The 144,179-nt window shown below is 41.9% G+C and overlaps 3 protein-coding genes across 7 annotated transcripts; all 3 read right to left on the reverse strand.

Moving 5' to 3' along the window:
* Window positions 1-9,556: 9,556 nt before the first annotated feature.
* si:dkey-118j18.2 lies at window positions 9,557-26,735 on the reverse strand. Of its 2 annotated transcripts, XR_007032229.1 has the most exons (6): window positions 26,339-26,735; window positions 25,970-26,070; window positions 25,707-25,866; window positions 21,424-21,556; window positions 16,993-18,696; window positions 9,557-9,574 (listed from the first exon to the last, which is right to left on the reverse strand). XR_007032229.1 is itself a non-coding variant. In XM_035142490.2 (5 exons), the coding sequence occupies exons 2-5, from the start codon at window positions 25,987-25,989 to the stop codon at window positions 18,476-18,478; spliced, it is 534 nt and encodes a 177-aa protein (XP_034998381.1). In that variant the 5' UTR covers window positions 25,990-26,070; window positions 26,339-26,735; the 3' UTR covers window positions 15,808-18,475. The 2 variants fall into 2 exon arrangements, 1 of the variants encoding a protein (XP_034998381.1); XM_035142490.2 differs by lacking the exon at window positions 9,557-9,574 and having other exon boundaries at window positions 15,808-18,696.
* Window positions 26,736-27,636: 901 nt separating this feature from the next.
* Window positions 27,637-30,220, reverse strand: timm21 (translocase of inner mitochondrial membrane 21). The gene is made up of 6 exons (XM_035143143.2): window positions 29,664-30,220; window positions 29,107-29,169; window positions 28,890-28,987; window positions 28,707-28,780; window positions 28,398-28,503; window positions 27,637-28,241 (listed from the first exon to the last, which is right to left on the reverse strand). The coding sequence occupies exons 1-6, from the start codon at window positions 29,977-29,979 to the stop codon at window positions 28,149-28,151; spliced, it is 750 nt and encodes a 249-aa protein (XP_034999034.2). The 5' UTR covers window positions 29,980-30,220; the 3' UTR covers window positions 27,637-28,148.
* A 1,112-nt stretch (window positions 30,221-31,332) lies between these two features.
* On the reverse strand, window positions 31,333-99,195 carry neto1l (neuropilin (NRP) and tolloid (TLL)-like 1, like). 4 transcript variants are annotated; one of them, XM_047344591.1, is made up of 13 exons: window positions 98,640-99,195; window positions 98,481-98,566; window positions 97,704-97,760; window positions 97,456-97,590; window positions 96,787-97,035; window positions 55,440-55,481; window positions 55,114-55,241; window positions 46,770-46,852; window positions 45,619-45,764; window positions 39,355-39,468; window positions 35,790-36,411; window positions 34,877-34,951; window positions 31,333-31,885 (listed from the first exon to the last, which is right to left on the reverse strand). In XM_047344591.1, the coding sequence occupies exons 2-12, from the start codon at window positions 98,506-98,508 to the stop codon at window positions 34,891-34,893; spliced, it is 1,665 nt and encodes a 554-aa protein (XP_047200547.1). In that variant the 5' UTR covers window positions 98,509-98,566; window positions 98,640-99,195; the 3' UTR covers window positions 31,333-31,885; window positions 34,877-34,890. The 4 variants fall into 4 exon arrangements, with proteins under 4 accessions (XP_047200547.1, XP_034999137.1, XP_034999139.1 ...); XM_035143246.2 differs by having other exon boundaries at window positions 98,481-99,195; XM_035143247.2 differs by lacking the exon at window positions 31,333-31,885 and adding an exon at window positions 32,180-33,894 and having other exon boundaries at window positions 98,481-99,195.
* Window positions 99,196-144,179: the final 44,984 nt, after the last annotated feature.

Genomic DNA, 144,179 nt, shown 5'->3' on the forward strand with positions numbered 1-144,179 from the left:
TCACAGCTATCATCCAATCAATCTGTGTTTAACCCCACCCACATTCAACAATTAAAACAATCAATCTACAGTGGGTGGGCATGGGCTGCAAGACAAAGGCATACGAGACAAGACAAAATATTGATTCAAGAATCTTCCCTGGCGTTGTTGTGTTTCCCTCATAATGAAAATGTGCATGTGCATCGGTTTGTGTCTGTCTTATGTGTGTCTGTGCACAGTGATCGAAGGAAGGGAAACACTAACAACAGGCCAAGCCCTTGCTTTGGTGCCAAACCACAGTTGACCATTGCTAAACCTCCAAATCTCTCTTTCAAACACATCATCTGTCATCCAGTTTCTCTGCCGCTTCAAGCCCCAGGTCAGCGCACACCTCACAAACACCGCCAGCAAAGCAGAAATCACTGGGACATGCACACACACTTACTCTCTGGCATATATAGGCAACATTTTCACACATGGAGGTCGAGATCCGGACACGCATGCACGATTGTGCAGGAGTGACTGCCAGTTTGACTGACTCAGTGAAGTGAGAGCACAGGTGAGCGAGAGGAGGGTGTTTTGGTCATTTCCCAGGAGAAGAGAAGCTGGGGAATTAAAGGGGGGGGACAGTCAGGGGGAGATGGAGGAATAGACTGGAAAGATAGGGAGAGACCGAGAAGCTGGCGAGCTGTGAAAGACTGCAGTCATTCCTCACTCTGATCCATACCTGCAGACTCAATGAGCCATCCAAACGCTGCAGCAGGGCCAAAGTCGTGCGATTTCTCAGGCTTACTCAGCCTTACTGCGCCTTGTAGCAGCAGCAGCAGCAGCAGCAGCAGCAGCAGCAGCAGCAGCACCACCCAAGGCCTCACAGTGCCAGGACTCCACAGCATCTACTTTCACTGCCTCACTCCACCGGAGGAGGGATTGGTCAACGATGCCTTAACTGTCACAGTGTCAGAGGAAGTGTGTCTGCGACAGGAGGGCCAGCACTTCTAGAGGAGATGAACCCAGCAAAATGATTTAGAGGTACTAATTTACCACAACATATGAGATGATACTTATTACGTCCTGCATGGTAGTTGTGTTTTCATCTATGTTTGTTTGTTAGTGAGCAAAAACTACTCAATTTACTACCATGACATGCTTTCTTTGCAGCGTTTCCCACAGCACGTGCATGCACAACTGCATAGAGGTAGCTCTCATGTGCAACAGGTTCAGAGTGACAGCTCCAAAGACTAAAGAGTGAAAGTGCATTGAGATAATGTATGTTTGATTTGAATTTAACTTGGGGGTCGGCACACAACTGTAGCTGAAACTCTAAGGTCTGACTGTCTGCATGGATGGTAAAAAAAAGAGAGCGTGAGATAGTACTTTTCTCACCATTTATATTGATTTCTCAGAATAATTGATGGATCTTGATGAAAAGAAATCTGGCATGTTTAGGGGACTGATATTTATAAGTGTGTGAAATTTATTGCTATTGCAGGTTCAAATTAAAGTCTAGTAAATTTAAATTCGGCTTCATAAGGAATAATAATAAGTTAAGATGAATGGCCTTTGAATTAGGAACAGGCGTTTACTTTCACCTTTGTTAATGACTAACTACACATTTAGTGATCCTTTCACTTTCTATTTAGCGCCATCATTAGGTCGAAACTTTTATGTCCAGTTGGTTTGTGACCTGCGCACTTTGTTTTTGTGTCAGTTAGCAACATGAGCATGTTAACACGAAGATTGAACATGGAAAGGCAACCAACTGCCAAGCATAGGTATGTTAGCATTGTCATTGATATACCCCCCCTCTCACTTGTAGCATCATCACAAATGTTTTCTTCATCTTTTCTTTGTGGGTTTGTCCACATCAGTCCCAGCACTGTCCAGCATGACAGAGTGTTCCTGGAGCTCAGTTCATCCAAAGGTAGTAAATGAATGGACTGCGTGAGATAATGAGATGCAGCACCAGTCCAGCGGGGTCATCTTTCTCGCGTTCTGCCCAGATTCGGGCCGCCTGTATTTGTCTTTGTCCTCCCCTCTACGGCCAGTGATGGATAGCAAAAAGAATACGGCTGATGGTGAGAATTTTTCTCTACTCTTTTTAAACTCCTGTTCTTTAGTGTCTTATATTTATTTATTTATTTTTCGATTACCGTTAGCAAAGTGGCAAAGTTAAGGGCCGGAGAGATGAACTCTCTAAATTCAGCTGTGGGAAGCTGGAGTGTAGGAGGCGTGAGGTCTTGCCCCAGTGGGCAGTTTCAGGGCTTCAGATTAATTAATGTCAAAATGGAGAGGGTGAGGCTGAGGAGGACAATTATGAATGTGACTCCTGGGCATGGCGTTCACCGGTCACAGTGAGGAAGTGCCGTCTGCTGATTTTCTTTGGAGTTAAGAAGATGTTTTATTCCCCGACAGTAATTTTCGGCAGCCAAAAAAGCAATTTAAGTGGAGATAGAGCAGGCAAAAGCTACCCATGGCTAAATGGATAGAAAAATAAAGCCACTTATGTAAGTACTCAAGGCACGTATAATCCAGAGGAGCTGCAGAGGAGGGAACTACCACCATCTCCTGTGTGCTGTAATCTTCTGAAGGCAGACCACGAAATAAAATTATATTTCATTTTTAAAAGGTTGAAATTGTCCAGTGCGTCCACGTGGCACCTACACAGCCACTTCCCCCCCCCCCCAATTCATCCCTAGTGGAGGTTTACGTCGATGCAACATCACAGATTAATCAGACAAATAGAGTGCGCACTGTACTCCTCGTGGCCACAGGGGACCGACGCTGACCAAACCATCACAGCAAACCGGAATAAATCCTCCAATTTCAAACTCAGCAGAAGCAATTTGTTTCTTTTGACACCATCTCATGTTTCAGGGTGACTCCGCTGGCCTCTCGCCGCACAGAACCGTCTGTTCTCTCAAGTCTAACCGAGGGCACAGACATCACACACACACACACACACACACACACGCTAATGTTGCATTCACAAACACCAGGCTGATTAATACGCACGTGCACGACTATGCAAACACTTTGTTGCTTTGTCTCTGTCCCTCTCAGGCTCTCGTGCAGACAGAAAAACAAGCCTTCACCCTCAGACCCAGGGTGTTTGTGTTTGCCTGAACCGCGGTGCACTCTAAGCAGGTGTGCACAGGAAATCAAGTCGGGTCTTCTCTCGCTACGCTGCATTTCTATCTCCAGAGTTTTGGAAAAAACGTTGATTTATTTTTTTTCTTGCTTCTTGGGTTTGTCTGCGGTGGAGAAATTGTCAAAATATCTGAGGGGCTTTTTCTCAGTCAGCCAGTCTAACAGGTACACACACGCACACACACACACACACACACACACACACACACGGAAGAAACAGAGCAGATTCAGAGGAAATGTTTAACTCATATTAAATGTTCTCCGGTAAACGCAGAACGTCACATCTTTGTATTTCACGGAGCTGATCCTTGTATCCATCAGATATCACTGACTTTCACAGAAACCGAAGAATTACACCAAAGACAACAGCAAGCAAAGTTGACAACAGTCACCGAAACTTGCATTAACTGATATGAATCACACTCATTAGCAGGATATTATCATTTCTTATTCTTCTCAGGAAGGCAGATCCTGTTTTATCATAACGAGCCTGCAATAAGGCAGAGGAACTCATTAAGAAGGAGGCACCGATTGGAAATACAGACATCCATCATGTGTGCACGTCTCCTGCAGGAGCCATAGTGCGAGGGACTGTAACACGCCGCCCATTCTTCTCTTCGGGAACGAGCTGTTGTTGACAAGCGAGATGGAGCCTGGGTAATTGTTTTTTTTTTTGCCTCACTTTGGACAAGTTAATTAATTTCAATTACTGGCAGCTCTCCTGTCTGGAGGTGAGAAGTCAGCGCCGGCCTACTCTGCGTGGAGGAGGTAGAGTCTGATGTTTACGTTTCCATTTATCAAAGACGACATAACTACACACCCGGGTGATGACAAGTGAAAATGTTTGGACAGACGTTTCTCTGAAGTTTTTATTGAAGAGCTGCTCTGACTACTGATGGACGGCGTGAGCTGAGGAAAGTGGCCCCCGTCTTCCCGCGGTACAACGGGCACCGTGAAGATGGCATCATGAGATGGAAGCACGCCGCTCGCTTCTGGGAAAGTTAGGCCACTCGCCAGAAAGGAAGAGACTCTTTTTGCTTGGGCTTTGAACATGCCTTCCCCCCCCCCCTCTGGGAGTGGCGTTGACCTTTTCCCATCTTTGAGGTATACCTTTGGACGAGATGAAAGCCAACGTCTGAACACTTCAGGGTGTGTGAGACAAACGAGGACGGCTATGCGAGGACGGCTTATGTGAAGTAAAGTGCCTCTAAAAGCTGGAATTTAAAGGAGAACAAGGGGCTGCCGACGGTTTATAATGGAAGTGGCCAGATTGAGAGGTGTTGCACTTAAAAGAAAAATAATCATCAGAGGCTGGAAGAAAATTTGTAAAAAGACAATTCTCTAGGAGCAGAGGAGTGCGACTGTGTTAGGTTTAAATTAATCAAGTCTGATGACTGGTAAATGAAATCATTAGCAATTGGGTTAAAAGTGCGATATGAATTAAGTTTACATTGGTCAATTTTGAATGAATGCAATTATAGCAACAAATAATTTTTTACTTTATACAGTTTCTAAAGTCAAAATAATTTTCATTGCCATAACATAAACTTTGATTACAATTCACTATCCTGGAGAGTCCAATATCTTTCTATTAAGCTATATTCACAATAACGGTGATGTGATTTGAGCTAAATGCTAATTTCAAATGCTAAATTTGTCAGAATTTATCCAGAGGGGCCATAAATGTCTGAAATATATTTCATGGAAACTCTTCCCATAGTCTTCCCATGCAGATATTAAAATGAAAGCCAAAAATGTCGACCTGCTGATGACACCAGAGCAGTGCTCGCCAACCCGTCGATCGCGATCTACCGGTCGATCTCGCTGTCTTCACTGTCGATCCCCCAACTCTCTGGACTCACTGGCTGTCGTCGCGCCGCAGATCAGTTGTGTGTCGGTTGTCTGTTAATCACACGCGCTGTGTGTCCGCTACTGGCGGCGGAGCTGCAGGTTTATCGCCTGCATTTCCTTCAAGAACAAGTTGGTTCATGTACTAAAGTAAATGGCAGGACTCTACGGTATGAAGATGCAAATCTTTAGGTCATAACAAACAAAGCCCCGTTGGAACAAATGAGTGGATTCAGAAGGTGAAACGCTGGAGTGCTTTTACTTTGAAACGGGTTCGGGAAGTGATGTAAATACGTTTGTGTCATAGAGAGATTAACAGTGTGGTTCACAGCAGAATAAACAGAGAAGATGATCTTTCACCTGAGTTTTAATGTTTATCTGATGAATTTATGTCACAAACAAATGGTTGCAACACTTTCTGTATGCCTTTTCAAAAATAAAAGCACTCGAGCGTTTCTGTTGATGGAATCCATTCCCTTGTTTAAAAAGGTTTTTTTATTGTGAAATATTTGCTGGAGCGGAAGATGCACGGCTTCATACTGTGTAGTCCTGGCATTTATTTGAGAACAATGGACTTCTTTCATACAAGGAAATAATCATATTTGTGGCCATATTCAAATCAAAGCCTATATTTAAAACCATTGTGCTGCAGTAGCAGCTCCTCTGCAGAACATGTTGTGGAACTGAGAAGCTACATATTTTGCATTGTAAATATGAATTGATATTAATTTGAATATTGTGCATTGAATAGAACAATTTGCACAACTGCCTTTCTTTGTGTATATTTATTTCTTGTACATTCAGCCTTTAACAGAAATTGCAAAAAATAATAAGTATGACCCTCCTAAGTGGGTTTTTTGGAAGACATCAACAAAATCCAGCTGTTTGCTGTCCTGGCTCCGAAATGGTGGAATGAGCTCCACATTGACATCAGGACAGGAAGTCTACACATCTTCCGCCGCAAACTAAAGACACACCTCTTCCGACTATACCTTGAATAAAAGTTTAAACTAACAATTTAGTAGCACTTAAATGACACTTACTTATAGCACTTTGTAGTTTGGCTTTTTTTTTTAAGAAATTGTACTTTCTTGATTCTTGTTGTTCTGGGTTTGTTCCTCATGGTTGATGCACTTATTGTAAGTCGCTTTGGATAAAAGTGTCACCTAAATGAAATGTAATGTAATGGTAGATCTCGGCTTAAGTTTGGAATTAAAAAGTGATCTTGGGCTCGAAAAGGCTGGTGACCACTGCACTAGAGTGGTCATAATGTTGCCATGGTCGTTAGAATATGGAAAACATGCCTGAAATCATTATGCATCAAACCAAATAAGAGCAGTTCAACCTCTGATCTACTGGTAGCCTGTACAGGTGAAGTCAGGGGACCACCAAAATGACAAAGATTCATTTTTAAGATATTTCAACAAGAGCCATTACGTTTCGTCCTCTGGGGACCATGAATGTCTCTGCAAATTTTCAAAGAAAAGCCATCCATGGAGCCACACTACTAACATGGCTAGATATTCATATTGGATTTGGATATGTTACACTACTGTCTCTACAGTATAATTATAAAATATGGCTTTTAACCAGAAAAGAGACTTTTCAATCCAGAGTCTGGACGATTATACAACCACAACCAGCTTGCTTTGGACTCCATGAAGATTTTTCCTTTTTAAAGGCTTTATATTTCTGTGTGAGTCATGCAGACGATGGATCTGTGAATATTACGAGCTGTTTGCAACAGACTTAAAGAAATTAAATATTTATTTCCTCGTGATCCATTATTAATTCAGGCGTTCATCAGATGTCTGGGGGAGTCAACACCAGTAATGGAGGAATTCTAGAGACACTCAAACCAGTCATGTTCACAAACGTTCATTTGATTTTATGAGTTGTATGACTCTCCATGGTGATATTAGCTGAATTTCTTTGTGCCCTGCTCTACATTTTAAGCTGCAATATGCAAATCATTTCTTAATTGTAGACTTGAAAGATTTCCCTCAGGACGGCCGCTGATTTCCCAAGTGCGACCTCTTGGTTGGAACAGGCAACAGAATGAATAAACAACCAGATTTGGTGCTTTGTGGAGCCAAGCGCACACATCTCACTTCACACGCCACATGTAATACCATAGCGGCTCCGTGGGAGCCCGATCAAAACCCTTAATTGATTGGCTAATTGCTCAGAATCCCTCAACTGTACCCCGATGACCGAGCGGCGTCGCCTTAGGGATTGCGGGATTTGTGTCAACATTTCCCCATGCCACCTCGTTCACTCGCTCTTTTTGCCACTCTTCCACGGAGCGTGAAGCATGAGATTGGATTTACTGTGTAATGGAATAAAGCACATTGTTTCTCATCTGTGAGAGAGGAGGATAGAGCAGATAAACCCCCGCCCGACTGGAAAGTTGATCAAAAGCTTTGCATACAGGAAGGAAGATTTGTGCTGTTCTTGCTCGCTCGTTAAGTTTACTTCCCCCAAAAACATAATAACAGTGCAGGTTTTTTTTTCTCCATGATGCTGTTGCTATCGATTTGCTCCTCCGTCTTATTCCGGGTTCTGGAGGAAGAGTAGGAGTGAATAAAAGAGGTCATCATCGCGAGATCAAAGCTTGCAGTGTGACAGGTGCAGTGTTTCCTCCGAGAAGCTTGTCATGTAATTTGTATAGAAACAGACGTGATGAAATTCACACTCCTTGGTGTAGGTCATTGTTGTGGCAGCTGTGTTAAAGATTACTCAGCATTCTTGGCATTTACGCCCTCTCAACGTGAAACTCAATCAGGGGGAATAGAAGTATCTACTTTTCTTTGAGATCTACAGAACGTCCATATTTCTTTTCTTTTCACTGACTTTCATCTGAGTGAATGGAGCACCATTATCAGTTAATTAGCCCTTATCAGCTCCACAATTACAACGATAACACTTCCAGTGTCACACCAAAGCCAAAGTTACAATGTCGCCGCCACAATTTATTACCACAACTTTACTTTCACTTCCCGCAGGCGCGTCAAGGCGGAGAGCAGAACATGTATTTGCTCGGGTTGGAGCAATGAGAGGGGAAGGTCGGACTTGATGCAATTAGTCCGAATCCTAATGGCTTCTTTGAGAAACTGGCTCTGATGGTCTGTCGCTCAATTCAAGCGCTTGACTTTTCAGTTCGGTTTCTTCTGCAGCAGTCAATCACGATCTCGTTACAATGTACAGCGCTGACACGGAGTCTGCAGGTGCCACAGTCTGGAAATAATGTAATAATAACCACTGAAATTTGTTTTTTAATTGAGCCGTAATGGGTTCAGCCTCCATCCATACGAGAGCAAATGAGACAGAGTAAATAAAGTCCTTTATCTGGTTCCAACTGTAAAAGTAACAAACAAATAAAAGTACCTCTAACATTCATTCTCACACAGAGGATTCTCACTTGATTCGGTCTTGGAAGAACAATGGTGAACAGTGTCCAGCAGCTTTATTCACACGATTTCATCTTTCAAAAATGTGAAATTATCAAATATTTTACCTTGCAGAGTAAAATAGTTTTGGCCCAGATGGGGCCCACACTGTCATCCCACCCACACACGGCATGGAATGATGGCACTTGGGCGGTCTGCCCCTGTTAAGGTGCCCCGATTTTTTTCTTTCTCACTATTTTGGCCATATTCCCCCTTAACTACATGAGCCACTTTTTGCTCCCATCCAGATTACACCTTGCCTAAAGCATGTTTGCCAAAAAAAGGCCCACATTTATTTTGGGATATTTGGGCCACATTTGCTAGTGGGTCACTTTAGGCTCACAACCATTTTGTCCGGGCCACAAATAGGCCACAAGTGTGTGTTTGCTATCTGGGTAAAGACTGAAAGGATTTAATATAAAGTGAATAGTACAATAAATGTCATGCACAACGTTTTTCAGCCTGGACCAAAGTTTATTGACAGAACAACAGGGAGACCAATTTGCGACGAGCAAAAAAGTTATGTTGAACAACTTGCTTCTTAAATGTAACAAATTTACACTTTTCAGAAATTACAATAAAACGAAGATCCTTGAGTTTTTGAACTGTAAGTTGGAAAAATCTATAATTTAAAGAACAAACCAGAAAGTGAGGGAAATCGATAATGATCAATATTTTTAAAAAAATGAGTTGCGGCTCCTACACTTCCTACACTTTCTAGAGACAAAAAGCAAAAAATCAATGGGTATATTTAATGTCCAGTTTGAGAAAAATAAAAATAAAAACATCTAGGAACTTTACAACCTAGAATAAGTTTAAACAACCCAAATCTCTGTTGATACAAGTACAATACAGTAAACACCACAAAAACCACGAGGCTTTGCAAAATTAGCGTTTGGATCCACAGCGGGCGGCCTCATATCGTCTGATAAAATATTCTAAATAGATGTAAAAGGTGGACGAGACAAAGGCAGGAGCTGCTGACGAATCACTTTATCCAATCTTTTTATCTCAAATCTTATCAGACAGACTCTCAGAAGAGTCGGCCAACGTGACACATCAAAGACACTGGAGGTGTGGACGCGTCCGTCCTCATTAGTATGAGAGAGCACTGAGCTGTGAGTGATGTGAGAACACACACACACACACACCTTGAGCACGACTCTAATTCCCTGCTGTCTTCACACACACACACACACACACACACGCTCCAAGTATATCTCTGGCAATGGAAGCATGAAAAATCTTGGCACGTTCAAAGTCATGAAAACACAAACAACTGATGTGTAAACACGCACACATCCAGCCCAGCTGTAGCTTTGTGATATTCCTGCACGCCCCCAAAATCGGAAAAAATAAAAGAGTAGTCCCGGTGATGACAGCGTGAGCAATCCTGGCACATGATGTTGAATTCTGCATCGTCAACGTGAGCGGCTCTGACTGGCTGTCATCTTCAGACTCGCGCTTCAAGCCCGCAAGGTGCTTCTCTTAAGGGGCTCTGCCAAGCTGCGCAGCAAGCACAGTTTAGCTCAAACATCACGATTCAATTAAAATGTGAATTCTCACTGAGCTGATAAACAGGGAACAGCAGTCCTCTCAGGTCCACGTGGCCCCAGACAGGAGGCGACTTTTCACAAAGAGAGCTGGAAGTTGATGTTTGGGAGAGCAAGGGAGCAACGGGGCCCCGCGGGCTGCTGGGGGAGCAATACACACAGGGGTCAAAGGTCGGCAGGATTTCAGGCCATTCAGAGGGATTTACAGACTCGCCTTTTTCTCTGCCGATTCCCTCACTTCTCCTCTCGCCTCCTGCACAGCTCCAATCTTCTGTGGATTGCAGGTCTTTGTCTGCTATTGACAGCTCCCCAGAAAAAACTCAATCTGCTCAGCGCCAGCACCTTTTGAAGGGTTTTTGACAAACCCGCAAAAAGCGGTGAGACGTTGTTGACACATCTCATCCGACCCTGAAAAGCTTCGCAGAACGAGATGCAAGTCACGTCAAACCCAATCCACCGAAGGGTAAACGCAACACATCGGAACGCCGAATCAAGATAAGGATTACGACATCTCTATGAGTGAGATGTTTTACTTCCAGACTGTTTTCGCAGCACGTCTCGGCTGATTTGTTTTTTGACAGTGCAGTGGGAGCAGCAGAGGGACGGATGGATAGATAGATGAATGCTTTTCTTCATAGACCAGTGCTGAGGAGAGCTGCAGGTCCTCCAGGAGGTGAGGTGTTTTTTATCTTTACCCTCCGTCATTCAGACGAAGCCACTGGTGGATGCGAGTCACAAACACATGCTCGGATGACAACTTTCCATTCCCAAAACTTTTTTTTCTGGGATTAGACATGCAAGACATTTCCAAACCGAGTTACCAGCAGATTTAAGAGCGTGCGGGAGAATCTCTGCTTCTTTCAGTAAAGACTTGTATAAGTGCTGGAGCCATCAACAATAAGTCCTGTAGAAAATGAACGATGATTATATCCAGAAACGTAATAATACATTGTTAAAATTTAACAACCTGCTATCTTGGCTGCAGCGTTATTATGCCCAGTCTGCACCAGATGCTCATCCTGACATTCAGACATCCTCACTTAGCCTGTCATCACATAGACAGCGCAGACCCCTGCCCCTTAGATTATATCTGCAGCGGTGGGCCCAGGCTGAACCTGCTTATCATACTTTCAACGCTTGATGCTAACCAAAGCGAGACAGAGGACGACAGTGTTTTAGAAGTGAGGAAAACAGTCAGTGCTTCTCTGATTGTCTTGTTTTCTTCCCTCATCACTTATCGAAGCCTTTTAAATCAAAATGCTCTGATCCCACATGAAATAACGAATGCATGTCGGCTGCTGACACCGGTGCCCTTTAGAAAACCTAAGATGGATAATAAAAGAAAGCAGATCAGACAACCCAGCAAGATTATTTGTTTATCGGCGGTGGAAGATGTTCTCAGATCCTTAATAAAACGATGTAAAAATACTACATTACAAATTAAAGGTCTTGAAATAAATCTTTGAAGTAAATTTGCAAATGTAGCGTCAGCTAGATGAATTAAACCGATTTGAAAAATGATGAAATGTCAGTAAAAGTAAGGGTAGATATACTTGATATAATATTAAATTATGAAATTATCAATGCTGACCTTCCACTTCGTAGTCTGAAGTCTGAGGGGTCATGATTTGATTCAGTGGGAAGAAGAAAGGGACAAAGAAAAACAAAGGTTTGCTACAGAAATCTGTATTTAAAATATTCTGTGTTTTCTTTTTTTCGGGGGGGAAAACATCGGAGACTTGCCTCTTTGCAGCTCAAACAGTAACTCAACTGAAGTCCAGAGGAGAAAGCTGGGCCCCAAGCAACACTGTGTTTTTTTTTTATTTGGGCCAAGAGTCTTAATCTTTAACAAAGTTCATCACGTTCATCACAAACTGCAATTGACTGGATATTTGGTTGAATAAAAATGAACCACATTAACAAGCAAAGAAAGAAATTAGAGCAAGAAGAGCTGGTGCGGAGGCAGAGAAATGAAGGAATCTGTTGAGTTAATGACCTGCAAAACTCATTTAGGTTCCTTGATGCTAGAATTCGAAGCATAATAAAAAATAATGTTGGAAAAAAACAAATCTTTGCTCACATTAGTGGTGGGTATTCTGGTCTGAAACGACTGAGGCCAACAGAAGTATTAACAGCAGCGTTTCTGACATCTCATCCATCCTCACCCATGCCTGGAATGTGCTCTCCTGCTGAATTCAAACGGTGTGGTGCTCGTATTTTTTTGTTGCGTCATGGCCACTGCAGACATACCAGCCTCTAAATACTTGTCACTTGATAGGTAACGCACCTTAATGCAAGGCTGGGAAGTGCAACACGTCTTTTGACAGACAACAGACAGATATCGAGCTGTTGTGCTTCTCAAAACGGCCTCAGAGACCTCGATGAGTGTTTTGCACTGTGTGAATCATATACAGCTGTTTTCACAGACATGCAATGATACGTAAGGTGGTTCAAATGATGCATTGTTAGCTGTATCCAAAAATGCTAATATTTTCCCTGAAGCAAAATAGACTGTATATAAAATCGCATATATTATACTTAACAGACACATGAACACATGGATCACTGAATTTAATGCGAAAGGTGATTTTGATAACCGTTTGCAAACATAGAATAATATCAGATCAAGCAGATATAATATGTTTCTAATTTTCATAATAAACATGAGAATGCTTGACCATTTTTATTTCCATTTATCACATGAGAGCTTCACATCCCATATTGTTCTGACCATAAAGGTCTATATTCACGTTGAATTGCCCATGCTCAGCTTATTTGTATGCAGCTTAGTGAGGCAGCAGCTGAGAGGCTGAGATATGAAAAATGAATGTCCTTGAGTATATACGCCGCTGTACGTTCTACATAGGGCTGCTGCACAATTGATCTTGATGGAGGCCAATTATTTTTTCCATCGAAAGTATAAAGTTTTGGAGCAAAAGTCAAAGCCATTTTTTTTCTTCCAGTCAGTAAAACGTGTAATAAAAGACATCAATCTACACTGCAGCACTTCTTGTGTCACCAGGATTTGGAGCAACAAGTGCAGGCAGCTGACAAACGTCTGGCTGGAACCATCAGTGGTGCGAGACTGCTCTCTAGTGGCACATCGGAGAAAAATGGGAACCTGTCTCTCAGAAATATCGACGTGCCAATATGTACATTTCAGCTCTGAGGTCACTGTAATGATCCTTCACGTCCACAGTGACTGTGAAGAGACGAGGGACCAACGTTACTTCTCATATAAGGCTTCAGTCGTTCTGTTTTACAAATCGAGTGGAAATATTCAAAAGTACACACAAATAATAATAATAAAAAAACACTATGAACTGAAATGTAAAGAATAAGGACAGGGGGAGTTAGCCCCTGTGTTTCTTACATTATTTACTTTAGGTTTGGACGGAGAAGGAACAACCACAGCAGCCAAAATCTGTTTAAATGTTGATTTTGGCATTTGACTGTTGTTGTACTTTGTTTCCTTTATTTCTCAATACTGAGTAAACACAACACAGCAGAGGTCAATTTGGATTAAAATGAAGAAACTCCACTTGTTTTGAAACTAAATGCAATAAAAGGTCACCTTAAATTCCTAAATAAGAGAATACTTTTCTACATTCTGCCGCAGCTGCATCCAAAATGAAACAAAGAAGGAAAGAAAGCAGAGAAGATGTGGATGTTGGGCATTGATGGATCACGGAATGGATGAATAAAGTCAATTAATTCCTAAAAAAATTGACGGATTGACTACAAAGAAATGCAAAATGCCAACAAGGAGATGAAGAAAGGACTATGAAGTGAGTGCAAATGACCAGAGGAACTCAAAACATCTGCACAGAAACTCCAAACACCCACAGAGATACACAGCAACCACAAAATACTCAAAACAACTACAAACAGATGCACACCGACTACAGAGATACTTTTTTTGTGTTCAGGGGCCCATTGTCTCATAATCCATCCACACGGTTGGCAGACAGACGCCGTCAGTCGTCTCACGGTACCGACTTCACCCTGAGACATGTATGAAGTGTTTTGGCAGCAGTGGGTACGTTTTTGGACGAGGGATCAACTGTTGTGTTGAGCCGCAGATTGAGAGCAGATTTGCACGGCTGCCGCCCCGACCCTGGGTTCTCCCGGCAGATGACAGGGATAACCTCTCATCCTCACACAGCGGCGTGAGGATTCAGAGGATTTCTGAGAGCTAAAAAGGCTGCAGGGGGAAAGTTAACTCTGAACGTGGGTAACTTTGACATAAAAGATGCAAAAGGCGTGAGCGATGAGAATACTAAAAAATGTGCCGCTTTCCCAAGGAGACGGTGACGTGACAGAAATTATTCAATTATGGAAAATGTAAAATATCACAAAACCAATGACATTGTGAAATGGGATGAGAGGATGAGCGAAAAGAGACTTCACAGATCTATTGAATTGACTCTGCTCCTGGAATACTGAGGCGTTGAGACATTCAGCTGACAATCAACACTTGGATTGTCGCTGCATCTCCTCCACACAAACTACACTTTATTGATCCATTTGGAAGCAGATGTCTTTTTAGGGTGAGTGAAATTTATCTACCAATGTCACCCCCCTGCATCTCCTCCCTCTGCCAAGGACAGGAGACAAGATGCAGCGTGTCAGAGACCTTGAAGGAGCCTCAGTCTGACGACAGAGAGAAAACACCAGGGACATCAGAGCAAAGTGAAACCATCTATACCACCTTGGAAGTATTTGCTTTTATCCGCCCCGCTGCACCCCGTCCAGTTCTGAGGGAAAAAAGACAGAGTGGAGGAAGGTGCGGTGACCCGGGTGCAAACAAAGATGGACGGTTGACTACGACAGGGTTGGCCGGGCTGCCCCCGTTTGTCAGACAGTAATTTAGACCTCGTCGAGAGCGACCGTTGTTATTACCTGACAGAAAATACAGTGTTTCCTGGTGCGTCAGTGGTTTTACAACTCTAGCCTGCTTTCCTTTACTGCTTCTGTTCCCTTGGTTAGAAACCCCTCAACAATCTCAAGTAGATATTTGATCTTTGTGAATAATGTAAAATATAAATAAACTCAGCCGATCTTTCAGGTCTTTAGGAAGCAGAAGTTGTTGTGGCACAGTGTTTGGCCCACACTGTCACTTTCATCCGGCCCACGTACGGCTCGGAATGATTACACTTCAAATCTGTATTGTGCAATCTGGGAATGTTCTGTTGGAAACTACAGGCAGAAGCAAACAGGGTAAAACTGCTTTCAGCTACGATGCTGCACACAACTTCCTGATGACAAATGCAAACCAAACTCGCAGCCCCTCTCACATTTAAATTAGAAACTCTGCTGTTATTCTGTGCTTTTGATTAATTACTTTGTCTTCAGAGCTTTTATTACTTTTGTTGGATGCGGTTCAACTACCAACACATTGTACTGTAACTGCATTTCTGTGTTTTTATTTATTGTTTATTATCTCTGCCAAGGAGGTTATGCTCTCTTTGCTGTTTCTCTGTCTTTCAGCAGAAGCCATTTTCTTGCAACTCGGTGGGGAGACAGCACAAGTTAATAATAAAAAGATAAAATATGTGAAATGTAGGCACCGGTGTTCCTGGAGCTTGACCAAGCCGTGAGGCTTAAATTCACGATTCCTGCTTTTACACTCATCTTTTTCTGAGTTGAGTGAAATTGCTCTTGTATCCCTTTAAGGTTGAGCTCCAAACATAGTTTACCAAGATATATGCGACTAAGATAAACATAAAATGTACCTGGGGAAGGCAAACAAGTGAAATAAGTAAATAATGTATAACCACATTGTCCCGAGGCGACTCCGTACACGAGTAAAGAAAACAACACTTACAAGATTATGAACAACAGTTTAATACAGAAGACACATTCCCCAAAAAAATCAGACAAAAAAGAAAATCCCCTCAACTCACAAAGCTACTCACTGAAGAGATCTGACAGGTCACCCACCACAGTAATGAACATGAAGTGGACAAACAGGTCGCAGATTACAGTGGACGCCTGTAACACTAAAGTTTGGGTGGTCAGCCTTCATCGTGCTGCTGCTATAGTGATGTCAACCGAGTTCAAGGCCGTGTGCTTATACGAGCTGTGTCGTGTAAACGCAGCTTCTCAGTCGCATCATCCAGATTGTATAACCACAGGAGAGATTGTGTGGAGCGCATCAGTGACGGATGCTCCACGATTTGTCATCACAATACGGACGATTATCATTGTAACACATTCCGTTGACATTTTCAGATTCTTTATATATTTATATAGTTTCCCAACAGGCCCAAAAATATGTTTATACAGCATTTAATTGCTTTTCTTTTTTTATCAGAAACTGTACACAGATTATATTTTTGCGGAAACAAAACATGAGAAGTGGAGCATCATCATTATACCGACTTATCTGAAATGCAGTTACACATAAAAAGCAAAGAGCACAGTAATAACCTTTTCCAAAAGCAATACTATAAACAGAAAACACAGGAGAGGAAATACACACAGTTGGCTGACTGACCTCTACCAGCCTGTGGTAGATTCACATGAGGATGACGAAGAACAGAAGATGATGGGTCGTTTGCTTTTGGGTCGTTTTCATATAAAAAAAAAAGAAAAGAAGTGATAACTGAGTTTTGTCGATGACTTTAGAGCATAAGCAGAAAGCCGTGCGGGTTTTGTATCAGGATTGTAACACATCATCCAAACTGAATATTACAATTCACAACATCAAATCTGATCCGACAACTGGGTCAACAACTACAGAAAATGTGTTGTCATGAGTTCAAGGACTGAAACTGTTCAGACCTGGAATCTGTCACATCTGTCATGGCTGATGTGATCACGAGCCCTAAATACAGATGTGAACGCATACAGAAGCATTGAGGACACATTTGCGATCCAATCATTCGCTTCTCAGTGTTTCAGATATTGACTTATTTGTGGTCAATGATAATTTATCAATACTGATGGCCACAAAATGACGATCCAGTTGTTAGAATCAGATTGATTTGTAAAGATGTGCAGTGATTTCTCACACACACACACACACACACGCGCGCAGCTATCCTTATTAGGACGATGCATTGACTTCCAATCATTGTGGGCAGCCAAACCAAAGCCTATATCCCTAAACTTAACCATGAATAATTCATACCAAACCCTAAACCACAAAGTTCATATTACCCCAAACCTTCACCAGGACCTTAGATATGACATTTGGCCTCATTAGGACCAGGCTTTGGTCTCCATGAGGTCGACTCGTCTGAAAAGGGTCCTAAAGATGTAACATAAACAAGTAGACACATATTTACATGATTTGAACAACATGATTTGGTCTTTGCGAACAGAAATGACATGATTATTTGCATATAGAGCGGGGAGGTGCGATCATATCACAAGTGGTCACAGGAGACGCATTCAGGACGTAATTTAAAGTCAGGCGTGAAGAGACGACCTTCACGCCGTCCACGTGGGATCAGAACTCACAGGACGGATGTTAACACCAGGGCTGAACTTAAAGGGACCCTTTAAGAAAGACCAAACTAGATGTTTGTACAGAACCTTGCATCCTGGCACGTAGGTGTTAATGTAGAGCAGGAACAGAGAAGAACCCGGGGCAGGAACGGTGACAATCAACAGAGAACAATCTCTTGTCTATTTCCGTTTATTTCATCAATGTGTTCCCCTTTCCTGCTCGCCCACTTCCATTCAGACGTAATAAGCACTGGAGTCGCCTGATAATGTCCCAGAGTGATAATCACGCTGATGTATTAAACAACAGCAGTGATGCTAACGAGGTCATTCTTTAAGATGGGCAGTGCATTTCGTTACCAAATACGTCTTTGTCTGCGCATAACAAATGTGCAAACTGTTTGAAGAAGTTGAGACTGTTCATTTAACGTCCACATGTACATCATTAGACGCCACGAATTTGAGACGCTACGAGTTTTCCACCATAGACTGTTGTTGAGTTATTGTTTTGAGAACAGTGTCAACACACAAGCATGAAGTAATGTGTATCCCAGCAGCCAGTGCTAACAACTGTCAAGCCTCTAATTGCCCCAACTTCCCCCGCTTTTAAAGTGAATTAATCTGTGAAAGGAAGTGGCCTCAGACGAACAGAAAACTTGGGAGAAAGAAATATAAAAAAAAAAGAAAACACACTTTAAAGTCTCTGTGTCTCTCTGCTTATCTGTAGCTCGGCGATATCCTGTGAGCTTTGAGTCGAGGGTATTATCCTCATCCTAGCTGGGAGGCAGGTTCTGCGGTCCTGACTGAGGCACACAGGCTTGCTGTTGTCATCTGTTTTCGCCACGCTCGTCAGATGACCACTTTTTTGATGACAACAATACGAAGTAGAAAAACAAGTTGGCTCTGAAAACCACCAAACACACACGCACACACTTGCATCGAAATAAACTTCTGCTCTCATGTGACGAGAGTTAGGCTGGCGACGATCACTGAGGTTGAATGTAGGAAGGCAGTGCATGGAAAAGGCAAACTGGCATCGGGGATCGATTAAGCGAACCTGCTCGCCGACTCGCACTCACTTAGGCTAATCGGGCCGTCTTGTAGACTGACTTGTGTGAAGGGGGACGCTGTGTAGGGAGGTGGGGCTTCGTTTATGCTGGACGAGTCTCCTTCCTCAGAAATGAGAGGAGTGTAATGGGAGGGACAGGGGGCGTCGGCCTCGTCGGCTTGGGCACACTCGCTGTAGGGAGGGGGCTTGAGGTCGTCCTCTGAAAGGAAGGAGGAGAAAAGTCAATCATTGAAACGGCTCCCGAAAAAAAAAAAATATATACACACAAGGACAAATACGTGATAACATCAGGGCTGCAAGATTAAACAAAATACGATGACAATCTAATCTAAAGTTTATGTGACCAAGATTTTGCTGCGTTTGCACTAAAACGGTCGATTACATCAAAACAAATATTCCCAATTTCTCCCGAAGGTGCAGAAACAAATAACTCCACATTAGAATTTGTGCACAGCAAGAGGGAGACAAGGCACCACTGTGAACACGTCACTAAGATACCGAGACATAAAAAGTTCATTACTTTTTCTTTGAGGGTGAGAAAAACAAGAAAGAAATCCACCATTTCAAAATAACAACTTGGTCAGTGGCAGTGAAATCATCTGTATATGTCGATGCCATATTCCATAAAACCACTTGTTACACTTCTTCAGTTTTGCAGCTTCTTCTTGTCGTTCAATTTGTATAGTTTTTCATGCAATTTTATTTCGATCACTGACTTGCACCTTCATAAAGAAGGCATGCAAAATGGTGTCAGTGCAGACACATTTGGAAATAAAGGCCTTCCTACAGTACAGATACCTTGATGAAACAGCAAAATGAAAGCAGATCTATAAGAGCAAACCCTAAAACCCCCTGAAACATGTCATAGGAAAAAGCATCACTTGTGACGTAGTACAATTAGTGGTGAAATGCCACCATTTCCGACCATATAACCACATCCTGCTAAACGAGCGATGAGAAGTCATTCGCAAAAGTAGAGACTAAAACTTGAGCGGTCGTCAGTGATGTGAAAGCGGCTTGTTATAATGGAAACACTATGACGGGCTTTCTTCTCCATTAAACCTTCCTGTGAAGAATAAGGGAGACCAAGTATAGCAATTCATTAAAAAAAATTTAAATGGATCGGCATGGCGTAGAGGTAACAGTAGGAAGTGGGCAAGATATGAACAGACTACTGTTTTCTCCATTACTAGAATTGAAATGAGTTGTCTCTAGATTGCCCTGGCACATTAGCTGTACACAAAAGGCATAGCATGGTGTATATAAAGAAAAGTGTGATTATCATTCTGATTAAGTTACTGACACTTGGTGTACTTTGTCTTTTTTAAAGCAGAATAACTAGTTTACAGAAGTGCAGCAGTGTCGTGCTTCAGACTCCATCTGGTGTCAGTTTCCTGGTTATGGTAATGACCCCTAAATGTGCAGGTACCTGGGTTAATAATAGGTTCTCTCTGTGTAGTTAAGGGTGAAGCAGGTTCCCACTCATTTCTAGCGAAATCGTTTTTTCCAGGACATTTTCAGTGATGATCTATGACAGACGCCACACACTAATAAGTCTCTTTGGGAGTTTGAGTGCAAAGATGTGTCATCTCTGGTTATTATTCATCTATGAAATCATCTCTTACCTCATGACAAAGTGAGTACAGACATAACCTTTAAATGTTTTAAAGTCACAACTTGCTTTTCTCTCCCATCCAACAGTCTTGTTATTCAATTTCTTGCTTGTTTTATATTTTTTGTTGTTTAGATTATTAACTGCCACTGACTCTGATCAGCTTATCACACTAAACTTTAGCCCCTTTACTACTCATAATATCTGAAGTCTTTAATAAGGCTAATGACGTTCAACAAAAGTTTTATTGTCATGTTGTTTATTTTACCTAAACCATGCAGCGGGGTATTTAAAGAGACAATGCTAGCAAAGTGAAAAGGTGCTGTTGGCTAATATTTAGTCAGTGTTTTGACTCATACACTCAAAGTCATTGCTTAACCATTGCTCCTAGTCAGCGTTGAATCACAAACCTTAACCCTGCAGGCAAAACAAGCTGGCAAGCATGTGAGGGCTGAGCAGCTGAATCAAACATGCAGAGAAATGTGATAATATTCAACTGTTCAAAACAGGTTTGGATGAAAGTAATGATTTATAAACTAACACTTACACCAGCCTGCAGTGACCAATGGGTAAATATTAAGAATGATGTAACTTGCATTTTTCTACTAACTTGCAGTTTTAGCCACTTGAGTTGTAACGTCATTCGAAGCTGTATGTGCCATGACTTGGGGGATGTGTTCACAGCATTTCCATAACATTAGAAGACAATGATCTATGAGCCTATTCACAAAACTCGTATCCATAAACTACAATTTGATCGTTCAAGGCGCATTTCGTGTTTCTACTCTGTCACCAAATGTGGGTTTCTTTTCTAATGTTGTCAGAAATCGTTCTAAGAGAAGACAACACGAGAACAACTGAAGAAAATGTCTCTCTTATAGTGATGATGAAAACTCTCATTGAGAAAAACAACTCCACTGCAAACCTTCTGCTCACAGTGACCTCCACTCTTAATCGCAGTAAATAAAACAATGTAAATACAGCGACCGTATAGTCAACACAGACTCTCCCACTGTTACTTACACCATGAAGAGAAGGAAAAAATGTAAACACAGTTATTATGGGAAATGTAACTAAACCATGATGGTGCTGGATCATCTATTATATCATTTTGGACGATGAATTAATAATGTAAACCTGTGCCACAGAGTCTATGCCATGGGTCAGTCACGGCAGTGGAAGACTGTGGCTTGCAGGAAGTTATGGGCTAAATAAAATAAGAATGTAGAAGTTTTTCTGGTTCATCTTTAATCATCTGGATGAATGAGGAAGGAGCAGATGCATAGTGTGTGTGTGTTTAAATGCGTGCGCTACCTCCAGAGACGGCCTCATATGGTGGTGGCATGTCGAGCTGGGAGACGGATGATGCGGGCGGCAGCGTCGTGGAGGGCTCCTCTATTGACAGTTCATCCTGAACACCATACCAGCTAGGCCACACAGATGTTTGCTAGAGAGGGAAGGGAAACACACGTAGTTAATGATACACACAGAAATGCAGAAGTGCACACAAGCACACATACGGTAAATACACACGCATCTGCTGCCAAACACGCAGCTGAAAGAGGCAGTTTACACAGTCAGATCCATGAGCTGGAGTGAACAGTTTGTACACCTCTGGCACTATCTTGATACTAAGTGAGCTGGTTTTTCTGCACACACACCTCTGGAGAGGACAGTGCTTCTCAAATCTATTTATTCATCTGCTCTTCCTGTGAGTCTCCCTTCAAATATTTTGCTTCAGGACACACACAACCACACACACACGCACGCACAGGGAAGTACAAACATCACTAAACAAACAGCCAACAATATTCGCAGAGAAGAGCGAGATACTGTCCGTCTTCCAACTCTTTGCTGTGTCGTTTTTCAGCACCAGGATGACCAGCAGGTTACACTTTCACCTCAAACCTGCTGAACCATTTTGAACCCCATAAAGTTGTTTACACACACCGCAGGAGTTAGAGGCCTGCCAGTTCATCACATAAATAGGCAGTGGCTGTATACATTACAACCACTGCCAATGAACCAATGAAGGCGCAGAATGAAGGAGCGCCTGCAGCTTCTGTCATTCGTCACAGGCAGTTTTATCAGATGATCTTTGAAGCTGCTTCCAGACACGCACTGAACTCCAGACAATCTGAAATTATCCAGCGGGGTCAGTTGCTGTAGCCATTCTCTATTTTTACTTCGAAAACTCTAGAGAATGTACACATGTGTGAGAATGCAGCAGGAAAATGTCCAGAGAATCCACCATGTTTCTAACACAGGCCGGACGCAAAAATGAAAAACAACCCCCCCCCCAAAAGAATGCAAATACTTCAGGGTGAAAAAGCCATACATGTGGAACAGACTGAAGATGTTAACTTTGGGTTGACGCCGGTGCTGATGTGATGTAAACAAGAACATTGAGCTTTCTGCAGTGGAATTTAAACGTCGTGTCCTGCCCCCTGCACGCTCTACCCAGGCGCCACCCCTCATCTGACGGCTACGGAGATTTTCCAGTTGTTACCCGCACAATCTCCTGCTGTGTTCTTCATATGTGAAAGACAAAGTTCATATTCATTTCTTAAAAATTGCTTTAGCGAGATCGGCAAGCATTACAGCAGCACGCGTTAGCTCTTATGTCCTTGATCTCCTCTGAGGGAGTTCTCAATGCTTTTTACTCTTGTTAGTCAGCTAGCTGCGATGGGAACAGGAAGAAAACACATGCAGATCGAGCAGGAAGGTCACTGATGATAGACTGATAACCTTGTGGACTGATATCTTAATTAGTTCAAAATTGCCATCCTGTTGTTTTAGCGGTGATGGGGAAAGATGCAGCACCGACAGACCATCTCATTAAAAAGCACGAACATTTATTGTCTATAGGATTAGAAAAACCAAGACAGAAACTAATAAAACAAGGCCTTATAATCTAAGTACTATCAATCTCTCCCATCTCTAGCTCCAGCCGGCATGTATCAACGGGTTTTTTTTTTCTTCACCACTCTTCTGGGTTCACTTTGTCTCTTCAGGTAGCCACGGATAAGATTGTCCAAGAGGCTTAGTGAGAGATACTACATCAAGACTTTTCCCCCCACTGTGTGTGATTCATTTAAGTCCAAGACTCGAGTCGTCTTGGCGTCCATCCAGAGAACATTCAGGGTTTGGGGTAATGGATGACTGTGGGGCCTCCCTGCTGCACATTCCATTAAAATCTAAACAGGGAACATTACACACCAGAAACAGCGGAGAGAACAAGAGGGAGGGGAAGAAAGGAAGGAGCAAAGAAGAAAAACGGAGGAGGAGAAAGGAGAAGCGCTGCAGGAGCAAACTGGGGAGTTGCTGGACGAGGAGATATTACGACCTGGTGGATGCTCAAGAGGAAAAGGATGAGTGCAAGAAGGAAATTGGAGATCTTCTCTGTTACTGGACATGAAGCCAGCATATGTCAGATAATAAGATACCAAAAATGGCAATCTCATCCTCGAATGGACATTTTTGAAAATCCAACATTTCAAATAGCAAACAGGATGTCACAACTGGAAATGTAAGGCCAAAAACCGTTCAACTCTCAAGTGAATTGTTATTTCCTGTTGCACAAATATTCAATGAAAGCTAAAAATAGCTTTGCCTGTGCCTCTTGCATTTAACTGACGCCGAGTGATGAAAGAAAATGGCTTAAATTAATTTTGATGCAAAATTGGATTTCATTGAATCTGCTCTCAGAAAAAGTTAGCTTTTATATAAAAACATATTTTGCAAGATCTACCAGCAACTGTGCAAAGTGGGCAAGCATTAGAACTGAACGCAAGAGAAACCTGTTTTATATATGATTCACCGAGCATATTTTAGGAAGGTTGTGAATCATGGCGATTGCTTCCAGGTGTTTGGGAGAGGCAATAAAGCAGAAAAGCTCTGGAGGAAGCACGAACATGATGACTGTTTAAACCTGTGGCGTGGACCACAGAAACGACGCCGTAAGAGCTGATGTTGTGGAAAGGCATTACAGTTCTGGAGCTCTTGGAAAACATCAACACAGATAAAACTACAGTCAAGGGGCAATAAAAAGAGAAGCCGGCATTTTGAAGTCGTTCTCAAAACACAAGATAAATGAAGAGCACGAGTTTCAAAGATAAAGAGAGGCTACAAGAAAACCGTGACGGTTATTTCAATGATAGTGTGACATTTAAAGAGCAGCCCAAACAAACCACTATTCACTGTGTCAAGCAAATTAATCATTAGAAGAGACTTATTATTTTCCATCTATCTTACGATTTACAAACGAGAAAAGGTAGCAACAATAATACTCTGTGAATCAATCTACTCCTGTCTTGTGGTCTGTGACTTTAGTGATATTTGCACACACACAAAAATCTCTCATGCATGGTTCAAATTTTTACAAACATGCTTAAAAAACCGTGCACACACACTTGCACTTCTTTGTAAGTGTAAAACTGTCAAAGCTGGGACCTGCCCGACCAGACCTCTGGTGTCAACAAGGTCAAACAAACTTCACAGAAAAAATGTCAACACCCAAGTGCACGCGAGACCAGAGGCGTGCACCTTCTAAACATACTTCACCAAGTATGTAACTGAAAGTGAAATGCAGCCTGTGCTGTCGTTCCAAGGAAGAGCGACTGACTGAAAAATCACATGCCCTCTCGAGAGAGAGCAAACAACTCTTCCACGAAAAATTTAACACAACCGTGGCTTTTATTAGAATTTCTCTTGCTTGGTCCTCGTATAACTGTGTGTGATACTCAAGTAGAGAAGTGGTTAACTTACAGTTTCCCTGTAGAAATGGTGATACAAACAAATCCTTCAGGTTTATCTTTATAAAGACAGTGTGGCAATACACTGATGCCTTATTAGTGTAGTTCTGTACTGAAAGCAGTAGTGGGATATATTTATATCGTAATGGTGAGAGAGAAAGACAGACTGGTTGTTCAGGGGTTCACACTACACCAAGATATTGACCCAAAAAACAGACAGTAGGTTTCAAATTATGGAACAGCAGCAGAGTCTCCAGACTAAAACCTCTTTGAGGTTCGGGATAAACTAAACTAGTCCTGTCAACCACTCACAGCACGAACCCATTCACACACTTTCATTTAGCCCTACTTTATGCAATGCTTTTTTCTAACGAACACCACGGATATATCCGTCAGAAGGAGAAGGGATCGAAATCTACATGCTTCTGGTTAGGGGATCTACATCCTGAGTCACATCCGTCCACATGAAGGTGGAAGTGATTCAAAATCACCAGCGAAACAAACACTCTTGTCTTGTCATGTTTCCAAACAGAGTTTCATTTCCTTTACAGAAATAAACTGAATGCTGATGTTGAATGAGTGGAATAATTTGATTAAATTTAGTGTATAAGATTCCATTACTTTTTGTCTATTTATTTGTTCTATGCTCACATTTTATAGAACAGTGTGACACAATCTCACAATATGTAAATTCAATGGAAGTGTTTGAAAACATGTGATCCCAAGTGTGTATACTTAGACCCCACCACAATAAATGTACATCCTGAAGGCAGGAAACTACTTCAGCGGTTGACAAGTAGCTCATGTGAGTAAAATGGAAGAGACACTAAGTGCACAACTTACACTCTGTCTCTCACACATCTGATGGAGGTATGCTCTTCCTCCAACTATGACTATCTGGGCATTGCGTGGGTTGCTCAGGTAGGCCGCCAGTTGCCTCTGTCTGGATCGGTACCAGCACACATAGAAGAATATCTTGATGATGATGAATACGATGACAACTCTGTGGAGGAGAGAAGATCGGGTTGGATGGGAAAATGGGTGGATATATATATATATATATACATATACACACAAATAAATGGAAATACACAAGTTATACTCACATGTACCAGTACAGCTCCATGTTTGTGTGATGTCACTGAGCTGAGGCTCTCATAGTTGGGGAATAACTCGCTGATCCCTGGTCAAAAAGACACAAGTTGTCCTGAAAACAAACATTAGTTTTAGCGTTAATTCAACCTAAGAGCAGGAGATCACTACCACTTTTTAAATTTGTATTCAATACTTTAATGATTATTGATAAACACGTTACCAAATCAGACGTAGCATCTAAAACCTTAAAGCTCACGCGAGTTAAACCCGCAGGCACTTTTACTAAACGATAACAGATGACAACTTTTAGCAGTCGACGGCCACACCGGCGTAAACTTTGTTACAGCAAACACATACTCGTGTGATGTTTTTCAACTTACTTCCTGGCGACACTCCGGCTGTATGAAGTTATCAGCTGCCGAGGTTTGTCATTTCCCCCCTCGCCCTTTGTGGGACGTGATGAGCTCCAGGAACCAGCGGAGGCTAAGAGGCTAGTGAAGCTAGGCTAACGTGCAGCAGGCCAAACAACAACAGACATTAACCCAGGAGGAGAGCAAAACAACAGCTGGAACTGACCCGTGTTATACACATGGCTTCCTGCTGTTACACACGGAGTCACCGGCTAGTTACCCGGGAAGCTGCTGGCTGACTCCGCACGTGACAAACAACTAGACTAGTCTTAGCTCGGGTTAAAGTGAGTTAGCACCGTTAGCTCGTCTCTGCGCGTTCAACGCTGCGTTTGGTTTCACAGTGGGCGGTGTTCTCAAGAATGGTGCGTTCGTAGTTTCCCGTAAAACTGCCACTCCTCAAAACTTCCGTTGTAATTAACAGGATAGAGGAGGTGTTGTTGTTGTCCGGTGATATATTCCAATATGGTGAATATTAGCTAGTGTATTCCGCTATAGAGTGAAGGAAATACTAAATTGATATTACTTTCTAAATAACATATGGCTGCTGGGTATAAATACCGTAAAAATGCGTCTGATAAATGACTATGAACAGTGATAAAAGTTATCTACCATCAGAGGATCGCATCGATGCAGCAGTGGTGACACAAGTGATACAAAGTTGATCTATCATATTAATTGTACTGATGTGGTCCATAAATGTTAATATTTCCGAGGGTCATTAAGGATAGCATATGATTCTGACAACCTGGTTATTATGTGACAAAATGTGCACATGTAATGTCTAATATCACAGGATGATATATGTGTAATATCACAGTATCATACATGTATCAACATATACATAACATGAAGACAGACGGTATTCCAAGAATAACGTGTTCATTGTTTACTCTTATGGAGTCTGAGGAAGTCTGTCTCCTCTGTAAAATCTTTTCAAAATCTATTGAAGAATCATTCAGATCATCATTTAAAATGAGTAGAAACATATAAGTGAGTGAGAAATGATGAAAAAATCATCACAGGTCATATCAGGTTGTTTCCGTCTCTCAGTTCTATGCCTCCATCTAGTGGTCACAACTCCAGAAAGCAGTCTGACAGTTCAGAGAGAAACCGCAGAATAATGCAACAAATAAACAATCAAATAAATAATTGTGAATGTTTTAACAAAGCAGACGAATTAGAATAAAGAGCTAGTCTATTTGACTGTGTTTATTTCCAAGCAAAAAAGAATGTATATGCAATGTTTTCAAAAACTCTTCAACTCCTTGTAATTTTTAACTGACTTTGTTTTATTAAATTGGCCACCAAAGCTCCAACTTAAACCAAACGTACAATTTGATACAGACAAAAGACCAATCAGACATGGTCAGAAAAATATAAGCACTGATGTTTCCATTGTATTTGTGTCTCTGTTCAAATAAGAACCTTTTTATTACAATTTAAAATCATTTTGATTACATGTTACTTAACAATTCATTAGTCTTTTAGTCAAAATAAAAACCAAAAAAGAAAATATTGTTTTTGGGGTATTTTTTAAATAACATCAACACAAAAGAGCCAAGATCATTTTATATTGGTCAAGAGACTTTGCTTAGCAAAGCTCTTCATCAAATTCCAACCAGTACATTGTTGCAGCAAAGTTTCAATCAACTACGACTGTTGACACAAGGCGTTTTATTCGTAAATTACAGTTTACACTCATAGCAATTTGTCCAATAACACAAACCTGCCTTTGTGAAACACATTATCCACATTTGTTCAGCGAGTTCGACATCTTCTCTTATCGGTTATCTTCCACAATGATCGTCCGTCTTGGGTAGGTGTCCACTTCCACAAATATGTATCGAAACTCGTATTTTCCTGTTTCATTGTTCTGTAAAATGACAGCAAGTTATAAGTCCATTGAATTTTAACCTTCACTTTAAATGTATAATTTTGAGGTATCATAGTTAAACAAGAACTGTACTGCTTTTACTGTCACATGTATTTCGAAAGATGATTTCAATCAGTGAATTAAAACAACACCAACCTCTTTTGACTCTGAATGTACAGTTCCTTTGAGACCTGGTTCAATGCCTTCGACGTAAAACTTAAGTCTCAGATGCTTCAGTCCGTCCTTCAGGTACTCTGTGTGACTGAGATGGAAACAAACACACACATCTGAGAAAATACCTCAGTACTACCACAACACAGATGTTTACAGAAGGACCGTACAACTTATTTAAAAATGAAAACCAGAACATAGGAGGGATTGTTATATTTATTCACTGACATATTAAAAACACACCCACTAGCACGACTAATCAACACATTGTTTGAAAATCTATTCAATTCCTACCGGACTTGCTGTCTCCTTCCTCGACGTGTGGTCTCACCATAACATTTGATTGGCTCCCCGAATGCACCAACCACCTACACACATGTAACAAAAAGGTTAATAAATCCATGCATACAGTCAAGTGATGACCAGTTTAGAAGTCTGATACTGCTTAGCCTTAGCAGTCAGTGATCTCATTCTTACCTCTGGGTGTGACTTGACTTTGTCAAAGGCTTTCCCATAGACTTTATTTGGACTGGAGGAAGAAAACAGCTCCTGGAACACCACATATAAGAGGCCACCTGAGACACACACACACACACACACACAGGACAAAAAATGTAAACTTTATTTAGTAAAGTAGGTTATAAATCTTTTTGAGATGGATAATTAGATGAAGATTTAATGATGTTACATTAACCTGTCACTCCAAGTCCTATTAGTACAACTATCAAGTAGGTGAAGTCTCTGCCAGCGTCCTTCACTGTAAAAGATTGGAGATGGAAGTGGTTACAACTTAGGCCATAATAACAATGATAATAAAAATAACAACAACAACAATGGCTAAATATTGTTCAATTATTTTGAGAAAAAACATTTTCATATCAGTCGTTGTCTATATTTATCATGTTTAATGTAACATGAATGTAATATTATATTATATTACATGATATTATATAACACCTTCTTTCTAATTCGTTTGTTAAGGAAGCTTAGCAAATACGTTTTAGGTGAATTACCGCCCCCTACAGGCGGTAGCATCGCGTTACTACCAGGTGCTGTTAAAAACACTGGCATATGCATTTCCAAGTTGTGTAAATAATTAAGTGAACTGTGATTTAACTACTATTCAAACATCACAACCCTTTTCAGTTTACTCACAGTAGACGTTTCAACAGTGTGAAATCAGTCTGATCATTTTTATAACAGTAGTAAAAGCACAGAGGACACGTGTCTGTCTCTGAGGGTCTTGTTTACCTTTCTGTGCACCTGAAGGCTTCTGGCTCTGAAACCTGGACACGGATCTGTCTCTGTCCTCGGGGCTGCTCCGGTTTCTGGCCGGGAGGTCCACATGGAGACACCGCCGGGAGAGGCAGCTCAGAGCGGGCAGAGCGAGCGGAGCACCCCCGGCTCGACTGTGGAAGCTCGGTGCGGAGGACGGGGTCCACACGGTGCTGTGTGGGCGGACGAACCAGCTAACCTGCGTGAGTTTACACGTGTGTACCGTGTAGTGATGCGTGGCCGAGGACTGCAGACCCCGATGCAGGGCTCTCAGTATCTGTGTGTAAGCCATGATTGTCCTTCCAATATAATCAGTGCAACCAGCTAGCAACTTCTGGTGCTATATTCTTTAGCAGCGTGACAGCAAGCTAAAGCTAATGCTAAAGCTAAGGAAGTGACCTAACGCAGCCAATAGGGATGTAAAGTTATTAGAAAGATCAACATATAAACATCTACTACTAACCTACTCGAATACTGTGCATGATCCTGTCCCACAGGGGTGGTGTGTGTCAAACCAATCCTGGCGCATAGTTGTGTCGTCACACATCATCCAGAGGATTCATGGGATATTGAGTTTGTATAAGGAAACACAAACTGCCACTTGCCCTTTTACAAAAAAGCTGTGCACACGTCTTCACAGCCTGGAGAGGATTCATTATTCATAGTGTTAAAGGGGACATATTTCTCAGCTATAGATTGTTTTTAAAGATAAATGACATGACAGCTTCTCCAAAAGTGAAGCCAAAGCCTCTCAATATCCCCCTGGTGGCTGGCTGCAGTACAGTCATAATGCCGAGTGCCATTATACCCCAGAGCTCTGAAATTACCCACCCCGGAGTCGGAAGTTGCAACAGGAGCGCACTCTCAAGTCGGAATTTAATCTTGTGAAGGTCATAGGAACCTCCTATTCCTAAATTATTTGTTCTTTTTACCAGGCATTAGCATTCATGTTGAGCGAGGTGTGTGCTCACCTTCAGAGTTCAAAAAGTCAAATAAAAAAGGCAAACAATGTTCTAAAGCTCTGTAAATCTGAAAGCCTCGGAGGTTAATTCTCAGTGTGACATTATTAGTGGCACCTCTAACATTACACATGTTGATTTGATCCACTGTTACTATACAAACTATACATTATAGCACATTGAAGTGTTTGGATATTCACGTTTTATGAACTTGCAAGTTTTAGTTCCCAACATAATTCTGAATTCTGGTGAAAAAACACATAATCCTTTATTCTGTTGTTTGATGAGCTAAAAGCAGTCACATTTACAATAAGTACACCTAAAAGAATATCCTAATCTACTCTAATATTTGTCTAAAAGTACTGGAATCTATCTGTATAATAATATGTCTTCACCATGCATTGTTCAATAGCTGAAATTCCTTAAAATAAGTTCTACCAGGTTGGTAAAACCTATACATTTCCAGAAAAGAACAAAATTTGAAAAAAGTCAGGACCAGTAAAATAAATCATCACAATAAAATCAGTAAACATTAGTTTATTGAAAACGTTCTGTCATTCATTTTCTCTTTCTTATGTGTTATTAAATAAATCAGCAATGGATTTTGAAAAATTGACAAAGACAAAAACATAAATTAGTAATGCTCAGACATCAGTAAAGTGGGAATAAATGAAGGTTAGTTGATCAAAGTTTCACATCACTTTATTTCATACTTTTCTTCTTCACAGGGCTTTAAGTTATTAGTTAAAAACAACCTGATACTCTACTAGAAAGGCATGACATCGAAATAAGATCAAATAGAACTTTAACTCAGCAGCTGAAAATATGCAGTTTCATATTTTAATGCTTACATGAATATGATCTAAAAAAAACCTGATTCTGTTGTTTTTCCCTTCACGAACAATTTTACATTAAAGGTTCTCGATTTCTCAGAAAAAACAAAACAACTTTCAGATACGTATCTGAAAGGATCAGTGTTCCATGGCTCGTCATTGTGGAGCACAGGTCGGGGGAAAAAGCACCTCAGCGGTCCAAAGCAAAGACATTAAACTCGATGCATACAGCACAATCCTTTTTTTTTTGTTTCTTTAAAATTTAATTTTCTCATCACAACACTCTACATTGGTAAAGTTGCTCGGGGCAACAGTTCGCTCAAGATGCATAAAGGTGAGAAACCTTAGCTCCGAATGCTGTCAAACTTGGCAAGATGCAGCGGAATGATGCATCTGTCTGATGTATCTGCAGAGAAATGAAAACACTATTACTTGAGGTCTCTCCCGGCCGCCACACGTTTCTCACCCGCTGCCTCGGCTGCTTCACGTCGTTTCGGCTCAGACTTAATTACCGAGGTGTCTTCCTCCATCTATGTAGCGGCGGGTGATTTGTGTGTTTGTGTGTAAGAGAGTGTAAAACGGAGCCAGAGAAAGAGGAGTAAATGTATGTGTGTGTGAAATGTTTTTAACAGTTTCTTCTTATCCGTAAGAGACGCGTTGACACAGTTGTGAACCAGACACAACACAGAGAACAACAAAGTTTGTGTAGAAAAGAAAAGAACGATTTTATTCGGAATCTGCAGGAACATGAGTCCGTGTATGATCGGGTGGTAATGGAAGGAAAACAAATTGGAATGCATGGACGTAAAGAAAGCATACTTTACACTGAATACAGAAAATAACGTGCACATAATGGAAAATACAACATTTACACAGTGAGAAGAAAAAGAACAGGTACTTTGACAATGACAGCAGAAGAAAAATAAACGTGTCATATGCAAGTGTGAATGAATCACATGTTTTTATGTCCCTGTGCTCAGAGCTGATCTACTTTTCTAACTTTTCACAAAATGCAGGTTGTTTTTTTAAACTCTTCCTTCCTACAAAACCAGCCTGCAAGCAGTGAGTATTAATTGGAAAATAGGGCTAATTCTTCCCCTTTGCAGTAAATATATAGAGTTAATCTCATCAGGACAGACAGGAAATGTAATTTAACTTGTCTGTCAGTAACCTGGGATTATTTAATTTGTCTAGAATTAATTTTATTGTCCTGTATCATGAAGCTAATCATTTTGGTTTGGTTCTGTTTTTCCTCTAAAGCAAATCAGCCACAATAAATTGACCAACATCTGAAAAATAGCATGACTGGGAGACGTGGATGGCGTGTTGCTGACAGTTTGAGGACACGCTAATGGGACAGAGAAACTTCTGACCAAAAGCCAATAACACAAAGGAAAAAGATGAAGCTTTATTGTTATTTATTTTTTTACAAAGCATCAATAAAATCAGCCCTGAAAGATAGTTTGAGTACCTGTAAAAAGTGTCATCTGTTCAATCTGCCCTAGTATAAAAATCTGTTTCAATACAAAGATATTAAGCTCTGACAGTAGAAGAGTTAGATGACAAACAAAGAAACAAAAATCTGTTCTTTGCCAAAATGAAGCTGCTGTCAGAAAGTTAGTGGATAATAGTAAAAGGGAATTTGAATTAAAATGAAAACAATGATATTTATTTGCTCAATTATCTTATTAATCTAATGATTTAGCAAAGCGACTGCATGCGTTGCAATTAATACATTTTAAAGATGCTTTATTTTAACCACTTCTAATGCCCATATGATTTATGTATTAGTGGATGGGGGCCTTTCATATGTTATTCTTAGTATGTTACTGTTTAAATGGATATCAAAGAAGCATGCACAAGCCATCCAACTGGACCTCAAATAGTTATTCAAATTAAACTGTGTCTGGTTATTACAACAATATTAAAATCTAATTAGGTTAGTCATTTATTTAGTTTAATTCCAATTTTCTCTAACAATGTAAATCTTACCTCTATAATTTGCTTTCAAAATCAAAACATGTATGCGACTCATTTGAAAAAGACATGCATAGAAATGAACTTGAAGATGTTTGACCACATTAATTTTGCTATCAGCGAGGACAATGACAGATATGATCCTGACTAACGTCCCAAATTTAAATGTCAATAATCACTTTCGTCGTAAAGGTCCATATTATACCAGCAGGACAAAAAGAATCTGGACTGCCTACAGTACGTAGAGCACAGAGCTGAGCTTAACAGCGTCGCGGCTGTCCCTTGTGTTCGTCTTTGCACATGGACACACATTCAGTCGTCACAGTGTCCCTTCATCATCATCATCAGCATCATGCTGGTGTAAATCTCCGCTCCGCTCTTTCATATGTCAGTGACGCCCGTTCGTATTGATCCAGGATTTCACTATTCTCAAGAAGTCTACATGATGGAGACAATGCAACATAATGTAGAACATAAGCAGACATACACACACACGCACGCATACACACACACGCGCACACACACACACAAACAACAGGACAGCACACGAAAAGACAGAACAATGGGTAGCACCTCATGTGACTGCTCCACCATATGCAGACATTAAGTTGCAGTGTTTTTCTTCAACTTTATAATAAAGAGCTACTTATCAATTCATATTCATGCAACATTTTTTTATATTAATTTATCACGTCGTGCTTACAGCAACCTCATGAAAGCACAATTGTGGAGCGTGCACGTGAAATGTTACACACAAGCGCAAATATTATGCTTCACAATTAACCAAAAAACAAAAATCAAACACTAAAAGTGGCATAAATCATGCAGAGCTACAGAGGAGGTCTGGATACGTGTGTGATTAGTACAGATTTGTAAATTACAAAGAGATTAATGAGATATTTAAATTATCTCAGTGTGCTTTTTTTTTCAATGTGTGCAAAAATCATCCCACTGATATATTGCCATGAAAACACCTGGGATCGTGTTCGCTTTCAAATTTGTGCTTTTTACTTTTACATTTTTTTGAAATGAATGATTTGCTGTCTGGGATAAAAAAAGAGGTTAGACACATTCATTGATTGAACAGCTTCAATTAAAAGATGCCTGACAAAGGTCCATGCTGATGAGATATCCACGGAGTGATAAAATGTATGTCCTCGGGCAAAGAGGACATACAGTATAAACTGGAGCATCACAAAGACGTCAAACAAACTCACTAGGAGGACAAGATGGCTGCAAGCAAGAAAACCATCTTGTTAGGGAAATAAAACAATAAAAAAAAAACATTTAAATAAAATATAAACTTGTGCAAATAATCACAGAAAAGGAAAAGAAAATACAGAAAAGTATATACTGACTGGGTAAATGATGACTACACAACAACATATAGAGATGTTGATTTTTTGATAAGGGTGCTTACCTTGAGATTGTCTCTTAGACCCTAGTTGTGTTGTACTCTGATTCATGTTTGCTCAAAGAGCCAATGAGGCAGAACCTGAAATGTCATGGCTCTTTCATTTAATATCAAATTTTGCATAGAGAGGTCAGAACTCATATTGTGCTACACGACAGCAACAAACTTCATCAGGGCTCTGTTAGGTCTCATGGGAGCCTCGCATGCAGATAAACAGTCAAGAACACTCACATAGAAAAAGGGCATGCAGGAGAAAGTTGCAAAGTATTTTTCTCCTTCACATTGAGTTTTTGTACACAGTTACTTTTCAAGCAGTGCGATTACACAGTAAATTACTTTTTTTGTAAATAGGAAAATCTCTCATGCCAAAATGTGAAGCTATATAAGTCATAGATTTTCAGTATCATAGTTAAAATACGAATGCATTTTGTGTGATAATTTGCATTCATGTCATTTGAAATTAGTCATTTCTATGAATATCAGGCACCGATTCAAGCCCTTGTGTTTAACAGTCAAAATTAGACTGATTATAGAATGAATATCTCTTAAATTGAGGTTTGTATTTAAAAGCTTTCGGACAAACCTCAAAGTTCAGTCGACTTTTATGAATATAACTTATAAATCCCCATTTGAGGAATGCTAACAGGGAGTGCTTGACATGTTCAAGGAGGAGCATGCAAAAGGTAGCGGAATTTAGCCCTTTGTGGAAAAAATTGAAAATAGAAAGGGGATAAATAACAGGGATCAATGCAAACAAAGAAGCTTATCATAATTCTACAAAAGTAATGAGAGGAAGAGGGAGAAAGCTAAAATAATGAAAACAAAATAAATGTAATTTATCCCACATTCATTTCAAACACCCCCATAGTTAACTCTACGGTTGTTGTTCTTCCCTCATCAGAAATCTATGGATACTGACCGCTGTACTGCCTTTTCATGGCGTGAAAGCCGGTGGCTGGTGGTGGGAACTTCTTCCAGGTCGTCGTCCAGGTCACATCCATTGTCCGCCGCCTCCTGTGAGTAGCTGTGCTTCATGACCAAGATGCTCCTGCGGTTTGCCGTGGCCGGCAGCAATGGCCGCACTGCCATGGGCGGCTGTGGAAGGTCCGTGAGCAGGGTGGCTCCGTCGCGGCCGCTCAAGTTCCCGCGGCTTCCTCGTCCACTCAGTGACAGCTGGGATAAGTGGGCGGAGCCGGGGTTGGAGGTGGACCCACAGTGGTGGTCGTGGATGCAGCGCGAGGAGGCACGGCGAAGGGCGTGGTAGTTCTCAAAGTCTTCCGCCAGGTCGACTAAGTCTGCTGATGCCGCTGCGGCTGCGGTGGCACTCCGTAATGTACACAGCTCGTAGTGAGGCGGCTCAAACACCTCCTGGAACATGGTGGGGTCAAAGTCCTCACGCCGCAGGATGTACTTCTTACGTGGCTGCTTGATCTGGACGATGACGGAGACGATGAGGAGGATGAGGACGATGCAACAGGTGACACCGATGATGGTCCCGTTTGTGTTGTTCAGGTTGTCGAGGATGTTGGCTTTTCTTTTCTCTGTACAATTTTCGAGAGAGAGAGCAGGGCGGAGACAGAACACATGAGAATATTACCTACACGGCCCTATAGCATAGCTTAAAAACTTGAAGATCACTTAAAAAACTAACTACATTTCAAACTGTGTAATTAACAGAATACCAACTGTATTCCCAGTTACTGATTAGTATTTCATTGGTTACCAACTAAGACTAGGCATGGTAGGCCTGTCATTTTTCTGCAAGTTTATGAAGTGCGCATGGGGCTCTAGTCAGAGAAACACTCTGTATATAAAGAGTTTAGATGATGGGATCTTTTTTCATCCTCAAAACCAGAAATGCAAGAGTTCAATGAGATGATTAAACTGTGTATCTATCACTTCTAATGTAAGGGATGGTACCATGTTAGGCCAAACCAATACATAAAGTAGTAAACAAACAGAGCATAACCTTCAAGGATGGGGGCATTTCATTGTACATTATTTTTATGATTGTGTTGAAAAATAAACCCTGTTCACAACCAGCACATTACCTGTGTAGTATTTCTTAACTGTGTGGAAGAAACAGAAACCATAGCTCACATGTAAAGATATCTCCTTACAGCCCGAAACCTGTCATGTCCAGGGTTAAGGCTGTGACTTTTATCAGGTATCAAGCAGAACAAGAAGGTTCTATAAATCACAGCTGTGGTCTCTTTATCACACAGGAAACTACACAGAAGAGCACAAACTAACAGAGACAGTATAAGGACTTGGAAGGACAGGTGGGGCTAATCTGTGGGGAGATGTGTGACATTTTAATACTGGAGGAACTTGTAGCACAGCGACAGTAAATGGATACATTCAGAGCTGTAAAGCAGAAAGGAATAAAACCTGACATTTTACCACTAATGAGGACAAATGTGGGCCCTGTGGTGGACCTATGCATTACTTGAGCAGGGTAAACCGCTGAGAAACATGGCCGCCTCCTTGCTGAGTTCTGCACAATTTTAAACTTAAGATAGGTATCTTAGTCTCTGTGAGGAATTGGCTGTGCAGGATTTACTTAATTGATGCGATTTGTCATTGGTTTGGCTTAAAGAGAGAGAGTTACAGTATGTACAGAATACACAGACATCATCTCTGTCCAACTGTTGTCTTTGATTCAAAGACATGAGGGGAACGGCGAGGCTGAAGCTTACTGTAGAAAAGTAAATTGAGACTTTATACAAGGTGAGACAGAGTGTGTGTTTGGTGAGTTTGACAAGAACTCATCTTAACCAATACGTTAATGATAATCAACATCACTTATTTAATTGATGTGGGAGTTAGGATGCATGAGGGATCAGGGGAGCTGCAGTATAGATCTCATCTTATATGTATTGGAACGAGGTGATGGGTCGGTAAAGGTCAAGGACCAGACAACTAGTTAATTGGAAATATATAGTAGTGCAGAGAAAAAGTAGCTCATCCCCAGAGTCTTGACATATTGGATTAGAATCATAAATTTTGATGCTGCAAAAAGGAAAATCTCAAACCAGAGGTGGAGATTATCGAGCTGCCAGCATTATCTCTCTAACACAGAGATTTTATTTGGGTGTGCGACCCAGTAGCATTAACGTCATTATAGCAATGTTTGTATCCGACCAAGAGAATTATGCCATTCACGATCGATTAACTAGTGGAAAATCTCGCCTGGCTTTAGCCCTTCTGTTCCGGTTTATTCTGCTAGTGCAAGAGCACACTGCTGATGATTGCACAATGTGCCAGTACTGTCTAAAGGTGTGGATCCAATGGCTTTAAAATTCTGTGTGGAGAAGAAGAATTTGATAGTATCACACACAAAGGAAGTTCACAGAACCTCGCTCAGCTTGAGCCACCTTCAAAGAACGATAACAAAGACATGAGAGCAGTTCTTGCACATCAACCTGGACCCAGATGAATTGAGTTTGTGATGAACCTCATAAAGCCAGTTTGAGTTTTATAACTTGTACATCATATTAATATATAAACTAGAATTACTGCTCTGTAGTTTGTTTGGTTCTGCCATCAAGTAAAGTTGTAGGAAATAGGGTCTCATTCACACAGGAGTGACTACAGTTTTTCTAAAGTACACCCAGGTTAAACCACAGACTATAAACAAAGAGATGATATATTATATATTCAGATATCAAGCCTAAATATCTCAAACACGAAAGCTGCCATCTTTTGCATGTACAGCCAGAGTCTGCTCAGTAGTGATCGGGGAATACGACCACAAAAATGATCACTTGAACAAACAGATAACAACTACCAGACGTGTACTCTGATTTTTTAGAGCGGTCCATGTTCCCTCTACTAACGTGGAGGAGGTGGGGTTCATGGCCTCTACTGCAGCCAGCCACATATGGCGATCGAGAGGCTTTGGCTTCAGTACTGGGGAGCAGAGTCGTGTCGGCCATCTTTAAATGCAGCCTGTGGTTCAAGCTCTAACGCTCTGCCACTGTCCATGGTGCTGAAACATTCAAAACTACTGGATGTCTCAACTCTGATACTTCCATCTGTACTCTTACAAGTAGTACACTATGAACACGTATATTCTCAGGCATAGTTTGTGAATTTCAACCAGACAATATCTACAGGCGGCTTTGCTCACAATTTAAATATCTTATGTGTCCTCCTTTCTCAGCCACATTTTCAAAAGAATAAAAAAAAATGTTAGCGGCCCTTGCTGCATAGCCTGGTTGGCAACTGTTGAGGGTGATAAGTGTCATGAGTAGCATTTCAAACTTGACTATTATGAGTGCACCATCTGGGCAGTGATAATGCTCTGCATATTGTTATAAGTGTGCACACTTTTATGCACTCGAGATAGCAAGTGTGAGAATGGGATGATTGAGACACAGCAGAAGTCTCTTCCCAGGGTGCTGCAACTTTATCTCAAACCATTAAAACCATTGGTTCAGGTGGGACAAAAGGGTCAAGGGAGCTGAAATGTAACATCTCACCTTTACACTGGTTCTCGTCCCAGGGGTAGACACAGTTCTGCATGCCGTTACACACCAGTGTGTTGTTTATGCACATGTTGCTGTGACAGAAGAAGGCATCTGCATCACAAGGAGCTGGAAAAGAAGAAAGCAAATCAACACGATATTCCTGAGAGCTTAATGATTATCAGGTCAACCTTCACGTGTTCATAATCAGAAGATATAAAAACAGTTTGGTAAAAAGTTTAACTACTTTTATTCAATATCTCTTTATTAAAAACCATAAATGAGAGGAGCACTAGCTGAATTTGAAGTACAGCTGTAAAGAAGTTCGAGTGTGCCAGATTTAGACGAAATAAATTTGAATGGGAATTACTCAAATCAGACCTGTTCCCCATGAACCCATCTGTTCTTCATGAATTTTCATCCTCAAGCACCTCTTCAAACATTTGCAGAGGCAACTCGATGATGTGACTGAATTCCTTGGAAAATGTGTGTGTGTGTGTGTTTGTGGCGTTTGCAGAGATTGCCATGACATTTCGGAATCATCCGCACAAATAACAAACCCACAACAGATCCTTCCTATTTATGCGAGATGATGTTTATTTGTCCTCGGTGCGCAGCCCTTGTCGGCACGTAACCGGGTAATAAACACGAGCATGTCCTCAAACACACCATCCATCATGACACCTGCCCTTGCCATGAGGCCTGTTGGAGACATAAAGCTGCCATTGTCTCCGCCTCCGTGAGTCACACATCAGCAGAACATGGTCGTAAAAACCGGAGTGATAATGTTTCAGGCTCCATCATCATATGGCAACATAATCATTTAAACCCAAGGTGCCCTTTTCTCTCAGCAACCAATCAGATAAATGCATAAACCACCTGATTGGTCAATACATAGAGTAGCTTCACCCTGTTAATCTCAATAGAGCCTTGTGAGTGAACCATAGGCTAAAATAGCTTATCCCATTGACTCTACAGCAAATAAAAATATAAATGTGGATTCATGAGGGGACTGTTGGGCCTTTCTAATAACAGGATTTATAAAGCTGGAATTACTTCTACTGCAGTAGTGACAACATGACAGTCTTGGATTCATATATTTGCAGAAACAGAATTTTTTGTTCTGGTTATATTAATCTTTAAAGTTATGAAATTGAATTTCAGGCAAACCTTTTCTTTTCCTTCCTTCCTTCCTTCCTTCTATATTAGTTAAAGTAATAACAGTAATAATGAAAGTGTAAGCAACATTTTTAATGTGATAGCTGATTGAGGTGGAGGAGGTCATTTAAATTTGTTTAGGAACAGTAGCATAAAATAGAAATTGTGTTTAGTGCTGTATTTAAGTAAATGTACTTAGCCAGGTTCCACCACTGCAGATGTAAAGAATAAACCATGCACCATTGGCCCAGGGAAAAGTACTTGTAGAAGTACTTATGAAACCACCTCCAATTTGCACATGTGCCAAGAGTTACCATTTTTGCCACTGACATGAATGTAATGGATAACTCTATCCTGTTGATAGTTGTTTGATATTGGAGGAGACGTCCTCTCCCCTCTCACTCTTTCTCTTGTTCTCTCTCTCTCTCTTTATCTCCCGCTCTCCCCTCTCTCCTGCACAGCACTGGCACTGTGCACTAAAGCAGCTTGCCAGTGGTATGGCAGAGCTGGGGACTATCTGACAGTGTTACCACCGTGATGTATGGCTGTTTTCAGCCCAGCACTCATCCCAAGTGAATAATAACACACCAAATTAGAGTGACTTATCTCTATCTCCCTCTGTGTCCCATCCTGGGACTCTGCCAGAATTTCTTGGGCCATATTGGCTCTCGCCGTGCGTTCTGATACTCCTCTTCTCATTTTCTCCCCACTATCTCAGTTTTTCTTCTTTTCATCCTCTGTTTTTGTTACAGGATATGCCAAAAACTGCAACATTTGTTTGCTCACAACCACCAGAGGGAGCTCACTCCTTCTCATTCTGCAGCTATACATCCCCCCCCTCTCTCCTTCCGAACACCACAGGGTGAGACCCGACGTTACAAAGAGCGCGATCCACACTAATCTCCTGCAAAATTAATTTGAAGACTTTGTAATAAAAGTGCCCTTTTGCCCGCACAGAAACAGTCACAGTCACTACTGGCAGCATAAATTAACTCCTTAATGAGTGGCTGATGAAAATAGTCTGAGTGTCTCTGCAGAGGGGAGGGGAGGAGGGGGGGCTTCAGCAGTGAAGCGCTGGAAGCTTCACATGGGTGTAATGAATTTTTCAACCCAAATAATCACTATAGATTTGTTTTGTGTGTTTTTGTTTTGTAGTAGTGCAGTTAGACTATTTCTACTCCAATATATTTCTGCCAGCACTGTAATCTCTCATTTCATCAACATGATATTTTTTTGGACTAAAAGAATTAACAATGAATAGGATTTATAGTAAATGCCATGTTTTCCCTATACTTTGCCTGCAAATGCTCCTCATTGGTGCTAAAAAGACCGACCCTATCTACCTGGAACTGATCTCCCTTCATCTGCCACCAGTGAAATGTACAGAAGAATAGATTTAAAGATTATTTTATTGGTTTTTACAGCACAGCATGGACCAGCACCCGCTTATATCTCAAGTCTCCGGAGACCTTCCATATCCACACGCCCCAGAGGGGAGTGAGCCTTTGCTGGTTCCATTTATTTCCACCTTTAAATTAACCACCTTTTTTACAACTGCCTCATAAAGGCAATTCATCATTAAGATTGTCTGCTAGTGTGACTTACTTATATATCCATCCATCCATCCATCCATTATCTATAGCCTACCGCTTATCCGAGAGGTGGGGTGGGTAAGGGTCCACCCCAATTGTGTTACATCTTCTGTTAACTAATAACTAGTGCACAGTATTTTCTCCATCCCAACGCAACCAAGATAACAAGTATGCAGAGATGATTTAATCTGATCTGAGACAAGAGCAAAGGTGCATACGTGAGCAGGTATCAGCACAGTATGTTTTTCTCCAATGCTTCCATGCATACAATTAAGAGGCTTTACACGAGACGAGATGTGATGTGTGTATCGGAGCAAGAGTAAAATAGTCAAATTTCCATCTGCAGCTCCGGAGACAGGTATCCGTCGCTGAGGCGTAACGATTCTGACAGCCGAGACGTCGCACAAGCAAATATATCACCCGAGACATAATTGCTTCTCGGGTAAAGATAGGTTTCGCTTTCTTCTACCTCACATGTAGTTGTGTGTGTTTGTGAAAGTGAGCTCAGAGCTAAAGTGAGAGGAGCAGGTGTGAACTGCATGAACGATAAAAGTGGAAGTTTGCATTTGGGAATGTTGCTCTCCCACCGCAGCGACTCTCTGGGAGTCAGCAGCTTTGAATGGTCCTCTAAAAGCTGCTGGTCCCACTGGGAACCAGCAGCTGTGAAAAAAAAAATATAGAAAGGCTCAGGATCTACTGTGGCAGGGGAACACTTATTGTAAGAAGTGCCCTGTAAGCTGCAAATCCAGTTAGTGCACCGCTAAAACAAACACACACACACACACACACACACACACACACACACACACACACACACAGGCAGTGGTAACACAATTTCCTTTCACTTGCTTTTGTAGTACACATCATAGTATTGGCCACATCTGCATCACATGCCATGATATATATTGATAAGACAATCGTAACTCAAGGTCTTCTTACGAGCTTCTTCAACAGCTTTCAACAACGTCTCTGGAACGCCCACTATTCAAACACACTATAATGATGACTGTAGTTTTCTGAGTGAATATCTGCTGATAAAATTGTCATAGAGAGCTTTCTCCCAAATTAATTTCAAAAGAGTATTTTTTGAATGGCAAAAGGCTTTGGTGCAATGAGTGGCTTTAAATCTTCCTAATACTGTTTCACACACTCGTAAATATCAGTCCTCTAATCATGCCAGATGTTTCTCATCAAGATCCATGAATCTTTCTCTGAGGAATCAAGCAAACTGTTGAAAAAAGCCCCGTCTAACAATGTTAAAGAAAATTCCTGGATCCGCCCCCCTGATCCAGATCTGCACCAAAATCAAATTCCCTTCCCCGGGTCATGCTCTCGGTTTCAAAGCCCGAAACTTATCCCCGAGCAGATGAGGAAAAAAATCTGTAAAATCATTCATAAACATGTATAGGTGTACATACATACATCTATATGAAGATGTACATAATATTTAAAAGGATCAGCCACAACATACAGGTTTTTTGTTTTTCAGGTAACTTGTTTTAATGCTGTGGCTGATCGGTGCATATGTAATCACATCTTGTACACAAGTCCTTTAATATAGCTTTGGCTCTTAAAATACCTAAAAAAACACGAAATGTAATCGCACGTAGTACACACATGTATATTTAGTTTCACTGGGATTTTCTCCAAACTAATCCCTCTGCATACTCCCATAAGCTGCATCGCTCCACATGTACCAATGCACAGTACTGTGTTCTACTTTTGCAGGATTCTTGAAAAAAAACACAAAACCCCCCCAAAAAACAATCTGCCATGACAACGAGGTAAGAGCGCACACTAGACGGAGCTACTTGTGTTACGGTGTGTGCTTTCCGGAGCTCTCACACACCTGCTCCATTGACAGCTTTGACAGGTTTGGTGCAGTGCTGCTGAGCTGTGGTGGATGTTGCTCTAAAGGCTGAGGTCTGGCTGGGGGATCGCCTGAGTGACTTAGGCAGAGGCGTTGCCCCGGCAACAACACATCCTGGCTCCGCTTGGCGAAAAAAAAAAAAAGGCCTTTCAAAGGGGACACTGACTCCGCAAACCCAAACCACTCAGCTGCTGCTGTCACCCGTTCCATAGATAGTCCCACAACCATCATATCTTAACCCACAGACATGTTGTTGATATATATGGCTGATGTGTGAGGAGCATCAGCCGATCGTCCTTCAGGGTTTCATGATTTCTTATTGGTGTGGCTGCACTTTGTGGCGTTCAATAAATCCAATCAGCTGTGTCCTTATGAAGGAAAAACAAACTGAACTCACTTTGACTTTATCTAAGATGCATTATTTCTGCTACTCCACAACCATAATCCCAATGTGACGCGCTGTGGAATAAATAGAGCCTTCTGAGAGGAAGCATCTGGCATTGGGTTTGGTTTCACCACAGTAAAAAGACCGAATCACATCTTTGAATAAAGTCAATGCAATTCTTATATTTAAATAAGTTAATAAGATTTTTTAGTAGCCTGTTGACCTTTATTTTAAATCTAACCCTGTTTGCTTAGATAGATAGATAGATAGATAGATAGATAGATAGATAGATAGATAGATGGACAGATGGTTAGATGGACAGATGGATAGATAGATATTTTATTCATCCCAGAAGGGAAATTACAATGTTCCAGTAGCAATTAAAAACAAAAAACACTTTTCCTCTTTCTTTTCAAGCTCCAAAAGTGCAGATGCAATGTTCAGTAGTGCAGTGTGTGTGTTTGCGGGTGTGTTGGGGTTGTGTGTTTACTATGGTTTTTGTATCTGGGGCATTCAAAGACCCTGAGTGACGCTGACATGATGTACAGGCCATACTCATAAGCCTCAGACCATTGGCATTCACCTCACTAGTACAAAGAATGCCCTCTGCAACCCCTGTCAAAACTACACGCTCTATCACTGAGGAGCCTGTGAATGAGAGGATAACTGTGTGTGTGTGTGTGTGTGTGTGTGTGTGTGTGTGTGTGTGTGTGTGTGTGTGTGTGTGTGTGTGTCTGTGTGTGTGTGTGTATTTTAATCTCTCCCAGGTGTTTGGCTCAAAGAGGTAGATGTGAACATATTGTAGCTCATCCTAATATTCCTTTGTCTCAGTCTCTGTTTCTCTCTCTTGATCCCGATCTCTTTACCTTTTTTGAAAATAAGGGAATAAACAGCACACCTGTGGCTCTTCCGCAGTTCAGCTCCAATCCAACGATAATGTCAGGTTCACGATCAACCCAGAGGCGATATTCATTAAAGTGGAAATCATGTCCCTTGCTTTCCTGCTTGGTGCTGTTTAAATGGTCATAAAACTGAGTGGAACCCTCTGACAGCACAGTTTCAATGAACGACATCTGATATAACTCAACATAATGTGGTCGCTGGGCCTCCATCAAGACCGGCCCTCTTTTCTTTTGGCATCAACGTCCCTGTCATGGTGTCGTGAAGTGATTAGTAAAGCTAATCCGATTATCTCATTAGGTTGCTGTAAGCGTCTTTATAATAACGAGTACATGTACACGTGCGGGGTGTTTGCTTTGCGAGTGTTGCCTTACGTTCTTGGTAGGTTGTGAAAAGGATGCGGAAGCGGCTCTTGCGGCTGTTCTCGTCCGCCCACATGCGGATGACGCCCAGCGTGGAAACCAGCATGATGTCGTTGGCCACTGTGGAGCAGTACTTGCTCTTGAGGTCTTCCACCGAGCTGAGGCGAGACGGGACGGGAAAGAAACGTATTGGTTTATTATCAAATAACGCCCACGCGTGCTGTGCTTTTCAATAATTCACATCAATTAACAGGAAGTCAAAGCAGCCGTGGTCGTTATACATATTTAAGTCCCGTTATCCGGTGATCGCAAGTGAATGTTGTCGTTATCAGATTGTTGAGGAGCTCATATTTTGTTTTAAGGACACTGCAGTTCACTACTTCATTATATCCTTATCTCAACACACCAAATATTTTATCAATGATCATGATTTCGAGATATGAGTCTCATGAAGTTGCCTGTAAAATTGTATTCTTACTATTTTAATAAAGAAATACAGCAGTTCAATGTTTTGGGGAATATGCTTATTTGCTTTCTTACTGAGCTGTTGATGCAGTAGTAGCTGGTTAGCTTAGCATAACAAAGACTGGGAACCGCTAGCAGCTTTATCAAAAGGGAATGGATTTTTTCCGACCAGTTGACACATTGGACACAGCATGATAATCACCACTGCTGTTTCAATACACATGGCTTACTGGAATGATACGGGCCCCTGACACATGGGGAGAAAAATTAAAATAAACTATGTGAGCTACATCCTCCGGAAAAAACAGACCGTGATTGGAATGCTAATTGTCCCTCCATGTCAGTCACACATGACGTCCATAACTGAATCGTCCAATGAATAGGTTGCTGTTTTTAACGTTTGTGTCTGGAAAGAATCTGGCCACTGAATAAAGCATTGCCTGATAATCTACATAAAAAAATAAATGATTAGTTAAATATGTGTATTGAAAAGTTGATTCCATCATGTATCATTGGATGGTACTGATCGACAAAGGACTAAAATACTGTCTTAACCTTCTGTTCACAGGAAAAGCACAAAGTTCAAATTGTTATCTCAGGGTAAAAGAGACGATTTAATCATGATTATGAGATAAGGGGCCAAAGACGTGGAGAAATTGAGTCTCTGTATGATTCATTGAAATGTCAGAAAGTCCCACCTGCCGCCATCGTACACTGCCACAAAGTTGCGCTTGCACTCGTTGGAATTGGCCATCTCATAGTCGAGGAAACGCAGGTAGATCTGTCCAGGAGGCGGAGAGGAGAGGAAACACAAAGAGGAGAAGAAGAGATTAATTGAGGGGGAAATAAAAGGACGTGACAACACAGTGGAAAGACATGAACAAAAACGAAAGAGAGAGAAGAAGAGAGGGATTTCAGCTCCTTCCTATTATGGCCTGTGCATCTCACTCATTATCCCAGTGCCTGATATAGCAGCTCTTTAATGAAATAAGACTGACAGACTGCAGCCTGTACAAAGTCATTACATTCGCATATCAAATGAGAACTCGTAGACAGACAGAGTCTATTAGCTTTGAACTCATTATCCATATTTGTTGAGATTAAACATTACACAAAAAACCTACACCCTCGTTAAAATTTACATAGACGTGGGACATTTTTACCACATGCTTTGGATATTCGGGGGAGAAAGTGTCCACGGACCCAAACAGCCCCCTTGCCATTCACTTTGACCCTCAATGTCCCAGTTGCCTCGGCATCCTTGCTTGTCACTCATTCATCAGGCTGAGATCACCCAATCCCAGCAACGGTTCTGGTCGGCTGCACACAGCACTCACCATCATTACGGTTAATGAGCGGACCACTCCCGAAGTGTGACTGGGAAATGTGGCGCTTTAAATGCCCAAAGACAAGAGCCTACAGATGGAGCACGATAATGGACCGCGCAACGTCGACTCCACAATGACGGGCGAAATGGATCGAAGGGCGAAAAAAACAACCTCGCCAATTCCGCCGAGGTCTCCTACTGGTGTCAATACTATTCCATCTAATTAAAAAAGCTGTCTTATTCTGCCACTATGGCGGCTAAATTAGCTCTGTCACAGGAAACGGGGCATTTTGTTTTGTCTCGCTGTGATAGTGGATTGAAATACTGTTCAGTGTCATTGCAAAGATGGATGCGCACGTGTATAAAATGTTCACAGGGAAAATCTGCCTTTTTTAATCTTAATTTTTGCCCCAGAATTCATGGGCTTGTATGGATATCACTGTCCTAATCCCTGCAGGGAGGGCAAGAAGATTGAAGAGGCTCAGAGGACATTTTTTAGCACATGTCACTGGGGAGTGCTTGGGTTTCCAGTACTGCGCCTTTAAATGTGATGGAGAGCTTGAGGTGGTGCATACTTAAGTGTCCAAAATCATTTTTCTTAGTAAAGTGGATTAAGTCAAAGAAGCAGAGATTAGATCAGTGTTTTGAGAGTAAAGTGGAGTTGTCACAATAGCAAAATTATGACTTAGATATGATCCCTGACTAAATATCGCTAAAACATCAGAAAAAAGAAATTGAATAATACGCACCAGGTAGAATCTAAACTGCTTTTTACAGAGTGTATTTAATTTGTTACAGATACTAGTGTGCAGACCAAGGATGTGCATTGAATAATTTGAGAGTCCCCTTCAGTGCACCACCGTAGTGAGCAGGTTAATAATCCTGGGTTTAAGCTTCATGAAGTGCCCAATTTACAGTTGATGTTGTTTATTATTCTAATGCTCAACAAAACTTGTTTTCTTTTTTACATTTTTTTTTCATACATGTATTTGTGCAGTTTTTTTTACAAGGAAATAGAACATTTACCACATTTGAAATTGGAAATAAATGGATCGAGGTCATAATGTTATTAAATGTTTTGATTCTTTATTTTTGCTACGAGAAATTAAATAGTGTTGAAGAAAACTTATTACACCTCAATGGCTGAGATATTAAATCTGTTCATATTTCATAGCAATAGAAAGAATTAAAATAACAGAAAGAATTATTGACAAAGCTGTTGATGCCATGATTGTCATTAACAGTAATGATTGAGTTTAATTTGATCATTCACGAGTAGAGTTATTGATCTGTATAGATGTGAATGTTACAGCTTGTCAGTTATGGTCAAGATAGTCTGAACATGTTATTTAACATAATCGTTAACCTGTCTCTCTTTGGATTCTTTTAAAGGTCAGAATATATGCTGGCGAGATGCTTTGCCGAGATGGATGTGTTGCCTCACTCGGTTTACTCACGTTTCAAACATCTTTTCCATGCTTTGTCGTGTTTTAGGATTTAGGGAAAAGTAGCTGCTGTGGGCGAATGCTGTTTGAAGATGGCACATGACCAAAGAAGTTAATGTGAAATTATTAAGGTCATAAATCAAGGTTAAGGTTGTGGTTAGGTGCTCTCCACCAAAATTGCCTCCATTTGTGTTAAAGTTCAAGAAGCAAATAATTGGAAAAAGTACCAATGATTATGTTAATTAGGACACTTGGCCCCGTCATTCCATTGAAGCCAAATTAGACATGGAGTTTTGTACCAAGAGTGCATTAAATGCAGTAGTCTGTAACCAATAAAAGGGAATTCAATCAAGGGAGACTAATTACAAATAGAAAAACATTGTTGATAAAACACTTCGTTTTTAATAGACTTCATTCGGTGCTAATGGCTGATAAAAGTAATGAAATTACCTTCATTACTGCGCACAATCCCCCATCATGACCATCATAACTGAATGCAGCAGGAGTCATGAAGTGGGAGGGGTACAGACATTCATGGTCCTCTGAGTATGAATCGAACTGACATTTAGTTTTTTTAATCTCGTGCCTACATCAGGTCAAAACTGATTTTTGTGCATTCATGGTATAATTATGACAATTATGAAATAGCTGATCCCTTTACTAATTATCAGGTCAACATTAAATTCTGCTCCCCAGAAGTGAAGCCAATCGTCTCAATTATCCCCTGGTGGCTGGCTGCAGTATAGCTCATAAACCCAGCCTCCTCCATGTTATGAATAGGGCATGGGCCAAAGTAAAAAGTTCAAGTACACGTTAGATGATTTTTTTCTCACAGATTGTTTCTGTCATTTGAACGGGAGTTGTTGTTACGTTGATGTTTGTTAAAGTGTTTCTTTAAGTTTGGATTTAATTAGGTATTTGGACCTCGATACTCCGTCTAACGATCACTACTCTGGTAACAAACACTCAAGATGGCAGTGCTCGTATCCCAGATAATTCATCTTCATTTCTGGATAGTGAGAGGAAGTGGAGTGCTAATAGTTGCAGGCTATAGAACAAAGTAAAAGGAGCATTTTCAATTATCGCTACTTCAGCAGAGTAACACTGATAAAAGAAAAAAGCCTTTCCATCATGTTGCCACCTACACGCACCTTTTTATGCTTTAAAATCACATCCCTATTAATAACCACAATTTTTCATCCCTGTGATATCTCTTCGATTCACTAAAGCAATACCTCAAACACGTGACTGGGTAGGTGTTAAAGAAAGCTTTGTAACTGCCCGTGAGTAAGAGCAACAGATATAAAAGCTTTTGAGGCTTTTTTTTTTTTTTTTACAGCTTCCATTGATGAAGTCCTCTAACTGACCAGCGATGAAGAAAAATCAGAGTGCAGATGGCATCTCAAAGCCCACGTGACGGCAATGGATCAGATAGATACAATCACCAATTTGTAAGGCGTGAGATTGGCCCCAGCAGGAAAATAGCCCCTTTCGTCATTGATTCCGCGGCGTCTAATAATGGCACAGAATCCATCACTGACTGCTGGAGAATATGTTCTCACTGTTCTCTGTTAAAAAGGCGCCTGTAACAGCGTCCGCGCTTGTTCATTACAGTCAGAATGAAGGTCCATATTTGGGCCATTATCGTCGGGGAAAAAAGAAACGGGAGGTGTCAGGCGGTGCAGGCAGGTGTGGCGTGGGGTGGGTGGGGGGGAGTGACCGTTATGAGTCAAAATGAGGGAGGTGAAAAAAATATTCCTCTCCAGCTAACAACTGTCAGCTGGACTCGGACAGCTGTCTGAACGGGACAGAGGAGGAATACTACTGGAAAAACAGAGTGCAGTTGACAAGAGGTGTAATTATGACAAACTTAGAATCCAATTATATTTGTTAAAGCATCAATTATGCCTTTATCTTCCCTGATGTACTCACTGGTTATATTTAAAAGGGGAAATTGCTGCCGACGGCTGCATTTAGTTTTTTTGCATTACTTACTAACCAGTAAATCTATTTTTATTCTTTCTGAGAAATCTATCTGTAAAGCTGTAATCAAAATGACACGCGGAAATGTGAAGCGATCACGTTATGGCATTAAAATTGGTGCAGTGCCGTCACTTCTGGCAACAACACACGGTCATTATTGCTTACTTGCAGGTACACCTTTCACTCAGTCCTCAACTCTCATGCCACCCCTTCTCTGCCATCTGCCGCCTCACCCCTTAACTCCCTCTCTATACATTCAGACCTCCAATAAAATGCATTATTAAGTATATCTTCCCCATTTTTCCTCCTCCTCTGTCCCCCTCTCCTCATCTCTTCCTCTCTGGAGCGCTCCGGTGCAGTCTAATTAGAGCCTCCGGTATAGGATGTCATTATCTCTCTGCTGTTTCTGGCACACTGGGTACAGTGCAGCACTGTATCAGCATCGGGAAATGAAAGCCTTGCCCTGCATGCATGCACACACAGTGATGGAGAGATGGTGGTGGTGGGGGGGTGGCATCATGTGCATCTCCTTCACTGCAGTAACATGTGAGCATAAACGTCTCAGACAGAGAGAAGAAGTGAGGAGCCAGAGGAGACAAAGGGAGATACTGTAAGTTTTATATATTTTATGTGTAACTGGGTGTGAGCGGTGGTGACGGGGGTATAAGAGCTCCGGGCCTCTGTGTAATAGATAAAAAATGTATTTGCTGCCTTGTCCATCAGTGTCAATGACTGTCAGCCTTTGCCCCATGACTCGCCTTGTGAGACGCTCCTGCAGGGCCAAATATGACACTGATTCAGACCAGGTGAAATACATCATCACCCTGCTGGGCTCAGTCACTCTTTTGCTCTTTCATGCACAGAGCCCGGCCTCGGCTTCACACGCATGGATTCAAGAATGTGCCACAAAACTGACTTATGGCCCCCTTTGGCACAGAAGCATCAATGTATTGGCTGACTTGTTCACTTTACTTCTACTGAGCTCAGACAGCAGGAGTATCAGGCTGATTTAAACCTCATCGGAGGAGAAATTGGGTCTGGAACCTTGGTCAGTACTGATGTTCGGCCCAGATTATCCGGTAGTGTGACGGGGTTACAGAGCCATTCTCCAACCTCCTGAGCTGCCTGCAGAATCATCTGGGCCACACACTGATAACCATCAGACATGTTTGATATTTAGAATTTAAAATCAGGTTGATTATGTCATTACTTTCCAAGCGAAACCACTACAGCCAATGATAGAGACAATAATGTGTCTAAATTCAGGCTGCATCCTTTGGAGGCTGCGTTTTAAGAATGATTGCGTCACAGTGGTGCGACTAGGCTTTCCCATTTTGACGGCTCCTTCAAATGCGTCCTTTCATCCACGGGAAATGAAGGCTCCAATGGGTGGATCCTGCCTGGCTTAACCCATCCCAGGATTCATTGCACTTCCTTGACGATGTAATGGCACCGGCAAGCAACAACACGTCCGATGCTTGAATATCAGGCTTCAACTCAACTGAACAGCTAATGGTACACAAATCGAGGGGCATTAAAACGTTCAACTTCAGCCTTGTTGCTCGGCGACAGCAGTAAGGGAGGGACAAGCTGGTGACGCAGTTCTGTGGAATCCTCTGAGGAGCAGATCTTCTCATTTCGGTTCTGCCTTTGAGGTCTACGGGGCCCCAAAAGCAGGAGGCCCCTGAATTTGGACACAGCTAGAGAGACAGCTAGCCGGTGTGCTCCCGGCTAGTGTGCTTCTGTTGACAGATAAAAGTGATGCTTCTGATGAAGCCAGAAGAATAGACTGGAACATATTCTCATCACCCTTTTGCTTTTGTTTATTGACATTAGAGCAAGTAGTCCCTCCACACCACTCTTCATTCTGTTTACATCTCCTTCCCCATGAGGTCACTTGAGAGACGTGAGGTGGTGCATCGCTGCCTCTGGAGCAATAATCTTAGTTATATTCTGTAGTGTGTAAATGTGCCATTATTTTCTAATCTTGTATTGTGGGTGTGTTTACATTGATAGCAAAGAATATCTGTGAAAGCTCTCCTTATGTTTAGAATGCCACTTGATTTAAAAATTGTTGTTTCCCAGCTTTAGAGGCACTGGGGAATCTGTGCAGCTTTTCGGGGGTCAATAATTTAAGTGGATATTACCTGTTCAATAGTACACTTATTGTGCAGCTTCACATGAGTGCTAATGAAAATGTTTGTAGGTGGGTGACACAGTCGTACAGTTGCTGTGGCCTTGGGGCTTAAAGCAGCTGAATCTGAAGGACATTTCTGAATAATAACAGGTGAAATAAACCTTTTATTCCAGGGGCTTCAGCAGGAAATATTCAACCCAAGAATATGCCAGATAAGAGCAACTGCCATGGCCATGAATCACAGGCCCTCCAATATTATCAGCCGGTCATATCATAAACCAGTGTGAGTGTGTGTGTGTGTGTGTGTGTGTGTGTGTGTGTGTGTGTGTACAGTAAAAGAGCTTGCAGCACAATATGAAAAACCAGCGTGAAAACGTACTGCGAACCAAATAAATGTTTCCATCTGGGACAGAACACAGTTCAACAGCTTCACTAATGTGTAATGAGTTTAAAAAGATCTCCATGGTGGCCACAAATAGGGAAGGATAACATCTTGTAGTATTAACAGGCGCTGAATTGGTGAAACAAATAGTGACACGGTTCAGCTGCACAGCTTTATCTCATACTTGGGAGTAATGGCATGATGCATACATTTAGACAAATAGGTCCTATAATGAAAAACTATACAAAAGTCACTATTTTATATCGATTGACGTCAGCTTTTGCAATAACGCATAGCATGTTCCGTCCTTACTGCTGGCACCGCTTGATTTGTAAAGTGTACCGTTAGCTGTTTGGTTGATCGTAGCCTGATACTCAAGCATCTGACGTCATGTTGCTTGCCGACGCCATAGGATGACCCTAGAAGGATCCAGCCATTGAAGCTTTCATTTCTCTGGGATGGAAGAATGCATTCGTCTGCTGCGTTTGTCAGAGCCTTCGAAATGGGACAGCCTAGTCGTGCTGAAATGAAGCAATCGGCCTTCAAAGGCAGCCTCCAAACGATGCAGCCCCTGAATCGAGACACGGCTACAGATTTCTGGAATTAGTGGATAGATATTCACACATTATGCTAAAAATATCTAAGTAAGAGGCCTAGTATACCTCCACATTTACAGGCACAGCATCATAAATGTGGCCAAACCTCTTAAATCCTCAGTTAACAGCTTCATAATACTTCCTGTCCTTGAAAGAATTGTTCGAACCATAAAAGTCAAAGTAAAAATGTGGTCTTATTGTGTTAAATTAAATGCACCCAGAAGGCTAACAGCATTTAACCACTGGATTTACTGCAGCCATGCACTGCACTGTGTGTGTGCACGTATATGATGGAGCTGTACAGTATAGACTCATGGAAAGTTATGGCATTTATAAAGTTGCCTTTTCCTGCTCTGCTGCTCTACCCTCGGGAAACCTTTAATCCCGTCGAGTTAATGCAGCACAGGTACCTCTGGTAGATAAGGAAGAGTGTCTAATATGTATAAGATGTAGGGAAGGTGCGTGTGTGTGCGTGTATGTGTGTGCGTGCATGTCTGTATTTGTATATGCATGCAGGGCAGCATGGCGAACACTGGCAGAGAAAACAAATACGGGTGGTGGAAGGCCTTAGGGTCAAACTGCATGGCAACACTATTTCATCAGCGCAGCCTCCCTCTCTCCGTCTGCCTGGTCTACAACCACTCCCTCTCCTCTCTCTCCCTCTATCTCTCTCCTCCTTCCATCCCTCCATTCCTCTTGGCAACAGCTTGCTGATTAAAAAAATGGACCTGACTCCAAGTAAACCCTTCTGCATATCTCTCTGACCCTAGCAGGGGAACAAGTCTCCCCACAGCCACAAAGACTCACATTGGGATCCTGCTGACAGCTACAGACAAACCCCCATGCAATATCAAAGCTTCCTGACGCAACCCGTGATCTCCCTGCATGTGTGGATGGATGCAGGACGGAAACAGCAAATTAATGAGAAAAAAAACCACACACCCATCCTCCGTAGAAGCTGAAGAGGCACACGGTCTTTGTCAAACGAACAAAAGTCTTGCAGCATCTATTTTCCTTCTTGATTTGCTTTCTGACGTAACTGCGCTCTGCTGTCATCAACCCAGCTTGATGGGAGCACACAATTTCATTTCCATTTTATTTTATTTGACATTTCAACGTCCGCCTTTAAATCGAATACACAGTCGGATGCGAGCGGAGCTTATGTCACTAACCTTGGAGCGTGGCGGAGCACGGATGTACCATTTGCAGTCGACGGCCTCGGTAGCGCCAGCCTTCCCGTCTCTGGTGATCTGATGAGACTCCACGATACCTTCTGGACCAACCATGTCATACTGACAGGCTGAAACAAACACAGACAAGCCCACAAACACACACTGTCTCACAAATCTGACACACACACAATATATATATATAACTGGAGGAAACAGTGTATAACCTTTGTTGAGATGGAAAGGGTGCTGAGAAAGAGAGTGAATGTAGAAGACGAAGAGAAAGGGAAGAAACAGAGAAAGAAAGAGAGAGAGAAGAGTATACCTACAGGGTAGAGGTGGGGGAACTCCCAGGTCTGCAAAGTCCGGATCTGAGGAGAGAGCAGAGGAGGGGATATTCATTTTTAATACACGATTCCAAAATCAGGATCTTCCACAGCGACAAAAACAACCAGGTGTAACATGGTACTGAGGAACTTCCCACAAAGAGCTGCTCCTCCTCCGGAATTATTTTTGGACCCTTGAACACTTTGCTACTCTTCTCTGGCGCCGCCTAAACAAAAGCTGTTACAGAAACCATCTGTCATGCCCACAAGTCGAAAAACTTGTGCTCATAGGACACAAGCTCCTGAGAGTGAGATTCTTTATTTCAGGCCTGTGACACATGATTGTTGAACTTTTTGAGGACTGCAGACTTCCCAAAATCCACCCTATTAATGTAAAAGTGTAGTTTTTTAAAACTAAAACAAAGAATTGTTCATTTTCTATTGTAAAACAAATTAAGAGAATGAGAATCCGCACTCTAAAAACCTTTAAAATGACCCTCATTAGAGCCACAGTGGAGTCGGCCAAATTTACTGGCAATTAAGACTTTGCAAGCAAATTTGGAGGACGAAGGTCAGACCTTAACGCTGCAGATGTTCTCTTGGGGTTTGATTCCACATGGTAATCAGGACAATTTTCAGCTGCGTGTCAGAGCAACTTTGACAGTGATTTGGTTTAATTGGCGTCAGTAGATTGAAGACATGAGGACCCAGAAGCTGTAAAAATCACTGGTATGAATCAAAACCGTGTAAACCAGCTGAACACAGTTGTGGAGGAATCATATATCAAAGATATATGAGGCATGAGTCCTGACAGTAAGATCGATGTCACGTTGCAGCTGACTTGCTGATTTACAGTACACATGATACTCTTCGGTCGCATTTAGAATAGAAAAGGGCAATATCACATTTCGATATGGGTGATAGGGGCGACACACCCGAAAAAAAAGATTTAAAAAGTGGTTACAATCACCCAATCGCTTTTCTATCACTCATCGGAAGGTGATGTCAATGATCAGGATTTAGATGGCAGTTGTGTTTCTGATTTGAAGTACAATAGTGTAATAATAATGTAATAATAACTCAAGCTTAACAGAGATTGATGAAAGAGCAGAAATATTAAAACGTCCTCAACAAAGGTTTCAGAGAATTTTAGTAGACGGCTGGGGACTATGAATCTAATCCTCAACCAAACACACCGAGAACAAAAAAATGAAGTTCAACAAAGCGGCGCTAAGTTCGTGTGTTTTGTCGAGTGAATAGGATAAAGGAAGCGCATAAAGTTTTGAAAGTCAGCTTGAAGCGAAAAAAGTTTTAAAGCAGTCGTTCTGTCTAATGTTGCAATAAATTACATCAACAAGCCCGGCCTTTCTGAGGTGGGTTCCCTCTGCTCGCTAGCATCACAGTCTCCTCTCACATCTCCAGAGATTCACTATCACTCCAAAGACGACAGAAAATGACTCTTGAACCATCTCCGCTGCTCTTTCACGACCATTTCCGTACATGTGCTTTGTAGGGACGCTTGTGCGTGTCTGAGCCCCAGTTGAATTTTAAACCACCTTTGAAACGGAGGAAGATTGCCATCAGAATTCACCTCAACAGAGACAAAGAAAATTGTTTTCTTGCTATGAGCACTCCTGTCACTTATCAAAGACTGCAAATAGTTCAGCCACATTTTCCAATACGATTATAAGAAAGAAAATAATGAAAACCAATGAAGTCGCCACAGGATAATTGTTCTTTCACTCATTTCTGAGCTCGCGTTCCAATATAATGGTGTCACCTCGTCACTGATGCTATGACGTACAGTTTTGTCTTTGAAATAATAAAAACTCCGGGCTTCCATTTGACTCCAACCTACGAGCGGTTGTGCTTTCAAAGATATGCCATTAGCCAAGAGCTCCGGGGCTGCATTCATTTGAGGACAGACCCTGAGGAAATAGGAAACACAAAAAAAGGGTTAGGCCTCGCATTAAATCTGATTGTTCCTCGCCAAATCGAGACACGGCTACCGCTGACTGAGCTCAGTGTGGAAAATGAGCTCTGATTGCGTGAACACCTTGTCTAAATGTCTCTGTTTTTCTTTTCTTTTTTGTCTGTGTGTATGCCCTAATTTTCCCCGTCTAGACATGAGTCAGAGCTTCGCCGTGCGCGCAATGGACGAGAGGAGCAAATCCCATGTACCTGGCAACGCTGCGTGAACATCAGATAAAGAAAAAAAAGATGAATGAAACGGTGGTTGGGGGGGAGCAAGAGGGAGGAAGGAGTACTCAGTGTGTTTGATGATGATATTCACTGGATAAAAAACAATAATCAAAGCAGAAAGATTCTTGGCCTGATTTCAGTTTTGTTGTCGTGGGGCTTCAGAAGAGATGAACCTCCACCGTACAGTGAAGAGAAAAATACCTGTGACGAATCGAGCCGGGCTGCAGAAAAACCCCTCGGTCCTCGGTGCTGTCAACACCAAGCGGTATGTAGTAAAACATTCGTGTGAACTCAGAAACAGTGTAAACGTGCTTATAGTCGACTCAAGAGCTTCTCCAGAGGCTTTTACTCCGTTTCCCTCCTGATTCACTGTTGCTTTCAACTAAGGCCCAAACGATCCAATCGATGAAGAGCTGAATGTCATCTCGTTTATAAATACAAGTGGCTCCTCTGGTTTTGAACTTTTTTCTGTCTTTTGTGTAAAGTAATGCTTTGTTCAAACAAATCCACCCTCTCTGCCTCGCTAAGACCTTGTCTCCATAACTATTCCCACTAAAATAATTATATTTTCTTAAACTCTCCACCCACGTGGATTTTACAAAATATCCCTGACCAGATGAGAGCCCAAAAACTACGACAAATGCTCAAACAAGCAGGCTGGGCCAGTAGGTGGCGATAAAGTCTACATCAGCAATCGCTCAAATACCAGCAAAGAAAATTGTGAGCATGCTCAGTGCATTCACGGAAAGCCGGTAATGGTGCAGTGATGCAAAATTGATCGACCTTGCTAACCAAACATAGAGAAACCACAATATAGCCGCCATTATTGTTGTTTCTTGCTCATGCCTATTGCACAAAGCAGTAACATGTGTGAAGTAAGTTGTCATGTCATCGTTCACCAAATGCTCTGTTTCACTTGTACACACAGAGAAAGAATTTTATACCCAGAAACTGGAGTTTTTGAAAATCCGCACTGTGGAAGGTGTTTGTAAAAAATGTGTTATTGTACAATACTTGGGTAAGTTAAGGATCAGAACAAATCCTAATTGTATTTCCTAAAACTCAACCAACACATAGATTTTTTTAACGAATCATTTCAGCTGTATATCTTTTAAAGCAATAGAAGCAAAACATGTTTTAAATGATCCACGATCCCCGTATTTAATTACATGATCAAAACCACTGGTCTTTGGTCATGGTCTTGCGCCAGTACACATGTCTCATATGATCAGAGTGTATGAACCAGTTCAGCTCCTCAGGGCCTCTGGTTTTCGTACCAGTAAGCTGTTACAAAGTGCAGGAATAAAACCTTTGGTGAGGCAACCTTTTGTTTTTGTTCTCCAAGCTGCTGGAACACTCAGAGCAGCCGGAAGTGTTGAAATCTTTAAACACAAGTTTAAAACCTGTATCTCTTTTACCTGGGTTTCAGTTTGTAGACATTATCTCACTGCATCTATTATGTTATGTTTTATTATCTGCCAGATAATATCAGTTTGTTTTCATCCTATATCATTGACTTTTATTTCTTCTATTTATTGTACTGTTTGAATTTTTTGTGGCTCTTGATATTTTTGGAAATCTACAAATTTGCACTTTTATTGTTAGCACTTTGATTTGTTTTGTCTTGGCATTGCCTCGTCAATCTGTTGTGAAGCACTTTGAGCTGCACTAACCTGTATGAACGCTGCTATAGCAAATACAGTTTGATTGATCGATCTGTCCAAAGCTTCGTTTTGCATTAAGATTGGTTGACTTTTATTTTTTTAACCTTTGGGCAGAACCATGCTCGCTTCTTGCACATGGATTTCTTTGTATTTCTCTTGATCCATGTCTATGAATGTTGCCTTTATCAGAATGTATAACATCCGTGTCGTGGGCAGGTAGTCAGGCGGGGGCAGTCAGGCACGAGGGATGAGAAAATCAAAGTGGAAGACACTTAATGAAACAGTGACCTTCAGGTCATCTGTGCTGGTTGCGTCAGAGATTTATGCTTTGGCATCTTTTACCCCCCCCACTGTCACAAGGCCAAGCAACCTCTGAGGAATAGCTACACGTGCAGGAACACACGCACACACACAAACATACACGCGCACTTTTTGATAAAGGCTATTATTAACATTGCAACAAAGGTCCCACTAAGAGGCTGCTCTGCCTGTGAATGGCACTCGTGCGACCCTTGACCTTTTTAGTCTCGGGCTCCTGAATTTCAATCAGGCGGACTCCATCCCATCCGCCATCAATCTCCGTCCTCTCCCTCTCTGACCTCCTTGATTAATCGATTCAATCAATTGCATGGATTGATAAAATGATTGATGAACTGTATAAAGTGCATGTACTCTTTCCACAGCAGGTGATTTCACCCTGTTATTAAGCCGGATGCGTCGGTTGAGTCACACCGGGTCATTTTTGGTGACAGATTCACAATTCAAAAGGATGAATAACAACAATCATGCAAAAATACACGCCGCGGTAAACACGTATAGAAATGTAACCCCTGCTGTACGTGGTTGATGTAAAATGTGTTGTTGTCATTGTGTACTGCAGCTTCTCTGTGGTGCCTGCGTGCCTGCTCTCCGTGGCATTGTGTAAACGCCTTTGCCAGAGCGAGTTGAATTCAGAGCACATCCACACGTGGCCACACCCTCTCCCCTCTTCATAAAGCCCTACTAAGAGTGTAATCTTCTGGGGCTTACTGTATTTACCCTGCATGTGCAACATAGAAAATGCTCACTTTAAAGCACAAGACACAGACTTTAAGCTCCCCACCATCAGCGCTGTTCATGCACATATGGAGCCGCTTGAGGAGCATCATTCTCCATAACGTAATCCTGACACAAAAAGGAAAACTATATAGGCTCACGCAAAGTACATTATGTACACACCCTTATTATAAAAGCATTGCCGGCAAAACTGCAGAGATTCTCAGCGAGAGAACACAATTCAGACAAATTCAGTGAAAATGAAGTGGGAGCTCAAAATTTGCTAATGACATTGCTTCAAAAACATGTTAATAAAACCAGCAGGGGTGATTCACTTTGGCAGGCAGACACAAAAATAATCATTACAGATAAATAGTGAAAAAACTGAATCAGATGATGAGTAAGAGCTAATTAGCTCGGTTTAGTTGTATTGATGACGCACGCACTGTAATCTGTTGTAATAACTGCACAGTCACGTAAGGCCCATTCAGACCTGCTGTTAACATCAGTTTCAGGTAACCTGATCACCAGTGGACAGCTCTGAGTTCAGATGTGAACGCACCCAAAAGTTTCAAAAAAGATGTTTACATTTTGTGTCCATGAAAATGTCTGATAAAAATGTTCCGCTGGTTTACTCCATTGGCAGCAGTGAATGTTTATATACATAAAAAACACATATATAAATAGTACATAAAAATATACAAAATATATTTGGTCTTTTTTTGTATGTGTCACACTCAACCATTCTAAATCACACATTTTAACATTACTTTTTAATGTTCACAAAGTGAGCATCAGCTATTGGTGAAAGATTTTTTTTTATAATAAACATCCCTAGTAAAATCTCATACATTTTTTATAGTAGAGCTGCAAAGAGCACATTGATTCTCTCAGCCTCTCATGACTCTCCTCTCTCTCTCACACACACAAACACATTGACAACGAACCCCTCTGTCATCGTCAGACCGGCTAAAAACAAAACAACTTGGTCTTTGCGAAACACAAACGATGCACACGTTTATTTGCATATAGAGCGAGGAAGTGAGATCCGATCACAAGTGGTCATAGGAGACGGATGTGGAGACGCATTCTAATGTCAGGTGTGAACTGACGTACTTAGAGCTGTCCCCCTTGTGATTGGATCACTGGAGACGGGGGTTAACACCGGGTCTGGAAAGGGCCTGAGTAATGTATCGCTCTTTAAAATTCAAACACAGCACTGTTTTATTAATGAGACTCAATACAGCTCATTTGGTATTGAACATTAGGCCTCACTGCCACATCTCTTTCAGTATGAGCTGCTGAGAGCCAATGTATGTAAAGCAGCATGTGAATGAGGCTCATGGTAATCTTTATGTGGCAACTCTCCAGGAAGCAAATGACACAAGCATGTGGAGTGCACGCACACACACACATAAGTGGCCCTCTACACAAAAAAAAAAACGAAATTTACCAATGGCCTCGTTTCCTCTCCGCTGCTCGGCGGTGACATTTAAATAAGCATCTGATTAATAATCTCTGCTAAAGTGGTTGATCAAGCTAATGAATGGCTGCCATTAATCACTGGGGGCCCAGCTGTGGAAGGAGTTTTGAGAGACAGACAGCGAAAGAGGTGGATAGAAAGGTAGAGAAGGGAGAGATAGGATTTGTCTCAGTTTGATGACTTCCAGCCATTTCAATCACAGCGAAAGAACAATTCTGGTAGAGGTGATTGTCGCTGTCATACTCTCGCTGTTTTTTTTTATTGACTGTATCTGCGGCTTTCAATCAAGCCGTTAACCCGTCTTTCAGCTGCCAAAGCAAACATACACATTACATAGTGGACTATTCAGAAAACATTGACTGAGAAAATAAAAAAGGCCATTGTGAAAATCCTCTTTGATCAAACGGCGCCGTAAGAGATTAGCCATATAGTTAATACCCGCTCGCCGGTGCTTTGTTGACCCCGCGGATGACAGCACTGCTCCACAGGACAGTGCCTGTGAAAAGAGGAGGCCACAGGATCTGCCGAGGACTGATAGGATTCACCACACCCTGCATGGGTGTCATGGCCAGTGAGCTGGGCCTGTGCCCTGAACAGCGATTAGCGGCGACGTGTACCCCCGATGCCACGCCACGAACAACACCAGCTACACACCAACGAGCCCGCTAACAACTGCACCGAACTCGTCACCACGGGGGAAAAGAGAGGGAATAAAAGGAGTGTGCCTTGTGTGCAAAAAGTGATAAATCCAGGCAAGGTTAACTCTGCTTTACATTCCAACACACAACCCGCCCTTGAACTCTATTTATCACAAAAGCCACCAATACTGAACACACTGAATTCAAAGTGCCGTTGCTGTGATTCAGTGAGGCGAGCCTTTGAATGGGAAATTATCAGCGGGGGAATAAAAAGCTACTAAATAATCCTCACCTTTACGTCAGCCACCATTGTCCTTGAGCACAGCACTTAACCCCAGTATGTTCTAGAGGAGGTGTACAGTATCCAGAAATATTGGTTAAAGAAGAGAGATCGTTTGTCAGGTGCGTCAGCATTTGGAGGACGGACTGTAACAGCAATTCCGAGGCATATACATTACAAAAACTGTGATCTCTGCTCTTGTGTGCGGACTAATGATGTGATACAGTATTGATCTCCATAAGGAAGGCAGTTATAGAAAAGCTCCTGAAGCGGATAGGGCTACAGTGTCAGACTCAAGGACACCTCGGCAGAGAACACGCGTGACTCTCAGGGTCATGTGGTTCATTTATAATCTCCACACACCACAGCAGCCCTTCATCAACACATTATGTTCTAAATGTGATTACTTGAACTGATTTTAAACTGTTTATCCATTGTCTTTAGCTAGATATTCAATACCATTTAGCTTTATCTACATGTCATGTTCTATTGCTCAGGCGCTACAACCGACTCAGTACGTGGATATATTTCTCATATTTACTATATATTTAGCTATTTCAACTGTAGCGAACAATTTGACTATTGTCATGTCGTGCAAAAATGGATGTCCAACGATTGCAGCCAACCTGGGGGCCGGCTGCAATAATGGTAAAAAAATCTCACCTCCTCCATGTTCGTGGATGGAAGATTGATCTAAATAAAACATCATCGAATACATTTTTTTTTCAAAGGTGGGTTCTGCAGTTCAAGATAGTTCTTAAGTTTGGTTTTAATAACTTATTTGATTCTTTGAAAAGGGGGTGAAACGTCATGATTGACAGCTGAGACTGGTGGAATGGAGATATTAGTGTCTGGGATATTTTGGTTTCATTTCTGGATCGCGGGAGGAAGTGGACATCCATGCATCATCGTTTAGCTATCTAACTCTTTCAGCTAACCTGCTAACTTTCAGGTACTTGATAACTAACTAGCTCTAATGCACTTTCCATTACTCGTTCCAGCTGATTCAGTATGTGGATATACTTGTAATTTAAGTTGTTGAGCTACTCTGCCCGTGTATACCCTAGGGTACAAGTACCCCTTGTTGGCAATCGCTGCTCTAATCCGGTGTATTCAGTATATAATACATTGTATTGGTAAATTGTACTGATGTGATGTGATGGTGTATATTATGTGTGTTTTGTTGAATTACTTTCTTAATTAGTTTTGATTACAATGAATAATATTTCACCCGTGTTTCCAGCCTATTTAGCATATTGGTGTTGAAAGAGAAACCTCTTAATTGTTAAATAATCTGTTGATTTGTCCGTTCATCATCCTCTGTCCACAAATCCCCCCCTTGTGGTGGGCTCTTGTGCAGACAACACAGAAGCTTGGTTCATTCTGCAGTTAGCTACTGCTCATGCCACATCGAATAGTGTCCATGAAGATTCCTGCTTTGGGACGACGGCTGGGAATTTGGTCTCTGGGATGGAGTTTCACTTCATTTTGCACATTTATTCACAGTGATGGATTTGAGAAATCTGTTTATGGCTTTGTGCCTGCATGTGTGCACCCACATCTGTGTGTGTGTGTGTGTGTGTGTGAGAGTGTGATTTCTTCCATCTCTTCCATTGATCAAGCTGTTAACTGCTCTCCTCCTTCTCTCGTCCTCCCTTCCTCCCAGAATGCCCCTGGGAAACAATTACAAGGGCGCAAAGCTGATTCTGAAACTACTCTACTACAGCACCTTGTGAACAATGTCCCCAATCCTGTGTGTATCTATGGTTAAGCACTGTGTTGATGTAGGTGATATGTGGAGGTTTCACTGCTTCATAGTTGTGTTGTTGTTGTAACAGCTTAAATCTGTTGTAAGACGATCATACCGTTTGCTTTGGAAAGCATTTGTCTGCAATAACTAAAATCTGTCACTGCTCAGCAAGTTACCTTAAATATGTAATCAAATACTCATTGCACATCACTGATTGAAAAAGTAATTTGATTATAAATTACTCTGCAGCAAATGCAGACCAAAGCATTAAATCATTCTATACTTTGCTTTCATTATTCAGCCAAAGGCAAAAGGTTCCTTTAAACGAGTCCAACTCCTCCAAAACCACACGTAACATCTTTTTTAATTTAACACCAAACAGAAAACAAGACTTTATGGTCTAACAAAACCTACTCAAAGAAACAGAGCATCACTCAGATGAGTAACTACAATTTAATTACTGACTTTTTAACTGTAAAGTACTGAGGCAAAACAATGACATAATAAAGTGAAGTAAGTTCTTCAAAACTATAATTAATTACAGTACTTGAGTATATCCCATGACTGGCCTATGACAGACAAATAAACACGAATACATTTGTGTGGGTGCCCATGATGCTCAGTCAGAACTAAGTGCATATTTACCCTGCACACTATCATAGCTGGGACATGCGCACAGTGAACGTGAACATTCAAAGCTGTATCCACTGATCTTATGCTGAGTCCTGTCTGCCTGCAGAGGACGGTAAAACATTTACGGATGTTTTGATGGGTCACTACCATGGTTGGGATTTGTCCTGGTGCTACTGATGGTCAGTCTGGCTGTGACAAGACAGTATGAGTGTGAATGAGAGAGAGACAGTCAGGAAAACAGGGCCTGATTGTGGTACACCTTGTACTCAGGGCATGCATCGTCTCACTGAGGCGTTTCTTTCTGTCTTTCTTGCTTGTGCTTGCAACTGTGTATCCGTGTGCGCACTTGACTGTGTCATTGTGCACGCGTGTACGACACGTTGATGGCTCTAGCGAGAACCGATTCCTGATGGAGCAGTTAGTTGTCCCCAGGCATCACAGGTGTTTCTTTCTAAGTGACGCCCACTGACAGACACATTCCATCCAGGTTCCATTTGGGCAACCATGCGATAAATCAACACAACATCCCGCTCTGCCACTCATTACCGCACACAGTGTCTGAGGGGGCAAAGAGGCAGAGAGAGAGCGATAAAGGGACATAAAGGGACAAAGCCACAGTTCTGCTGATTTGCCAACAATGCCCCTCCCCCAGCCTCCCCCCAAAGAAGGGTAATTTGAGAGTCTGATTGCTTTCTTGAGATAGTGTTTCATTTCCCTGTAATAGAATTATGAGGTGTAGCAAAACCCTGTCTCTATTTTGACGGCCGCTCCGCATCTGTTGCAGAGGGCCCGGGGGGGAATCAACGGCTCACACACTTTTCTAAGCCAACAATTGGCAACAATTTTATGATTTGACCCAGTGGGATGATAAAGCGCAGCCAAACACTCTTAAGCTAACAAACAACTTGCCCGTGTTAGCGCAGTAACAATTTTGGTGCCGGGTTTACACGGTTTAAGATTAGGAATAATGTGATTTCAAAGTGAAATTGTGTTTCAGTATTAGCCTTAAAATAAACTCTCAATCAGCAAGCAGAGGAAAAATAAAAAGGGGGGAAACATCGCTTGTGGAGAGCGACTGGCAGGCAGAGAGAGAGATTATGACGGAGAGATTAAGAAACAGAGAGAAAGATTTAGATAAAGATTTCGGCATCTGAGCTCCACAGTTTCCTTTACTTTCGCAGCACCAAAGTGATTGACAAATTGTTGAAAAGAAGCGTAATAGGATTTGCACTGCATTAAGAATATTACACCACCAGTGCAGCTGTGGAGCACAACAACAGCTCTGAAGGGACACGGTCATTACACCGGAGGCTGAGCAAACCTAAAAAGTACAACGGTTCACTGTCAGCTGTACTGGATACATTTCTAATATTCATGTTCCTTTGAGAACATAATCCCTACAATACATGGACGACTTCACACGCATTTCTAATATATTTTACTAGAAACTAAGCCGGCGGCATGAACTCCAGTTCACTGGGTGATATTTAAAGAATGACACATTTTATTTGGGGAGGAAGCTAAAGAGATTTTCAAAACTGAATACATGAGAAAACAGGAAATGTTACCATCAATCAAGAATGAAACTTTTTGTATAGTAAAGAATGATATGAAATAATTTAATTAGACAGTGGCTTTGAAGAATGGCTTTTGAAAATACAATTTCATAACTTTTAAGTCGGTATCACCTTAAATGTTGTGCACCAGTGGTGAATAAAAAGATGAGTATTATAAGTTAATCATTGAGACCACGAGCAGAATTCATTCAACTGCACATGCTCCCAAAATGTACAGTCAGCATTTTCAGGGGAGCTCAACGGAATAAACACTTGAAAGTCAGTTTACTAGTCACGAGGAGTTCTACTCAGCGTGTGAAATCACTTATATAAAGTCTTTGGTGTCTCCTAAAGGAGCTTCATAATGTCTAAAAAATGAATAAAATTCCAATCGTTCTTTCTGCTCAGATTTGAAGTCTAATCAATTTTACCCGAAAGCCTGCAAACAAACTTGCAAGTTGAGGTTAGACAGATAAAGCATTTGGCCGGACAGGGGACGGTCTGTGGAAAATGTGCTCATAGTTTATGAGAACTGCAGGATTCATGGTTTTTGGAGCTAAATGTCAGGATACAGTATATTGGCCTCTCCTGCACCAATTTTAAACATTTAAAGCAGTCTCTTGCAATTCAAAATGCAATGCAAAAGCACTTCTTTCATACTAAAACATCCACCTGGAACAGCTGCTTTATGGAGTTTGACACCATACCCAATTGGGGCTAACTTCCTGCCTGTGGTTTGCAGCCTTGCAGGTCAACTAACAGTTCCCCCTCCGGAGAAGATATAGTGGCCTCACTGTTTGAAAGTGCCATGAGCTATAATATCACTCCGACCTCTCCCTACGGCTTTTCTCCTCCTGATTCGATGCTAAGCTGTGACAAGACTTCAGCAACACCTCTAATGGCTCACAACTAATAACCGCCACACTCTCTCTTTACAAATGTCGGCAAGTTGCTGCCTTCTGTTGACACCGCTGAGATGCAGCTCCTTTTCATGCCCCAGCACTGGCCCCTGTGACCACACAAACACCACGGGCAGCCGGGCCGAGTGAGCATGACACAGGGAAAGATGAAGTGAAGCTGCTGGACCCTGATATGTACAAACCCACAAGCTTCGATCTTCTGTCTTCTTTATTTTGACCCCTGCCTGTTGGGATACACCAGGTTAAATTGGCTGAATCCCACTGGAAATATTCAGTGTGTTGTGTTCCCCGTGTTCGGTCTGACTGAGTCTCTCTCTCTCCACTGAACCCAGAAGATACAGTAAATCCATGCAGCTGCACGGGGACCGATTCTTTTCCTTCTTGTTAATTCAATCTGCTGCTTGAATCTGATCAAACTGAGCTGAATTAATTTGCTGTTTTACGTAATATTTTTACATAATCATTGCTTCATAAATAGTAAAAGTAGGTCTGATCAGTTTGAATTGGATTCTGTTGGATTAATTTCCTCTCTACAATATCTTAAGCTTGTAAAATCAGTTATATACCATACTCATTGTTCAAGGACTAAAGCATCTGGCTTCGCTGGCGCTGCTCTCCATCTTGCTCTTACCCTCCCTGACTCTCTCTGCTCAGTTTTATTTCCAAAACACTTAAGCCTGCTAAATTTAGCCAACCAATGCATTAAGGCCATAACAAGCAGAAAAATATATATACACACAAGTCCGCAAATTATTCTTGGGGATAATACAGGATGGAGTCACAGGCAGATAACTACCACATCGGGTTTTCCTATTCACCGGAACATTCAGTTCATTGCATGATATTCAGAAAAAATACATATTTCACCGTATACATTTAAGTTTGTGTCAATTCTCCAAAAAATGTCATACGTTCGAGTATGAAATCGGATGAAATTGCCAGGTAAGTAATCGTCTAGTGTGGTTAAACGTAATGATGGCAAATATCCAGCCTGAGGGCTTTTCCCTGCAGCATACAGTAGCATATTTTTCAAGCCTTGGCCATTACATCCAAATAAGTAAATCCAATCAACAGAGGAGGAGAGATGGGAGGGTAGGGGGCTGGAGGAGGGAGGGGTCATACTGCAGTCACATACTAATAGAAATTAAATCTGTATCTGCACACTGAAGACTGCGTTTACACTCGCAAACTCAGGCTTTACTATTCCAAACAACTCCCAGCGGAGCAGACGAGGAGGTAATGGAGGGTGACCACAGTGTCGGATTGCATTATGCCAGCTATTGGGGAACAATTAAACAGCCAAGATGCCTGAACAGTGAAGTGAAATGAGACTTGCTTTAGAAATTCACACCACTTAAGTGTTTTCGTTAATTTGAACTCCTTGATTATTTCAGTTTTATTCCTTTTTAAAGGGCAATGGTGTTGACGTGTGGACAAATGAAGTCGGAACGCAATGAAAGGAAAAGAACATTTATCGTTTTTCAGCTTTCTTTCCTCATCCGGTGAAGAAGGTTCAAAGCAACAGAAAGCACTCGAGCATTAAACAATCCCATCACACTTGCAATAATACTGTATGTACTAACTGTCCACTGAGGGCTAAGTCAGCGTACTAACAAATTAAGAGGCCACTGCGAAAATCTCACTTTTTACATCTGTTCTTTCATCCTCAAGGATCTCTCTGACGAATGCTGCATTTGTATCTCAAGGTAGAATAACTGCAGAGAGCGGAAAGGCTGCCTTAAAGCACTTATTACCAGAACTCACTGGACCAGAGAAGGTCACAATGTTTGAGTACCTGTCAATTACTTTATCATAATGATCCAAATCTAAAAGCCTCAGCACTTCTTCTGTACTTTTACAGTCACGGCTGCTCTGCTTTCATCAACTGCGACTGCAGATTCCCTTATTGATGGTAGTGGAAGTCAGCGCACACCCACGTGCACGCGAGCTTATAGAGATACTTTTCCTTGACAGCTTTGAATGTCTGGGGTTTTATGCAAGATGTGAGTGAGGATGTTATTTGCTTTATAGCTTTGTTAGCACACAGAATGTAAAAAGGTAAATTAGTTTTTACCATGAAGTGAGATAGGTAGACGGAAGATGTTGTTAAAAGCATAACATTTTAGGGACAACTGCTGTGTCAGTTTTTTGCAGGAGTTAGAGGAACAGATCAATACCTTCCTCATACACTGTGAGGCCAGTAAATATTAACTACTGCCTGCAGCGGCTTAGCCTATACCTTAACATAAAGACTGGGAAGTGTGAGCCGGGTTCTGTCAAACCTAATGGGGTGCGGACGTTTTCTGTAGTTTGCATTTAACGTATGAAGAAGGCAGCAGGAAAAGTCTGCAGCATTCAGGAGAAGGGACATAACGCATAAATTCCCACTGCGGGAACCATACATATTTGTTTTTAGCACATCAACACCGTCGTCAGCTCCTTCTCTCTTGTATGGCACCTAATTTTCATAATGAGACATTTGTATTCTTTTTTGTTTCTCAGTTTCATGTTCGTTGTATGTTAGAAATGTGATCGACACCCCCACTTGCTCGGTGTGAATGCTCCAGACATTGTCCTGATGTATTCTCAAATGAGACATTCAGACATTCTCTGGACATGTTACTAGGGGGCAGGTAGGAAAAACTCTGCAGATTGTCCGGGGCAACTGACCCAGACTTTTGCTCTCTCACATACAGCCCCCTTCCGAAAACTTTGGGAGAATGTCTGGAGACCAGTGCATGTCTGAAAGTTGCATGAGTGAGCTGCAGAGGTGCTGGTTCTTTGATTCAGCCGGCGTTGCACACAGCCAGGCGAGGTTTCCTCCCATTTCCAATCTTTAGCTTATTATTCACCATCAGACACGAGAGTGCTATTGACTTCTGCTCGCTCTCAGCAAGAAAGCAAACAAACACGTTCTCCAAAATGTCGAACTGTTCCTTTAAATCAACAGCCTCCCAGTAGAAAAGACGAGAGATGTGTTCACCACGACTAAAACAAGACAGCGAATCGAACCCCTGTCTCATACAGACACAAATAGATTCCACACACGTAAACATCCTTCCACTCACCAGCAGTGACGTGTATGATTAAGTACTTGTTGGCACAGCAACAAATATCAGCATGCACACAACTATCAGCTGAAAACTACCTCCAAACCACTGGGTCCATCTTTTCCCCTCGCACACCAGTCTCCCCCATCATCATGCTGCAAGGGGAAGAGATGCCTCTCACACATCAGATTTCATTACACCCTCATCCCGGCATATGACTGATCACTGTCAGCACAGACAGACTTCATTGAGAGGTGAGGGAGATATGCGGTTGTTATGGTGTTTTGCGGTCAATCAAACCCTAGGTAACATCCTGCAGGACGAGGATGAAGGACGATGTGTTTATTTATTTATTTAGGCTGATCTGTGCGCATACGATTCATACAAGCGCGCATATATTAGTACCCGCATCTCATTATGTGGATGAATGTGTGCATTTCCGCGCATGCCCGGCTGTAAGTGCCCAGATGTTCCATTTTGTCTCACTGTGTGCTGTTGATTGCTTTTATGACTGCTCTGACATGAAAGCCATATGTCAATCGGACACATCCTTATTGAAGGACTCATCGTTTCAGTCAGCCACGGAAATGCCTCCTAATAGGACCGCACCGCTGCCAGGCACAGCGCTGATGGACGAGCACACGCGAGCTCTGTTTAGTGTTTTCACTCCTACAAGATGAGGACATAAAAAGCAAAGCCACCTCATAAGATAATGAAAGGCTTTCTCCTTTTTCCTCAAGCAGTAAGAGATTGCTAGCGTAATGCATTGCATTCATACAGATAATGAATAGGTTACAGATATATGCAGGGGTTCAACGTCTCATTTCTGCAATAACAAAGCCATTGATTCGAGTTTCTAAAGCCTCGAAAGATCCTCTGTTCTGTTGAGATCCGGCACTCTGACTCCATGTAGGGAAGGGAAAAGAACAAAAGTATATAATCTACTTGGAAATAAGTAAGTCAATCATTTTGATGTACATATCTCAAAATCTTAACAGAAGCCATCGCAGTGCAATTTTCATGAAGATTTGTTCCAAAATGTTCTCTTAACAATAAGTGGATTCATTTGAAATCGATACCACGGTCTTCAATGAAGTGAAATACCATTAGCAGATGATATCTCTAGCAATATAATAGCATTGTCTTGTTTTATTGTGTGAATGTAACACTTGAGGTGATGGAAGTCTTGGTCTCTTCTTGGCCCAGTACACCACCAAAGTCCACATAGAAATATCTCTACAGCCGTTTGCTGGCTCACTAATATCTTTGGTAAAGATATTCATGGTGCCCAGAGGATGAATCCAAACAACTTTGGACATACTCTTGGTTAGAGAAGCTAACACCCTCTCCACTTCACAAACTGCTTGTAGTGTGGACTTCCCCCGGCAGGAAGAAAACCTGATAACTGCCTTTGAATGTAAGATAAATTGTAACTAGAAAAGGAAAAGCTTGGCAAAATGGCTGACTCGTGAAGGTGGGACACTGGTGACAGCATTTGGTGAAATATTTACCAATACACTTGACTGTGACTTTAGGAAACCAGGTATCAAGTGTCATTGAGAATTGTCGGTAGCAGGAGCAGAACAGTCGGACTGAATCTATAATCAGTCAGAACCAAGGGCTCAGTGTGAGACTGCCCTTGAGGACTAATCTATATGTGTCCCTGGTGCCTAGGATGTCCCTGGGATGTAGCATCGCAGAGTCTGGATACTCAGAGGACTTAGGGGCTTGCGAGTAAGGGGGAAAGGTCTAATGACTGAATTGATTTGCTGCTTCTTCTGGATCTTATTCACATCCTGTTTGTTTTTGCTTTGATCTACTTCTTTATCAGTATCTGTTTGTAGGCAATATGCCAGTCTGGAAGCCTTTTTCACGCCAGAAAATTGTTAACTGTTAAAATTAGCAACGAGTCTGTTCTATTGAAGAGTCACAGTCCCATTCATTTCATTATTGACACATAAGATTTTCCTACATGTGATTTTCCTACATAGGTTATAGTTTCAGGGTCGTTTTTATACCTGAAAGTCCGAACAACGTTCCAAACCAAGGTTTGAGTCTTTGTTACGTTGTTAAATTTGATCCAGATCGTGTTGGTTTCAAAATAGTGAGTTCAAGAAAGATTTTTGTATGACATACATCCTGTCACCATCACCTACATGGGCTACTGACATCAAGTCATGTGACAGGCATGCCTCTGATTTCAATTCTTAATGTTTTAGTCTTTGTTTGAGTGGAGAAAATTAATAAACTGGTTCATTAATTAATTTCTTCATCATCTTTTTGTATTGATGAAAGGGAAATAAACAGTTGGATATGGGTATGAATTAAGTCATCTAGATTTCAGCTTTTTTACCGTAGCCTACACTGCAATTTATATTAGAAAAATACACACTTGTATGAAACTGAATATACGTCTTCAGCCTGTGTTTTTGTTTTGTTTTTAGATGCTTTGAGTTTCTTTAAAACCTCTCTGTCATCACTTCTCAGTTGGATTTAAATCTGGAAAACAATGAAAAAAAAAGAAAGAATATAATGATTCTTGCCACATCCTCTCTGGGTAGTTTTGATAGCTTTGTCCTCTATCAGCTCCTGCGGTACACTTTTAATATTATCTCACTAAAATATGTTCACACTGCTCTTCGGGGAGCTGCTGGCACACTTTTGCATCCTAAAACCTAACTTTATTGTTCACTTTCAAGGGGGTAGTGCTCATCCAGGCTACTTTTTAAACAGCTTCACGCCACAACTCTGAAAAGAGTTGGATGGTACAAATTGAGTTAGGGTGCATACATCTATTCCTTTAAAAGAAGCCCCTATTCTGCCTATGTTTATATACTGCACTTACTTGTGTGTGTGTGTGTGTGTGTGTGTGAGGGAGAAAGAGAGCGAGTGAGAGATTGCAGCTGTCAACATGCCTCTCTTTCTCTCTCCTGTGCTGTCAGCCTCTCTCTACTTGTGCTTTCCATCCCATGGTGCAGAACAGAGAGGGGTTAGAAAAGCCTCCCTCTTCCTCTTTCATCTCTCTGCCTTTGCCCATCATTCTCGAGATGGAAATGTCAAACAGACAGTCATTGTACCACTGTATGTCACGCTGTCAACATTGTCACCCGTCAAATTTACTGCCCGATGCATGCATTCTACTGCTTTCTGTTTAACATCCAAGCTCCATATGCTGGAGTTCAATGTGTTTGACATAAGAAGTTTCAGCGTAGGTTTCAGGGGCTGTGGTCTCTGCGCTCCGCTGTCACTGACGGGGTCTAAGGTCACCAGCCTTAAGGACTCGTGAGAGCGGCCCACAAACACAGACACCATGCACGGACCCTGAGGTTCGCATCATCTCAACATGTCACACACATTTCTAGCATCACTGTGCATCAGGGATGTCGAGCGTCGTGCTGTTAGTAATGTGACAACTGCGTCAAGACACCCAACATGATGGGCAGCAGTGTCAGTGTGATGCACAGGGGTGCAAAAGCACAGTCACACTATCACTCACACATCAGATGTGATGTGCACCGGAGCCTGGGCACATGTACAGTGTAAATAACTTCAATGTCCCTTTTTTCCCACATTAAACATAATAATAATGATAACAACAATATAATAATAAACATTATTTGTATAGCATCCCGTGTAGTAAATTGATTTAGCCACAAACTGAAGTTAAGTGTTTGCAATTTTTTTCCTTTTCATAGAATTGTCATTATCATCCCAAATATTTTCCCACTCCGAAACTACTTCTCTTTTCCAAAGTAATACATGAAAAACTCTCACTCCAGATGTATGACTTAAGTTACCTTGTCAACAAACAAAAAGTTATATTTTTTTATTCAGTGTTACTCATCAAAACTCATTTGCTGTGTCCTTGAGCTGCATTTCACTTCTTCATGAATTATTTTTTTAGCAGCATTCTTCTTGTTTACAGCCTTTGTTAGCACATCAGCACATTTGATGCCAAGTTACTGCCACAAACTCTGGCAGTGGCAATGGCAGAATCCACATGATAACTTCACTTAAATCATGACAGTCAGTTAAAATTGTTTCATTACGGCAAATGGATGAATCTCAGGCCTTTGTTTGTGACTATGATATTATGATCATAAACACAAAATGACAAAATACATCTAAAAATGGCCAAAACCTGGATATTATTTACTGTACATTTACATTCAAATGCAGTTGCTTACAGCGTACAGTGTTAAGGTGTATAGAGCCAATAGTACAGCTCCAAATGAGTCTCACAGACCAATAAATTCCAACAAGTCATGCAAATGTGACAAAGACGTGAGTGCACTTTGATTTCATAAAATTTTCATCACAGTGCCGAGTGTAGGCCAACAACTTTATATTTGTCTTAGTTTATGAGTTTACATCAAGAGCTTTATGAGGGCGCATGTGAAAGCATATGGAGTTTGTTTCTCTATCCGAGAGCGTGGTCTCTCATTTTGAGAGCATTATTTCTTCATTTCATGTTCGGATTTTGCAAAGCGTTCCCTCAAAGCTCTGCCCTCTCGCTCAAACAACCTCCACTCGATCACCAATAGAAGCTCAGATATCACTACAGAAATGTCCTGCGCTTCCGTTTGAGACGGTCAGACTCTCGCTTTTGGAATTTGGGAAATTACCCTGTCGAAATTACAAGGTAGTCACATTTGCAGCATGGGAATACATCTGTGATAGGGCTGCCACTTCCTCCGAACGTCAAGTTCGAACAAATTTGACACGACAGGTCATTTCTTCGTCTTGTGTGCGAGGTTGAACACTTCTCTGTGGTGACTCTTCCGCTGCTGCTCACTGGTGAGGCCACAGATTTTTTGTCCTTGAAGAGTAAGGCAGTCGCACGGTCGACAAACAGCCTCACCTTTGTTGGTTACTTTGCCGTCTATGATGTTGAACTCAAAACACTTCCACACCCGGCTTCAGATGCTTCGGTGTCTTGCTTGCTAGCGTCTTCCATTTTCTTAGCTAGATAACTTGACTGACTTACTTTACCGATTGGTCAAGAAGCCCCACAAAATAGGTCAACCTCATAGTTAACGCCCTCTGCTGGATTACAAGGCAAACTACTTCAGATGGTCCTATGCGCTTCTACAGTTTGAATAGGAGCTTTCCCCCTCACGTTTAAATTGAAATAAAGACTGACAACCCTAATCACTAATGATAGGCTGTACTAGGCTGTTAATTAAACTCATTTTGTGAATACCGGTGTTAGGCAACAAACCATGTGTTTCTCTGCTATCTGCCTTTCAGTGGTAATGAATGAGAGAACCAATAGCAGAGTTGAACATTACAATCTGATGAAACTAAGGAAACGCTTAAATTGTGTCAAACATATGCTCGATTGACTTCTTACTCCTCATTTAATGCTACAGCAATATTACAGCAGATTAGGATACAAACTCTTCCTCTGTCTGCCTTTTGAAAGTTAGGATTTGGGAGTTTGAAGGAGTTAAAATTTGCTCCAACCTCATTTAGAAGCAGTGATGGTGCTTTTTTCCCACGTAATACTTGCAGCTTTAAGTCAGGATAAGGCCTACTTGGCGGCGGGACCCTCGCCTGCCACCACTACAATAAGCAGGCAACAGGACGCTAGCCAAGCACTAGCTCTCAGCACTAGCTGTAGGGGTCTAAGCAGCAGGGAGGCTGTACCACAACATAGCTTTTGCTACATGTCGGCCAGATTTGGGCATGAATAAATAAACACAGCAAGATCTGTCCAATTTTCCCCCAGCCCTTAGGCTTTAAACCAGAATACTTCTGACACCTGCTATGATCATTCATTATCCTCCCCTCGCATGCATTATTTCACGGGTGCCAAGTTAAAAATAGTCTATATCTATTTTTGATGGGTGCCAGCGAATAAGTGAGAGAAAGCACACTTGTGCTTGACACAGCAGATGAGGAGATTAGTGCTGGTTAATCTGTTCCAACTGTGATTCCCACAACCAAATCACTCAACAGGTCACAGTTCGAAAACAAGGAAGCTTTCTGGGGACAAGACGGACGCCTCCGACATCATCTCCTGCTGCATAACTGGTCAGAGTTTTTTGGAAAGCACCGACCTTGAAACAACTTTGCAGCATCAAACAGTAATTTGCGAAGGACAGTGGTCAAGCTGCCAAATTCAATATTAATTTGAGTCAATTAGGTAGTCCCCACTGCCTCCCCTGTTTATTTCTCTGAAAGCCAAAGTAAATGGTGAATGGACTGTGTTAATAAAGTGCTTTTCTTGTCTTATTGGCCACTCAAAGTCACATTCACACACATTCATACAGAGTTACTTTATGCTCCCAGAGGCAATTTGGGGTTCAGCGTCTTCAAGGACAATCACGGAGCTGGTGATCGAGCCTCAGACATTCTGATTAGTGGATGACCCACTCGGTCTCCTGAGCCACGATAAGAAGTGTGGATAAAAAGATTGTACTTTAGGTCAAACACTAACTCAGCCTGGACTGTGTCGAGGATGGACAATATATAACTGCTCCCAAAAATAAAGCCCCTACTCAATAGCCCCCTGGTGGCTGGCAGCATTATGGGTCATAAATTAGACCAAACACCCCCAATAACTACTGCCCAACAAAAAGCTACATATTCCATATAGCTGCCTTAACTCAGAGGGCTGGTTGAGTTGACTGCTAACAGGGGAAATGTCAAAGGCACAGCAGTGCTCTGTAACCCCCGTGCTGAACCAAGTGAGAGCTGCAGCTAGGTCTGGATATGCCTGTCATAAGCAATCAGCGATTCACATGCTGGTGGAATATCTCTCCAGGAAAGATACTAAGCAGGAACTACTGTGACATACAGTATGTGAAGATGTTCTGAGTGTAACTTTGGATTCGAAAAAGAAGTTGTATCCTACTGTACAAAAAACGGATTGCATACTGTACAGTGCCATGGTGCGTAACAGAGATACAACTCAAGATAATTATTTCAAGCAAAATTAATCGAGAATATGTTTTTAATGCTGAGAAAAACAATTTGTCTTGAATATAGGCGACGCTCTTAGAAGAACAAGTATGTGAAGCCTTTGTACTGACCTAGTTTTCTGCATTCATTTGTGATAAAATGATCTCAAGTACAAACAAACCTAATGTGTTTATGCTAATAACACACACAATTACAGTATTTCTTCTCTATGAACTCACCCATTAAACATTGGTTAATTAATTTGAGTGCTGGTGGAAAAGGTAAGTGAAACTTGGATTTAATTACTGCTCAAATCCTTATTTGGTAGACAAAACATGTTGTGTTATTAGATATAAATAGACTGTGGTTGTTCATACTTGTAACTTAAGTGTTTGACAAAGTAAAAAATGTGAGAATTAGAAGGGGTCTATTTACATAAGAATATTGACAGATTGCTTCATCCAGAATAATTGGATTTATTAGTTTGATCAATAGGAAGAAATATATAAATAATCCATGTTTTTTTCACAATTGCAAAAAGTTGATTAATTTGTATTAATGTGTTAGTTAATATCAAGAAAAAATAATTAGGAACAATTTTGTGAGTTTAATTAATTTGCTGGGTAAAAAAATCCCCCAAATTCCATTATTCAAATGTGTCCAAGTGAGGATTTTCTCCTGCTTCTGTTATATATGTTGTAAACTGAATGTAATTGGATTTTAGACAGCAGTCAGACAGTTTAATGTACCACTTAAATTTGGGAATTTAGACACGACAACCGATTCCTCAATAAAGAAGATGATTGTTCCTGGAAGCCATAACATAATAATGACTACATAAGTGCTAAAACTGTCATGAAGTTCGGCAATGAAGCAATTAAAAAAAAGGAAGACACACTGTGCATCGGCGTAGTAAATCATCTAAAGTGACAGACGGTGACAAAGGAAGGTGAGTGGAGCCGGAAACATGTCCAGCATCTTGAGGCAGGTTACAACATGTCCACTGACAAATGCCAGGAACAGGGGTGAAACAGAGACTGACATGGGAAACAGAAAACTGGCCCTGAGTGTCGAAAAAGTGAGAGAAGGAGAGACACAGAGAGGTTCTGGAGAGGGATAAAGGAAGTGAAAGAATACATGCTGTTAAAGGGTGGTGAGAAATGGGAAAAGCAAGTGATGGTGAGTGGGTAAAAACCGAGCCTGACAGACGCAGGCAAGGATGGGAGAAAAGACAAGCGTAGAGGACTGCGAGTCAGAAGCAAGTGATGTGACGACTTGGGGTTATGTGTGTGTTTGTGTGTGTGCGAGTGTGTGCGAGTGTGTGTGTGGTGATGAAGGATAGCCATCTAGCTAGAGAGGGGGGGAGTGAGCCAAGTGGTCCAGCACCATCCTCGAAGGAACAGCATCGGTCTCAGCAAAAGAGAGAGGAGCAATCAATAACTACACAGTTGAGGTGTGTGTGTGTGTGTGTGTGTGTGTGTGTGTGTGTGTCTGCTTGTGTGCATGTGTATGTGTCAATGGTGCATTGGCCATTGCGGCATTCTTGCACTGTATCTATGTGGAAGAGGGAACAAATATATAGTATGTGAATGCTAGGAGGGTCTGTGCACAAGGAGGTTTGTTTGTAACTTTTAGCGACGCTAGCTGCACGGCTCCATGGATCGTAAATGTTGTGTGACTCTCACTCTTCAATATTTTCTTTTTAAATTCTGACGGGGTCAGGGTTACAGGAAAAAAAAGAACAGGAAAAAACAAAGCCTGATAATAAAGTACAAATCCCAAACAATAACTGGATGAAGCATTCTGCAGCAGATGCACCATTGTGTCAAAATGTCCAATTGTCACAGACTTTTGGTTCATGATTAAGTATCTTCAAACTTTAGAGACGTATGAGGCTTTGATGCCAAGCTTACTTTCTGAATATATTGAGTTGTAAGCACTATATATATCATAGACTGTTTATAAAGATGGACGACGCAATCATGACATTTTATTCTGTTTTCATTGCATCAAATAACTAATTACAACCAAACTTGCCTGAAAAAAAAGCACTTGAACAGGAGCTACCTGACACGATAGATTCCATCTTTGAGAATAATGCATTTGATGTAATGCACTAACACGGAGGAGGCAGGAATTATGACCAATAGCAGCCATCCACTAGGTGGCAATCAAGACGCTTTGGCTTTACTTTTGGGGCGCAGTCGTGTCGTCCATCTTTATATTCAATGCAATTGCTTAGCTAATTGTTTCAATGTGCAAATGTAGCTTATAAAACTTTACGTATCCAGCAACAAACACTTCGCAGACGTCCATGTTTATATACAGTCTATGATTGAAAAATACTCGGCAGCTACAAACTGAAGCACATGGTCAATATACTCCCTTTATCTCACATCTAACTTCTCCTTTCACAATATCACAGCCACAAATACACCGAAGACGAGGGGCTGCAATCTCACTCGGCAGCGGCACGACACCGACAGCCATTGTTATTTGGTGCCCGGACCTAACGAGAGAGCTCCACTCAAGACTGGGGAAATATGGCTGCTCGGAGGATGATCTGTCACCGCGCAGTTCAAAGTGAAGCATGATCAGCTTTATGCAAATATCTGCCTCTGTGACGTGTGGCGGATGCAAAGTGCAATTCACATAATGAATTTTCATCCCCAACATGGGTTTACCGTGCAAAGCGTCAGTGCTCCTTTTAAAATTATCATTATTAAAATAGAGCTTTATTCATCACTGCCAGGAAAGTATAGAAACATTACTCTGCATCCAAACGGACACAGATGCATGATGGATTAAAGTGTGTCCGCAGCTGTCTCAAAAATATGACTACATGTACTGTATATACACTGCATTTATTTCTGCTCGTAACCTTTGAAGTCTAATAAAAATGGGAGAAACACTCTGATCTCCCAGTGAGAATAACCCTGTTGGTCAGATTCACTGCAATCAAAAAGACAGTCTGTTTCTCAACGCGTATCAGGGGGAATTAAGACCCCTGAATGAGAAATCAAATCACACAGCATTTCCTTTCATCTTCTCTTGAATCGATAGCATGTCAAGTATGTTGGAGCGGACCTCGCAGCGCTCTGGCATAATCTACCAATGAGGAAGACTACTGCCTCTTCGTTTTTTCTTTTTTTTCTTTCTTTCATGTGACACCTTCGAGTTCAACTCCCTATAACGTCAGCTTCGTTCAGTCACGCTGCCACGCGCGGATTAGACCTTCATCAGAGTATCTGTCTTTACAATACAAACATTTCCCTCATTCAATTTACTCTATTTAGGCTCTCGCCCTGCGCGGGTGTTTGATGGATGTCCAGAGTAGCTGGCAGTGGAGTGGAGAGGAGGCTTTGAAGTCCAGCCTCACACTGTTAGACTCTTCAGGTTGACTTTGATAAACCCCATTAGAGTGTCACTATCTCTCCCCTTCTCCCTTTCTTTCCTTCTCTTTCCCCTCTTCCCTCCGGTGCGAGCATACGAGCGTCAGGGGAACGGGTGTGACGAGAACACAAGGCGGCTCGGATCGCTGCTGGGTGAGTCAGTGAGTGAGTGAGGAAGCTGATGACGGAGGAGAGGAAACACCACAATGTGCCTCTTGAAGGCAAATTGATTGCGATGACTGCGACTGGGTGCAAAAAAAAAATAAATCAAGATGGCGGCACAGGGTAGTGTTACAAAAGATTTAGATATTGCAATTTCAGGCTTTAGTCACCGGAACAGATTGAGAGATGAGTATCTGGGTCTCGGCATGTGCAGTAGTAGGTGAGTATCAGCGTAATCACCAAAGAATGAATGATTCGTCAAGAAGTCTGCGGAGGTCGGCACTCTACATGCACGCCGCCGCAACGCCCCATTCACCACTCGCCACTATCTAAATTGAAAAGAGTATTTATACCAACTTAGGGATCAGAAGTTAATGGAGGCAGTCATGCATCAATTGAGTTACATAAAAATGTCCGTTGGAAAAAGGGCGAGATAACTACGTCCTTTTAAAAGATTTTTAATTTTCTCAAATTGGCTTTTTGTGCCTGATGGAGGGGATGTGTGTGTGTGAGTGTGTGTGTGTGTGTGAGTGTGGGGGGGGGGGGGTTGTAGGCATATTACTGTGAGAGTTTTAATCAGACATCAGAAGGGGTATTAACAGGGAAATGTGCTACAGGAGTAGGATCAAATAAGGATCTCTCTCCAATGGAATGAAACGCCGCTCTATGGTGTGCCGGCTAATCGCATTGGCCAAGTTGCGGTACAGTATTGCTCAAAGAAAAAAAAGAAAAAAGGTGCGATGACGGTACTGGGAAAGTCATTAAGAACTCACTGTTATAACACATGGAATGAAACCTTTGGCACAGAAGAAGGACTGATTGTTCCTCCTGCTCTGCCCTCATGTAAACTCCTTTGTCGCTCAGTGTCTAATGCGCCATAATCCCATCTGTTAGTTTAGAGGAAAGTACGATCATCTGTGTTGCGTCGCAAATCTGAACCCCAGGCAAACTTTTGCCTCAAGCTGATGAAATCCTTCTCCCATTTAATGAAATGAATGAATCCAATCCCAATCAGGATTGCACTGCAAACACCCCAAAAGAGATTCTGGAGCTTGTTGAAATTAACATTACACTCACTGATGAAAAAAAGCAATGTCCCACAATAACTTTAACACCGGTATCTGAAAAGTTGGTTAATGAGGACGTCCTGTGAAGGAAAAACAATCCCAAAGGTCGTCTGGACAAACGTCTTATTACGACACACAGTTAGGTTTTATTTTTAGACGACTTCTAGCAGCCGTAGTAATTTAGATGACGAAGAATGACAGAGACTGCACTGGGAGAAGGTCAGGACGGCCCAGTGAGCTGACAGAACACAGGACTTCGACATGGGAGAGCGCTGTTTGTTTCCCACGTTATCCACAACCGCTCTACACCCGTATCATGACGAAGGTTCTGAAACTTTAAGGAAGTACTCGTCCTAACCCGAATGCCCTGGCTGCCCTGGAGGTGTGAGTGTGCAACGTGGAACATTTTGCATTTCATTTAGGCAGCCACGTAATTTTTCTGTGCAAAGTAGAATAGACAATGAAAATGATGTTGTCAAATATGTAGCAAACACAAATATAACACAAAAAAAACACAAACACTTCCTGTCCCTGTTTCAAAGTAAAAAGGCCTCCAGGGTTTCTGTCAACTAAATCCATTCATTTGTTTTGCAAGGTTTTTATTATTATTTCAGGACTGGAAGATGTATGTCTTCATTAGAGCCCAAGTACATAGTCCTACTTTTATAAGAGGAAACACAGTGATCATACCAGGAACCTCATGAATCACATCTGCAGCAGACATACAGCAGACACGCTCCCTGTGACGTGCACAAGATGCAGCAGATCAGCGAAGCAGCCGTCACGCCCTGCACATGCACCCAGTGTGGCCCGTGCGTGCCTCACCATACCGTGACCATTTCACAACACTGACTTCATGCTGATTATTGTTACCATGGTGATGAAAGTGCAGTACACCTGCCACTCCTACAGGTTGCATCTGAGGGTATAAGGACAAACCTCCAAATACTGGTTTAGGCAGGACAACTTCACCTTGTATGATGAAGTAGCAAAAAGCTCAGAGTACATTTCCTCCGTGGTGCTAAGAATAGTTTGAACACACTTCCCTCGCTGGCACATTCTCCATTCATAGCTGACGCCTGAAGTAGTGCCCTAAAAACCATAGCAACAACTCACTAGCTATCACAACGACTGCACAGCATCGCCGCAATTACCCTCGCTGCTGAACACAGCAGCAATGAATGGGAAGTTATAGGTTTCACCTTTAAATATAGCTTTATAAAGGCTGCATGTAAAGCAAAAGGTTATTACCTCCACTGCAGAGCCTGAGAATAACTGTAATTCAGGCATGATTTTGCATTTAAACATAGACAACTGGAAGTGCTCACAGGTCGGGAAGCCAGCGGGGGATCCACGGCATTGGACTAGTGGTTTCAAGTGGTTTAGTTGAGGTTCTTCCTTGTAGTAGCGGGTGGTTAGTGTAAACCTACCATGCTTTAACCCTCGTTACTTATTCGACAGGAACATATACAAGATTCTCACAGCAATATTCAACTGCAATGCATCGCAGCATCTGTAACAACTGCTCATTTCCAATGCAACAAACATAAAACATCAGAATTGGAATATGAAATGTATTTGTTGACCTCATGCAGCAGAACAACTAACCGGAATACACACATGTACACACACCAACAAACGTATCCATTCACAGAAACGCACATTCACATATAAGGTCATGTACATTTTATTGCAAATAACCACCACTGCGTCAGGATTAGGGCAGAAGCCTTGAATCCTCCCTACTCACTCCCTCGCTGACCTGCGCTCATATTGCACTCAACCAATAAACACCAACATTAATCAGAAGTTATTACGAGTTTACTTTACGTTTGTTTGATTCACTGTAGAATTTGCGAGGCATGCATTTTCCATAAACACGTTGAAAAAGATGGCACATACTACACCAGCCAGCACACATGCAGATGGAGCGACAAGATGCCATCCGTTGTGTATGGAACTGTCAAATAAAGTCCTCCAGTGAAACATGGAGAGTGTCAACTAATCGTACTTGTTTTTACATCCCCAGCTGTTTTTGTTGCATCTCATTGTAAAAGCGTTTTTTAAACAAGTGAGGAAAAAGACAGTCAACAGCTTACCCCATTCAGTATTCTGTAAACAGAACTTTACTGAGCTCCCGTGACTTGAATGTAATGAACGGAAATGAATCACCGGGGAAATAAACTACTTGAATTACTGTCCACTCAGAACTGAGTGTATAAACAACATGCTCAACTAAACAGGCTCCTTATGTCCTCTCACAAACTTCAGGCTCGTGAGAGGCAATAGAGAAATATGTTGTGTGTGTTTAAATTCTCCCTCAGAGCGTGGCAACAATGGCAACTTCCTCGTTCTTCACCGGAAAACACTAAACTGTCAAATTTTTTTACATCAGCTTTGTTTGGGCCAAAACCACAGATGTTTCACAAGTTGTGTGTCAAAAGAGCTCGGAGCTAAAACCTCTCTCCGGAGCGAGCGCCGCCATCAAATTAATATTTAAGCCACACCAAAGCCCTTCCTCTCCACACACACACACACACACGCACACACACACGCACGCACTCACACACACACACACACACACACACACACACACACACACTCTCAGTTTAAGCATTTCCACTGAGCTCCTTCAGCCACAATCTGAGTTTCCGCACGATAAAAATCAATGAGTCAGACTCCGCTCTTGATCAGTCAATCTCTCCTATAAACTCCAAACACACAATGAGGTTTTTTTTTAAAGGGGTTTAAACTTAATCCTACAACACCATCACCCACCTCTTTATTCCTCTGTCTGATGTATGTCTGGACATTAACTCACAGATGTGTGATTAGAAACACAAGGAACTATACAAAAAAAAATTCCCCGGGTATATGAATCAGTCCACTTCCCACTTTGCCTGTTCTATAACAAAGAGACGGAGGGTCGGAGAGAGACTGTGAAATACGGACTTAATCAGAAGGTGAAGTTGGAAAGACTTTGGAATACTAGAAAATAAAGTGTTACCCAGAGGGCAACAAAATTTTCAGCCCAGCCTCCCAGATTCAACCTAATCTTTTCTAATTTAAGAAAAAGAAAATTATGTCCCCGTGGCACACGGCTATCGAGGGAAGGGATGGTGATTTTAATCTCACTTGAATTCTACATCTCACCAGAAGAGGCCCAGAAGGATTAAGCCTGAATATGTAAGATTGCTGTACATGGTGCGGGTGGTTATGAATATGAAGTATATGCTGTGTATTTTTCTACATGAAGTGTAGAAAGTTCACGTTATTTCTCTCCCCTCTACTGACAGGCCTGTTTTAACTTCTGCCACACAAACTGGAGAACAAACGTGACCCCTACAAACAAACTGGAGAACAAAATGAAAAGGATTTTTTGATGTGAGGGTTCAGATGCAGCCGCTGGAGGTGCAGTGTGTACGTCTGTGTTTGTGCGAGGGGATTAGGGGAAAACATACACATGTGAGTGTTTTTCCACAAATCCAGCTTGACTCGCGCTTTGCATGAGCAACATTGTGTGTTTGCATGTTTGCTACTCGGTGTATGTGAACAGTGAGCATGCATCAAACAAAAGTAATCCCCCCCCACACATAACTGTTAGCTCTCTTGTTTACAGACACTCTCAGTATGCGCGATCATTGAGGAATGTTTAATTTCAGAAAACAGATTCGGCCTCAGTTGTCTGTGCAATGTAAGAATTTTCTAACAGTTACTTTACTGTAAACCTGACAATCCAGCGTCATCAGTTAATGCAAATTATATAAAATGTGCTGAAATTGATGAATAATCAGCTTTTTGTCAAACGGGAGGATTTCTCAAAACAATTCTCTCCCCCTGCAGCAGATCAGATACTTCATTATACGGAATGAATAAACAATCACGGTGCATGCACGGAAGGAGATAAAGTCAGCAAGTCTCAATTTCAGTCCTGAAGATATGAAGCCAAACAACTGTCACCGAAAAAACTGTTATCTCGTAAAGCGTTTTTTTTCATGCACGGCAATTTCAACGTACAGAGAGCAAACAGCTGAGGCTCTTTAAGCTTTTTTAAGGCTGTTTATATAGAAGCGCAAGAAGCACTCGGCGCATCTGGGCATTATGAAGAGCCGTTTGTATGCATGTTAGGCACAGCGGCTTATTAGAAGCCACAAGGTAAAAGCCAATTGGCGTCCTTTTACAGACGGTGGCGAGAAAAGCCAGTGTCAGCTCGTTGAATATTCAGATAGAAGCCGAGCCTTGAGGGGACACGGAGCAGTCCCAATCTTTTATCAGTCTTCCTCACAGCGTGGCTATAACCTACTCACAGCAATCCAAATCTGTTTCTCCATTTCTGAAAACTGTGTTCTTTTCTTCAGTCTTTGCCGCTCATTCCTTTTATTGCTCATATATATATATATATACAGTATATAGTAGATGCAGTAATGTAGCAGTGTGGTGCTCCTCTTGCTTTTTCCCTGCCTCACTTTCCCCTTGCTGTACAGTTCCCTGCATAGGGGAATAATGAGAGCCAGCACCAGTGGGTGGCCATGTGCGTCGCATTGTATAGGAGCGCTGTGATTAATCGAGCTTGCCAAGTGGAAAATGAAATGCCAGCGAGGCCACGCTGTCCAGCAGCCTGTTAGTGTTTGTTTGAGATGAACACACATGATCGACTTTATAACTTTTCCAGGTCCTTGCTCTTGGCAATCTACCAGCAAGACTTCAGTCCAATGGGAGAGGATGGTCCTAATTGACTCGCTGGACTTCTCTCCTTCCATAAGCACAGATGGATGAGCAATTTGAGCTTTGACAAGCATGAAAGACGACAAAAAAAGAGAAAAAGCTGTTGGAAACCAACACCTCGCTAAGAGTGTGTTTATGTCAGTTCTAGCGTCATCCTGACATTTTCAGCCTTTGAGACTCGAGGTCTCGGAGCCAAGAAAATGCTTGACACCTCTGGCAAAATGGCTCAACATGTACTGAAACGATTGCACAGAACGCCGCACAACCTGTTTCACACCTCCCGGACACCAAATGTCACACACAACATTAGGACGTCGAACAGTAAACATTCACATTTGACCAGTTTTTTTTTCCTGCAGAAACAGTTTAGCAGCGTGCACGCTCACATAATGGATCCTCTGGGTGTGGTAGAGATCGTTCCCACACACACACAGGGGAAATGAAGAGGAACCAAGCAGGTCTTTATGTGCAAAATTAAGCCTTGGTTGGTCTACATGGAGATTCTGCTGTTATTGTCATGAATAAGCTGCAAAATAAGGCATCACTTCAACAACCACCACAAATCCAGCACAGATACAGACCCATATTGGCCATTTTGTTCTGCTCTGTATACAATTTCTGTTCCATTATTATTACATTGGATATTTCTTCCTGCGTTGAACCTGGGGAACCCTAGAATAAATAAAATATGATGGACTGAGGGAAGCTGGAGAATTACAGTCAGCTGCAAACCATAAACCACTTGTCTTGGTGATCCCATAAGCCTATAAAATGGTAATGATATGCATTAACCCTCCAACACAGTCCCAGCAGTATATATGATGGGACAGGCATTATATGACCCTGGCTGCACTTTCGTTGCATGAAATGCGCCATCAACTAATTTCACTGCCAGTTCCTACAAGGGAGTATTACAGATTGTTGTGGGTGTCCGCTTAAATTCACAACTGTTTTATCATTCTGAGATGTCGGAGGGATTACTCAAACTCCACATTTCATAATCCCATCATCGTCCTGCCCGGCTTCATTGCTGAACGTTGACATCATTCTCCCAGTGGCAAAACAAAAAACCTGCCATTCACCTATTGGATAACCGCGATGCCAACTGTGATTTAGATTCTTTTGGAATCATTTGCTCTGAGATGATAAGATAAGAGCCCGATCCGATGCCACAAAGGATGTAAGTAAATGGGGGGAGCGACGTGTGGATAATGAAAACACGACATTCATCATTTGTACTCCTTTTGAAGACTTTTCATCCCGGTATGTTAATACGCCAACCCCCCGCAGGAAGTATCCCACTGATGGGATGATGAAAACAAAAACAAAACTCGTCGAGCATGGCGAGCAATCTGCTCTGTGATGTCCTTCAAAACCAGACGCACAAATCAGCAGCGACTAGCAAACAAAACTCATTCACCTTCCAAAAAACAAAGAGACCTTTTCAATCAACCCTGCACAGAATAATTCTCTAAGACATTTTCAATGGGTTGAGGCCTTAATGTGTGTGGAGATAAAGCACACAGCTCAATCCCATCGCTGCCTAATACAGCGTAATGGAGAGAGTCAGGCACTCGGCATGACAGCCAAGGATCCACCACGATGATAGGCTAATGACACAAAGAGCCCAGGGCGAGCTGTTATGCCCACAGAGGAGGGGAGCTGCGGGAAAAAATGCAGTTGCAACAGCCCAGCTAATTTTTCAATGCAGTTCAGAGAGCGCAGACCATATGCATCATGTGTGCACTAAACACTGTGAATACACAATGGGTCGATCTGTTGTGTGTGTGCAGCGCGGGAAAGGACCCAGAGGAAAGCAGCCAAGATTGCAGAGATGCATGATGTAGACAAACCCATGCACAGATGTACCAGCCACTTGCATGTACACATATGGTGTGTGTGTATACAGTCGACACACATTCACAATCCCCAAAACAGGCCACAAAAATAACCCCACACCCACCGCGGTTTGCATTACTGCAGACTAGCAGCTACAGCAGAGTGGTACCCTGACCCGCGCAGCATCTGTAGCTGAACAGCAGGCCTGGCTAACAAACTGCCACGGAGGATGGAAGCAGGAGGCAGACTGAGCCTCTGATTGATCTGCAGGGTAATTGGCTAGGAGCGGCTGAGTCAACCGAAGGACGTAAATATCAGCCATCCTGCTGAATAGTGAGTTAAGTTGCACCGGACGATAAACTCTGACTGGTTGTCCCCCGAGCAAAGGCTCGTCGTCTGATAAGCTGGAGAACATTCTGTGCCGAGCGGGAGGGAGAGAGGTGCGGCGATGGGAGGAGTGGAGTACAAGTGGGACCGAAAAGAGACAGAGAGGGGAAGCTCAGTCACACAAGCTAGTGGCACAACAAAAAACAACAAAAAGCATCCATGTTTTAGTGATGTGTGTGTGTACCTGAAAACTTAATGTACTGGCTATGGTGGACAAAATGACAGTTCGCCAGCTCCAAAGATTGAAGCCAAAACATCTCATCCCCTGGTGGCTGGCTGAAGTATGGGTCAGAAACCCTGCCTCATCCATGATAGCAGATGGAACATGGACAAAACTAACAAGTCAAAGTACACCTTAAATAGATTTTTCTTAAAGATGGTTTCCGTCTTTTCTAAGTAGTTCTTATTACACAGTACTTTCAAGATTTTTAAGTTTTTCAAGAGATTTGTGTCTGTTTTTGTGTTGGATGTGGAAGGTTTGCGGTTTTGGTAATAATAACTATGCGGTTATCTTTCTTTGTCTTATTGTTTAAAACCTGTGTGATCATCTGATTGGTTGTGTTTCTTGCTTTTTTTGTGTGCATGTCATTATTCCCAATGGAATCTATGACCAGGTTGTCAAAAAACTGGGTTATCTAAGGGAAACAAATGACACCTCAGCCTTCATATAGATCGGCTGTGACACACATAGGAAGCATGCACTCGGCACGGCGGTGAGAGAGGGTAGCAGAGAAGAAAAGAGGTAGTGTTAGATGAAGACAGAGAGAGAGAGAGACGGGGAGACGAGTGAGGAGAGCGAGGGTGTGACCAACCTCTTCCACAGCTGCAAGTGGTGTGCCTGCAATGCTAACTCGCTCCATCCATCTCGTTTTGCTAAAACAGAGGCAGAGTGAGGGGAAGGGTGCCGTCTGAGCTCAAACGCAACAACTGTTATTCTTCCTCACCGCGTATGAGCGAAAGAATTCTCTTTGAAATGAGATTGGTGCGGGCAGTCGGATCTCAAACCCACCAGGCACGGTGAGGGACTCCAAAGGAAAACCAAAAGAGACGACCAGTTCTCTAAACACACGTCGGATTTTTTTTTCGAAACCATGACCTTTTGTAACATTGAAATGAGTGATCTGAAAAATAAACACAAGCAGAGATGCAGCTGTTTTCCCTGTGCCAAAGTCATTCAATTGATAGCGTCACAATGGGGAAATTGCATAAAAGCATACCTATGCTGTGAGAAATGTACCCCTACACATCTTCCCGGTGAGAGAAAAAAAAAAGATAGACCCATAACAATCAGACAAACAGAAGGCAGTGCTAAACAATCAGGGAGAAAACGCCCAGGGAATGTGACCGGCACTATAAGGAGCACTAATGACAAGAAGCATTAGAGCAAAACATTGGGAAAGAGAATCTCTTTTGTCCTTTTAAGATTTATTATGATTGACTATATGCAAGTCGCTCATTCGGGCAAACAAACTCCTCACAGAGATCTGGGGAGAATACAAGAAAATGCACCACGGGAGAATTGGCTCTCCATTTCTGCCTATGAATTTCATCTTCTCTCCGTGCTCCGCAGTGAATCCGAGCCCCTACCCGTGTTAGGGCGTAGAAAATGAATTTTTTACTCCCAGCGCCTTAGGTGTGATCGCAGCATGGGACAATGTTTTGACAGTGTTTTTATTGGATTTGAGTTGAGAGGTAACGCAATAGAAAAATCCAGATCAAATCTCATGAGCTTTGTTGTATCTACGAACATGAAATCTATTTTAACTGTGTCATGAATTTGCAGCTGCATGGCAAATATTTCACACTTAAAGATCATTAAGATTTGGCCGGATAAGATCCATGTGCAGCGATTTCGCATCTGCAGAATAAGATCCCCACGTCCGACTCGGCTGTTTGCATGCTACTGTCCATGTTTTGCCAAATTCCCTTTGACATATGTCTCGTTATATTTTTAGGTTTAGAAAATTGTCAATTTGAACTTAAGTTTCAGTGAATGACAACGATCCCACGTTGTGATACTGTATGTCTCTCTTTGGCAACCAGGAGAATGTCAGTGATTTGTGGATGCAAACAGCAATCCAACAATTAAATGTCGAGTTGCAGCCAGGGACAGGCTTTGGAGACAGAGGTGAAACTGGGGAGTCACTGAACTTTCTGTCCAGCTCTGCGGTGGTGCCGCCGTGCAGTCAGTTCCTTCCAAGAGCGACGACTCAATCTCTTTCGGTTCAATTTTCAATTTTCCAGTTTGAGCCCATCTGGGTTCAATCGCATGACTCTGCCTCCTTTATGAAAGGCCCATATATCCTATTCCAGCCATAATCATAAATACCATTTGACTCATTTCATTCCAAAACGATTCTCAGTGCCGTTGGAGCTTGGAGCGGCGAAAAAGGCGTTTAGGACAATCAGAGTCGTCTTCATTATAGATTCATTAGTCATGGCCTGAATTCTTAGAGTAGAAAACATACAGCCTTATGGCATTAATATTATCTGTGTTACTGTTCCAGGGATCCATCTTTCCATAGCAGTAAATATGTCGTTGAATTTAGCAAAAATCAGCATTTCAACCAAATACATAAGAGGTATAAATCGACACAAATCTAATATAGGATGGGTTTTTTTTTTCATGTGAGATCATCTGCCTCAGGACCAGGTCTTGGCTCTGCAAACAGCATGTTCAATGATCAGAGTGCAGGGAGCAAGAGGGGGAGAACTTGCAGCTTTTATTTGCTCTGGCTTTGGCTTAAGGTGCTGAAACACCACTTAATCTACCAGTCCACAGGGTTCCCGAGGTCACGGCGCCCTAGGACAACCTGAACAGCAGAAGTCTGCTCAAACAGCCTTACACACACATACACACACACACACATGCACAGAAATTAACACACGTGGTTCTCTACTCTATATGTTTCCCTGCTGTACATATACATTATCCAAGTGAAATAACACTTGCTATTTTATATCGTGTCATTACTACTGAACATGGCTGCATATATCACAATGTCACAGTCCAAGTGTTCTGCTTTGTTGCTGACCTCCAGAGATGAGGTGAATCTAGGGCAGGCAACTTCGCATGTTATGTGAATATATATATACATGTATTTATAGAGCTTTTGGCTGTTAAGACATCACAACACCACACAGCGTAATGTCACACCTTCGCGCACTGCCACAATTTCAAAACCCAATTTTTCCTTCACTGTGAATATATTTGCGCAAAAATAACCAGAAAGCGAGAGAGGATGAAACAAAGAAAATAAAAAAAAAAGATATAAAAATGATCTAAGGAATTCTTCTGCAAACACAGTCTTTCCTCTGTGGCCCGGGGCTCTCAGTCAACACTGCTGTCGTGGGTGGTTTACAGCTTTACTCCTCTGTCTCGGGCTTCCCTGTCTTAATGAAGAATGACTGAACTGCCTTTTTATTTGTGGACAGAAAGTTGAGCAGTAGAATGTGATGACTTCTGGAATACACTCACAGTATAGCTCTGCATGCTGCTTCAAAGTTGTTCAAGGATAATATGTCAAGGTTAAATCTCCAGCACCTTACACACATGAATGCCTGATTTCTATTTGAGTGTTAGATCAGGAGACGTAACATGGGAAGCTACTGCGAGCACAACCGCCTGCCGGTTAGCTTAGCACAAATCCTGGAAACAGGATTGAACAAGTAGCCCAGCTCTGTTGAAAGAGTCCCTATTTAAAACGCTATATTTTCTTGGATTAATAGATTCAAAGAATATTAAAAGACATGTGTGGGTTAAACTATTTCTAGACCTGGTTTCATGCCATTGTGACATTGCCATGACACCAATGGAGAAATAACCCTCATCTAACCTTCTATTTTTACTCTTAGGTTTTTTGTACGGATTGAATAAATGACATAAAACGTGCTGTTTTGTGAGATTTTGAGTTGCTGCTGGCTGACATTCTTACCTTCAGTCAAAGTGAGGCTAGCTTTCCCCTCGTTTCCAGTCTTTAGGTTAAGCTAAGCTAAGCTATTGGCTGTTGGCTGTACCTTCAGATTCACCGTAAAGGCGAATCAAAAGTGAAGTTGACCTTTGAATAACTTTATTCCCCAGAATGTAGAACTGAATACTATAAATTAGTAATAGTATTGAGTCAGGATCTACAGTATAAAATAGGGTTTGTGAGCAACAGACTAAAATAGAGCAGCAGCGGAAATCACAGGGGGCAGTTTGGTCGATATTTCAGGCGACACAACCCTAGGAGGAAGAAATTTCAACCATGAAACAATTTTGAGAAAAGACTTTGGAGCCGGTAAGAAACTAAAGGCATCTACATGACACCTTTACTTAATTCGCCAAGGCACAAGGGCAACCGGTTACTGCAGAACAGCTGGACTGAGATTGCACAGGAGTTGAATGCCAGTTGGACATTAGTGATGGAAAAGTGGAGGACTGTGCGAGACTGGTGCAGGAGCGCTGCCCCCCTCTATCGGACGAGCATATCTTTTTTCATACGTGAAGGCTGCATATATGAGTCTTTAGGTGGGCAGAGGTACTTCCTGACTACAGTGCAAGATATGCTCATTCAGTAGGTTAACTTAAGAGTCACACCTGCCACTTATCACATGGGCTCCACGGCCTGGTAAGCTTTTGTTTACTGATCTCTATTCAGGTGCTACACATCGTCTCATCACTGTCAGTGTGACTTTGTAGCTGAGTTAATTAAACAGGAAATTACACGTACGATTTTCAGTGTTTTGTCACACTCCTCTTACTTTCTATACCCTCAGAAAAAACTATAGCTGCAATATATTTTGCAGTGCCGGAAAAAGACTGCTGTCTTTGTGCTTTGACGTAAGAGGAGACCTTGCACGAGGCTTCTGGGTGTAATTTGTTTGACAAATAAATTGCGCATCACATCACTGTGGCAGCCAAATTCATTTAGTCACTGTTCTGAGTGAATCTCTGAAGTGTCTGTTACACCCGCAGTATCCTACTTCCTCCCCCCACATATAAATTGAATACATAGCACCTGCAGACTTTAAGTGCTTCCCTGAAGTACCTCAACATATAATATGGCACTAGATGTTGCGAGATTCCAGTTACTGCTTCTTCATTCACTAGTGCTACTCGCATTAGTCATCAAGGGCTGTGAGCGAACATTGGCAGAATGCGAGGGAGAGACGTAAGAGTTTTTATCACTTGGCTCCTAAAATGACTGAGGAAGGAAAGTGAAAGGAGCTCTTTCACGTCAGCTACATGGCCTCTTCTCCGTCACTCTCATTCATCAGTGGAGGACTGTGTGAATTAGCTCGGTTCACAGAGCAGATGCAAATGTGAGACCCTATTCATACTGTCAGATTTCACATTATCAAGTCGAGTGAATTCAGGACTTTTATCCTCTTTAATTATGTAAATCATACGCCAAAGATATTTCCTATCAAGTCAAGAGGCATGAGCTTTTTTTTCTTTTCTCGCAGCAAAATTTCAATGAAGCTCCAAAGAGAAGCAGGAGGAAGAAAATAAGAAATTTACATATTTGAGAAGATATAGTCTTGGTTTTTCCTTTACAAGTATAAGAGCTGGAAACATATACTTTCTTTCCTGTGTAGTTTTCTAGATTTAGATTTTAAGGTGTTTTGTGCTGTACCTAATCCAGTAGGGAGGACTATTTCGTAGACTCAGGAAAACAAAATTAGGGCTCAATTGGTATCAAACCTTGACAAGCTGGACAAACTGTAGATATTAACAAAAATGTTTTTATATTAAAGAAACATTTCATATAAATATCAGTTGAATCTTCATTTACTTTCTTCACTGACTGCAGAACAATGCAAACACTATGAGCTTAGCCCAGTTCTGGGACCCCTGTGTTTCTAAAACCGTGCACAAGGTCATGAACTCAAAAACAATTTTGAGGAAATTAAAGTAAATGGCAAGACGTTAAGGGCAAAATTACTCTGTCACGTGCAATGGAAATGTTTTACTTTGACCAAAACATTTTGTACTTACTGAGGTCTACTTCATGATCTGAGATTAATGAGAAGAAAGAGAAAAGAAACTGGAGGTAAATACCAAAATAAACTGGAGTTCTGACATCAGGCTGAGCTAACGCACAGACATTGTCATGCTAGTGTGTCGCTAACAGCTTCAAGCCAAGATCTGTGTAGTTTTTACATGAGCAACAAAAAAAACAAACTGCATAAACTATCAAATGGTAAAATTTGTTAGAATAATACAAGGCAAAACTATCGAGGGAAAAGCAAATACATATTTGCCCTATGCTAACCATCAAAAGAATGGTTCATTCCTTTGATAGCTAGCATAGTTAACATTGAGCTGAATGCCATCTTGTGACTCATAAAAGTTAAGTTTCTCAACTAGCCTTACTGGAATACACACTTCCAGTATCACGAGTGCATTTCTAAAGAGGGAAACTTCTATCAAAGCTGACAGAACAATTGATGTGTAAAACTCAGCTGCAGGTTAAGAGCCTCACACCTCAGCTGAAAGCAATCCCTGCAGCAAAGAACGCAACAACGCCTGACACGCTTCACATTTGTGTCGATTCATGTTTTTACTTTTCTTGCACTTTTTTCCCCCTTTCCAAGTTCTTTTTAGAACTGTATAAAAAACATCATATTTGACACTGTAACTTTCAATGTGTTTACAATGAAATACATTTGAGCTACAGCAGATTTCTTTAGTTTTTTTCAATACATTTTTACGTCTCAGAAATCTTCTGCAGCAGCACTACAGCTTAACAGCCCATGGTATCAAATCCTTTGGTCTATTGCTCAGTACATTTCATTGCTGCAGTCTGCAATTTTTCTTTTACCATAATTTCCAATGAACGGATTTATCATTCGGATTTCTTGATAACAGCTCACACACACAGCGGAGATAAATCTATGACCCCTCTTGACCTCAATACCTTTGTTGTCAAACGCCTGTAGCTAGTAGCCTGTTTTTCAGGTGAAATGTACTGCATAAGTGTTTATTGTCTAAACAATGACACTCTTACTGTTTTTTCTCCAATGGTAAAATGCCCCTGAAGGTGCAGTGGTTGTGGAAACAAACTGGCATAGCGTTCGGACCTCCTGGCACGGTGCCTTTCAAGCCTCAAACACACTAAAGAAGTTGACAGTGTTATTAAACCCAGTCAAGTGTAGGTGAAGGAATATTAAATCATGGTTATGCTCTGATTCCTTGTCATCAATCCTCACAGTGCTGCAGTAATGGGATCTCAACCAAAGATGAGGCAAATTAAGAAAGCCAAGGTTTTACACATGACCATAATTGCCCTGATTGTGTTCGACAATGCAGATTACTTTGCCACGCTCTCTCAGCTTCTCCCAGCTTCTCCCAGCCCTGTAAACTGAGGAGTGGTGCTGCTGAAGAGAATTAAAATCTGACACTGTTCCACATCACTCCGGATACAGGGGGAGAAGAAATAACAGCCAGTCACGAGAGTGCCCCAGCCAGTGACAGTATATTGCCAATGGAAATGCTGAGTGTTTGCAGACAGACAATCAATAAAACTGCAAGAGGCTCCCTCAAGGCCGAGTTCCCTGGATGACGTTTGTTATTCATTTGGAGCCCCGCCGTTGGAGCTATAAAGCATAGACATGCTTACAAAGACAGAAATGCTTTGACCAATGCAGTAAGACAAAACAATTCCAAGAAGATGTACCTGCAGTGAAGTTGTAACTTGCTGAAAATCCCACCGCTTCCAGTTCTCCATCGGTAACAAATTTTATCCACAGATATCGGCCACTACTCCTGATATCAGGCGGGCTGTGCTGACCGCAGTAGCGTCCGAGTATTGGGGAGAAGCCAAAGGGTCCATCCCGAACCTCGATGTTGTCAAATTTACATTCCCAAGAGGACTCGATCGAGTAATTCTCCTCAAAATGCAGATCGATACACTGCCTCGGGGGTGCTGGAAGACACAATGAAAATAATTACCACTGAGCACAAAGCGGGGAGTAAAATATTAGCCATGCTTTCGCTGATGAATGTTCGCCGTGTTTCAATTTAAGCACACCCACACGCTCAATACACACCAGCAGTCCTGGCTGCTGGTCAATTAATCTCTAAAGCAGTGGAGCTGTGTCTTCAGTTCCCGTGTTCACTTTGCTAATATTTTAACCTGATTATCTGTGGCGATAAATCAAGGGTCATCTCTGTATGTGGTAAAAATAACAGCCTGACGTAGCCACTTGCTGTTTAATAAACCATCTCATCATTGTTTGAGCAGTTACTGTGATCCACCCCCCTCACCCCCACCAAGGACGACCACAGGAATAAATAGCTGGATCCCCTTGCTTTTTTTCCTATACTGCTTCTATAGAATATTTACCTTCAAGGATGTAAACACACTCGGTGTCTGGGGGGTATTTGTTCGGGAAGTTGGGAGAAGTGAAGATCCCTCCGTCTGGTTCTTTCACCCAAGTTCCACATTGACCTGCAGGCTTCACTCCAGAATTGTTCTTTGCTAAGTAACACGAAGCAAAAGAGAAAAAAAAAGAAAAGAGTCAGGGATTAGAGCGTGGAGGAGAAGCCATATCTGTGCAGAGAAGACTAGGCGGTTGTGGTGATGGAGATTACCTGCTGTATCCTTCTTTGTTGCCCCAGACAACCCAAGTATGAGAAGACTTGCAACTACTGGAAGAGCAGAAGGAGACACAAACACATCCTGGGTTGAAGACTGTGGCATGAAAATTATTATCTTCGTTGCAGGGCTTGATTTCAGCTGAGTCAGCGAGGGACACATTCCAGGTTTTGGATGTCATGCACTGTACATCAGCATTGTGCTATAATGCTAAAACCTGACCTGTGTGCAACCTTATAACCTTAAGAATCTCAACACAGCAAATAACACAGGAAATAAAGACGGTAACAAGCAATTGAGATCAAATATTCTGCGATTTAAAGAACAAATGAAAACCGGCATGACTCTGAATAGAGAACTTTGTGCAAGCACATACTTTGGTGTTACAGTCATAAATCTTCACCACACCCCTTAAAAACAATGTATCTTGGAAAAAAAGAACTAGAAAATGACTTCAAATTAATTTAAAATGCATTAAAAGACACAGGCACGTTGTTTCAAATCACTTTCCAAAAACAAAGAAATGACGGATTCAAAGAAAAACAAAGAACTCGCAGTGTGACCTTCAAGGGTGAGTTTACAGGTTGCAGTGTTTCTACATCACCTCATGATCCTTTTTATTTTCATTCAAAGAAATCACTGATTAATCTGTTGCTCTAATATTTAAGAGGCTGATTCAAGGATTACTATACTTCTTCGTCGGTAGCGCATGAGCCTACGCAATAAGAGGCTGTGACCATGTGTGCTTCAGCTGATGAATACGGATGACTTACCGTGATGGAAGCTGTGCCCATGTACCATGTCTGTTCCTTTCACAAACGGCTTCAGGCTCAACTAATTCCATTTAGATTTAGGAATACTGGAAAAGAGAAAAAAATAAATAAAGATTGAGATGAGTTTCTGGGAAATTCACAGCGGGGAGCCGCTCATACCATAAAAACCTTTCGGTGGAAGAGGACAAAAAAGAAAAGAGGCAGTGAGAATTAAAAAAAAAAAAATTCCTTGCAGATGTGCCACAACAATTAATCACCAGTTTCATATAAAACCAGAAACAGTTCTAAACACTCGCCCGATTTCCATCCAAACGATTCCAATACCCTTTGGTGCTTTGGATGCACTGAAAGGATTAATAGTCCCGTCATCAGCCCTTCTCTAATCGCTCCACCTTTGCGTTCTTCTTTTGGGGAATATCATGGGCAGCCTTGTTTCGTCCTCTTTGGTCCCTGTATCAGGAGAGGGGATCCTTCAGGAGCATGTAAAACCACGCGACACTCATCTCTGCAGCGTTTGCTTTCCACTCTCTTTGCGCTGCGTAAAACAAACAATCCCCCTGGAAAACAAGAAGAAGCCACAAGAAGAGAATTAAGTGAGATTTCCGTTGCGATTCATGTGTTGGTTCCTCAGTGTTGTTCTGAGAGCATCCTCTCCGCGTTCGCTTCTATCAAGTGGAGAGTCCCCCGCAGCCAGCAGGAGTTAATGTATGATCCCCCTCCTCCTCCTCCTCCTCCTCCTCCTCCTCCTCCTCCTCTTGCCGCGCATCCAGCTCTGCTACTGGCGTCCAATGCGCCACTGTCCTGACGCACGCATCGGAAACTTCTCCAGGACGCGACTTCATCCACTCGCCATTACGCACCAGCAAAGAAAAAAGAAAAGTAGAGAAAGGAAGCGCTAATATGCACGTGTGTGCGCGTGCTCTGGCGTGTTTGAACAATGAGCACGTCCTGCAGAATCCATCTCAGCTCGCGCATCCGGAAATGGAAAGGTAAGCAGAAATAGGCAATGAGATAGGAAACGGAATAAACTAGCAATAGAAAAACGCACAGGCGACACGTTAAAGAGTCAACGAGAGTGACTGCAGAATGAAATAGGCTGGAGAATCGCAGCATAACCATCACATCATGCCTTTCATTATGCGTTTGGTCATCAGGCACAACTTTGTTCCACGAAAAACTTGTGTTTAGGTATTAAAAATAACCTTTATAATGTCCTACAGTAAAAGCTCCACCAGATTTGCTCCATGCATCTCTTTGTCTCTAATTTCTAAGAAGCAAACATGGAAAACATGCATAGTAAAATAGAGAGTTATGACAGTGTTATGCATAAACACTAATAACCATTAAATCATGCTTTCCACAGGGCGGTTGGTGTTCCACAGCCACAACTTCGTGCTGTTGGTTAAATACATCTAAAACGCTTTCACTCATTGAAGAACATTGAGGATGTTCCTTTAGTGATGGGGATATACCCAATGGTAAAAGATCTATACCTGCAGCTTACTTTAAGGTTATCGTGAATCTTCGTCTCTTCTCCTTGTTTCCAATTCCAACTAGAGGCAACATGGAAAACATGCAAAATTAAATATAGGCTGGAGAGTAACATCAGCATCACACCATGTTTCATTAGGCTTTAGGTCATCCATTGTTCCTGGTTAATCTTTTATTCATTAACCTTCATCATGTTTTTATAGCGATAGAGATGTATGCTACAGTAAAGGCTCTATACCTGCCGTCTACTTCAAGATTATCATTAATGGCATCTTCAGGTTTTTCTCCTTACCTCTCTTTGTTTCCAATCTCTACAGGAATTGAAGAAGTTAAAGTCGGCAGAGAGGCTTGCTTATTTTTTTTCTTTCTTTTCTCTTGTCACTTTTTCTTTTTCCTTACAGAGAAGTGACAGAGACCCATTAGTTTCTGAGGTGTGAGTGTCGGGATGCACCCAGGGAGTGTGTCGCTGCTGTCACACCTGATGACAAAGCTGATCAGAGGGTGCTCAGGGACAAGTCAGGGGCTCCCAAAATAGTCTTGGCACCCACAAGACAATATCCATCTTCAGATGCTCGCGCTGCAGAGGCAATCTTGGACTCGGTCCGTCTGCATGCGTAAGTAAATGTCGCAAGTTCGAGTCCACTGGACGCTTCGAAACAGCTTGAAGTAACCTGGTCGCGATAGCAGATGCTTGTGTAAACGCCTTTACAGTGCAGCGACAGACTTGAGCACAATGGCTGTCTGTTCTCTCTCGTCTGTGTCTCGCAGAGGGAACTCAGTGTGTTCAGTGCACGAACCCTCTAGAGATTTCAAAGATTTACTCAAAGACTTACAATCGTCCCTCACACCCTCCTCTTAATTACATCCTGTCTTACAGACTGGCCTGAAACTCAGGACTCAAAGAGTGTGTGGTTTGATATCAGGTAATTCCAACAACTTTGAAGGTGCCACGCTGACTCTGGGAGCACATGTGGGAGTGGGAAATCTCAGAACTCTTTTTCAACTAATAGGCTTCTGCTAATCTGTTGTACAGTGATTTAATGGACTTGGGATTTAGACCCCCCTCCTCCCCATCCACTTCCCAACAGAAGGACTGAAGCTTAGGCAGTCACTTTCTCGCCACTGTACACTCAACTCCCATGAAGCCTGAAACACACAGTGTTGGCCTGCGGCTCGCTCTGCTTTCTCCCCCCCCAAAATTTCACAAACACAACAAAGACATGGGCTGAAAGGAAATTCAAAATGTCAATTTCCCTGCATAAGCAAAGCCTATTATAGATCTCAAAGTCTGAGGGGGATGTCAATAGCATCGGAGCCAAAATGCGACGTGGTGCTCAGAGCTTGTTATTGATTAACAGTGGTGCTGCGTTTGTCTGACAACTTTATAAGCACAGCACCGCACATTTCTGATGGGTAAACTCCGAGATAAAGCGGCACGGCGGTATGGGAATTATTTAAATGAGTCTTATCTAGCCCACGGTATGCAACAGTAGCCCTGGTGAATTTAACAGCAGCCCCTAGTTGAGCTCTCTGGCATGTTTAAACTGTCGGACTGAATAGCACTGAGGCGGTGGGAGCATCGGCGAGAAATAATTCATTCAACAGCAGCCTCCTAGTCTGCCATTTGCAATTAAGGGAGTCTATCGTTTGGCCGTAGATAACTATTGTGCCGCGTTGGCCTCACTTGAATTTGTAATTGTAATCAGTATAGGGAAATGGGACATGCAGGCAGAGAACCATGCATTTTACATACATAACTATACACCACACACAGAGAGGAGGATATCTACTACTACTACTACTCCTGCATGTTGTTTCTCCGGCCGCTTTTCTCAAACACAGACACTCTAGACTTTTACTTGCATGTACGAAGCAACAAGTAATTAATGATTGAATCTTGTTCATTTGGCTAAAACCCGATGGGTAAATTGGGCATTCACCTTCTACTTAGTGCCATTGTAATGACACTGCAAGCACTGTTCCTGTTTGTCAGTCTAACAGGGGACAGCGCTCAGGCAGATAAACACTTAGGCTAATGCCTCATGTCCACTGGGACTCAAATTAACCTTATTAGTGATGCATTGAGCATTTCGTTGGCCTAAAAATTTTAAAAAAACACCATTTATTTGTCATTCATGGCACCTTGTAGTTCATTAAGCGAGACCCAGTTACCAGAATGTCTTTCTCTGACCACAGGCAAATTTTGAGCTGCTCTTTATGCCACATTAGGTGTCTGGGTCTCTGAGGCTGTCTTCATCCTGGCCCCCTTGCTCCTGCAGCCAGCGGGAAAACAATTCCATCAAATGAGAGCCACATGTGGTATCTTTTTTTTTTTTACCCAGGTGCCTCAGTTAGTTTGCAATGCAGCGTGTGTTTTTAAGCCCTGTGGTCTTAGAGAGAGTATTCGACCATGCAAATGGGGCGAAAACAGAAAAGTCAGAAACACACGTCGATGAGGAAATTGACACAAAAAAATGAATCACAGTAGAAGATAAAATATAGTTGCCACTTGTGGAACGATTATGAAGAGGAAAATTCATTATATAGGGTAACTGCATAGACGTGATCCATATTTTACCATCCAGATTACAACTGATAATACTAAATGCCATAAAATGGTCAAATCATCGTACAGCATGGAAATATTGGCATTATTGATCATACATCGTACATATAAATATCTCCAATTTATCATCAAAGACTAGATGGAAATTCATTCTTGGTACTAATGCTTAAAAAAAATAGAAGAAATACTTTATTATCAATAATTTTTCTATTAAAAAGATTGACTACTCAAGTAATCAAGCATTTTCTTCAGCTACATGTTAAATGTAAAAGCTAGAGCATAAACGTCAATAGAATATTTAAAAGGGCATGAATGAAAAGTTATCTGTTTCCGTTTCAAGGGTGTCAGTCACGACAAGACACATTTTTCGATGTTTGGTTATCAATGTCTGCAGTTTGAAAAAAAAGGCCCGAGCACCTGTGACATCTATAACTCACCCTGTGATGTCGGTTGACTTCTCAGGAGCCCCCCAAAAAAATCAACATTTTCATCAGCAAACTTTCTTTTGAGGAATCCAAAAGCACTCAATGCTGTTTCCACTTTGAACTGCTGCACATTCATCTCTCTCATGTCTCCTCAATGCTGCAACTCATCTGTCAATCACTGTGGCTTTATCCATCCAGCAATTAATCTCAGCCCAAGAGAGGCAGCTGCACTGTCTATGAACCTAAATGTCTGCTGAATTGCTGCGCCTGGTCTGCAGATTTCTGCTACAGTTGTAGCATTGAGGGAGAGAGAGGGGTTACGTTAGAGGGCTATTTTTCCCCCCCAGCATTTCCCAGCAGCTCTTTTGTTTTCATGTTTCCCTCTGCAGGGCCTGTCACTCGGCCTTCCTGTCCATGCGATCCACTGCATCACAGGTGTCCTGGATATCAGCTAACATAGCAATCTGTTCTGTACCTGCAGTCCCAAGCCTCTGGGTTAAACTGACTGTGTAATTCGTCATTTGACCTCATTAGCCACTTGGTGCGTGGGTGGGGGGGGGTGCGCCCCCGACACCACGGAGTGACACTCTGTGGGCCATGACACCCTAGATGGGGGAGTTTGTCGCCAATGTCACAGTGCCACTGAAACCCAGTTTTGTTATAGATGGAGCCTGTGTTTATGCAAAGCATCCAAGGAAACATGGCTCAAATCAGATGCAGTAGGAAACAATGGTGAGAAGCTAATGCTGTATGCTGCATGCATTTTATTTGCATTCATTAGAAATATCTTTGTCTACAGCGAACGTCCAATACTTCACCAACAGTAACTAGGTGCGTCCAGTCTGTCAAGCTTTGGACTTCAACGTGACCTGTAACAGTTTGCATGGAGCTTAAAGAGGATTAATAGTCTTCATATAAAGAGTTTTAAGTTGGGAGAAATTGATTTAAATGGGAGTTTGGCTGCTGTAATGTAAGCTGTAAACCAGGCTAACTAGATTATTATGTATATCTATAGTGTCGGGTTACAGGTTATGTTTGGAAAATACCCGTTCACGACCAGTGTACCCAGCAGAGGGAAGCTGAGATGTTACTGTTCCAGAATCTAGAGCCCATCAATCATTCCTCATTCTGATCATTCTCCACTTGTAATAGTGAAGCATAGAATTTAGGAATATTAATGTTTCAGCATTTAAGTATGTTTTTCTAGGCCGAGTTTCCCCGTCATTTGCATCTTCGCCATCTGGTGAGGATGCATGAGAGCAAAGGAATCTTTGACCTTACACAATGTCCACACAAGCAGTTTAGTGGAAGCAGCACGTTGAGAGAGCTCGGGGGAAAAAAAAACATAGTGCCAGCCGTTACATGACCTGTGTCCTATTTACATATTGATTAACATTATCTGTTCAGACTAGATGTGAAGCAGTTGACTTAGAAACCTTCACACTTCCTTTGCAGAAACACGATTAATGATTTAGTGTCATGTTGTAGCCCAAAAGAGCATATTTAAAATCCTTCCACTAGATTGATTTATTTTAAATTAAGCATTTGATGATTAAATAATTATAACAAATTCAGTTGGAGATGCATTGAATCATTAGCATTTACACTGACTGTTGGATATAGTAGTAAATTCAGGAGCCAAATTTAATTAGCTATAAGTAAAAAGTGTTCTTTTTCTTATAGTGCATTTACATGGTGTTAGAATATTAGGAAAATATGAATTCCTGACTGGCAAAATTCACGTGAACGCCACTTCAATTCGAAACAACTCAGAGAGTCGGTTTTTGGTGGGTTAGACAAGTTGGTGACTTCATCACGTATAAACCAATTAACATACTTTTACAATCTGCTAACTGTAGGTTAACTCTAAATTGTAGCTTTTAATGTGCATTTTCAAGCTGTATGTACATCTCGCACAAACTCCTGACACTTGAGTTTTTTTTGTGCTTTATGATATAAATATTTAAAAAGACGCATCAGACTGTAGTTCAGATGCTATACCTTCACATGTATGTGGTGCTGTGGCTTAGCTGGTTAAAGCGGCTGTCTAGTAAACAGGAAATCCTGGGTTTGAATTCCAGTGGTCCCTATTGAGAGGCTCAACTGAAGTCTATAAATAATGAAAACCCTTAAGAACTTTAGGGGCTGTTTTCTGTGGCACAGGGGATTGAGCGATTTGTCCACCAATCAGAAGGTCAAGCTCCTCCAGTCTTAAGTACCCTCGGTCAAGACTCTAAACCTCAATGTCTAAAAAACCTCAGGAACTGGGAAATTACAAAATCAAAACAAAATCTTGAGGTCATTACATTAATAATATATTTTCCTTACGTTCGCATCCCTTTTTGAAGGTGTAAAGATTCTATTCCTCCTTGTTTCATGCTCAAAGATCCACTGCTAGCTCCAGGGACAGGGAGGGAGGTGATTTCTGTTGAAATGTCAGGTGGGCTCTGTGTTGTGGGCAGCGATGACCCTTTAAAGTGCCCCCGATGTTTGAAGACAGAGCCTGGCTGTGAAGAGCCTCTCAACCTGAAACATCCCCGCTGTGCCTCCACGTTGTCCGCTACCTCCATGTTTGCCCACGGTGCATTTCATTCAGTTGAACCGCAGTCTCTGATGTCGCTTTGGAAAATGTCACAGTGTTTGTCCACCTTGGGTAAATACGCCCCGATTAAATAGGAGATATTGGTTTTTGAAGAATAAAAGTCGCATAAAAGAAGATAAAATCCCACCAGTCATAATAGAGTGTGGTTAATTTCTAACATGCACACTACATTTTGTAATTTTTTACTAATGTAACACAACTTGATTTTCCAACCAGAGCTTTTCTCCAGAAAACTGCTGCAGTAGAAGCTTTATAATTTGAAAATGTCCAAAACCTACTTCAGGCCATCGGCCAGCAAATTTGGTTTTCTGGGGCACAGGGTGGCAGCTAATGTTTCTAATGGAAGAAGAGGATGAAACATGAAAACATAATCTCTTTGAAGGAGGTGATAACACCACAAACATTATCCACTTTCTGGACACAGTTGTATTATCTGGTTAATTTTGTAGTTTGTGATGTTTGCAAATGTCTCCACTGAGCCCAAAACTTCTTAAAATGCAGTTATTTTCAACTAAAAAACAAAAGGACACATAGCATATGGATTCCCAGTCCTGCCCAAATGCTGCAATATGGCAGATCAATAATTAATCTGAGTGGTGGGCTCGTGCCATATTGCCCTAATCTCATACCACCAACACTTCCAGAGATCCTGTTAAAATCGTTTCTCTGCGACCTCTCTTTTGAATGGGCTTTTTCCATTTCCCTGTACTGTAGCGCGGCGTTTGTTCAGTGTGAATAATGGCTGTGAATGTATTAAGGATGATTCATCTCATCAGTATAATGTCATAAACAGTAGACGGTGAATTGCTCATAATATCTAGTGTAAGGTTTTCATGCAGAGGCTGACCTCCACAGCTGAAGACCGTTAAATGTACTGTATGTTGGTGAATAATAAAAAGGGTGGAAACTTGTGGCGACTGTATGTGTTCCGCTCAACATTCAGTCTGTAGCACATTTTTAACAGCCTACACGATAAAAATGATAAAAAAACAAGATTTATATTCTTGCTATAGATGGTTTATAGCACTTTCTAGTCAACAGTGTTCCACAACAGTGAGGCACAACATTATCTGTATATTTTTTATGTACTAGCTTCTTGCATTCTTGCCATTAGGCCTGCTGGTGTTATCTCATCACTGCAGCTCTTACACACACACACATAGTGGAGCACCAGGCAGCAGAGGAGGGGAGAAAAAATACTGGAGGAGAGGAAAATAAACGAGATGATGTGGGGGAAGGGAAGAGAGGAGAGGAGAGATGATTAATGATGACTGGAGAGAAGATGGCCAAGGTGGTTAGTGAAATTAACAGAGGCTTAGCCAGCAGCGGACCACAGGGAGCAGAAGGCGCTTCACAGACCCGCACCAACTCAGATCCAACTACTGTTTGTGTGAGTGAGTGAGTGAGTGTGTGTGTGTGTGTGTGGAAACAGCATATGCATGTGTTTTTGTACATTCATAAACACACATGCTGTTGGATTCAAATACGCACTGAAAAATAGACTTTACTGTGTAAAATATGCCAAAATGAGCAGCTCATTCGCTCCCGCTGTTAGGGACACAATCACACAAGACATATGCAGTTTACATTTTAAGCAGTTTCATATATTCTTTACAGATGTTTTCAGTCGTCTATTTGGCCCTTACATGCATTCATATAATTCAATTGTGAAATAGTTACCTTATTAGGACAAACCACTGTTTCAGCCAATTTCAGCCACTAGGGGTCGCTCAACCGAAACTGACTTGGACCGACACACTCGCCGCCATTTTTTAATTGAGCTGAAGGAATGAACATGGACGACGTCTTTCTTTTCATCGTTGCAGTTCTTTAGCAAAAAAGTAATTGCTCTTCAACATCTATCAGCTCCAACTCCAACCATTGTTCTGAAGTAAACAGAGACCCCAGATAATTTGGAAGTAAGAGGACCAGAAACAGGAAGACACTCAACCCTAGCATAGAAACTCTACTGCCACTAGTGTTTCGGCGGTGTAACTGCAGCGTGAATCACACGCACCTACGCACAACTATGAAGTGCTCAGTCCCGTTCGTAGGCTACGTGCGTACCCACGACGCAGAAGCAGGAATTGGCCTGTTAGGCGCAAATCGTTTTCCCCGCTGAGGTTTTATTCACGTTATGCAGCAAATGGCAAAGAATGATCGCGATCCATTACGAGTGACCAATACAAACAGTGTGTTTTTCCCTCATCATATATCGTTTGCCCTAGAAGTTATAGCAGAGATGGACAAACCCACGGGTAAAGTAAAGAGGATATGATGCAATTAAAGGGCGACCAAAATGACCTTGAATAAAACTGTGGGTTTCCCTACAAAAACCCCAATTAAGTTCCTTGTGTGAATATTTGATGAGCCTAATGCACAAACCGCACTTATCTTGCTGAGGTGTCATTACACCAAAGCTTCAAATCAATTGAAATAATCAACAAATTGGAACGGACAAACAGTCAATGGGGACAGAAATCCCTTTTAGCGGCCCTCAGGAAAATCAATGATTTTAATTGTGCTGTGGGACAAACAATTGAGCTGTTTACATAAATCTCTTCAGCACTCGGTGAAAGCCCATCGTAAATGCAGCTGAGCACCTTTCGGACTGGAGGAGGACGCTGTTGTGTCAGGGACAGACACAAGATATTTGCTCACAAATAGGAGACATTGAGTTGGTCAGAGCTTGTGCTGAAATTAATGATAATGAACATCTGCTTTGTTCAGTGAAATTAAAAACATCACCTTATGCAAATGTATTTTTGTCCCTTTTTACTACACTGATGATCCCACGATTGTAGAAGAAGATTTCAGTACTTGCTGCAAGTAACAGTAATGTTAACACGGAACGAGATAGATGTGTAAGGTGTTTCCTATTCCAGTTAGATTTAAGAGTTCCCCCGAACTTAATGTATTGGTTGGTTATTTGTTAATTACTGTTTGGGCTCACTGCTGCTGTTTCTATGTGGACAGCCCAGGACCCAGGAGACAACAGAGGAGGTCTTGGTGGTCCCCGCGGTGACGCCTGTCTGTAATGAATTGGTGTCACTTCAGACTGAATGTTTCCGATGGCTGAATACTGATAGACAGGTCAGGTCACTGGTCTGCTCAGAGGGGGGGGGGGACGTTGGGAGATTATTTGGAGGCATCGAGTCGGAAGTTTCTAATATTGTGTTTAGGCAAAGACAAACAACCTGTTGACTTCTTCATTCATTACTTTCAGTGCGGTACAAGCCCATAACATTGTCTGCTGCTGGTCTTGGTCCCACTACTTTTCTTATTTTATTAGCTATTGTCAATGTGTGACTTTTTTGGCCCTGAAGTGAATCAAGCTAATAGGGTAGTTCCTGTTTCCAGACTTTGTGCTGCTCCCAATAGTCTCTATAAATAAAGAAAAGGGAGTTTACGATGTTATTCTGGAGTTATGGTGTAGGTATTTTGGGCATACATTTAATTTTCTGACATTTTAATTGGCGGAGCTTGCTCGGGGTGAGTAAACACAGCAAGAAACCTGCTGTCTGAGAAATTAAGAAATTAATTTGACTACAACGCCGGGAAGTTGGTTTGTTGACGTCACCATTGACGTTATTGGACCTGAGCTCTTTCTGGCGGTGTTGCATTTGGTTATTTTGTGTATATAGTCGCTGTAATAGGTAAAATCTTCCGAACAACGTGAGCGTGTCTCAGTAACATTTCAAGGAGAGGGTGAAACTGAAAACTTTCCACATAATGCAGTCCTGGGGATGACATGATGACAAATTTAGGGTGGTGCTGCCATAAGACTATTACACGGGAGAGAAAATGAAAAAGGAGAGACGAAAAGCAAGACTTGACTGTCTGTGTATCATGATTGATTTTAAGATTTTTTTATGGATTGAGCAAGTTTCACAACACTTTCTTATTTTCCACACGTCAGACTTTCCACCTTTTACCTCTCTCTGTGGTGAATCCACAGACCAAAGGCGACCAGACCTTCTGCAGCTACAGAAGGAGCCCGGGTCTGTTTCCGGCTTGAATATGTTTATTCAGTTCTGGAGAGTCTTTGGCTGTAATCAGCTTGCATAAATCTCTTTGATGATAGCCTCTGCAACATCTGCTGGAGCAATAAAAAAAAAATTTCCAGGGAGGCAATAAAAAGTCAATTTCAAGTAATGTGAGTTGTTCTGGAAGGTTTGTCCCCAAAGAAGTTGCCACGGTGTGACTATCACCCTCAAAGCATGATGAGGTTACCTATAGTCATTGGAGCTACAGTGCTGAGCAAGCTTTGTCCTTCACTGCGTATACGTCTTTCCCTCCCCTCCAACACTTCCTCCTCCTTTCACGGTGGGCTGCGCGATGGATGTTCTACCTTTACCTGCAAAATCAGAGTTGAAAGGTGCAGCCGTGCGTCAGAGGTAATTCTTTTGTCCGTGGATGGGTGTGTGCGCATTCTCACTATTTACTCTTTGAAAAAGCAAAACACCTTTTGTTAGATGATAATTTAATATATAGTAATTTCCCCGAAGTGTTTCCAGAGAATATTTTAACACGTCTGAGGAAAAATCTAATTTCTCTCTGTCATGCCTTTTGCTTTTTGCTGCTTAGCATGCTACACTGAACTAAACCATTTCATAGCATCGTGCTCTCATGACTCAATCACATACATGCAAAGCACACGGTGTACACAACTCCCCACGTCGCAACCACAAGCTCACAAGTTACATTTGAAGGCAGCTTATAAGCCAGCAGTCAGCATTCATTTGGCCCAGGTCAGGTGAATTCATCCTGGAGCTCTGAACAAACTCCTGAAGGAAGGCGTGCAAGTGAGCAAACACACAACAAACAGTAGGATGACAACAACTTCAAAGTTAATGTAAGTATTTCGGCTCTTTTGGTCGAGGCTAGCTGCTTTTCCCCACTTGAAAGTGACCTTGAAATTATCATCCCTTACACTACTTTGTTAGTGAAAAAACTGCATGACTGTGTATTATTTTACCGAAGGTTTCTAAATACTTCATGTGAACACAGTTTAACTCCAAGCAGGACAAGTTCAACGTGTCGCACATTTTTTACACCGAGCATTGATCTATGAAATCTCTCCCCACCTGCCTCAGTGTGTCCTCTGCATCTCGGCACAGAACAAAACAGCAATTAAAGCAACATCGTGTTCTCTGTCAACCACATGAGAAGAACCACAGGGGGTATTCGCATTCGGAGCATTTATAATGAATATGACTTTGCCAATTGGGTCATCGCTGGAGACTGTGCAAACAACTGTGCTTCTCAGTCTTGGAGCTTTACTCACGTCTAATTAAGTCCAAACAGTTTGGCTGTCAAACTCCTACATATGCCAGAGTTAAGAGAGCGGTTCCCCTCACTGTTAAAACACGAGGCCGTCACAGATGGGCTCTGTTGTGATTGAAGGGGAGTGCGAGTAAAGCAGAAAATAAAAAGTCAGCTTTGGCGTTTTTCGGTAAACACAGAGAGGGGTGTGCATTTAGATAGTTTGTTACGGCTGAAGAATCATGCGGTCCTCTTGTCATGTGTCGGGCGGAGTTAATTGTGCAAGAGTGCTGTGGGTGGGTGTCTGTGACTGGGTAATTTACCCATTTTGTGGGTGTGAAAGCCACTCGCAGAGCAGGGTGAGGATTCACAATGCTGTAATCTCCCCTACTGCTCGCCGCGGTGCAGCGCCGAGCTCTGGACTTTTATTTTCGCCGTGTAGCAGCAGAAGCCCTGCTGAGGGCTGAGGGACAATTAGGATGCCTTGCTTCCAATTGCAGCCCGAGGTCTCTCACAGGGAACTGCCTGTGTATCTCCGTACCAGCCCCCCTGACCAAAAAGAAGCTGGTTCCATCATTAACTCACGTGGCGTTTTAAAATTTTACAACATGTTTTGCTTCTGTGCGAATTACGAATTCGCTTTTTATTTCACGAAACGCTGTGTGATCACATGCTGAGGGAAGCTCCTGAATGTGCAGCATTTTTTAAAATTTCATCTGGGCACTCATCAAAGAGCGCAGTTGCAGACAGTGTTGTGTCAGTCTGCCCTGCCTCAAACGGGATGGTTTGTTTCCATGTGTTTAATGTCTCCACCACAGCAAGCTCCCCTGGTGCCTGTGGACACTGCAGAGAGAGAAAGTGTGCATTTACTTACTGTGCTGTATGAGAGACAAAACATTTTTTTTTTATTTGATGACGTCCAGAAGCAGTGTGGGGTCATGGAGGGGTTTCTTCACCCCCATTTCTTGTGTCATACTTGGGTAGCTTGGTTCCCCTGGGCAGTGGCTCTTCACTGGGAGAGTTTCGGCGACAGAACGCGCAGCAAAAGGCAAATCGGGATCCATTGGAGTGACCAATTAAAAAAAAAAACAGCCAATTCGCTAAATGGCTAGCCGTGTGTTTTTCTTTTGTCATTCATCATTTGCCCTGGAAGGAATGGAAGAGATTAATTAATAATTAATTAATTAATTATATAACACACAGGTGTAGTCTTTTTTTTAAAGCATAATGAAGAATTGTTATATATCTTTAAATCGGCTGTTTGGATATCACTCGCTGACATATGTAAATAACGTGACACAATCTTGACTATTTCATTAATTAATTCATTGTGTTCATTTCATTTATAGGCTTGTGTTATATTTTCTGCTGTCACTGCATATGTGCGATGCAAAACCTACGCACCACTATCTCAAAATTTCCACCATGCTGATTTGCTATAGGGTTTCCACAGACTGATTCAAACTCAGCCAGAATTTGGTGTCGTGTGTTTTACTTACTTGTGTGTGTGTGCGCGTGTGTGGGAAACCGCAAAGAAGGTGTGTGTGTGTGCATGTTTATTTGAGCCCATTCCTGTGCATCACAGTCTCAAGGCCACATCATTAGAGTAATTAGTGAGTCCATGCATATTAAACAGCACCCTGCATCTCCAGACCCACCAGCCTCAAAAAAGCAGAAACCAGCACTCTGCTGTCACTTGCAGCCAGTATGAGCCGCTGTTCATGTCCAGAAGGTTGCACAGAGAGCCGCGCGTGATTAGCTACCCCGAGTCAGTCGTCAGGGATTCTTCCATTTGCCCTCCACCCTTTTATGTGTGATGTGGAATATCTGATTACAGCCAGATTAAAAGAGAAGGGAACAGAGGCCTTTGATAGCAGCGTCGAGGGCTATCTGAATAAAAGCGCAGATATGACGGCTCAGACAGGAATCAGAAGGCGGCTGTCAAGTCGCGACGGAGGTACATCCATCTGTTTTTCTGTCTGCAGCTTCACTAAACAAAACAAGGACAAAGAGGCTCCACTTTTGATTTGCTGTCTCTCAAATGACAAAGTGACTTGTGGCTCCCATTTAAAAGGTGTTTGACTATAGGGGAGAAAGGAAAGGATTAAAGAAATGCTTTGTGCGATAGTTGTGTACATGCCGGAGACAAATTAAAGCTGACACCGAGCTGCCGAGTGGCTGCTCCTTCCACATTTCCTCTCCATATTTATTACCCCTGCAGACCTCTGTGTTGAGTGAAGCAGCCGCACAATCAAACTCAAATTATTGGGGGCAAAGGACCCAGAGTGGGGGCAGTTGTAAATTACATGTACATGGGTACTTATAACACACATGTACACACACACACACACACACACACGGTCTTATCTCATACATATTAACTGACACATTAAACTGCGTTGGGCTTGTAGAGGACTTTACATAGATTTTAAGAGCAGTAATTGCTTTTCTCTGCTTCAATTTGCACTCCATGTTTACTTTAGTATCAGGATGTGTAGTTTCCTGCATCAGTTATGACATAAATAATTTGACTTTTTCACAGAAGTCCCATTTGCAAATGTATCTGGATTTGTTGACTCCCATCCTTGTGATAATTATGTTTTCAAGCATCATAAAAACACACAATACAACAAGAAACTAAGTGACTTTTTATGTTAGCTATTACTCTTGATAGAATTGTGACCACACGACCAACTAAAATGAAATGATTCACATTCACTGTGAGGTGTAACTGCAGCTCAGCTGGGCTTCATTTTCATATGGTGGCTACCTGGAGAAAAAAAATATATGTTAAACACGCAACAAGCACTATGGTAATATACAGAATATCATATATTATTGATATATGGGTAAAACATGACGACTGGATTTGTATTTTGAGGAAGGAAGGTGAGTAATTTTCTGTTAATCTTTTAAGAGAAATGCTCGCAAAAAAACATCTTGCCTATAAAGGTGCTGTTTTTACTACATTAGTTGAGGATAATCATCTGGGCAATTAGTGAGTTACCTTAACTGTGTTTCTGGTATGAGGTAAATTACAATTTTTGCAAATAATGAGCTTATAGTTCATACAGGATTTGTTCAATCTAATTAAAACACCACGCAGTAGATGTGTACTCCTTAACAACTTGTCGAGTTATCGTAACATTGATCATTCACTTCTAGCTGCGGGCTAACAGGGCATGTGCTAAAATTCTTTCTCCTGACGTCCTGAGGATGGTTTTTCTTCTTGTGGACACTGAACTGTTTGCTTGTATCGCTCACACATGTTTTTTTATGTGTTTGGATTTTGAGAATAGTTAAATGCCAGATTTCCAGAGAAGTGCGCCCACAAACTGAACAGATTACAGATCAATGCTACTTTGAATTTCCCCTGACAGTGCAACAATGTTAGTCTTTTTCTCAGTAAGCCATTTGGCTCTTTAAGACAAATGACACTCTCCATGGCTCCGTTAGTAACTAGGTTACAGACCAAACCACCTCTGAGCTGTGGAGGATTTGAACGTCTGAAGTCATTATGATGGCTGAGTCACAGCTGATGCTGGACCTGTCCGCTAAACACAAGACACAAATATCTGTGTGTGGTAACCTTCAACATCTCTTCCTGTCAGCCCTCTTTCAACTACTCACTTCCTCCTCAACGCACACACACACACACACACACACACACACACACACACACAGCAGCGAATGCAGATGTACAGCTTTTCCTGGTGAGTCACCATTTTACCCTGAAGTTGGAGCTCATTACAAACCAAACTCTCCAGAGAATATCAGACTGCAAACAAAGAAAATGAGAAAACAATGTGGAAGCACTATAATTTAATGTCTAATGAGAAATCAATGGGGTAAATAGGTTGCGCAGAAAGAGCTACTGAACAGATGGCCAGAAGAGATTTCGGATTTTGCCGATACTTGCACGCGAATCCCAGTCCCCTCCCACATCGTACGACACCACATTATAACAATAGAATTTACCATCTCAATCAATCTTTTCACCACAACCACCTCGTTGCTGAAACAGCCGTTAAACTGGAGACAGCCGAGGTGGCGGCAGGCGGGAGTGGGCCGGACACGTTCCTATTCCTCTGCGACTTTCAAGATGAATGGGTATTTTCATTATTACCTGCAGAGCTGTTGTAGCTCTAAATGATGAATAGCTTTCGAGACTTTATGCTGTTCATTCAAATGTTCCTGTAATTGGCTAACTAATAGAAGTCATCAGTCAATCCGCTCACAGCATCAAGCCACTCGCTCTAAACCACACTTTAAACTTTACAACCCCCCCGTTACTTCCCCACTAATCCTGTGTCTCAGGGCACATGCGGTTTCTGGTTGCTAAAAATACTGAAACCACAGAAGTCTGAGATGAGGTAGACATCAATTCTGGAATTATGACGATTGTTTTCTCCGATTGCTAAAAATGACCTTGGAAGAAAGGACACAAGTATTTTTATAAAGACATTTTAAATTAAAAATATAATTTGTAAGCCTCTAATGAACTTGTTGATATAGTTCACATTCAAATGATTTCCAATTACGTAGGTTTTCTCCTTCGCCCATTTATTTGCAGCAGGATTACACACAAACTAGTGCACGGACAACACAAAACTTAGTGGCAGGATGGGTTTGATATGTTCAAAGACTTCCCAGAGAATGATGCCTTGTTTATAAAGTGCTTGTAATTCGGTGGAGGGTTTGCACTCTACTGAATAACATTCTTATTATATATGGCTTCAAAGAAAATGCATCATCCATGAAATTGCCACACATGTTTTTATGCAAACTTCGGAAAATGTATGTTGAGTTTTGAGTGTTAAAGTTAGTGTGGGAGTAAAGCTTCTTGCCACAGTGACGTGTCATACGTGAACTTTCTGGGAGGGTGAAGCTAAGAGGAGAAACCGTACTCACATCCCTGACGATGGTCGTTGATGTAGTTCAGAAGCTGCCTGGCCTACAAACATCTCACAATCCCTGAATTCAACATTACAAGGTGATGTCCGTCTTGTGTCATGTTATTTTCAGTGACCTCGATTGACAAAAAAATACTTTGCAGGTTTAAAGAATAAAAGACAAAAGACATTAAAAAAAACGAATATTACCTCTTACTTTCTCTCAGGCCCACAAATTCCCCAATCATCGTTCTAGGTAAAAAAATATGAAACCAACTAGCAGCCACAGTCATCTGGCAGATGAAGTCATCTAGCAGATGCTTTTATTCACAGCTGAGAGATAACACTCAAGCTTCAGTGCAGCAGGAGTAAACCTTGGAGTAAATACTACATAATAGAAAAAGAGACGAGAGGCTATTTGCAGAAGAGACATAGAAAACCAAGGCTTTATGCCGTGGAGCTGCCCCGCCTGTCCTTTCCCATCCCTGCTCATAAAAACTTGATGTTGTTAGTGTGACCCTCATGTATCTGTATCCCAAGGGCCCCTGTCTTTGCCTCGCTGCCCCTCACAGTCGAGCACGTGCTGCACAGTCACATACCACACACTGGCAATAAAGGTCAGGCAGAATGAGGTGGAGCTGAAGCTACACCTGTCGTCAGCACACACGCTGGTGTTAACTTTATTTGCTTTACTCTTGAGTCTTTGTTAATGTCCCATCTCGGGCTGTCACACCGCTCTGAGTCCATGTAGGCGACGGGAGTTGTAAGCGCTGAAAGTGATTTGGTTCAGAAGACATGGAAGAGAATCACAAAGGAGAAGTTCAATTGATTAGTCTTGGAAGTTGTGAAATAAATTGGTTTTGATATGAGGAGTGTGGAGACTTAAATTAGATATAGACATTCTTTTCATTTCTGGACACTGGATCTGGGATGGAAATGTGATGTTTCGGAGTAAAAGTCTTATCCCAGATTATCATATCTGATACTGATATGGTCTCTGTGGGGGAGGCAGACCCACATATCACAGACATTTGGAAATCCCTGCTAGTTTGCTTGATCTCCCTTAATTTGTACGGCATAAATGATGCATTGGGAACAACGCCTCATGATGGGTTACAACGGGCGGCGACTGTCCTGCCGGAGACAACGTTAATAATACAAGACATTATTCATTGCCCACAGTAGGAGTGATTAATAGGTCACCTCAAACAGCAAGAAACATGCTGTCATGGGACCTTAAACATAATTGATTAAGTTATACTTGCAGGCAGAGGGTGACATGTGTATTCTGTCCATATTGTTTGGGTAAACTTCTGGACACTCTGTTTCTGGGATGATGGATCATTTTGAACTCTGGACCTTTTTCGTAAACCCAGTGCGATGAGGAAACTGGCAGCCTCGCTCTCCTCGGTTCTGAGCTTCTCTCTTATCAATGGGTTTAATTGTTTGCTCCTCTTCCTCAGCTGCGAAACAAAATATTTGAACCTCTGGGCCAAATCACTGATGTTGTGCTGGAAAGCTCGACTCAGCTGGAGAAGGGGGCAGAAGAAATGAGAGAAAGAAGACGAGTGCAATGACTTGTGACACGATCGTTGCCCCGGGGCTTCTCTCTCTCTCTCTCTCTCTCTCTCAGTGGGCGAACTTCTGAATCGCAGACTCAGCTGTCTGTGGACCCTCAGTATCAAACGGTATCAAGCCGATGAACAAACGACCACAAATCAGATGGGCAATGAAAAATGTCTGGCAGGCGAGGTTTAGCATTTAACTGAGATCAGCCTCCTGAATAATGAATTTCGAATTGGAAAAGGTGGATATAATTGGAGCCACCCCCTGTGAGACAGGTAGTAATCATAGGCCTGTAATAAAAGAACAAAATGGAGAGTAAAATCAAGTACGATGAGAAAATTAATCAACAAAGCTTTAGTCGGAGCCCAAACAGCTGAGACTCATTCATGAAACTATCTATCTATCTATCTATCTATCTATCTATCTATCTATCTATCTATCTATCTATCTATCTATCTATCCATCCAATAATTCCAGAAATCTGTCTGTGGCTCGCATATCTAAGAATTGTTCATCTTCACGCTTGGCATGTGTCATTAACCTTTGAATAAACAGGTGAACAGATATTTGTTCAGTGGCGGTGGAGCAGCTTCAAGGTTCTGTGGACTGAGTCCTGCAGATGGTCTTTTGTTGCCGCAGCTCAATTTCTGCAGGTCACTTTTTTTCAGTTGCAAAGCTGCAAGCAGCGTCACCACAGGCCAAACAAACAGCCCATTCCAGACAGTGTTTAGAACGGGCTTTGTCTTATTTAGTTTAGAGCATATTATGTCAAGCAACGAATCTCCATGAAAGTATTTAATGGTCTATGGTTATATGATCCACATCAGCAGTTGATGCTGACTTGGAAATGAGTGGACAACAATATTTACATTACATTCATTTTTTTTTAAATTGGACTGAGACAATGGTCATTAGTTGGCTGCAAGAAATCAAACGTTTTCTTGTTTGTTGTGTTTCTTGAATTCCTTCTTGCAAACACGCTGTAGCATCTGTGAGGCGTTTTGCTGGATATTCATTTATTCATGGGAGCAGTTGACAGGGATTAAAGTTTGGAGATAGAAGAAGGGAGACAAACAGTCTCAGTATTACCGAGATCGTATCAGAGAATCTGACAAATCTGACATGACGAAAAAAATAGCTTGTGAGACAGTTGTTACAATAATCTGTGTGCAGGTGAACAAGATGTGTGTTTAATTTCTTTCCGTGTAACCTTGTGCTGCTTTGGTTCAACACTCGACGTTCTGGGAAATCATTATGAAAACGTTATGGGGGTTTGACCTGGTATCATTGCCGTTGTGACTTTTAATGTAAAAGTGTCTCAGGTACTTATTCAGACAGGAGACCTACATAAAAAAAAAAAGGTCCATCTCATTTACATAATGAGATGCATGTCTAAAAGAGACCAGTGGTATATTTACATATTTCAGAAATGATGATGAGTCTCTATCATGACGCTAGAGTTTTTAAACAGAGCAATAAAAATAGCCTGAAGCCAGTTCATGTCCATTCATTCCTATTAAACACGACAACACAGAAAACATATTTTTTAATTCGTCCAATAAAGGCAACTCTGAACAGGCGGCTGCCAATTGTGCTTCACATGGTTGAATTCAAATACCAAAGTTCGGCTCCAAAACGAATTTGACACTTCCACTTCGCAAATTGTGAAATTTATTCAGAGCTCAAAGCCAGATTAATGAATAATTGATTGACTGGTTAATTAATAGACCTTTTCTCATTTGTTTATTAACTGCTTTATTGATTGTGCTACATAAATATGCTCTTAATCACATTGTAAATTTATATACCTATTAATCTGTTTTAATTAACCCGCTGAGGAAGTCGTTAATTATGCGGCTGGCACACTCGACCCCGCACGCTCGGTGAAAGCAGTGGTCTGCAGATGTAAAACAGCGATTGAACGTGAGAAATGATCAAAAAAAAACATCACGCTGGAAATGTCAACGCTCCCAAGGACATGGAGATGAGGACTGACTGACGGGCTCCACCGGCGATTATAGTGTTTGCACTTGGAACACAACACTGGCAATTTTTCCCAGGCCCAACTAAAGATGTTCTTTCTCGTCACCCTCCTCCCACTGCAAGACAAAAATCCCCACAACATGTTATTTGAATAGCTGCGACGGTTGTTGGCCGTCGGCCTGTGTTTGGTGTCAAAACGAGCAGAAAGAGAGCGAGGATTCCTTTAAAACCTCTTTCATCTGAAAAACTGCCTCTTTGACACAGCAGCCATCTCTGGTGCATTAGTGTCAACAGCACCACCTACGAGTTCAACAGCAGCACTCAGCCTCATGAACCAGCAGCTCTTAGACACTAAACCTCCAAACCCTGCAGAGGAGAGAGCTGCTCTCTTTGTGACACACACACACACACACACACACACACACTTTTGTCCATTCTCAGTGGAGCGCTCGCGTCAAATCTGTTTTGTTGGATGAATGATCCAAAACCTGATCACAACCCTACAACTCAATATCGGTACAAATTCAGTGCGGGTACATACCATCATTCAAACTCTTTCCTGTTTATCAAAAGCATCTTGAAATTCCGGAGATAAACTTGCCTTCGGGGCAGAGAACCAGATGCATCGTGAGCATACTTGTTCATAAACTCGCTATGTGCTACGCATGTTACTGGAGTATTCCCGATTCAGGTTAGCCAATGGTTACTTCTGAGATCCAGGCACAAAGAGCTGTAATTGCAAGAAAGATGGTATGTGTGGCCCTTTCATCATGTCATGACAACGGCGAGCATCTGCCCTTTCATCCATGTGCAGGAAATGGACACAGGATACACGAGGCAGCAGTGATGTGTACGACTGTCTTACGATCCACATAATAAAACATTAATTAATAGGTAAAGGGGAATGGCACAGAGACAAACTCTTTCTTACCAGGTACGTTAACACAACCTCCTCCACCGTTGTGTTTGTTGTCAGATCCTCTGGACTAACCTCCATACAACATAAAGGACACGTTGAAGTACCAGTGCATTGACTGTTACATCACGTGAAGCGGACAGATCTCTGTTTGTATGTGAAGGCAGCATAAATGAGCCTTTAAAAAGGTATAAGCCGAAAGAATTGTGGCCAAAAGTTGTGCTTTGCAGTGATTATCTGAGAGCAACTGTTAATCTCTCCATTTAAACATGAGCCATTTCTTGTTTTTTTTTATACCATGATGTATAAAACAAAAGCATGTTTTACTATGAGCCGTTGACATAACCATCACAAACAGAGTTGGACATGCAACAGTCCCACAAATCTCCTACTGTGGCTACTTCACACTTTTGGGGGCTGTTCCTAGAATACAATTTCTTATAACTGCTCGGATACCAAATTAAATAAACTGTATAAACTGCTATTCATCTGAGAATAACTGCCGTATTTCTCCGCTGAAGACAAAAGTGATACAAAAAAAGAAGAAAAAAACAGATTTCAACCTAAAAGAGTGATTTTCTGGTGTAATACGGGAAAATCCACCTCTATCCCCCCTGTATCCCCCTGTTAAGGGAGGAAAGCCTGCTGCAAAATGAAAGAATCTTTTCTTGAATCCAGGCACCGAGCCAAGCACAATGTCTGTTGGCACTGCCAGCCCTAAGGATTCTACTTATTTATTTTTCCTTCTTTTTTTATGGTTTGGCACACAGGAGACACGGAAAGGATTCATTCAAAAGAGGTCGACTTTTCAAACGCGGCAATTAACCTACGGCAAAAGATTTTCTTTTTGGGGGGGGCGGGGATTTGTCAAAAAGAAAAGCTGAACTCCTTAGCTGCGTAGTTGCTTTGTTTTCCTTGACGGCGAAAAGGCAGAAAAACCAATTACAGAGCAGATAAAAATGGCTTTAACTACACAGACGGCTGAAATGACGTTAAACAACACATTAGGACATGAGGGAGTGTTACGCTGAGCAGTAACGGTAAATCAAAAAGGGAAAGCAATTAATTTGAAAGATATATCAAGAGCCGCTCTGAGGTCATATATGCTTCTGTCGCTGCGTACTTAACAGCCACTTGATTTTCATCATCTTTACAGGCAAATATCACGGCTAACATCGTAAAAAAAAAAACGTGAAGTACAATCCTGGAGTGTGCTCACCTAGCGTGAGATTGTGTTGTAAACTACAGTCTAGCAAGATGTTACATTTAAAAACAACCCCAAGTCGCCCATCTCTCCTTGACTGCCGCAGCTAATTTTACTGTACGACAACCAGCCCGGCTGCTCGGTGCGCTATACTGTAATAAACAGCCCCGCATACAGCATGGAGGTGAAAAGCAAACTATAAGGACACCTTTACCTGCCGTGATTAATGAGGTCGTTGCTGTTTAGCATCGAGCATCTGCCAGCGCCTTTTCCCCCCACACGTGCACCCGCGGGGAGTCAGCACCCAGATCATGAGACGGGTGACGGCGGGTCAGGGGGCCACATGTACGTAGCGCGCGGGGGGGGGCGTCACGCTTGGCGAGCCCCCCTCTGCACCCCGACTTCCCCACTGAACAACACTATCATTAACCTTCAGTCACGGCTATCTGATGGCAAAGCCCACTGGAGCAGCAACTCATTTGCTTAATAACAGACTCTATCTGAGGAGGAAGGATGGAAATGGGAAGCCAATCAGCGGAGAACAGAAAAGAGAGAGCGAGCATATCCTTGTCTAATTAACGCAGGGGATGGTGTGTGGAGAAGGGGGGGCTGGCAGCACCTGCTAATTTATGGCGATAGATGCATTATATGTTTAGGGATAGTTTTTAAGAGGCGTGGTTGGAAGTTTTTGGTGAAGTGCACACAGAGAAGCCCAAACTTTAAGACTCTGATCTGAGCTACTTTGACTTCCTGTAAGTGTCATAAGCGTTCGGCACTTCAAACTGCTTCTTTCCCTTTTATATGGTTATTTGATGTCAGGTCCAAGAGGCTGGACTGTCAGCTCACTAATAAGCCAGATTTGCGAGTGGCGCGCTGTCGGGGCTCCGAACAAGAAAGCACATGGAGCTGTGGTTTGTCACAGAGGGACGCAGACATTAGTCATCAACCCAATCTGCCTGGGATGCCTGATGAATTGGCGGGCCGCAGTGAGGATGGCAGACGGGCGGCCACAGTACAGCAATTATCAATCACCTACGCTGTTGGGCCGCGCTCATTTTTCACGCCGGCATTGTCAAACGGGATGGATGTCAGGCAGGTGGATTGATATGCAGTGAAAACCTGCGCTGATTGTCATCTTCAGACATAAATCTCTGCCGCCAGTTTACATTTAAAACAACCTCCTCTGGTTGTTTAAAATCTGAGTGGTCCGTTAAGTATGATAGCATCAGGTATATTGACCACCGCTCGCCAGACGATTTATCAACCAGCCACTTCACTGGACCAACACTTAGTCTTCCCAAGGCACTCTGACTGCAGAAAGGTACTCAATGTCCTTTTCTCTACCCGGCCTCAAACGTTAAGACTGGCAGCCAGCGGATAACTACGTTACAGTACAATACAAGCAGTGAGAGGGGCCAATACTTTGGGGTAAATTGCCACCTTCACTTAGGGTAATCCGAGCCTCGTTTCAGTTAGTTTCATTTGGGTGTGCATGGGAGAATAAAGTGTGATAAAGTGACTTTAACACACATAATGAAGGCAGAGTGAGCGATCAGAGGGGACGTTGGAAAAAAAACGGTTCAAAGTATAACTGACGTCAAACGAGAGAGCGAGACGGAGCAGGTACAGGAGGGAGGGAGGGAGGGCTGTGACTACGTGTCATAGGGAGAAGTGGCTCAGAAAGCAAAGTTGGGAATCTAGTATGAACACTTCACTACATACGGACTTCTAGAAAAAGAAGCCAATACTTACGTCATTGTCGCAGGATTAAGACGTACAACAGCAACATCAGCCAGTGGAAAATTCATGACAGTAGACAGCATTTTAGAAATAACAAGTGCAACAACCGAGGTTGCTAGAGGGGTACAGGGGCATGATCCCGATTTAAATAAGAGCATTTTAAGATGTGAAGTGCACAAAGATTGTATGGCCACTTAAAACCAGGTCAATGAGCCGTAGCATAATATTACCTTTCAAGCTGTAATGCATTAAATCCAAGTTAAATGGGGCAATGACCCAGACTTCAATCTGTAACTACAGAAGACAACCCTTTCTGAATTTCACTTTTGTGTTTGATCGTGGATGTGAATTATTGATGTCTCAAACAAGAAGCAAAATGTGTTTTATACAATACTATTTTATGCCACTAATATTATTACGCTAGATTTGGGTTTGTTATATTGGCCCATTATAATAACCAGAGGGTAATTATGCCTATCCTGGGCACATTGGGCAGCGCCTGCTCCTCCTCTTTTATCTCCATCATCATCATCGTCTCTCTCTCCTTCTATCTCACTCTCCACATCTTGCCTCGTATCTCTTTCCCTCACAACACTGACTTTTGATTGATGCAGTCTTTTCATTCTCGTCTGCATCAGTGAAGAATGTAAACAAAGGGTCAGATGGTAACGACGTGCAAAATGTTTCCAGCCTCTGCTTGGATGATCTCAGAATGAAAACAGAAAAGGGTGTAAGGTAAGGGTGCCTGATTTTGACATGAGTTTAAACCCTTTGCACGAACTGAACTGAAATAAAAACATTTCTGTTTTCGTTGAAAGTTTTCCAGTCTGACATTAGATGGTTGCAATTAAAGTTGGCTAACGAGCGACACTATATAGCCGGGCATCGTAATGGACGTCCACTGACTGTCAGATGATACGTGGAAATGAAAGGCACGGAAACACAAGCACTTTGTTTCTGTGCTTTGGCAGAATCAGCTGCCTGTCTGCTTTGTGGATATAATCAAAGAATCCGTGCTGAGCAAAGAGTTCACTCCACTGATCCAAACACAAACAATGATGCTGCTGATCGGATGAGAAAGTTGTTGATCTTACTGTTGTACGACAAAAGTAGAGTTATTATTTCACCACCTATATACACACACACCTCATGCGGTGGTGTGTGCATAGGACTTCATAGCTGGCTGCGGGGGTGTTTGAGGTGGATAGATGACAACAGACCGTGCCAGGTTCCCCTCCTGTCGGCAAATGCCAAGAATGTGAGGCTGTAGTGCACACAGGCTCAACAAGACTAGACAGTTAAAGACAGGAGACAGATGCATCCAGGTCTCCTCTGAGGATGCAGATGGTCGGGTCAGAACGTGGTGTCAACAGCATGAATGCATTGACCTAACCGGCCTTTTGTAAACAGTCCAGGCTGCTGCTGGTGGTGTACTAATAGCGTGAGGAGTTGTTTTCTTGGCTCCCTTTCAGTCCCTTAATACCAATTAATAAGCCTTTCTAAATGATGTGCATCCCTTTATGGACACACTACTTATTTTTCCAATGGCTAAACTTCCAGCAGAATAATGTCACCAGGCAAAAATGGTCTCAACCTGGTTTCACGAAGTCACCACGTCTGGATCCAGTGGAACGCCTTTGGGATGCAGTCGAACGGGAGATTTGTAGCATGAACGTGCATCTGATAAAATCTGCAGAATTTAGAGAGAATAAAAGAAAATCCAGAAATGTCTCACATCCTGTAGAATCCATGTCACGGAGAATTGAGGCTCGTTGAGATGAATGAAAGGTCTCACCTGTTATGTCCAGAGGAAGAAACTTAGATGACACACTTGAGAAAAGATTTTTTTTAAAAGACGCTTTAATGAGACAAAAAAGGTTTGGTGCATGGAAAGGCAGAGGTATCCAAAAAACATTGAAGGAAGGAAAGGTCAATAAACAAAGCTCGGACGGAAACGTACCGGGGAAAACACAAGGAAAACGCTGTAACTCTGACAAGACGAGCAGGTGAGGAGCTCAGGGTTTAAATAGAGGAGGTAACAAGGCGCAGGTGGAAAACAATCAAGGCGAGGCGGGGATTCAGTGAAGGAGGGAGAACCCACAGGCAGTAAAGTGCACTGGCATGAAACAACAGGAAATAACTGAATATGCAGAAAAAGGACAAAATAAAACATAGGGACCAAACAACAGATTCAAATCCCAAAAAAACAAATGCAAGGAAGGCAACTTTATTAACTGAGCACATTTCATGACTAAGAAATCCAATGTGTTTCACATAAAAGGAGACAGGAAAAATAAAACATGTCGCACAGTGGCATATTAATAATGATAATAACAAAGCAGCATAAAGTATAGTGACATATCCATCAAACAACCACACACACACACACACACACACACACTAACATAGCTCAAAAGCTCTACGAAACAGAGAGGTTAATTAAAGGCGCATGTATTAGCCCCTGATCTTTTTCTTGGTACAACCAAGAAGTCAATGTCTGAACAAGAGCTCCAACAAACAGAGCCACAAAGAGATCAATCGACCAAAAGATAAATCAATAATGAATAAATCAATAAATCAATGATCAAGTCCCTAAAAAGCAAAAAAACATAGGCCGCCCAGTAAAATTGTGTTCCTAATGAAGTGATCAGTGAGTGTAGAGCTACAAAGGAGACACCACAGCTTTAACAGCCATTTTGACTTACACCTGACTTCGCTCACACTATGTATATCTCCTCCTGTTCTCACGTCACATTGAACGAACCAAATATAGACAGGCCGAGCAACCCGATTATTGCTGGAGTGATAGATATGGGCACCAGGAATGGTGTCAGCAGCCCTCATAAAACAAAGCATAATAACAGGACGGTTGTGAACTGGGAATAACTGATAAATAGTCTCTCCTCCTTCTTATGCTGGTGTGGGAATATAAAAACAAAGATATTCGGAGGTTATACAAAGAAGTGCACCGGCAAATAGAAATGAATCCTGCCTGAGGTTTAGTGTAGAAATACAGGTGGAAATTACAGTTATTTAATTATAATAATCAGCATTATTCAGTTTGACATCAGACTGAATGCAGGCACACTTCACTTTAGGGCGAGTTAATGAACCGCAGCAAAGATTCTTCACCAGCAAAGACATTCAACAGGAAACATTTAAAGAGCTGTCAGCACCAGCTCCTCATCGCCTTTCATTCTGTCAGAGACGGAGATCCTCTGTGATTTTTGCTCCGTTTATAATTTTAACTCCTTTATTTCTAACTCAATGGACCCTGAGTACATTTTGTTATAATTGATTTCGTATGATGATGATTCACAGATTGAATGTGTTACAGAAAAGTGATCAAGAAGTCAATAGATTCAGGGCACTTAGCATTTTTCTCATCCATACTGAGGAAACCTGGAACTTTTTGTCTTCTCTTCAGTATTGTAAAATCTCATTTGAGCCACTGCTGGAGTTGGATCATTTCTTACACTCCCAGGGAGAATTCAGATCTGCTCCTCGTACAATGACATCAAAGCACCGCTGCTCTAATGGTTGTAGAATCAAAGAAGAGCCAGTCAGCCAAAGACTACATGCAGAGCGCTTGTGTCATGCTACCGTCCTCATGAGTAAAACCTTGACTATAAATGATGTCACGTGGCAAAGCAACTGAAATCAAACACTTTAACGCACAGTGATCATGTAATCCTCTCATTTGGATTTCACGAGGAATGGTTGTTTAGTCATTTAATTCAAAACCCGAGGTTTTTCATTATGGTTTTTTTAGCAATCGCCATTTGATGCATTTTGTCACAGCTGAGAGTAGGAACAGGAATGAAAGATCCCAAACAGAGAGGTAGATTGATGCAGACATGATACCTGGATACATAATAAATGGAAAGCAGACTCACGGGTGGTTGGTGGATAACCAGGCAAACAAAATTAAACGAACTACACAAAGGAAGGTTCCAGGAACAAAAGCAGACAATCTGACAAATGGGGACAAAGTGCTAGGATGAATCATTCAGGGCTGATTGGGACTGAGGAAGAGGAACATGGATGGGTATGGCAGACTGGTGAGTATAGGAGTCTGTGGACATGTGTTAGGTGAGTAGAAGAAGGCAGGGGAACAGGAGCAGTGTGTGATAAAGTTCAGTAACCAAATGGTTAAGTGAATTTGGCCTGTGGTTAAACCAGACGTTTCTGTTGCCACATAGAACCAGAAGCTGGCTCGCTAATAAAAGATGAAAACCATTGTGTTAACACACAATTGTTGTACAGTGCGCAGTTATCTCAAGACTGAAAAACAGTTTAACAGGCTGCATATGTATAGACTGTATCTGCGGGTCCAGAAAATGAAGCCAATGTGGAATTTCTGGAAAACTGTGTTCACTTGAATGACCAGCAGGGGGCGACTTGACTGGTTGGAAAAATTATATTTCTACAGAAGTCTATGAGAAAAATTACAAAAAATTACATCTATTTAGAGTTAAATAGATGATGAAGCACAGGGGCATGGATACCGTGTCCTGCGACCTGCACCCATCGACAGCTAGTGCCGTCCAATGGGTGCAGGTCGCAGGTGTAGGTGGGCGTGCAGTGTTCTGGACCCCCCCCCGCTGCTCCTCCAAATATGGTCACTTCTCAATTCAAAACAACTAAGACAGAGTAGGAAAATCTGCCAAAATAAAGGTTTAAATATAGCAGTTCACAAACCAATTGGTGACACCACAGTCGCCACACGGTTCAAACTAAAACTCTCTTACCCATCGTTTGAATCTTTTCGATTGGAGATCATTACATAGTGAGGATTAATTTGCCGTTATAGTGTCTAGATTACCTTGGAGATTTAGTCCTCCTATCATTGTTGTTCTCTGAAGCTCCTCTTCCCTCCCTCAATCAGTGGCACTGCTTCATCGCGAACATAATTTGAAATGGCACTGGGCCATCTTTCACATTAGGGTTAAATCTTCCATTGGATTGCGACCGACATGAGTGTAAATGATTCCAATAATGTCTTTCCAAAATTGCAATTAAGAGCAGTGAAGCCACGGGAAACTCCAGAGAAAAGAAATTCAGGAGGAAGGCAGAGAAAATGATGAGGGGGAGAAGGAGAGAGAAAGAGAAGAGAAAGCTTTTTACGGGGCCAGCCAAGCAGCAATTGCTCTGCACAGTTGAGCAGTAGAGATAAGCCACAAAGCAGATGCCTGCATATCAAGTGCTTGCCTTAGTTGCCACTTTTCCAATAGCTGACTCACAGCTCTGATTCGCCAGAGGACAGGGGCGTGTGCTCGCGAAAGCACTGTATTTCTCTCCTGTGCGTGTGTGCAACTGTCATTGTGTTGCAGCCTGAGTGTTTGTGGGATTAGGAGGTGTTCAAGACAAAGGGAAACGTCTTTGAGAGGGTCATGGTCTGGTGATTACCTTTGCTCAGCCCCTGCGACAGGAACAGAGCAGGAGGCATCGATCATGTGTAGCTCCGTGACGGCAGGAGCCATTCGAGATGCTCTGGCAGACAGATCAGTGGTCTTCTGCTAACTTCAATGATTAAGAGCTGATTGAAAACTGAACTCCAGTGGCTCCTCGCGTTGAAAGGCTTGATGGTGATGACAAAGGGATCAGAAGACGTTGATATACATACGAATGGATCAGCGAGCAAAAATGCAAATCATATTTCACGAGGTAACTCACAGATGTGTCAGTGCCGGTGTAACGTTTTCCATACTCAGCCGCACAGAGACTTCTGCAGAATCACTCTCAATAATGTTTTTGTTTTTTTTTCTGTCTGCAGCATTGATGCTTCCAATCATGTTTCCATCCTTGTTCAATTTCGCCGGTCGTCAACAAATCCCGGTTAAGATGGTTCATCTGATACTTCTCCTAAAAATGCAAGCTGCAGCTGCATCGACGACAAGCACGAGAGAAAATTAGGAACAAGATTTGTCTTCTGTATTATACTGAAGCGGTGCTATGCAGATTTTCCTAGAATGCAGGGGGAAGTACGTTTCCACTCCATTTCTCATACACTACACAAAGTAATTTCCAAATACATGACTTGAGCCCAATGGAGGTAAATAAAATAATTATATACACTAAATATTTAGTAAAATATAACTAGAATGTCAATTAGTAGAGTCCATACCTCCGCCAAGGCCCAAAGGTGAAACCACATTTAGATTCACTCAAACCAGATTTTTATTTGGATCTGCACAGACTCATGTATATCAGTCCCCTAAACAAATCAGATTTTTTTCCATCAAGATCCATAAATTATTACCTGAGAAATCAACAAAAAAGTTTAAAAAAATGCTCCATCTTATCCGCAAAGTTTTTACCATCCACAGTCAGACCTCATAGTTGTGGCTACGGTTGTGTGAGAGCCAGTGAGTGGCATGAAATCCAGTTCATTCTCTCACATGAGAACTTCCCTTTCGCTCTTTGGTCTGTGTACCTGTCACCTTCATGCACGTGCACTACCGCTACCCCCCAGAGATTAATTCAGAAAGAAACACTGCAAAGAAAGTGAAAAAGAATCTGCCCCTTGATCCAGATCCACACCAAAATGTCATGGGTTCTTCTTTGGGTCATTCCCCACGACCTCCACAACACTTTTTGGACATTTGTTTTTGGAAAATCCTGCAAACAAACCAACACATGAAAATACCATCTACCTCCTTGGTGGAAGTGAATATAGGTTAATCAGCTGCGTCAAGATTAAGCTCTGATTTATACTTTAAAAAGGGACACTTGACTGGAAATGTTTAAAATGCTTGAAACTGTTCTGTAATGGACTGTGTGAGAGGGTCTGTGAGAACTTAAGGAACAAAGACGAGACAAAGGACCAACGCTGTAGTTTTAAATAGCAAACATCAGCACAAGGTAACAGATCAGCATTAGCACACAGCATTATTACTGAAAGGGGCCTGTGAGGGTTGAGCAGTGTGTCAGTGATTTTTCTAGTGCTGATTAGGCAAACACCAAGATGAATGTTGTGCGAAAACTGGTTATTGATTTGGCCCATCACGAGAGACGCTCTCAGAGCGGCTATCGAGCCACTCGGAGACACCGGAGGATTTGTCTTTAAAGGTCAATGAAGATGACGCTTGCTTAATTGAGTCCACATTGAGGCATTTCAAAGAGTTATTCTAAAGTTTGGAGGAAGTTAGGACATCATAGAAAAGAGCAAGAGATAATTAAACAGGAAGAGGATTGAAATGGTGGCCACATGTTAGTCAGTTATATATTTATAGGAAGGCTGGCTGAGCTTCCTGGTTTTTCTTACCGCAGCTTCCTGCTCCATCTAAATTAAGCTGTACATATTCTTGTTAAGGTAAACACATATTTTTGGTAAGGTGGAAATTGAGACTTTCCATTTCTTTATGGATTGAGAAGATTCGTGAAAGAGACATTTGGATTTTTAAATTTTTACGTTTATATAGGTTTGCATGTTAAATTCATGTGAAGTCAATAAGCCTAAACGTAAAAGGACCTTCTCTCCTTCACAGAAGCTCCTGAAACACCTTGTCAGCAGTCCGACCGACACCTCTGGGGGAGGTCATGATGTCATATTACATCACGATCACGCCTGGCATGCGTTTGTCTCCTTCAATCATCAGTGCATCAGTAAATTAGAGCTGGGAGATGCTCCATCGTCCATGATGTTCCAATAATGAACGCTGGCACCTGTGCAGAGCTCCGTACATATCTTTTGCCAATTAAAGCCTGCCCTTTCACTGAAATATGCATGGAACTTAAATTAAGTAAGCTCATTAAAATACAAATCTGGCCACGGCAAAACAAATGCCAGGTGTAATAACTGAGCTTATACTTTAATGCTTCTTACAGACGCCCCTTTCAATTACTTGTATTATATTAATCTCTGTATTTCAACCTTTCACACCAGCTTGAGGTCTTTACACGTTGTCAGCCTGAAGAGCAACGTGGTTTTGTTCTGATATAGAAAACGTTGATGTGACATTTTATCCATCCAATGGATATGAAAATCCTGTTCAGCACAAGAAAGTGAAAAGCATCTTGTTCCAGTTGGATTTGATGGTTTTGTCAACGTGGAAATTTATGGATTTGGAAAGAGCTTTTTTTTTTCAAAAGCATTTCCACCAAGTGTCAAAATGAATTCACGATGTTATTCTTCAGAACCGAGAGATATGCAGCGAGTTAATCTCAGTGTAAAGGACATCACAATGACAAAAATTCTTTCACTTTATGGGATAAGTGGACAGAAAAACATTTTGTTACGCTTCCGTGACCCACGCTGCTGTAAATACGCTTCACTTCCTCATACTACCTGTGTCCTTTTCTAATCTTAATGCTGAATAATCAAGTTTCAGAGATGTATCGAGCAGAGCGCCGCGCACATCACTTTGACATTATCTCTCACTTTGATTTATTTCCACATCCACAAGCAGGGGATTTGTAAACACGTCAAGGCACCGTGGGTTTAGCCTTTTGATCTGACACATCATTAAATGTGTGACTTTGAGCAGACTTTGTACACAGGTTATGGACGGGTCAATAAATTAAGGCGGTGTTGGGTGGAGCCCTCGTTCAAAAAGGGAAAAACTGAGATATTTTGCATTGTACTGTCTGCATATTTTTATATACCAGAGATTTTTGCAGCCATTTCAGGTTAAAGCATTTGTTATCACAATCTAAACTATTAAATAGAGGTAAACATACTGTAATATGCTACGTATCGTAAAAAAAACCTTTATAGACAGTAAATCAAGTTAACAACAAACAATGTAGCGAAACAATTTTTTTTATGGTCATAGCACAAATGATTTAATGTTTCCACAGTTCCAATCGCTGCCAAAATTACATTTGCATATGCACATTCTTGTTAGCGTTCTATTGGCAATGCAATAGAACATAATATGCGACTGAGTGGCCACAGACCAATGTCAGCGGAATTCATTTTGAGATTGATCTTTTAGTTAGATGAATGATCGACACCATAATCAGGCGAAACCTCGGTCACATAACATCCGGTGTTCAGCGGGGGGGCAGGAACCCGCTCTGTCTGAGTTATGGCTCAACTTTCTGCTTCTTTTTCTTCCACGAGACAAACTTAGTGGATATTCTACTAAATAAATTAACTATTTCTAAAGATCTAAGTAGAATTGACTGATATAATTCCCGTAATGCTGCTCCCTAAATTATTTATAAATACATTTTATCCCCCCCCCCACCCCTTTTTAATCTCTCAGCTACCACAAAAAAACAATTACGGTCCCAGATGATGGAGCATTTCCGTATTTTTAGTCTCAGATCGCACGACGCTGCGACGCCGTGCTGTTCGATTCGGGGACATTTTGTGGCTTTCCGTCAGACTGTGTGAGTGACAGCAGCAGGAATCAGGGAGGATTAATTCAGTCTTTAATGTTTCCACCCTGCATGCAAAACAGTCGAGCTTGTCAGTTAAGATAAGCACAAACCGCTACGAGGGAGGTCATGAGAGAGAGATCAGTGGATTTAAAGCATGGGGAGGGGGGGGGGTGCGTGTGAAGCCTCTTTACATGAATTGTAGTGGTAATGTTGTCATGTTGTAAATATTACAGAAACATTTGATGCCTAATGTGCCGTCAGGCTAAACTCGGCATCCTGCAGAGCTTTGAGGGTGAAAAGACACATTTATTCACTCTTTGTTTTCCGTGTTGAACCAAATAAATTGTAACAACAGACGAGCAGACGAGTGACAGCAGTGAATCATCATGTTTAGTCACCGACTGAAAAAGCAGAGAGACAAATAAAGGCTGGCTTAAAGACAAAGTCCTCGCTGAATGCTGAATCTCCAGGATAGTTTTCGGTGAGGAAGCGTCTCCTCAGCTGGAGATTCAGCTCCACTGAACCAAGAAAAGGCTCAGCGTGCTGGTGCTGCTCAGCCCCCTTCTGTTGTGAGGGAAAGTGCAATACGAGGAAAGTAGTGAGGCTTTGTTTTGAAGAAAATCAGATATTTAAGCATCACCTTAGAACAAGAGGATAAAACGTGCTAGAAGATCTAGAATGGCACTTAGTTATAACATATACATTCACTAGATCTGGACTTTTATTTAGATCTTCATGTTCTCGTCTGCATTTCTTTGCCTGTCTGTTAGATAGCAGGATTATGCAGAAACTGGATGGATTACCATGAAACCTGCTGGAAGGATGTGGTATGGTTCAGGGAAGAACCAATAACATTTTGGTGCAGATCTGGATCAGGGGGTTACGTTTTTTTTCACTTTCTCTAACTCTGCGAGATAGTGCATTTTTCAACATTTCCGTTGATACAGGATACAGCACAAGTACTCCAGAGGGAAAAGTCAAGTTAGCTCTATGTGTCCCCCAGACACTCTGGGTCTTTAACGGCACGACTACGAGCTGGCCCACCAAAGACCTGAGATGGCTCTATACACGCTTCATCAAAAAGGACGATTTAAGACGACTCTTAAGGGTGACTGCAGAACTCAAACTGGAGTCTGATCGCTGAAGGCTCTGGCTCCGCTCTCTACTTTTGGAGACTTCAGGGACGTCAAGTCAGCCTGAATTCTGGGAGCGCCGTGCTTTACTGGGGTGATATTGTACTTTGAGCTTTAACGTGATTTTCTTTGTATAAATTCTTGATGCAGAAACTCCAGCCTGTAGCTCGTAGAATTCAGACCGCTAGAAAATGCAGCATCCTGTAGATTTTAAATACTAATCTGTCATATTGTGCTTTCATGAGCAGAGTCTGATCAAAAGCTTGTAGCTGTATTTCCCTTTTTTTTTTAACTGAGCTGCGGCTAAACTGATGGAATACAAATGGTCGTAGTCCTATCGAGTAACTGTGAATTAACATTCATTAATTCAGGATCCGTTGAGGGTTTACTCATCACAAAAACTCATACTGACTCCATCATGAATTCACGATACGGCCTGAATTAATTCCTACATTAAAACGCTCTGCGGCCTGCGATAGTTCAGCACTACTCACACATGTGAGTATAATGATAAGAGTGCAGCGTTAATCTTCATCTCCTCTTACCTTCACAATATTACAACTAAATAATTAATGAATAAACACATCTCATTTCACATTTTTTATTCAGTGTATCTTTAAAGAAAACTGCTTGTCCACATTAAAATTTAAATAAACTGTGATAAACAGAGGATAAGCATTATTTTTCAAAAATAAAGATATAAATACAAATACACACATTCAGCAATATGTGTTTTTTTTAATTAAATATTCAATACCATTGGGCAATTGAATAATCCTATACAAAATATGATTTTGATAATTTATGGATTACACTTAATATTTTATGATTAATATTTTTTATAAAAGTAATTTACTGTATTTTTGGCATTTAATTTTGAAATAACAAAAGCTGTCAAATAATTCAGTACTTTTTTAAAACATACTTTTTTCACAGAGCATGCACACACCATGCTATGAATTTCAACAGAAAGAATGCATATGACAGATATTGCCTATTTTCTATATTTCTTTTTGCTCGCTTATCAATGATGCAAGGCCTGCGAGCTGCACTCTTCGTTTTAACCATGTCAGAACCGGCAAGGTAACATTATTAAATCATCAGACGATCGACATCAATCACACTTTATCATTACAGAACCAGCAGAGGAGAATGGACAGGGGGGTATCTGCGCCCTCCTTTTTGAAGAAGAGAAAAATCATCTAATCCTGTTTATGTTTTCAAACAGTTCAATTTCACTCTGAAATTCAAAGAGCGCCCCAGAGGTGCCGGCAAATGTTTAGGCCCACAGCTTAGTCTGGCGTTAAAGGTAATCAGTTGGCGAAGCGGTGGCGGCAGCAGCAGCAAGCCTCTTTTAATACAAATAAACTTGGGCAGATTTCACGCGGGCGCAGCCGATCGGATATATATGTCGAGTTCACCAGGATTCCGTGTCAGGACTTTGCTGAGCATGCGCTGCTCTGAACTTCAGAAGAGCGGGAAGTCTCTCCTCCTCCGTCTCTGCACTATTTGAATATCACCACATCTGCAGGCTGCATCCTTTCAGAGGAAGCTGAAGGATTCAGATTTTGCTGACTGGAATTCTCACACCTTCACCAGCTGCTGTCAGGGAGGTGTCGGCAAATCATTCCATTTATTTGTTAGTGTATCACAAAGACTAACAAATATTCAGTCGGTGAAATGTTGAGCAAACCACTGCTACTGCACCACCAACCAACACGCACACACTGATACAAACGTGGTTGCAGGACGCGTTAACCATAACTGGGACATTTTAACCAGTTATCTTTGTTCTCTTCTTACTACAGGTACATTTTTATAACTGTGTATTAAAGTAATCAGTGAACTCAGTTATATCCTGGATCAGGGAGTTACATAACTACAAAACTGACAAAGATCCCATAATACAAGTACCTCCACCCAATGTGATATAGCTGACTCCTTCCTGGAATTTCAACCATCAGCGCCCCAAGAACAATGAAGCGGAACATAATCGGCTGAATGTTTTTGAGCCAGAATCAATTGCTTAACCTCTGGTATCATGGATGTAATCTGAATTTTTTAAACTATTCGTTATTTTAGGGATCTGAATTTGGCCTAATGTATTCAAGCACAATGCATATTTTAAACCTTATAACAAATTTTGTAACATAAAAGGGAAAATGGTATGAATTTGGAGGGAATCAAATTCAATAACATCTTCTAGAGAAACAACTCTGCCCCTGCACTATGAGATGAAGATGAAGGTGAATGGCAGATTAACGAGAGGAAATCATCCCCATTGTCCTTTACAGACTCAAGTGTGAAACTGTTATATGCTCAGTGTGCAGCATGTCCTCTCATTATAATCCAGTTGAAGTCAGGTTTAATGAGGTGACTCCTGCTTTGGATTGTTTAAATGTCCGTTAGTTCCCATCAACACTTATTGGCACTCCTAAAATCGGACTCTCGTTCACTTTGCCTGACTGTGGAACTGAAGAACTGGACTTTAGGTCATTTCGTACCGGACGGAGGCCAATCTGAATGAATAAAGTTATCAGAAAAATAAGAAAATAAGCTGGTAAACACCACCAATTTATTCATCTGTCACTAACCGACCTGCCTGCTCGATTTCACAAATCAGAGAAGCGGATAGATGATAGCCGTTAGCGAGCGAGTCACGGAAAAGTCGGCTCTAGCAGTTGTCAGGCCGTGCACGCTCATGAGTTTTGGGGGCGCAGCTGTGACGAGATGGATGTGGTCTCGATGTATCTGTTGCATATTTAATGTGCAGCCTGCTCTTGCTCGATTTTTCCAGGATCCCCAACCCGAGCTTTAAGGGCGTTTCACCCGTTCTCAAGGCTTTTTCTTGCGTTTTTCTGCCATTCGCCTTTATTCCTGTCAGACATTATTATTATGGAGTTATTATGGAACACATTCATCATTAGAGGCAATCGCATTTGACTGATTTTATTTATGACTGAAGGTTAAAACACTTTATCACCTAATCCTGCTCTGCTGGCCCTCACAGGATGGAGCGAGAGTAATAGCTTCCCCTTCGGCACAGCTCACTCTTAATGCTCCCCAAACAGCAAAAAAAAAAGACTTACACTAAATCTTGTTAATAATTCAGCTTTGGGGGGAAGAAAACCGAGGCACAGTGTGTTCTACATTTCAGAGTGAAATATTTTTATGGATTCAATTAACAACAGGTTAAAATAATGTACGTCTGTTGCGGCGGGAGGTGACACAGTGAGCATTCGTGCGGTGTCACGTAACATGAAAACTTGTGCATTTTCAGAGGCTGTTTGTCGAAGCTGTGTCGTCTTCTACCGCATGAATTCTCTGAGAAGCCGCTGGAAGAGGGAGGCGTCGGCGGGATGATATAAGCCCTAAATGTGGATTGTTTAAACGAGGTCTCACTGTTACAGGCCATATTTTTTCCTCTATAGATGTGACACATTGCAAACCCCTACAGGTCAACAAAAAAATATATACTGTGTTTGAGTAAAGACCAGTGACCACGCACAGGAATATAACTCTGTTTGTTAATTCCCTGAGATCTCCTGAGCTTCATTGGCTGTAATTCAGAGACAAAGCCGGTTGGGTAGATGCCAGTTCAGTCGCTCTGTTTGCAAAACCTACAGCAAACAGCAATTTCATCCAATGCAGAGGCTGTTTGCTTTCATGGTTTAAAATAAAAAAAGAAACATGTGAGTGAGCAAACATCACGTGTAACTGTTTTCAGCCATGAGTCATTGAAAACTGTGATTGTTCATCAGTTGTCCCTGCTCAGTACTAACATGTTTTTAATAATGCAGAAATGTGCTGTTGTTGTGTTTTATAAACACATCATTGAATGATCGCAGTTTGTGCTCATCTCCTGTGACTACAAGTACAGAGTGAGGCAGATATCAGTTAAAAACAGTAACGCTGTATTGCACATGTGGATGGATGAATGTGGTGAACACCCGACCTGGGTAGTGTTTGCACAAAGATAAAGGTTAACACCATCGGGCCATGTAAAAGCAAGTGTAAAATCCTGGATCAAAATTTGATGGAAATTCACTTCTATATTAAGAAGTAATCCTGCTCACAGACAAACACACGACAATGAGAATATGACCTCCTTGGTGGAGGTAATAATAGGGTGACATTTCAAATGCCTGGAACTGATGAATGGAATTAAAAAATTGAAAATATCTCATACTGAAATCAATTTCATCTTAATATCTATAAGAGAAAAGAAGAATTTAACAAAAACGCATTGCACCTCTTCTTCAACCGCTCATATGACCAAGGATCTGTTCGTTCTTCGAGATCCATCTTGTTTTTCCGTGTTACTCTTCTCCTTTATTTCTCGTAACCTTCTTCCCCTTCGTGTCTCAGGTTTGCCCATCCAAGGTCAGTATATTACACTGAGCCTGTCAACTTCCCAAAGTCCAATTATGGTCGTGACCTCTGCTCTGAGCTTGTCGTGGGGAGTCCTTGACAGACCCAACACAATCAAGCGGGTAGTCATTATCGTATATCAGACACATTGCAACATTAGTGACAGTGACAGCGCTCGCGGCGAAAAACTTCATTTTATGAATGGTCGCCCTGAAAACTATCCTATTATCATAAACTCAAAGTTATATCTACTGAATGAATCTCTGTTTGCAAATGGGTTGTAATGGAATAATGGGAACGCCGCGTGTAAGACAATTTTCTGTGCAAACGACACACGCGTGCCATAAATGAGTGATAAAGTAACCCAGCTATGAATGCCTTTAGCAATCACTCGACGATGGCATCTTCATTTTTTGCTTCATGCACTACATTTCAAGTAGCCTTTAGTAAAGCAGTTTTGTAAAGTGGCTCTGAAAGCTCTACATAAATAACCTGGTTGCTTTCTTTTTCCTCTTCGCTCCATGTTTCTATTCATTCACCTCAGAGCAGAGCTCGTCTTTGGTTTCCTGCTGCTGATATTTATTTTTAGTTAAAACAGTGTAATAGCGAGTTGTTAATGTTGCCGAGTGGCAGTTTCAATCAATGCAGTATAAAGACATAGTATGTTCCTGTGTTGGAAGGTGAAATATTCATCTTAATGACACTATGACAGCAGAGTTAAGAGTATTAAGGATTATTTCCCACTTTCTTTAACATTGTGAGATGAGGCCTTTTCCACATCTTCATTGATTTCTTTAACGTATCAAAGAAGAATGAAAAACTGATACATCCTGTATGATCAGGTAAAAAATTGACATTCCTTACAATAATTTTGTTCACAAACCACGTTCACTTCAGCCTGCCCTCCCTTGTATTCTCTCCGAGAGAATAAAGCAAAGAGTGGGTGAACATACAGTACGGTTCAAAATTTACATACTAAACTAGACGATGGTTCATGTCCTGAAGTGTTGGTGCTACGTGATCAGAGCGCAGAACAGAGGCACCTTCGAAAAGAAATGAGAATATGCTGAGTGGAGCAGATGCATTTGAATAAGAAAGGAGTTTTTTATTGCACAATATATTACGTAGCTGTCAGAGTTTGCCGTTTGTTGATGCTGGGATAGAAGTGACCTTCTCGCATGTAAATACTTGTCTACAGTAGCTGCCGGTAGATTTGTGGATATTCTTTGAATATGTTGCTCAGGTTTTTTTTTTAAACAGTACACTTCACCTTGTCAAGGACAGAATTGTCTAAAGACATAAACACTTACTGCTGGTATACACACACGCAGATATACACACACCCAAGTTGACAATTGACATCTTATTCTGATAGGTTGAAATATCTATCTATCTATCTATCTATCTATCTATCTATCTATCTATCTATCTATCTGTCTATACATTGTGAATATTCTGTCAAGGTCATGCTTTGGGTTTACTTGCATTTGTAGTGAACATCTTCAAAGTGTTAAGCAATGATCAGTGTATGAGGTTTGCTGCTGTTGGGTTTGCTTCAGGGAAATTAACGGGAAGTGAAAGTTCTAACCAACTGGGCCTCAGGACGGACGATTTAGTGCCCGACTCTCTGCGCCCGGTCGTTATCACCAGAACCAAATTTAATAAAACAATTCTGCTGTTTTTTTGAGGAGGGAAGCATCCTGACTCTCGTCCCCCGGGGCTTTCGTGAAATAAAGCAAACACTCCCAGTCTTACGTTTCCAATAACTCTATGAGACACAAGAAGTCCTTCGGGCAACAGGTTGGAGGAGTACAGATGAGCGTGTGAGATTCGTGGTGTCGAGCATGTTGTCGAGTGTTGACTAAATGTTATCCCGGGAAGCTGGACAGGTATGTAGACTGTGATTACCCAGGGCTTTGGGGAAATGCTCCATTGATTTCTGTAATCACTTTGAGGTAATTATGCAGGAATACGCTGAACGAGCTCCTTGGGGGACGGCGCAGAATGCTTTCTGTAGTGTGCGCGACTGTGTGATCACAGCTCCCCAGTGGCGCCCGCCGTGCTCCGCAGCAACCCTCTGACATAGAAAAGCTCCAGCTCCACACATTAAATATGGGCATTGAGGGATGGATCTTTATGCAACAGAGCAGCGTCGAGGACAGAGGGGCTCGCATACATTACTGTACTCTTTAAAGTTTACTTTGACTTCAACACAGATAGTGTGCACTCAGCCTGAGGTTTCATGGGGGGGGGGGCTGTCAGGCTCCAATTGTACATTGACAAGTTTTCATTCAATGATCCAAGAACACAGAAATTCAATAAAGAGGGAGAGCGGTATTTGCAAAAGGGCTTTACCCTTTGGTGGAGGAGGTAAGGCGAATGAAAAATGAAAATGCATGCATCTAAGATACGGCATTAGTGACAAGCCAGTTTCTCTAGGTGGACTCACTACATGTCAATTTGCTCCCTAGAGGTTCAGGAGTTGCGGGGGAGTATGGAGATGGTGCAGAAAATGTCCATTCAGGAACAAGGTGGTTCTGTTTGAAGAGGGTGGGCCTAGTCCGACACTAGAAGATGTCACTGAATGGTGAATTAACAGTACTTAAAGTAATAGGTACAGAAATAAGAAGAAAGCGAGTCAGTAAGCATTGAAACCAACCCTCACTTAATATTAATATTGTCCACGACCTCGTTACATACTTAGACACTGTTTAATCATCATTCTAAATGCAGTTTCCCTGGTGACGAAGTACCGGCACCGTGCGCTACGTAGATGCAAATGTGCAAACTGAACTATTCGGTTTGAGACACAGTATAAGACAACATCTGCATGGAAGACTTTGTAGAAGAAGTCAAGGGCATGGCTGAGATAAGAGTCGGTTAAATCAAACAGGAGAATGTGCATGGATTTGTAAAATTAGATATAATGCAAATAATATGGCTGCAATAAATATAATGGATGTGTGATGACAGGGCTCCGGCATTTCAGGCATATGAGACGAACATTTTCCACCCGGCGAGCAGGGGTGATTTTCAGATGAGGACTACGGCTGTTCCACTCAAGTTGTCACAGAAAGCTGGCAGCATCAGTTCCACTGACACATCTGAAATTGGCTTTGCTCTACCTGTGTGTATACACCGGGATGCAGGTCGACCTTTTTTTTGCCGCACCGATCAGCCACAAGAAAGGGCAAAGTAGTAAAGGATACAAAGGGAGAGGAGTTGTAGAGGGAGATCTCGTGCTTTTCAATGGTGGTTCACAGCAAAGAAGGAGCTTAAGTCCTGTTAATATCAATCAATTAATCAATCAGGCTAACACGGTGCTTCACATAAAAACAATCCTCCAAAGTACACACATACACACATACAAAGCAAGGGCTTAAAAGAGCGTATACATGCCAGTAAAAACAAGAACTGATTAAAAACACTATCTCAACCATCTTCAGGACTTTTTTTTCCCATGAAGCCCCCAAAGATGACCCAACTCCCCAGCTCCACCAGCAGGGGGTCCCAGGCATTTGACATCCTATGTGACGACCCACTGATCAGATAGAACCACTGAACCCCCCCCCCTGGACAGAAGTTGAAACGTCACCAAAAAAAAAAAAGCAAGCCCAGCTGCTCAAGCACCTGCACAACAGAGGAAACCAATGAGGAAACACTGGAGACAGAATTTTTAAAAAAGACTTAAACTCTAAATAGCTTCAATCAAGAATAATAGAGGTATGTATACTCAGTATACGCATGCAATCTATTTTAATAGCTGCTTTTTTCCCCATCCTTTTGATTCTGAAATGAAAATGCAGCATTGGTTTATATATAAACACAATGCAATTAAAATGTGCTTATCTTTATTTCTCACGATGTTTCAGAAGTTTTTCAAAAGAGCCAATGTAAATAATTTACATATGCTCAGAGACATTTTAGTCATACTTGGCCTCCCTGTGTTTATCGTGGCCCACACACCTTCATCCCCTTTTGTTCAAACCACTGACATTCCAGATTTACACCTACAGTGTTCAAAGCGCCAAGGACAAAGCTCACCAGTTGCATTTCAGGCAATAAATCACACGCGGCGATTTGCACATGCACGCCCTCCCCCGCCTCGGCGGGGGCTCACGTTTATGCTTCTTAAATCACGAGGATTTCTTGTGGCTAATGTGATTTTCCATGCATTTGTGTGTCGGCTGTAGCTCTTACGTGACTCACTACGATAGCGGGATCACTGTAAATTCCCAAAGGGTGTTTGTGTACCACTGTTGTTTCTTAAGAGCCTCTAAATAACGCCGAGCTCCAGAGCCGCTCTCCTGCCGCGCCTGCCTACGAGCTGATACACTGAGCGACGCAGCGCTCGTAAAGTCCGCTAAGTGGACTTTTCAAACTAAGTGGAACGTTCAAAATCTATGATGACGTTACAGTTAATTGTCTCATGAAAGTCAAATTCCCAACCTGCTTTTAAGAATGTCTTATGTTGGACACGTTGACATTGAAGGTGTGGTCGATGCTGATTTTCCATCTGGAAGGAGGTGATGGTTGCACCCATGTCTCAAAACCCCAGAAAATAAAGACATCTTCGGCTGAGATTTGGGAATCAGATTGTAATTAGTGACTAATTCCTTTAATTAATGTAATGATTTAGGGCTCTCAGACTAAATAAATGAGGATTTTCATTGTGTTAGTTTATATCTATTTTCTCTATTTGCCTGCAGGTAACAGATCGGATCTGTAAGCAAAGCCTGCTGCTCAGCAGTTAAGGAAACCACTGGTGTCTTATTGAAGGTTTATGTTGGAGCCAACTCAGTGCCCTCCAGTTTCCTCATTTCATTATACCGGCCCATCAGCTCAATAAATGCTGACAGGACACTGGTTGAGCTGATTTACTCTTCATTATTTCACTATTGATTCTTTTTTTTCTCACTTGGTAATTTACACTGAAAGTCCAACTGTGAATCCAGAACCCGAGTTAAGGGAATTGTTTCATCACAACGGGACATTGTATGACTGGAGGAAATCGTTCCCTTTAAGTAGAGTGGTTCACACAGACTCGTGTGTGACTAACGTGCAAAAATGAGAAATGCAATATTATAAACCTTTAGATTTCAGTTCGACCTATTAAGTGTATTTATTGTAACAACCTTCAGTTACACAATAGGAGATAAAGCTGCGTAAAACTGATACAAGGACACGGACGAATTTGGGAAATATAGGTCATATCAGGAGAATCTAAAAACTGAAGAACCTTGAAAGAAATGCTGAGTGTGTGTGTATGTGTGTGTTTGTGTGTGTGCACGAGTCCTCCTGAAGTGGCACAGCTCACACGAGGTACCCTGCGGTGCTGCTGGAACAACTGAAACGGACTTGGGGCAGCCACAGAAAGAAATGCACTGCTGGCAAAAGCCCTGTGACGTTGATGAATGTTGTCCTCCAAGTGTTAGGTAATATTCTCTGATGAGATGCAGTGTGCGGCTCTGGGCCCACAAGGTTGCGAGGTACAGCGAAAAAGTGATGACGTGAGGGTGCGGGATCCAGTGTATAGTGTTACGGGCTACGCAGCTACACAGCAAGGCCACGGGATGGAGGATGGAGGAGTCACGAGAGCACCCATAGAAATGATTTATGCCGTCACACCGGGACATCAGACGGGGAAAAAAACAGTCACCTCAAGTGTTTGCTTACCTCGACTTCATCCTCCACCCATGTGTTTCGAATGAGTACACAAGCCAAGAGTAAATGCAGTATTTCCTAACGCTGACTTCGTCTCACTACGGAGTTGAACAGCAAACATTGAGGTACTTTACAGTCTGGTTGCTTTTCCCCTGTGAAAGCAGCAGTGCCTCTCTCTTAATGAATTCCCCGTTCCGCTTTCTCGGGAGTTTGTGCGAGTGAAATTTGCACAAATCCATTGTGTTGCATTATGGACTGATTGAAACAACCGATGACAATAGATTAACCAGTATTATTCCCCCTAATCTGCATTTTGGCGAACACAATGTCAGAGCGACAGCCTGATTCTTTACTCGATATCTGCTACAAAGAAACAAACAGGGCAGATGCAGAAATGACAAGATTAAACTGAGCTTTACTTGTTACTGCCTCTGGCTTTAAGTCGCCTGGCCATCAAAACGGTTTTCCCAAACATTGAACTGCTGTTTCAAAACGTTCATCTCACGCTCTGGGTCAATATCAATGTTTTCACCATCAAAGGAGTCAAAACC

The sequence above is a fragment of the Hippoglossus stenolepis genome, chromosome 19 (genome assembly GCF_022539355.2).
Source record: "Hippoglossus stenolepis isolate QCI-W04-F060 chromosome 19, HSTE1.2, whole genome shotgun sequence".
Lineage (NCBI taxonomy): Eukaryota > Metazoa > Chordata > Actinopteri > Pleuronectiformes > Pleuronectidae > Hippoglossus > Hippoglossus stenolepis.

Bases quoted from the DNA above. Each gene is read 5' to 3' on its own strand.
- si:dkey-118j18.2 (XM_035142490.2), bottom strand. From the start codon at position 25,989: ATGGAGCTGTACTGGTACAT. The intron at 25,867-25,969 runs GTGAGTATAACT...TCTCCTCCACAG, and splicing joins ATGGAGCTGTACTGGTACAT to AGTTGTCATCGTATTCATCA. The intron at 18,697-21,423 runs GTAGCGCACGCA...CCTTCCTTTCAG, and splicing joins ATATGAGGCCGTCTCTGGAG to AGGACGACCTCAAGCCCCCT.
- timm21 (XM_035143143.2), bottom strand. From the start codon at position 29,979: ATGGCTTACACACAGATACTGAGAGCCCTGCATCGGGGTCTGCAGTCC. The intron at 28,988-29,106 runs GTTAATGTAACA...TGTGTGTCTCAG, and splicing joins AATAGGACTTGGAGTGACAG to GTGGCCTCTTATATGTGGTG. The intron at 28,781-28,889 runs GTAAGAATGAGA...ACATGTGTGTAG, and splicing joins AAGTCAAGTCACACCCAGAG to GTGGTTGGTGCATTCGGGGA.
- neto1l (XM_047344591.1), bottom strand. From the start codon at position 98,508: ATGGTACATGGGCACAGCTTCCATCACG. The intron at 55,242-55,439 runs GTAGGTATACTC...TGTTTGTTTCAG, and splicing joins AGTTCCCCCACCTCTACCCT to CCTGTCAGTATGACATGGTT. The intron at 39,469-45,618 runs GTAAGGCAACAC...CTTCTTTTCCAG, and splicing joins TTTCACAACCTACCAAGAAC to CTCCTTGTGATGCAGATGCC.